At 33.7% G+C, this 144,179-nt stretch overlaps 1 protein-coding gene across 1 annotated transcript; it reads left to right on the plus strand.

The window, feature by feature from the left end:
- Positions 1 to 564: 564 nt before the first annotated feature.
- Positions 565 to 101,622, plus strand: LOC129220186 (lysine-specific demethylase 2A-like). The gene is made up of 17 exons (XM_054854544.1): positions 565 to 695; positions 65,894 to 66,032; positions 70,119 to 70,197; positions 72,065 to 72,111; positions 72,190 to 72,362; positions 72,479 to 72,585; positions 73,989 to 74,082; positions 75,614 to 75,767; positions 77,302 to 77,417; positions 79,979 to 80,410; positions 80,488 to 80,580; positions 81,451 to 81,531; positions 81,619 to 81,852; positions 89,544 to 89,789; positions 92,682 to 92,912; positions 95,045 to 95,194; positions 99,090 to 101,622. The coding sequence occupies exons 1-17, from the start codon at positions 657 to 659 to the stop codon at positions 100,527 to 100,529; spliced, it is 3,855 nt and encodes a 1,284-aa protein (XP_054710519.1). The 5' UTR covers positions 565 to 656; the 3' UTR covers positions 100,530 to 101,622.
- Positions 101,623 to 144,179: the final 42,557 nt, after the last annotated feature.

Genomic DNA, 144,179 nt, shown 5'->3' on the forward strand with positions numbered 1-144,179 from the left:
ATCTATCCACTAGATGGCAGCATGAACGATAAGAAAATCAAGCAGAAATGCGAATATATTGCACTATTTCACCCGGACACCTTCGGTCCCTAACCGAACGTGAATTATTTACTTTTACTTGAACCAAATGCTTCCACTCAAGAACTAATAAATCTTTAATACAGAAAATAAAATACTTGATTGAAAAAGAAAAAAATAATTTTGATAAAATCACATAATTTTAAATGTTCAAAGCATTTTGCAAATTATAAAAGCAAAAAACTCTGTCTGGTTTTTTTATAAGCATCAAAAGAAACACTGAAAATAAGGGGCAGAAGCTTCATCCATTTTTTTTTTTTTTTGCTGATAAAGTAAAAATGATCAAATACAATGAAACGACAAACAAAAATTTGTCTTAGGCTAATCTTTTTGTAATTTAATTACAAATTCTTAAGTGATTTTTGTGTTTTGAGTTTACGACTCCACACGCATCGAGTTTAATTCGCTTCAGTTCCTGCTTGATATTCATCTTGTTCTCGTTTTAACGTGCACTTTGTTTTGTGATTTATGGTTCTGCTCTGCATGGTTCTTGAGATGTCTACGATTATATTTCAATAATATTTTCGAGTCAAAACTTAGATTTGAAATTTCGAAAGAAAGGGAGATATTTTTGCAGTATGGGTGTGGAAAGTGATGACGATAATTCTCGCAATTTGGTGAGTAGTTTTCATTTTTTGCGCTGCCGTGCACCTGCTTGATGGGTTTTTGTTTATGTCTTTTAATCTGACATTTAGAGCTTCTGTTATTCAAATTGTGTCTGTACTTGAATTTACTAATGTGTTTATTAATAATTCTTTCTGGAAGTAATTTTGTCTGAAGGGACATCAAAGGTCGTTTCTTCGAAATTGACATCTTACGTACTCTTTCTATGAAGCATAAAACTTGTGGGTGATTTTATATATGTGCTATACTTTTTTCTGTAAATGGAAACTTATTTGTTCTATTTTTTCAAACTAAAGAAAAATGGATTGTACATTTAAAAGAGTAAATTGTATACTGAACTCTCATTGTATAAAGCGCACGGAGTTCATTTGATTTTGTTCATACTGTTTCAACATTAAACTATAATTCATAAACATAATTTTTAAAATCCTGTATTTGTTTGGGATTTTTCTAGCCATAAATGAACATTTTGCTTGCATTTTGTAGTCACTTTCAGTACTTTTTTGGCATTTGAAAATCTATCATCTCTCGTGCAGTAAAAACCTCCCTGCCAATTTCGGTCAAGATTTGACATAAACTGGATATTTTTATAGGGAACATACAAACAAACACACACAGATATATTCTATGTTTTATTTATATGGGTTAATTACTATTAAACTATCTTTAGCCATATTAGGGGATCAAATGCCCCTTCTAGACATTTGTACAAATAAAAGTTTAAACGATGCAATGTTATGCTATCTACAGTGACGTTAAGGTGATGGGAATGGACTAGAGGTTCTATCTTACTTTTTCATGGTGGATCTCTGGAAAACACAATTGTAGTACAGCATAAAACTAAGATAAAAGAACATGAAGGAGCCAACGATCGTCATCAAAGTAGGTGTTCCAAATTACGACCCCAGGCCGTAATGCATGCCGCACATCTCCGGCGCATTGAAGATCCAACGTAAAAGCGAGTGTGGCAACAAGAACCGCATATGCGCATGCATTGTCATCTGACACTTTGGTTTACGTTACGACGTCGATCATAGTTAGAGGTGTAAAATTTCCAGAAATCTTGAAATGGTGGGAAAAAAAACGGTTTTTTTTTCGGGAAAAATTAGAAAAAATGGAAAATTTGATTTTTTTAATGAATAAAATTAGGGTTTCTTAACAGCTCTGTGTTTTTGGGAACATATATAGGGTTAAGCATTAAGAAATATATGCTATCCACACATCTGCTTGACACGCATACACATAGGTAAAGGTAAGATTAATTTAGAACAAAAAAAACTTTTTGTTTTATAACTGAGAGCTTTCATGATCAAACACCAGAAATAAGTCAAGTCGTCATTCAACCAATAATATTGGGTAATGTGTGTCTAATCGTAACAATTAAATTTTCTATTTTAGATTGCCTTTGAAACTTGAAGTATTAATTGAAATTTTTGACTTTTAAACATGATTGATTTTTTTTTTTTTTTTTTTTTTTTGTGAAAGAAAAATAATACAATGTAACTTTACTGTTTGAAAATGAAAGCTATTCAATAGCTCAATAGTATTGAGTTTTTATTTTTTCCAATCCAGTCTCAGACCAAATCAAAACTAAATTGGTGTTTCTTAAGCTGAACCAAAACTTAAACTGCAGTTTCAGTTTATTCATACAGCCGTGCTAAGCACAGTAGTAAAAGTAGTCATACCAGCACTTTTGAACAAATTTGAGTTATTATAACCAAGTTGTTCTCTGTTTCGTATTTTACTTAATAAACTAAATGTTTTTGGGTCATTTGATCAAGAACTATTGTTTTGAAAAATTCTTCAATGAAAAAAAAATCTGAATCAAATATATGGAAGAGAGCCCAACTGCAAATTTCCCTTTTTTGCTTAGCACGGCAGTATACAGGGTGCAGCAAAAAAAAAAAAAAAAAAAAAATTGGACAAAAATTGTTATCATCGAATGGAAGAAAGGTAATTTCATCTTAATGAGTGCCTCAATTATTTTTGTCTTTCACTTTATTAGAAAATAATTTACAATGTATTACCTAGTTTATGTATTGTTTTTCGGTTTTCTTACAATTTTAAGCAAAATACCTGCTATTTTAAGTTGTTCAACCAAGTAGAACGTAAGTTCATTTGCTTGTTGTTCCTCGACAAACAGTATTTGAAACGGTATGCCATTTCAAGTCACTTGTAAATGATAGTCGGGAATGTGTACAAAAACGAACAGCGAACATTTCAGTTAATCGCCAGGTCATCCAAAAGCGAGTTCAATGAAATCCTTGAGTTTTCACGAGAGCAGTCATTTGTGGGAATTTGTGACTGTTAAGTGGGACTAAGGGAAAAAACAGCTCAAACAGAAGTTTTACGAGTTCAAAAAAATTCTGGCATTCGTATGCCTCCAAAGATGATGCCAGAAACGTTTGGGACGGACCGCAAGTCCACGTTGGGAGAGATACCTTTCACTGATTTACCGTTCAACCGGCTCACATCCCCCAAAACCAAAGGATTTGGTCTGTAGACAGTCCAAGCACCTTAAAAAGTGTTAGATATTGCCAAAACCCAAAGTCAGGCTTGATTTGAGATGGAATCAGCACAAGCGACAAGAAATCTCTAATTTTTTGTGGATGAGGACCGTAAAATGAATAAAAAGTGAACCAGAAGGATATTTTAGAAGTTATTGTACTTCTGCGGGCCTAAGAGCACTTCATCATTGTAAACTGGGCATTTTCTTTTAACTCCACACCGATTCATATGGCCAAAAAGACGAGTGGTGCAAAGCGCATTGTTTTTGACAAGATATCATCTTTTGAGTGAACGCTCTCCTCGCTCGACCGCAATCCTATTTATTGCACTGTATGGCCTATTTCAGAGTCAAAGGTCTATCCTAAGCTACACATAAGTTTGGACTTTCTAAACCAATTGCTTTATAGGGAATAGGATTGATTAAAGGACTTGCTGCCCTTGAATGAAAATTTCAATACGCAGTTGCATCTCTGTTACTACAGGCTGCTAGTTTGAAACCAATTAAATTTATTGATTGCTAAAAGTCTTCTCATATTATTATTTTTTGTGTTTTGTTAATTTATTTGTTTTTAATCGAGTTTTTTGGGAAATTGCTTGCCCATTTATTTTTTTTTTTGCCACACCCTGTAGGGGAGCGAGGGGCTTGTTGTAACAATTTTTACAAATGGTATATCTTGAGTTGTATTGGTTAAATTATCATTAACTAAATTTTGATTGGTACTCTGACTATTCTTCTATGAAGTCTAATTGAAAAAACATCACATCTACAGGTATATCTTTCAGGAAAAAAAAATTTCTAAAAAAATTGAAGTGTTACAACTTACCCCGTACTTGGGGTTTGTTGTAACATCTATTGGGGCATATAGTAACAACAATAAAAAAACATGAATTTTACACCATTAATCATTTTTTTCTCTTCACATTTTGCTTTGTTTTCAACAAATAATTAGGTATTTAACGAAAATAATAAGATACTTCTATTAAATGCATCTACTATTTTGAATATACTGAAATACATATTTTTTTAGGTAATCAATGACTTAAATATTTTAGTTTTGAACTATTAATTCTTTTTTGTATTAAAATTCTACCATAGGTACTTATATACAAACTAGGCACTTCAAAATCACAGTAAGTTAAATTATAAACCTCCAAATTAAGTATTTTAATTATCTCTCAGTTCTTACATCTTATAATAATCAGTCTGTTCATAAGTCTCTTTATCAATGAATTTAGTCTTCATCTGAGTTACAGTTAATACAAACAAAAGGAATAGTATCTCCTCCGACCAGGGTTGGCAAAAACCCGGGTTTTTTTAAAAAAGCCCATGGACCCAGGGTTTTTTTGGGGTTTTTTTAAATAAAACCCAAAAAAACCCAACTAAAGCTGGGTTTTTTAAAAGAAATGTGGGTTTTTTGTCTTTTTTTAGGGGAAAGGTGGGGTACTCGTAGCATATTGTAGCATAAGTATATGGACAAAGCACAAAAATTGTCTTGATAAAAAAAGCTGGAAAATTCAGCGTTTTCAGAAGAAGGGTATAAAAGACGACAAAATTCAAGAATGGTGAAGTTTCAGATTTTTTTAGTTTCAATGATTACCAACAGTTAAGGCAAAGTTACTTGTTGAGTGATAAAATCTATTGTTTATTTGTTCGTTTTTATTGCAACATTTTTTTTTTTTTTTTGTATTTTACTTTATTGTATTTCATTTTGTTATGCAAAACTACTGTAGAACCTCAAGTAGTTTAAATCCCTTTTTACTGAATTCCAGCCTAATTAAGACATTTCTTTGAATTTTATGTTGCCTGTTTTTCTATTTCTGTGTACAGAGTAAGAAATATTAAACTTTTTCGTAAGATAATGAAAATACTGTACATCCTATTCCGCTTTCTGTCCGACCATTTGTAAAACCTGTAAATTTCTAAAAAATATACCTTGTTTATTCGAGTTTTGTGACGTGTTGGTTTGCAGAAAATAATTCACATGAGAGCCTTTTAGCTAAAGTAGTATCCTTTGTACAATCTGCAAATACCGAGAAAATCTGACGTGACAGGACTTAGTCAAGATAATTTGAGTTCCTTATTGACCAGTTAAAGGAAAAAGTTAAATATATTTATTTAAAATTTTTGAAGCATTTTTTAATGCCCTTTAGAGTTAAGAAATACTATTAAAGTTCAAAATTCATTTTTTTTATGTCCATTGCCACTTGTGAAGAAGAAATAAAAAAGAAGTTTAAATTGTAAAAGTATTTAAATTATTTTTAAAAAAAAAGTTCTCAGAAAATTTTTAAAAACCCAAAAGTGGGCTAAATAATGGGTTTTTTAAAATGGGTTTTTTCAAAAAAAACCATTGGGTCCAACCCAATTGGGTCCAATCCGGCCAACCCTGCCTCCGACACATCCTACGTGTTCACATCTTACATACAATACATTCAACCCAATCACCTTTTGAATGACGGTACCCTTCGCTGCAAACTAGACAATACCACTCTTCAGATTCAGATTCCGAATTTAAAACCCTTTTCTTTACTCTTTCTATTCCATCTTTATTGTTTGCAGATTTTTTACCTTTGCTTTTTCCCTTTACTTTTTCTTTATCTGTTTTCTGCTTTCTTTTCATCTTCATATTCCATTCTCAAAGCTTCTTTTTTAGATTTGTCTGTCAAAACAGTGGACTTCCTTTTATGCTTGTTATTTATATTTGTTTTCCATGATGGTGACTTTGGTAATGGTCTAATTTTCGATGGGGAAAATTTGTTTAGACCAGAGCAACTGGGAGTTGGTTCGTTTGCAGTTCCGAGATTCAACACGATAAATTTTCAATCACATTTAGAATTTTCTGATTGTTCAGTGGGATCTGGACGATCAGGGACAAAAGAGGGCATAAAGTCACTGTCTTGGAAAATATTTACATTTAAAGGCCAAACACCGGAAGCTTTAAATCCCTTATTACATTACAAATAACATACACCAATATGGGGCAAGTTGTAACATGTTACAACATACCCCGAAATTTTGTTACAAATAACCTCAAATCATACTTTTTCATATTTAGCATGTTAACTATTTAAACAACTTTGTAACCTTGAAAACTATGATAATACATCATACATAGATAAATGTTAATACGAAATAAAATATTGAAAGCTCTATTTCGTCAAAAATAATAAAGCTAACCAAAAATGTACGAAGGTCAAAAAATACGTTACCTGCCAATAACAGAAGGCTCGCACATACCTACTCACTGCGTCGCCTGGCAGGACACTGGTGGCAGGGCTCCCAAATGGTCCGCTTTTCCCGCCAAAGTCCGTTTTTTAGGGTTAAGTCCGCTTTAGACCGCTTTTTAACATTTTCGTCCGATTAGTCCGCTTTTATATTGTTTTTATTTAAAATTCAGCTTTTAAAAGTTTTCCATTGTGGTAAAAGATACTGTACACCCAAACACGCGGCCGCGGCGCCTTAACCTGACTTTCCCGTATTATTTCGCTTCAGATTGACGTCATTACTCCTCCTTCAACCGCTGCAGCATGGAAATCTATAAAAAAAGAGGTTTGGGGGTTGAGTTATGACGTCGAATCCCGGAGCAGGGTGCTACCTATATTTCTCGGAATTTCACCCTTGCGTTTGCAATAACGAACGAACTTTCCGATCTCGAATCTTGATAACTCGAAACTCGAATATTCCTTTATCTCAAAGTTTTCATTGGATCCCAAGCTTTTGAGACTGTTGTGGAAACTTCCCATAACTCGGAACGTTTTAGCTGGTCCCTTGGGACATAGAGTTGTCGCGCGTTGACTGTAATAGTAACGCTGCTATGAACCACCCCTTTTGCAAATAAATTCGGAAGTAATCTCGTGGCGCATGCACCATTTTTTTAGGCGCATATGTTCGTAAATTTTACGCCCTTGAAAAACCTTGAAAAGTTCCTGGAAAAAAAGAAGTTTATTTTCCAAGTGCTTGAAAGCCTTGAAAAAGTATGAGAAGTCAGAAGTTTCTTTATTGCTTGAATTCTTTCAAAAATCATTACAAGCAATCTAAAGCATACTTTAAATTGCTTGCAATTCTTTAAAAAAATTCATGTGTGCAATTTTCTGAACATAAGTTTGATATGCAGTATCGCGAAAAATTGCTTTCGTGTTTGAGGTTTCAATCCTTTTGCATCTTGTAAATATTTTGATTTTTTTTTTTTAACATTAGGTAGTTATTTTGACATGTGCTACATTAGATTAGCTTATTTTTTGTTTAATTTCAATAATTAACGAAGGAATTAGTTTGGAAACCATGACAACATTGAACTTACTCGGACTTCGCGGAGAACTGCTTCTCGTGTTTGAAATTTCAATCCTTTTGCATCTTGTAAATATTTTGATTTTTTTAACAGTGGGTAGTTATTTTGAAATATACTACTTTAGATTAGCTTATTTTTCGTTTAATTTCAATAATTAACGGAGGAATTAGTTTGGAAACCATGGCAACATTGAATCTACTCGGAATTCGCGGAAAACTGCTTCTCGCGTTTGAAATTTCAATCCTTTTGCATCTTGTAAATATTACTCGACGTTAAATCCCGGTTATCACAAATTTGTCATTTCAACTGCGCTTGCGCGGACTTAGCTGAATTCAAAAATCGTGCTAAAATAATTACAAACATTTTAAATTTGTTAATAAATATGAAATAGTAACCGATAAAAATTAGAAATCACAAAGCTTTCTCTGATTTAGTTTTTAGGCCTCGGTAAAGATTGAGTTTTGAGTATTAATTACTAATGGATTTGGTGTCTGATTTTTATATCAAATTTTTAACCTCTGAAGAGCTTACTAGTATTGCAGCATCACTTCTAATACAAAGCCGAACCCCCAACCTAAATAAAAACGTATAATACTAAGCTGTTTACGCCTAACGTAAAATATCCGCAAAAGACAGATATCTGTACTCATATTCCAATCATTTTTGAAGTACACAACGTGTTTTACGTTTATGTTAAATAAATTGTTCCAAACCAATAGAAAAAGTGACATTTTTCGCTTAACATTATAAAAATTATCAGTTATTCATATCCGGAGTTTCATATAAAATATCACGAAATCGCTGTGAAAATATTCTAATCCTATTCATTAATTTGTTGGGACTCTAGCTCAGCTTAAATATAGCACAAGCAACACGAAATCTTAAAATAGAAAGCCCAAAATCCGAAGTCCGCGCGCAAGCGCAGTTGAAATGGCAAATTTGTGATAACCGGGATTTAACGTCTAGTGTAAATATTTTGATGTTTATGACAATAGGAAGTTATTTTGACATATACTACTTTAGATTAGCTTATTTTTCGTTTAATTTAAATAATTAACGAGGTAATTATTTTGGAAATCATAGCAAAAATGAACTTACTCGGACTTCGCGGGAAATGAGTTTTAGTGTTTGAAATTTCAATCTTTTTGCACCATGAAAATATTAAAATAGTTTGCCCAATCGAATGTTATTTTCACAAATGCTACCTTAGATTAGCATACTTTATGTTTAATTTAGTAGAAAATAAATAAATTTATTTTATGGGAAATATGCCAAAATTGAACTTGGTACGTGAAAATTTGCTTATTTGAGCTTTCAATCGTTTTGCATCCAATAAATATTTTTATATTTTTGGCAATTTGAAGTTGTTTTGACATGCTGCATTAGATTAACTCGTTTTAATTTTTATTTAAATAACTAAAAAATAATTATTTTTTAAAATTCAAATTTCTAGTTTTGCAAAACAAAATTTTTTGGTTTCAGTGTGAGTCATGAGGAAATGCAAATTTCTCAGCAAATAGTTAGATGAAACTTATGAAGATGGGAACAAAATAAGAGACTGGGAAAAACAACAAGAGAATCAAGTTTTTTTGTTTGGTGTATGATAACGCTATACTAAGAAGCATTAAATTACAGAAAAACATAAAAATAATTTTAAACTAAATAAAGATGAAGCGCAGCTTCATCTATTCTTCAGTGAGACTACCAGCATCCCTGGTTCAAGTCAAAATGTATCATTGTGCCTATTTAGTTCTAAAGAGGCTATACAGCCTCTTTAAAACTAAATAGGTCAAACTAAGTGCCCCCCCCCCCCCATGTTATGCACTCGATCAATGGATAAAGAAATCAGTTTCACAGGTGATAAAAGAATTGTATCTCTCATTATTATAGTTAATTAACGAATTATCTTCACGAATTTAGCAACTGACAACTAATTTGCCTTTTGGTGCTTCCATGGGTTTAACTATGAGTGGTCCTCCCAAGGTCCTCTTTTTGATCCTAACTGGTCCTCTTTAGTCCCCTTTTTGATTGAAAATGGTCCTCTTTTACCCTTTTCTGAAGCTAAAATATGTTGGGAGCCCTGTGGTGGTGATGACGTGACGTGGTACATTATAACAGTAAGAATGAGTCAAAAAAATAGTTTAATAAAGTTCAAATTCTTAGTGAAAAAGCACTGTTACTACTTACCCCTGTTACATCAAGCCCCTCGCTCCCTTACATTTGGTTCGCACAGTCAGCAGAAATATAGTTTTGTGATTAAAGTTATGCTTGTTTGTTTATGAAGAAGGAAAATAAATTCTTCACTAGGGTTATTGGTATAAGCTTTTTTGCAAAAAGTATTATTAAACATTTTTTGATCTATATGCAAATTATATTGTCATACAACACTTGCATTAATGTTAGAAAATATTTTAACAAAAAAGGGGCGGGGGGGGGGATAAAATTGCATCAGAATTTAAGCGTGAAAAATTTTTAGTCACTTTTTGCTTAAAATTTCAATGAAAACCCTGAAAAGTTGAAAAAATTCTTTTTTTTTTGTTTTTTTTTTCCAATTTTTCCAAATTGGAAATTTACTCCTTCGGAAAAAAACATTTTTTTTCCGTTTTTTTCGGAAATTTTCCGGTTTTTTCCGACTGTTTTCATCTCTAATCGTAGTACACCAGAAAAAAACTTACCAGCATTTTTGCTGTATTAGAAATAACTAACATGTCTTTTCCTCTTACACCTCAAAACATTCGAATCCGTCAAAATTCGGATATTTGCACGAATCCAATACTTTCTTCTATATATTAGATATAGAAGAAAGTAAAAACTGATCTTTTTGCTATACTGGGGGTAGAGTACTTACGAAATGAGGCGTGGCTTTCGGGTGTGTGTACTTTGGATTTTTAAGAGGGAATGCTTATCAATACAACATAAACACTTATTACTAGAAACATCTGCAGAAGGGAAAGAGATTATTGTATAAACAACATGGGGTACACCTTTGTAAATCTTGCCAACGAGCATGACAAAAGAAAAAAAATGAAAAAGAGGCTTATATAAGTGGTTTGCATTTATTTTTTATTGCATCAAGCGCTTTTTTCCCTTGAGCTTCATCGGTTTGTTTAAAGGTTACTAAACAATTATTTAAAAACATTCTGTACTAGCCGTACCCGCAGCTCGCGCCCCCTGTTTTTATGACAAGTTTGACGCTTACGGCGTTATTGATTAATCTATATCTATCTTTTTTGTATTTTCTATATCTATTTCCAATTGCGTTTTGTGTCATTCACCTTTTTACGTCAAAATTGCAAACAAAAATCATTCAAAAAACTACTCTTTAATCGTTTAGTTAAATGGCGCAAAAAAAAAGCTTTCTCCTTGTTTCCCGTAGTTTACAAAAAGTAGCATTTGCAAAAACATCCCAGTATTTTAATTAAATTAAGTGCTCAAATATGTAACGTAAAATGAGCGAAACGTCCAGCGGAAGCGATCAAGCTACAGTAACTCACCCAATTAGCAAGCGTTATGAACTTCGGCCGATACGCAATTTTAATTAAAAAGCACGATACATCTAGGACAAAAAGGAAATCCCGTGTCTTGTATGAAAAAGAATTTTAACTTCCCAGCAGAAAAACAATACAATTAAAATACACGGTACATTCAGGGTAAAAAGGAAATCCCGTACCCCCATATGAAAAAAATTAACTATTAAAAAGCTATCGTTTGAGAAAAGGAAAAAAAACTCTCTAGAATAAATTACCATCCCCCCTCCCCCAGACTTTGATAAAATTAAAAGCTTTCTGCTAACGCAAATCCTAACTGAAAACTTTTCTGCAAATAATTTTTTTGCCTAATTCACCCTTGAATAGAGAATTAAATTCTTATTCAAATACAAAAAAAAGGCAAAAAAAAAAAAAAAAGTGCTTTTAAAAACACCTTTTTTTTTGCAATACCAATTAGTTTATGTTTATTTGTTACTAACTGAAGAAAACTGCCTTCACTATTATTTTTTGCCCAATATCAATCACATGATCATTATTATTATTTTCATTTTGTAGTGAAAAAATTGATGTTGATCTGAAACTATTCATATTTTTGACAAAGATAGAACACAAGCTACCTGCTTTTTACTCAAAAAATTTATGAAGATATTTGATTTTGTAAACAATGAAAACTACTCATCTGTTTAAAATTAAGTATTTCCGCAAAAATAAATATTGTATACAAATACAAAAGTGACTTCCAGCAACAGGCTCTGGGCCCAGCTAGACTGGTCCTGGTCAATTTACAATCCCCAGTGAAGATCAATGGCCCTCTTAAAACTATCTACTCCCTTACACATTACCACCTCTTCCGGTAAGCTGTTCCAAGGTTCCACTACCCTGCTAAAATAATAATTTTTCCTAATATCCATGTTAGCCTTAGATTTAAATAGCTTAAAACAATGACTCCTTGTCCTGTTTTCAGTGCTAAACTTCAGCCCTGTAACATCTTTCATTTTAATAAATTTAAACAACTGAATCATGTCCCCTCGGTCTCTTCTTTGCTCAAGACTGTACATTTTTAGCCTTCTAAGCCTGGAATCATAATCTAAGTGGGAAAGTCCATTTATTAGCCTTGTAGCCCGCCTTTGAACCCTTTCCAATACATTAATATCTTTCTTAAGAGAAGGAGACCAAAACTGAACAGCATACTCCAAATGGGGTCTTACCAAACTTCTATATAAGGGCAGAAGAACTTCTTTAGATTTGTTTGAAATAGATCTATTGATAAACCCATCTTATTGGCTTTGTTACTAGCAATGCTGCACTGTTGGTTAAACTTTAAATCCTGACTTATTAAGACCCCCAGATCAGTAACTTTGTCTGCCCGACTAATGACTGAACCTTGCAAATAATAACTTGTACACTTATTTCCATGCACTTGACATTTCCCAACATTAATAGCCATACCCCATTTATCAGCCCACTCCGTAATATGATCTAGATTCTCTTGCAGCTGATTTGCTTGTTCTTCATTTTCTACAGTCCCCCATGACTTTGACATCATCAGCAAAACAATTCATGTTCACAGAAATATTTTTGTGAATATCGTTCATAAAGACAATGAACAAAACAGGCCCTAACACTGATCCTTGAGGAACCCCGCTTAAGATCTCACTCCAATTAGAATAATTTCCCCTTACAACTACCTTTTGTTTAATTCCGGTCAGTATATCTTAGGAATTACCTGTTTAAAATGTGTAAAATTAATGAGGTGCGGATTATCTACTTTTTTAATTTTCTCAACGCCAACTCATTGAAACTCAATTTACAGCAGGATTCACCAATGGAGACTGTTCCATAGTCTGTAAAGGTGTTTATTTTACATAGCTTAAATTTTTCTTCTTACGCAATTCAGACTGTGTAAAATAAACCATTTGCAACCGTTTGCTCCTTTAAGTCATTAGCGTACTATAATCACGATTCTAAGAAGAAATCATTATTTTTTAGATAAATTTTGCCCAAGAAAAAAGCAAAGAAGACAGGGCAAGAATGGCAGATTGGGAAATATTCAGAAGAAACAGAAATAATTGGGTGGTTTTTTAAAAATTTCCCTATTTTTAAATTGGTTAAAAATATTTTATGCAGAGCCAAAAATTTTCTGCGAACGCCGTTCGTCCATTCTTCTATATTATGCAAGACTGCCCCTGTTTGATGTCAAATAGTCAGTAATCATATCTTTTAAATAAAATGCGTGGACACCCTTTAAAAAACGAAAATGCTATTTTTTGCAAACTAAAATATTTTGCCAAATGAACGAAAAATCCGCAACTCCATTGTTTACCGACAAATTTGCCTAACGACTTTCAAATTAAAAAGAAAATCAATTAACATTTGCACAATGAACAACGGCGCAATAACCAAATCAAGAAACCACCGGTTCTACTATTCAACTGCAACCGTAGCCCTATCATGATGTCAATGAAGAAACATTTTTCCCCCCTACCACATAAAAATATGTCACTTGAATTTTAAAAAACTAAAAAAAAAGCTATTGCATATTTTTGAAAAAAAAAAAAAAAAAATCTGAAGAAGGTGAAATCTTTAAAGGTCTTGTCTACTACATACTAAATTTTCAGAAAGAAAGCTTTCCTACATTTTGTAGGATGGGTTTAAAAAGAATTAAACCCAAGAAAAATCGAAAACTAAAGGTTTTTTCAAAATTTCATAATTTTTTTAAAAAAAGCTATCGCATATTTAAATAATAATAAAAAAAAAACGGAAGAGGGAGACATGTTTTGACTACTAAATACTAAATTTTCAGAAAGAAATATCTAATACTTTTTGAGGGATGGATTTAAGGGAGAAAAAGGTTAATCTCGGGGAAAAAGTGCAAAGTAAAAAGTTTTTCAAAAATCGGTCAATCTTCAAAATTTTTTCAGTGGTGGATCTAAAGGAGGGGCCAGTTGAGTTTTTAGGACTTGAATTTGAAAAAATTTCCACGGAAGAGTCTCCTCTCCCCTTTTGTCATCGTTAGATCATCTAAAATTTTATGTTCTTGGAGCTTCAAGTGCAAAAAATTGCCTGGGATTACTCTTTGAACTCATCCCTTTCTCTATCGTTAGCAAAGTTGCATTATACAATCGCGTTTTAAAACTCCAGTTTCGAGGAAAATTTCTGCAGGATAGTTCTGAATCTCATTCTGTGATTTTTTCGTTAAAGAAGGCCTAAAGTTGTGTTTTTAGAACTTCAACTCTGGATTTTTTTCGGGGGAGAACCCCTATTCCAGACCATCATTCCATCATTTAGGATTGTCTAAAAATGTATTTTTGGAAACTTCAACAATAGGATTTTTGAAACTCAATTTCTGAACAATTTCCGTGGAAAGGCTCCCAAACCTTCGATTACTGGAGTTTGTCTAAAATTACGTTTTTAAACTATTAAATCGAAATTTTTTCTGATCAAAATTCCGAACCTCGTCCCCTTCCCTAACGTCATAAAAAATGACATACAAATGCTTTTATAGCCTACGGAGAATGTGGACATGAGAAGTGAGCGATGTGTCCATCGCGGGGTTTGACCAACCGACTTGGCTTAGCATTAAAGTACTAACCCAGTAATAGGTACATACGCTCAATTTTTAATTATCCTTACTAATATCATACATGTGAAAGTGACTTTGTTTGTTACCTTTTCACGCCTTGATTTGATGCTGTTGCAACAGACGGCATCGGTCTCTGTTGTGACGGTAACCATAGGCGGATTTAGGACTGAGTCCCTGGAGGGGGGGGGGGGGGGGCAGGATTTTTTTTTTTTGAGCAACATTTTTTTTTGCCCCCACTCCCATGTTTTTGTCTGTTTCCTATGATGCATTAGTCCATGCTTTACTTTTTTTGTGTCGTTTTCATTAATGTGTGTTTTCATGCTGTCCATTTTGAATTGACCTTAAGAGAGGGAGCTGGTATTAAGAGAGTGACGCAAGGCTCCCTTTTAAGTGGGAAATAGAATATCTCCAATTTTAGGGTCTAAGGGTTTCACCCCCAGAGGAAATTTTGTAAAATGGATGTAAAATTCTGCATTTTGAAACCTTATAAAGGTTAATTGGATAGACACAGAAATTGATAACTAGATTATACACTATACAGTTGTACAGTATTGTTCAAACTTTGTAAGAAGCAGCTATTTTAAGTTTGAAAGAAAATAAACTATAGATTTCTCATTTCAACAACCTTTTTTTTTTTTATTATAAGTAGCACAGAAAACGGAAAGGAATAGAGGTAGTGTATAATTTTTTTTCCTAGGTAAACAGATTCACAATATGCAGTAGCAGTAATTAGAGCCCACTTTGCTTAGGATTTTCAAAGACTTATCTAATTATTTTCAAGGACTCTAGAATAAATAAAATTATTTAATGCACTTCATTTGTACTTTCCAGTCTCTGATATTTTAGTACTTGATTGTAAATTTTTACAGTCCTGTTCTAACTTTGAGAAATAGCTATTTTAAATTTAAAATAAAAAAGAAACCACAGATTTCTCATGACAACTTTTCTTCAGTTGCAAGTGGGGCAGAAAACGAAAAGAAATAGAAGTAGTGTGTATTTTTTTCCGTGTTAAACAGATAGACAATATGCAGAAGAAGTAAGATAAAAGCAATTAATACAAAAGAATTCCCAAAATACTGCATTCGGGATTGAATAAATAGCAAAGATATGAAACATGTGAGTCACAAAAATTTATTTCAAATAATATGTTACAAACCAGAGAACCATGATTTTTACATTTTTAATACAGGATGTGGCAAGGAGCTGAATTTCATATACTTTGGCATTCCTCCCCCTCTACCATTTGTTAGAAATTTTAAAATTTAAGGTTTGTAGCCACATGTTTCCAAATGTTCAAGGTTTTCAAGCACTTTACGGCCCTGTTTGTAATTCACTCTTACCTGCAGATTTTTGCTTGATTTTTTTTTTTTTTTAATTTTTACGAAAATTTGTCAGTTTTTACGGTTAAAGGATTTTTACGATTTTACCAATCATTATCTTGTTGGAAAATTGCTCTTGGGAGGCCATTTAGGAATGGTCCTAGATGTGGTTGAAGAATATCATTAACATAACGCTGGCCTGTTAAGGTTCCACGTACCACAACTAGAGTGGACCGATTATCATAAGCTATAGCCTCCCAGACCACTATGCCCGCTGTGCGGGCAGTGTGTTGTGCGATAGAATTGGTGGAGTGGTACCTTTCTCCAGGGCGCCTCCTCATCCATGCGCAGATACTATCTGACCCCAAAACGAATAGGGATTCATCACTGAGTACCACCTTTTGCCAATCATTGACATCACTCTGGCATTGCACCGTTGCAGACGGAGTTACCATGTTTTGGTGTTAAAGGGATTGCTCTAAAAGGGTGCTTAGACTGTGGATTTACTTCCGCAAGACGTTTAGAAATGCTTCTGGGACCCCTACATCTGCTGGTATGGTGAAACGAGTCACTGTGGGATCCATGAGCGCTTGCTGGACGATCCTTCCATCCTCTCTCCTTGTGATCTTGCCGGTCGCTCCAGACTCGGCACGTGGGTACCATCTTGTGTCCAATGCATTCAACAGTTTTTAACTGAACACTCCAAACGGTTCACGTAGGCAGTAACACTGCTTGTCAACCCGGCTGCAATTTTCATGCGAATTATCAAACTCCCTCAACCTCACTTAATTGTGAGAAACTCTTTCTAACTCGTCTACCTGGCATCCATCCTCCAATCATTAAGAACATACTTGATTTTCAGTAGTTGATGCATGCTTTGATATAGAAAAAGAGGAATTGCTTAGTAAATGAATTCGTGCCTATTTACAGGGTTCGTACGCTGCTCCGGGAAAACCTGTAATTGTCAGGGAAAATGACACAGGTCAAAATTTCAGGGAATTTTCCAAATTTGCCCCCAAAATTTTTTTTCCCACGAAATTTTGTTCTATGAGATCTAATCTTCATTTTTATCGATGTTTCCTTTTAAAAAAAAAAAAAAAAAAAAAAAAAAAAAAAAAAAAAAAAAAAAAAAAAAAAATGACGTTAGGAATAAAAAAAAGTGGCGACCCCAAAAAAAAAAAAAAAACTTCCGCAGCCGCCATTTTTGATTCTCAATAGTTCCAAGAAAAAAATTCCTTATGTTAACAGGAATTATGCACGCACTCAAAAGGGAAGATGACAATTTACTGCTTCGGCAGCACAAGCTTGAAAATGGGAGGGTCTATCGGGTATATAAAATCCTTTTTTTGATCGGCAGTCTTTTCAGCAACGTGTGAAACGTAGTCGCAATGGGGTGGTTTCCTTCTGTCAAAAGTACTACTTTTAGTCATTGAAATGGATAGAATGAGCAAAAAAAAAAAAAAAAAACATAGACCCAGAAAATACTTTTATTTTCCCAACAATTATTTTTTAATTAATTTTTTTAAAATATCCGATCCTTAAAACAAGGCGTGGTCTTTATGACATCACAAATGATGCACTATGGCGCACCTTTCTACCGCATTTCCACGTTATGATAATCAAGCAGCGAATTAAAATTGCGCTCTACGCTTGCTATCAACCATATCGTTGCCAATGCACGTGAGGTAAAGATGCGAATTAAATATTTTGTTCTGTGAATGGCAGCATTGAATGGCATTTCATCATTTGTGATGTCACACGACAGAAGTGCTAACATAAAAGAGCAGCGATTTAAGTAATTTTTTTTAAATATTAAATTTTGTAAATTATTTAAAAAATGGTCAGATCCTATGTTTTTATCATGCTCTTTCAGAAAAAATACTTATATAAAATTTCGGAAATGACCACATTTTTGGTCATTCACAAGATGGAAGTAGACACGACGGTCCTTAAATGCCTAAGTTTGCAAAATCGAAGCAGAATTGGATGTTTTCTTTAATTACAAACAAATGAAAATAACGCAAAATGTGCTGCATTTTTTTTTAAATTTTATAATTATTTTTAATAATTTTCTTGAGAAGTGAAATTTTTTTTTCTTTAAACTTAAATCTTACGCTTATTGCCTTGGACGCAAATGTGCTAAAAAATTTTCAACTAAATGGTCGTTTCATGAAGATTTTTTTTTAAAATTATTTTCATGCTACAAATTTAAAAAAAAATTATTTCTATTTTTTGGGCGTAGCCGCCATATTTGGTCATTCCCAAGATGGAAGCACACAAGACTTTTTAAGTTCCTAAGTTCCCGAAAACGGCATTGGATGTTTATTGCAATGCAAACTATTGAGAACAACACAAAATGTGGCTTTTCTCCCCGGATAATTCATTGTTATTTTCTGGAAAAATGCAAAATTTTGTCTTCAGAACATTTTTACTTCCTTTTACAAAAAAGAAAGTATTGTATTCGCGAAAAAAATTTCACTTGAAAATCGGCCTTAATTTCCATTTTTCTCACCCCCGAATGAATGTTGAGTTTTTTTTTTCGACCCGATCACACGTGGATATATATATGCCTAGGAACGTAGAGACACCTGAAATATCCATTTTGACGACTCCCGAGTGGATTAAAACGATTTTTCTCGTGACGTCCGTATGTATGTGCGTATGTGTGTATGAATCTCGTATAACTCAAAAACGATATGCCCTAGAAAGTTGAAATTTGGTACGTAGACTCCTAATGGGGTCTAGTTGTGCACCTTCTCTTTTGGTTGCATTCGGATGTTTCTAAAGGGGTCTTTTGCACTTCTTTTTTTTTGGGGGGGGGGAGGAATCGTTGTTAATTTTGATGTAAATTCAAGTTGTGTTATAATTTGTCGGACACTTGGCGATATATCGGCATTCTTTTGATCGCCAACTTGGCGACAAATTTGGCGACTTTTTTTTCTTTTTTACTTCTTTTTACAAAAAAAGAAAGTATTGTATTCGCGAAAAAAATTTCACTCAAAAATCGGCCTTAATTTCCATTTCTCTCACCCCCGAATGAATATTGAGTTTTTTTTTTTCGAACCGATCACTCGTAGATATATGCCTAGGAACGTACAGACACCCGAAATATCCATTTTGACGACCCCCGAGTTAAATAAACCGAATTTTCTCGTGACGTCCGTATGTATGTATATGCGTATGTGTGTATGTATCTTGCATAACTCAAAAACGGTCTATCATAGAAAGATGAAATTTGGTACGTAGACTCCTAGTGGGGTCTAGTTTTGCACCTTCTCTTTTGGTTGCATACGTCACCTCCAAAGGGGGTCTTTTCCTCCTTTTGGGGGGGGGGGAATCATTGTTAATTTCGATGTAAACTCAAGTGGTGTTATAATTTGGAGGACACTTGGCGATATATCGCCAGTCTTTTGGTCGCCAAGTTTTGTCGCACACTTGGCGACAAATTTGGCGATTTTTTTTTTTTTAAATTTGGTTTCAATTTGTCCATTGTTGGTGATATTTAGAGAGTAAACAATTGAATCAAATTAAAATTGCATATAATGGGGAAATGACATTAAATTGGAGTAAAAGGAAGTCATGTGGTGCACACATCAGCTCGTTTTTTTTTAAAATTTGGTTTCAATTTGTCCACTGTTGTTGATATTTAGAGAGTAAACTATTGAATCACATTGAAATTGCCGATAATAAGGGAAATGACATTAAATTGGAGTAAAAGGAAGACGTGATGCACACATCAGCTCGTTTTTATTCTAAGTGATTTAGACGCCTATGTGCTAAAAACTATTTTGTCTTAATTGTAGTTTTTTAAGGATTATTAGTTTTTTGTAACTACTTTTATGCTACAAATTCCAAAATCTACTTAATATCTTAAATTTTTCACTTAGTCGCCATATTTGGTCGTTTGCACGATGAAAGTAGACGTAAACTTCCAAAAGCAGAATAGGGTGTTTATCTCAATGTAAACTATTGAAAGTAACATAAAATGTGCAACAAATTGTGATTTTTTAAAAAATAATTTTCTAGAGAAGAAAAATTTAAAATTTAATGTAAGCATCCTTTAATATGCGAAGGAAAAAAAAAAGATGATTATTGGCATTGGCGGGACCACCGTGACAAAGCGCGCGCTCTATTCGTCGCCGCGCGTTCTTTCTACCCGGCCGGCCCGGAACACAGTTGAGTGAGTCACGCTAAGCGATCGAACGTTTTGCTTCGTTCGCTGACAATATACTCGATTGCAAGCTTTTTTTCATTGAAAGAGCAAATTAAATTTTCTTAAAATGTGTTTACCCATGAATTGTTTTCCACAGATTAAAGTAAAAAGAAAAAAATAACAACAAATAATTTTGATGCAAAATATTTTCTCAACAAAAAGTAAAATGGTGAAAATCTTCAAAATAAATTTTCTTGAAAGCGTTGCTAAAAGCCTGATCATTCAAAAAAAAAAAAAAGATTTTTCAACAGAAACAAATTATTAATTGCATATTAGACATGACAATACTATGAAAATGTGTTTACCAATAAATAGACAAGGTATTTTTTTTTATTGTTATCATTATTATCTTGTAATTTAAAAATCAGTATACATTCCATCAAACGTTTAAGATAATATCGATACGTTTTCGAGCCTTTTAGTGGCAACTCTTAATTTCATTAAAATATGTAATATAAAGTTAAAAAACAGAAAGAAAGGTTAAAAATGATGTCATTTTTTGATAGGTCTTAAGATAAAAATATTTCTGTGTACAATTATTTTGTACTGAAAACAAATCCCAACTAAGCAAGATTGAGTTGAATGGTTTTTCAAGAATATATATACTAAAGCATATTTATAAATTCAATAGATAGGTCAAATTTAGAGTTAAGACTTCCTTTTGAAAGACACATGAAAGGTTCTCATATCTCTTTCTCTATAACACAGTACTTATCAGAACAATTATTATTGTAAAATAACCACCATTAGTTCAAAAAGTAAAAATAGTAGGTTAAAAAGAGAAAAACATAGAAAACGTTATATACTCATTCATATAACCAAAATAAATAAATTAAATAATTGAATATTTTACTAAGGAAATAAGAGAAAAATTTAGCACTTTAAATTCATTCTCCTATAATTTAAACCAAATGTGCAGCTAAAGTTTAAAAAAATATTTTTTTCTAAATATTCATTAAACATTGATAATCAATTGCAGATGCACCGAATATTCAGTTGATATTTGGATTGGTATTACATTTTTACTTCCAAAATACCAATTCAATATTTTAAACTTATGAAATTACTTTTATTCACTTGTTTATCCATTCTAGAAAGATGGCATTTTAGAAAGTAATTAACATTAAAGTTATTCATGTAAAACTGAAAGATATTTGATGTTGTAGGTCTAGCACTAGATTGTAAATTGAAGACACTATATAACTTGCAATATGCTGTCTGAGATTCAGCAATCGAATTCTTAACTTTCCTTTTAAATCGTTGCACAGATTTTTTAACTTAATAAAAACAATGATAATCTGAACGTTTTTACTAATCTTTAATGCAAGTGTAAAGCTGAATTTAAAAGATCGGAAGGATTCCTTTAAAAAAGCAATAGAGAGACTAACAACAAATTCAACCTGTAAGAAGTGTGAAACAACTGTCTTACGTAAACATTAAAACATAACCTTGGTATAACTTTGATATACCCCCCCAAAAATTACGCGCCAAATCTAGCACTCCCTACGGACTTTTTAGGGTTGCTGTTTCTTATTTTGGTGTTGCCAATTTAGGTTTTTTTCAGCTTTTAGGTTTTTGCTATTACCAAATTTAGTATTTTCTTGTATTTTGTTCCATTTTTGAGTTTTTTTTTTTTTTTTTTTTTTAAAGTTTTGTAGCAACAATTTTTGGATTTCATATATGTTTTAGCGCCATTTCATTCATTCGCCGTTTCTTTGTGAAGTGATCAAACAGATTTTTGACTTGCTGTATTTTGCTGCAAATCTGGTTGTATTTTCCAATTATTTCTTTGCCTACGTACAATCACAAGGCAGATTTTAAATTTTAAATTGCGGTGTATATATTTCGTAAATCACGTTTAGCGGCTAATGTTGATTGTTTCAATAAATTTATTGAAATTGCTGCTGGGGTAAATTGAGAGGTAAAAAAAACCTAAAAATTTGAGAAAGGAAAAAAAAAAAGGGAAGATTTTTTTTTTTTTTTTTTTCAATATTTTATATCTTAGGTTTTTTTTTTTTTTTTAAATATAAATCTAAGGAGAAAAGTTTCAGTTCTTCCGCATTTCTACTTTAAACAATTTTAATTATTTTTAAAGTACTGCTTTTAAAACTTAATTTTGAATGAAAAGTTGGCTGAGCCGGTACCCTTGGCTTACCTTTCTTACATAACCGATACTCCCCCCCCCCCAGTTTCCCGGGTAGCAACTTTTAGGGATATGCAAATTTACCCTATTTCTCTTGTTTTTCGTTGAACCTTTGTATAAAATTTCATGAAAGATGGGTGAGGGTGGCAGGATTTAGGTTTTGCTCTAGTTCTGAAAAATCGAACATCCGGCGCTATAGGAATGCAAAGATAGTTATAAAATAAAGAACAAAAAGTAAATGCTTAAGAAGTAGGTTGTAAGTTATGCTTAATTAAAAGATTATAAGAAGTTTACATAAAAATTCGAGTATGGGGACTGAGCAAATATTTTTCATCCTACTTATTTTTAATGGCTCATCAATATAGCACCATACAGCTTTCCAGTCGTAATTTTGAACTTGCTTTTTTCATCTGTTTTCCAGTATAAATCTTTTAAAATAAGTCTTTTTGAACACAATCCTGTTTAAACTGTCTTTTTTATTTATTTGATGTAGAATATATCATTAGAGTTAAAGCTTCTATAATCTAGTGGCACAACCGAAGGGAGTGGGGGTGAGGGAGGACCGCCCCAGAAGGCAGATTAAAATGTTTTTAAAAATATTTCTTATAATTAAAGAGAAGAATAGAACGTACCTGGGGAACACGAAGTTATTTTAATAAGGGGGGAAAATGCCGCGAAAATAATCTAAATATCTGTTGAAAAGAACCTTGAAAATTTTCAATTGTGGCAGATTATTGATTAGTTAATTACATCCCGCACCTTCTGTTTCTTTCAATCTTCCTTCCTTTCCTTTTTTTTTTCTTTTTCCTATTCGGTTTAAAAATAAGGAAGTCTTCATAATGCTACGCTTTGCAAGTATCCTTTCCCCCGCCAAAACCTTTCAAGAGCGTCTCAAATCTCGTTTTCAGGCCTTCAATTTCGAAAAATTTCCAGAGGAGAACTACCAAACACCTCGCATTCTAAAAACATCGAGAATCGTTTAATTTTGCTTGTTTGCAGCTTCAAATTTGAAAAATAGCCGAACCCATAACGTTATCGAATATGGTCTACAGTCACGTTTTTAAGACGTCAATTACGAAAAATTTTTGGACAAGGGCCCGAATGCTCTCGTAGGAAATCTAAAAGTGAAAAAAAAAAAAAAAAACCCTACAAATTTATTCTTCCTTAAATTTACTTAATCAATTTGTTATTCTAAACAATGTTTACGATTTTTACGAATATTCTCTGCAAAAAATCAAAAGTTAAAAGTTGGATTTAAAAGTTGAAAGAAATCAACCTTCAAATTTTTAATCCTTTCCTGACAGTGAATATTTAATTCAAGAACTACAACTCGGCTACTTGAAAATGTAAATAGATTTAGTCATGATTTGAATCTGCCTTGCCTGCAATATTCGAGTTGAACCGAACCATTGTTTCGGTCACTGCCTGGTCAGTGCTAATTCTATATTAGCTACCAGTTTGTTTGGCACTCTTGGCTTCCTTAAGAGGTTTTCCACCGCCAGCTCAGTTAGTCCTATGCAGGGTTGGCAAAAACCCGGGTTTTTTTTAAAAAAGCCCATGGACCCAGGGTTTTTTGGGTTTTTTTTAAATAAAACCCAAAAAAAAACCAACTAAAGTTGGGTTTTTTAAAAGAAATGTGGGTTTTTTTTGTCTTTTTTTAAGGAAAATGTGGGGGTACTTATAGAATATTGTAGCGTAAGTATATGGACAATGTGCAAAAATTGTCTTCGGGTAAAAAAAGCTGGAAAACTAGTTAAAATACAGCATTTTCTGGAGAAAAATATAAAAGACGAAAAAACCCAAGAATGGTGAAGTTTCAGATTTTTTAATTTTCATTATTACCAACAGTTAAGGTAAAGTTACTTCTCGAAGGATAAAATCTATTGTACGTTTTTAATTACTACATTTTTTTTTTTTTTTTTTGCATTTTACTTAATTGTATTTTATTTTGGTATGTAAAACTACTGTAGAACCTCAAGTAGTTTAAATCCCTTTTTACTGAATTCCAGCTTAATCAAGATATTTCTTTGAACTGTATGTTGCATGTTTTTCTATTTCTGTGTACAGAGTAAGAAATATTAAACTTTTTCGTAAGATAATGAAAATACTGCACCTGTTCTGTTTTCTGTCGACCGTTTGAAAAATCTGTTTATTTCTAAAAAATATACCTTGTGTTTATTCGAGATTTGTGATGCGTTGGTTAGCAGAAAATAATTCACATGAAAGCCTTTTAACTAAATTAGTTTCCTCTGTACAATCTGCAAATATTGATAAAATCAGACTGACAGGACTTGGTCAATATAATTTGAGTTATTTATTGACCAGTTAAAGAAAAAAGTTAAATACATTTATTTAAAATCTGAAGTATTTTTTTAATGCCGTTAAGAGTTAAGAAATACTATTCAAGTTCTAAATTCATTTTTTTGTTCTTTATCTGTGGTGAAGAACAAATAAAAATGAAGTTTAAATTGTAAAAGTATTTAAATTAATTAATTTTTTTAAAAACTTCACAGAAAATTTTAAAAAACCCAAAAGTGGGTTAAATAATGGGTTTTTTTAAATGGGTTTTTTCAAAAAAACCCATTGGGTCCAACCCAATTGGGTCCAATTCGGCCAACCCTGGTCCTATGCCGAGCTGATGAGTGCTAATAAGCACGAAACTGCAGTCCTCGGCTGGAATTGACTGACCTGGCGGTGTATTTCAGCCTTAGCCCTGGCTGAAGGGCGGTAACTTACTGAACTTGATAGATTATGCTGCGCCAAACGATTGTCAAGAACAAAGAGTGCGATGTTTTTCGGAATTCAAGTTCTGAAAACGTAATTGTAGCCCATCTCTTATTACTTTAGGGATAGGAAAAGTTTTGAAGTCGGTTCTATTTTTTTTTTTTTTTTCAAAATTTTATTTCATTTTTTTTTAGTGTAAATGTAGGTATTTCAGAAATAATAGGAAGTTACCATCACGAAACTTCAAATTTTTTTCTTAAAAATACTCCATACTAAAAAAAAAACTATTGACACGCGTTAAACTTTAAGCGATTGGCACTAAAAACTTATCTTTGTTCCTCTCTGGAAATCATGCGTAGTTAATTTAATTATAACGATGTAAGTATTACGTTTTTCCTAACTAATTTACATTCCACAGCATCTAAGTTGCTCATGATGCAATCCTGTATTTTCTTACTTAGCCCCGATCATCTGTTATCGGCATACATGATAACGATAAAAATACTACAGAGTAGTTGAGTCAAACCTAATGGTAGCATTGTGAAGGCTAAGCAGATCCTAATCACTGCATCACCTCGCTTCCAGGTTAGGTTTGCCCCTACTAAGGAGCAATAGCACTGAAGAAAGGAAGATTTTGATAATTCACATAGGGTTACTATAAATCAGCAGGGTTACTAAAATAAAATTATCTACGCCAAAAATGAGCCGACAGCGTCAGATTCCCCATTATCGAAATATCCCTTGAAGAAATTTGATGCTTGCTTCAGAGAAGCCTTCATTCAAAATTATAATTACTATTAATGTTACTGTTATATGGCACCAAACTTTTATAACAATGAGTTTCATATTGTCGCGTAGATGAAGATAGCGAAGACAATGTGAAAGCTAAATGAAGCGAATACTCATTAGTCTCAACTCGAGATCTTAATTCAGAACCACGAATGGACGTTACATCTCCTTATATACAACTTGAGAAAGTGCTGGAACTTTCCAGACTTGGAAAGATACAGAAATTAATAGAAGATTCGAGAAAATACGGGAAACAGTAGAAACGAAATTTTAGTAAAATTCACTTTGTCCTAGTCGGAATTTGAACCCGGGTTGCTCGTGTGGGAGGCGAGAATTCTACCACTGAGCCACCGTTATCCACGGATGAAAAGTGCGAACTTCGCTACAATATCATTTTAATCATTTAATAGGGAAATTGCATAAAATTTACTGTTTTTTGCCTATAACTTTTTTTCTAAAGAACAAATATGGTCAAACAAAGTAATGGGACCTAAGTTGAGCTATCCCCTATCCATTAAAAAAAGAATTATCAAAATCGGTTCACTAGGTGAGACGCTATGAGTGGACAAAAAAAAAAAAAAACATACATACGGTATGAATTGATAACCGCCTCCTTTTTAAAGTCGGTAAAAAATTACTAAAGTTCAAAAAAGGAGGGAGGGGCGAGCTTAGGTTCAAATTAAAAAGTGGATAACGTTGTCCATCCTCGACTACACAAACTGTCTAAACTTATCTTAAAGCTAATTTGGAGCATGTACTTGATTAAAATTAGTAGCGATTGCTAATAATTCCTTCAGTTCCTATAATATTGGTCAGAAAATGACGGTCACGGAGGGGGCTGTCGCCCCTACCGCCCCCCTAGTAAATCCGTCACTAAATGTCCTGAATTTCGCTAAAATGTAAAAATTTGCAAAAAAATAAAAAACAATCGATAGGAAGTACAGGAGTTCAGCTCTCGTGGAAATTGAGCCCTGAATATTGGTGAAATTTCGCTCTTTACCGATTACAAAGGAACAAAGGTTTTTACAACATAGTCGGTATTAGAGAGAGAGCAACGTCATCTCTGCGAGACTTGTCAAAACTCAGTCAGTCGTGCAGTGTGCGCCTGCGTCAGCCGGGAGAGTCGCTTGGTACTTTCCTTCTCCGTGAGCTGTCAGCCAATTGGCGTCCCCTGCCACTCGCCCGGCTTCTTGGATGGAGGAAGAATGGCCGACGCGGACGCTAAGCAACCCATTTCCAAAGTAAGATGCATGTTCTTTCTACCTGTGCTGGCGTCCACTTTTGCAAAAACATAAACAATCCATCTCGCTGCTCGAGATCGGGTTTGATTCCTTGTGCATGAAGAAAAGGCGGTGTGTGCGTTGATTAAAGGATCACACAACTCTGTTGTGTGCCATGCGTGGGTGTGTTTATGTTGTGCATTGTGTTTTTGTGTGAATTAGAGAGTCGTGCTCTCAGATTATGATGCAAACGGACATTGGCATTGCATGTCGTCCGCTCTTGCAGAGTCAACTTTTTATAGAATCGCAAATGCAGTAATCCGCAATCATTGACAGATTCACTCTGCTTTTGAGAAAAGTCATTTTATTATTTATTTAATTAGAGTTGTAGCAAATATTCGGTCAGGTATTCGGCATTTCTACCGAATATTCGGTCAGCCGAAAAGGGAATGGGGAATATTCGCCCAAACATTTTTGGTACGTTTTGAGCAAAAAATGTTTTTAATTTGAAATATTTGCGAAAGAAAGATTGAAAATAGTATTTAACAGCTCATTAATCAAAAATTATTCTTAAAAACAGTTAGTTACCCATTAAACTGTTTCAGTTGTAAAATGAATTCCTTACATGGATATATTCAACAATAGCGTGTATAAACAATACATTTCAGATTTGACTATAAAGAAATTAAATTTTAATAGTAAGCAGCTGAGTAATAATTTTACTGAACTGTGAAATTCATGCATGAGAAATGATTTCGAAATAAAGCATTATATTTTGTGGGTGGAAAAAATTATTTGCATGAAAAATTCTTAAATTATGACGCAAAAATACTTTCATCGGCATTTTCTGTAATACTGTCAATTACTTTCATGCAATAATTTACTTGTTTTGAATAAGTAAAAATAAAGCAGATTTAACACAAATGGAATTGAAAACCCAAATTAATAGCAGGACTCTAAGAGCTATTTACAACTCACGAAAAGCTTATCTTTATTATCAAAAAGCACGTTTCATGCAGATAATGAGAAGCTAATTAATTGTGATTATTTCTAACGTCATAATTGTGCACTTATATCAGAGACTGTCTGGCCGAATAGACACAAGAAATAGGATTAAAACAGCGAAAATGTAAAAAAAAAAAAAAAAAAAAACAATAGGAAGGGGGAGTAGAAGTAAAAGTCTACTATTCGGCTTAATATTTGGCCGAGTGTTCGGCTGTTTTATCAAATTTCTGTTTGTAATAGGTTATTAACCCCCCCCCCCATTTTTTTTACTATTTCTTTTTTGCCATTTTAATTGGTTTACCTCCAGTTTCGCCGACATTTCATCCCCATCCCTCTTTACTATATCAGAAGGTATGATTAAAATTGAAACACGGGGGGGGGGGGGGGGGGGCGTTTTTGGGTCGACGAAACTGGGGCGACAGCTTTTAATTATCTCCTGAAGAACTTTGAAGTACTTTCTCTTTGATTATAATCTAGTCGATATCGGATTTGTAAGTTGTCGGCGAAAAAGAAAAATGCAATTAATATTAATGCAATCAAAAAAGCGGCGTTTACGTCGATGGCAGGTATTGCGCCATGAACATAAACGCCGACTCTCCTAACTACAATGGAGAAACAGTGCTGTACTTCTTAATTATTTCTACGAAACGTATTTATTTAATTTATGAGTTAAGTAAATTAAAATTTTTAATATGCTTTCAGAAAAGCGATGTGCCTGCCCCAACCACAGTAAGCTCTTATTTTTTTTTAAATCATAACCTTTAACTCGTTGGTGTAATGAAAATAATCATTTTTTTTTTTTTTGGTTGCAAAAATTAAAAAAAAAAAGGATTGTGGAGGCCGGATAAAGGGATTGGGGGGTGGGGGGCTCGAGGGGACATTTTCAGTGGGCGACAGCACCGCCAGAGGGTGGCAAGAAGGCTGAAGCTTTCATTTATTTTCAATCTTATTGATATGAAAAATAAAGTTGCAAAGACATCAAAACCTAAAATCGCCAGAAAGTGGGGTTTTAAAATCTCATTTTCAAAATTTTTAAGTGAACTGGCTCCCAAACTTGTCCTCCTACTATACTAGCATCACTAAAGATTGTCTCAACTATTGGTTTCATTACTGCAATTTCAAAATACTTACGGAGTCCCGAACTTTACCTCCACCTAAACATCATCAAAGGGCATGTAAAATTGCGTTTTTTAAACTAGTTAGCAGAAATAGTCGGGAATGTTTCCCTTGTATCCCATATCTTTCCTTTCGCTACTAAGATGGTCAATACAATCGCGTTTTTAAGTTTTCAAATTTCGAAAAATTTCCAAAGGGAAGGCCATCGAACTTCCCTTGTTTCTAACATCACCAAACATCGATTAAAATGCGCTTTTAAAGCTAAAATTTTGAAAAATTGCTGGGAGTTATTCCTTGACTATTCAATTTCGAACTATTTTCAGTGGAAGATCCCTGAACACTTTATTCCAATCATCTCCAAAGATCCAACAAAAGTGCGCTTTAAAAAAAATTCAGGAGTGGGGCCCCCAAAGCTCGTTTTACTCCTCTATTATCTCCAAAAATTGTCTAAAGTTGTGTTTTTATACAACTGTAATTCAAGAAGATGTCCGAGGAAATATCCCCTGATCCCCTATTTCTGCTCAAACTTGCCTTAGAACTAGGATCATATTACTAATGTGAAGGTGTATTGAACTTGTTGTTTTAGTAACAAAAGATGCATTAGTAATATTTTTAATCTCTTTCGTTCACAAATGGTTTAATTGAACATTGATGACTTTGAAATTGAGATTAAGTGTAACGGGAGGCAAAAATTGTATTTGCTCTACCAAAAAAAAATCTCTCTTATATTGCATTAGCCACAATTTTAGACTTTGTTTACTTGGGGGAGGGGGGGGGGGGGGAGAGCGAATCTGGTTTCGAAATGTTAGGGGAAAAAATTGAACCCTCCTTAGAAAATCTTGCGTACACCATTACTGTCTACTCTCAAGAAGTTCTAGATACCGCAAAAATTCTATTCTGGGTTAGTATTTCATTTGAACTGAACTAGAGTAGAGAAGCTGAAATTGTGGAATAAAATTTCATTAATCTTCAAAATATTGTTTCATTTATTTGAAGTGGGAGGGAAAAATGTCACTGAAATAGCTTTGTAAAAATATTCATTAATTTTTCATTTTAAATTCTTAGTGCAGTACAAGTATGAAATGTTGTGAAGGAATGAGGTTTTAAAAGAAAAGGCGTGACAACATTCAGTTAACATATTTTTTTTAAATTTGAATCTCATGATTTTGCTCTTTTCACTCCAAATGAGCATTATCAAAAATGAATGAGCGCATACTTAAATTATAATTTCATAGTCGAATCGTAACAAGGGCACCCATATGCAAAATTGTAATGGGGGGCTCAGATATTTTCCCCCATGGGTTAGCGGGATATTTTCCCCATGGAAACCGATTTCAGGACAGATTAGAGTCAATAAAATTTGACATTTTTAAAAACTTTTTCATTAATGGCTCAAAAAGAAATGTTTTTACATTTTTGCAAAGAAAAAAGCACTAAAAGCAAGTAAGTTTTAATTTGTAAGGGGGGGGGGGGCTCGAGCCCCCCTTTGCCCCCTATATGGGCGCCCTTGAATCGTAATAAATATTACCCCTTGGTCGTGCCCAACTGCAAAACTATTTTTAATGCAATGCATATTACATAAGTATGGTATCTCTAAAAGAAAACAGCCATCGGCCATCTCGCTGAATAAATATTCCAGCAATTTATTTCTATAACAATAGCTGCAGCTAGGTGTGTGTGGGGGGGAGGGAGTCATAAGGTAGACTGTACAATTGTAATTTTAAAAGAAGCAGTAATTTTTCGGATTTTAATCCTTTTTTTTTTTTCGGAGGACGCGGGTGTTTTTTCGTGAAGGGGGGGGGGGTGCGTTGCTTTTGATTCAGATCGGCACAACTTGCTATGTCATCTGCATATCGTCGCTAAAAAGACGAATGGGCGTACTCGCTTTTAAGCATTTAGCAGAAAACCGATTTCAAGATTTCCAGTTTACTGCATCGCTTGAGAATCGCCACCAGTGTAAGGGACTGTAGCTTTTTTATTATTTACTAGTGGCACCCGCACGGCTTCGCCCGTAATAGAAAAATTAAAGGTCTTTTGGTTCGCTTGTATATTTACAAATAATGTATGGTGAATTTTCTTGCCAATTGGCTTGTACCGACGGTACAGTTCCACGTTATGATAATTTCGTATCTCACCAATTGGCTTGTGCCCATGTTACGGTTCCACGTTATGATAATTTCGTAATTTATGATAGTTTTTTTCTTAAAATTGAAATAAAAAAGAACCACATCGAATTTTCGAAAAATCGCTTCGAGGTGCACACCCCCATGCTACATACTAACTTTGTGCCAAATTTCATGAAAATCGGCCGAACGGTTTAGGCGCTATGCGCGTCACAGACATCCTACAGACATCCAGACATCCTCCGGACAGAGAGACTTTCAGCTTTATTATTAGTAAAGATTGTACAGATACGCCCATTGGTCAGATTGTAAAATTGACTTTGGACATTAGTTCGATTTTTCTTTTTCTTTTTTTTTTTTTTTGAGATACGCCCATCCGTCTTTTTAGCGACGATATTAACATCTGCAACAGAGAAAACCTATCGGATATCTTGATAAGCAAATTAGTAAATACAAGCAAATGCGGACAATGGGGTGGATTTATTTATAAATATTTACACAATACATAGTTTACTTATATTCTTTATCTTCTACTTCCACATTGGATTTTAGCATTATATAACAAAACACTAATTTAGAGGCTTTTTGCAATCCCTGTCTATTTCTAATCTAGTTTTGGATGAATGAAAAATACGTTCCAAAGATGCTGATGACGCAGGATGTTCCATTCCTGAAGAAGTTCCATTAATTACAGAAATTCTGCACCTATTCCAGTTTTACTTAAGTTTTTCCACCATAGTGCTGGTGAAATAGTGTTTGTATGTAATGAAAACCCCCTTCACCTTTCAGAGAAAAATATCTTCGGAAAAAGGTGCATCTTCGTACTTAAACTGTATTGTGTATTTAAAGAATAATTTTCAACCTAATGGAAATTAATAACTATTTATTTCTAACTTTCATTTCATTTTAAACAACAGATTCAGAAAACCAAAATATTTCTTACGTATTGTTATTTGAATGTTTTTCCCGGTACTTACCACTTTTTCCCAGTGTTTACCGGCAGGATGGGAAAAACAAGTTTTGGACTGAAAAAAGCTAACCCTGGGGGAGGGTGCTTGGTAAAATTAAGGGCGGCCATCGCACATGGTGGGGTGGACGCCCCAGCTATATCATCCGCACAACTAAAATCTGCAATAGAGAATAGACACTGCAATCTCGGAACGGTAAATAAATGTTCCAACTATTTATTTCATCAATAATACTATAGTCAATAGGGGGGGGGGCAGAAGGCAGACAGTACCTTTGAAATGTTTAGAAAAGGTCTTTAAAAAGGATTTTTTTCTCTGTTATATAGAAACGCTTTTTTTTTTTTTTTTTTGGGAAAAGGGGGCTCGGTACGAGAGAGGTGGCATAACACTTGTTGAGCGTCCCTTGCAATATCATCTGCGGGGAGGGGAGTCCTTAGGTTGACTACACCTTTGAAATTTTTAGAAAATTTTTTTCAAAGGGATTAAAGTCTTTACAATCGGGAGTCTTTTTTTTTTTTTTTGTTTTAAGCTGTTTGCAAAAATTGTGAGGAGCCGTTCCACTTGGGGAGATAAGGAACCTCCTGCTATATCGTCTGCATATTAAGATCTGCAATGGAAAAAAACCATCGGGCATCATGGTAAGTAATTATTTCAGCAATTTATTCTAATAATAGCTAAAGCATTTTTGCCTATGGGGAGTAGTGGAGGGGGGGGGGGGGTCATAAGCGGCTGGTGCAATAAAAAAAGTGGGGGTTCCAAAGAACCATGCAGGTTAAGGGGCGTGAAATGAAATATAGCATCAAAAATTTGGACGAATGCCGACCTTGTACTTTCCCTTTCCGTTTCAAAGCTCCATTCTTGCGAATGAGATGAGAAAAGCCCTTTTGTTTGGATTTTTTAGTTTTTACTTTCGTGAAATAAATCTATCTACCATATACAGTTCATTTTCCAATCGACCATTAATTTTTAACCCTGAAAAGTGAGAGGACTAAGCCCCTTTACTTTTGGAAGTGAGGGGCCAGTTTTCCCCTTGCTCCCGTACTAGCCGCCCGTGGAGGGGGGTGGGGTTATGATGCAGACTATATCATTGAAATGTTTAGAGCAGTTTTTTAAAGGATTTTTTTCCCCTGTAATAGGGAGTCGCGGGTTTTTTTTTTTTTTTTTCGTTTTGAGAAGGTAGGGTGCTGGGTAAAATTGAGGGGTAAGGCATCGCACTTGGTGAGGTGTGCTTCCTCATGCAACTATATCATCTGCAACAGAGAAAAACCATCGTCATCTACGTGAATAAATATTCCAGCTATTAGTTCCATTAATAATAGTTAAAACTTAATAGTAGTGGGAGGGGTCGCAGTAGACTGTACTATTGAAATGTTTGGAAAAGTTCTGTAAAAGGGATTCGCGTTTTTTTTTTTTGGGGGGGGGGAGTGCTCGGTAAAGAGGAAGGCGGCATAACACTTGATTGGGATGGGCCCACCTAGCAATATTATCGGCATATTAAGATCTGCAGTACAGAAAAAACATTCCAACATCTTGATCAGTAAATTTTTCCAGAAGTTTACTCTTAGCGATAATAGCAAAAGCAGGAGTGCTTATGCTTATGTAAAGCAGGGGGGGGGGGGATCCTGAGGTGGACAACACCATTGAAAAAAACTCTAATTGGGGGAGGAGAGAAGGAAGAACTGGAAGTAAGTTTCACTTCAGCAGTGCATTTGCGAGAAAACGCTGCTTTCGTAAAAAGCGTGAGTATGCAATTTAAATGTTGAAAACAGGGTTGGCAAGATTTTGGACACTACGGTAAAAACTATGCCCAAAACCCTTGTGCCGAAAGTGTCCCAAACTGCATTTTTTAGAGAAACTATTTTGTGAGAAAATATCAAATACAGAATAAAATGTGTCAAAAAGTTATGTTTTATATTGATTATTCATTCAATAGTGAACATTCAAGAATAAATATAAATAATATTATGCATGCGTGCAATATTATGTTCAATAATTGACTTTAATGTCATGAATGACAATTTTTTGTAGTTACGAAATTTATTATATTAAAAATGAATTTAAAAAAAAATTGCAGAAGTTTTAAAATATTAGTTTATAACAACAATTTATTGTTCTTTAATCGATCATTTAAAAAAGAATTATCTTTAAAACATCGTGTGAAACTTAAATGCAAAAACCATTAATAAAATTTATCTTTTTTTTGCCCCAAAATAATACTTTTAATGATATTCTTTTGAACTAAATGGAACTGAAATTAGTTGTCTTGGTTGTGTTGAGAATTTCCTTTCATAAATCTACCAATTGTTACGTAAGGAAGTTTTTATATAATAGAGTTATTGGCAATTTTTTTAAAGTAAAATATTTTTTAAATGAGCGTTTCGGAGAAAAATATTATCAAATACTCATTATATATAATTAAAACTTATTAATATTTATATTTATGCATTACAAATATTGCAGTAAATGTGAATAATTATATTACACATTTTTAGCTTTAGCATACTTTTGGACAGTTTTGGTCGGTAAAACCACCTGTCCTGTCTTAAACTAGTTCTGGGCAGTTCAAAACCCAACCCTGGTCAAAAACGATTATATCTTTGATAATCTAAGGCTATCCTGGGGGAAGAGGGGGGGGGGGGGTCGGTGGCACTTTCTGGAAAAAATTTTGAAAACGGAGTCGTAAAAACGCAAGTGCAGGCTTTTATTTATTTATTTATTTATTGTTTTTGAAGTTTAGTAAAATTAGGGGGAAGGGGGGGGGGGGGGTCAGGATTTTCCTCCTGGAATCTAAACCTGATTACTGAATAGAAAACTCCGCCATGGCCTAGGGCCTCCGCTCTTTTTGGGGGCCCCCAAATGGCTAAAAGTGTTTTAACTGATGGCTTAAATTGCTTTGTCTAATGAATAAAACGGTAATGTTTGACTACTGGGGATCCTGAAAAAGGATTTGGCCTAGGGTTCCTCGATATCATAATCGGGCCCTGCCTGGAATGTTTTGAAATAGGCTAAAGTCTTAAAAAGTTAGAGCTTTTTTGAATGACGTAAAAATAGGGAAGTGGGATGTTTTTTGGAAAAAGTTGCGAAACTAATCTTGAACGCAATTTAGGCAGTCACGGTGAACTTAAAATAAGAGGTTCGGCTGTTCTAACCCGAAAGATTTTCGAATCTGAAGCATTAAAAACTAAGTTTTGGGCTATCTTTAGATGACTTAAAAGAGCGAGGGATTCGGAGCTCTCTCCAGAAAGGAAATGTTGGAGACTGAAGTCTTAAAACTTTTAAGTCTTTGGTGATGTTCAGGTAAAGAGGGAAGTAGGGGAAGCTGCTGTATCCACGGGCGGTTGTAAAACTTGACCATTTAAAAAAGACGGATGACCTTGAAGCGAAACATCATTTGTATCATTTTTAATAGGTAGAATGCCAGAAAGCACCAAATAGTAAGAGGCATGGTCTCGCCAATCCTATCTATTCCAAAAATAATAACAAACAACCTGTTACAAATGATACAAATGATGGTTTTGCTTCAAGGTCATCTGCCTAATTCGTGGTCAATGTATACCTACGGACGTTGGTCGAGAAATTCCGGGTATTGTCAAGAGAGATCGGATTGGGGGCTCAACGTGTGTCTCAGCCCTCTCCAGTACCTCAGGAGTTTTCAGCGCCATCAAGCGAACGTGTAAGATTTTATCTTTTTTTTCCCTTGGTTTTAGTAGGATCTAAGTTAAAAAAAAAAACATGTACGATTTCATTTTTTTCGTGCGCTGAGGATTGTATAATTCATTTTTGTTGTTGGTATCGCGTTTCCCAATGTTTTGAAGGTGTTGTTTCTGGCTTTTTATGTCATGAAACCGTGGTCTTGTCGATGTGGCTGGCTTGCAAAACCAAAATGGCGTACCTTTGTACCCAAGGGCACTTAACCATGTGTACTCACCACGGACGGCAATTCTTAGTGTCCTTAGACCACACCTCAGTCTTCTTACAATGTGAAGTACCTCAAAAAATGGTGCCTTGTCATTAAGATTTATAAATACGTTATAATACTTCGATAAGAAGTGATTTTATTTTATACTTTGCTTAAAAATATAGTTTCCATCATTATGTACGTTTTACTGTAAAAGAATATGTTGAGCAATAACTTTTCTTAATTATATCAGTGATTGTGTATGAGAAAAACTGAAAATTTTTATTTGGTTCTATACTGAATTGAACCAGGGGTGCCCATCCCCCCAAGCTCAATGCCGCAAGTTCCCCTCAAAAATTGTCTCGCTTTCGAATTGGGTTAAACATAACAGTTTTTAGAGTGTATAATTTCCAGTCAAATTCACGGGGGGAGGGGGGAGCGCTAACAAATACCGTTTGAACTGAAATGTTGTTGGATTGTTAACTTGCCTTGCCTTCCCTAATTTTAAAACATGAACCTTGAGTAAACAAGTTTTGAGTAACCCTGAATTTTGCTACACTTTATTATTATTATTTTTTTTTTTCAAACGTATGAATAATTACAGAGACAACTTTCTGGCTTGGGATGGAGCCATTACTAGATATATACAATATGAACCGTGAAACGGAAATTTATTGTCGCTTAGACAGGGTGTGCGGGGAGTTTAAAATTTTCGAAATTGTAATTTTAAAACCTCAGTTTTACATAATCTCTGGTGATGTTAGGGGAATAAAAGGTTTGGTGGCCCCTTCCCGGTAACTTTTCAATATTGAAACTTTAAAAGCGCAATTGTAAATAGTCTACCGTTGTGTTAAGGAGGGCTTTCCTTTGCTTTCAAAATTGTAGTTCTAAAAACGCAGTTTTAGACTATCTGTGGTACTGATAAGGAAAGGAGATCATAGGGTTCGCCCCTAGAAAATTTTCAAAATTAAAGTCTACTATGGTTGGGGGAGAAGCAGTTTTCTGAAACTGAAGTTCTAAAATCGCAATTGTATCCGACCTTTGTGACGTTAAGAAAAAGAGTTTTTGGAAGTTGTCCCGGAGTTCTCTCGATATTGAAGCCCTAAAAACCAAATTTAAGACGACTTTTTAATGTTGACGAGAGTGGGGAGGAGGGAGAGGGGCGCTTCTCTTAAATTTCGGAACTTGTAGCTTTAGAAACACAGTTTTGATATATCTTGATAATGTTAGTTGAAGGTAAATTTCGGTGCCATTCCCATTTTTTTTAAATTGATACTCCAAAAACGCAATTCTTTGCTTGTCTTTGATCGTGTTAAGGAAGGAGGGGGGAATCAGGGCCTCTCTCCTATAAATTTTTCAAAATTACATTACTAGAAACGCGGTTTTAAATGACTCTTGATGATAAAGAGGGTGTCATTCTGGCGTTACAGTGGGGGCGCTCTCCTGGAAGTTTTCCAAAATTGAAGTCGCATAGCCAAAAAAAGATGGATCACACACACCATGACAGATATTTTTCGGAAATCCTCAAAAATGGATTCAGCTATTCTACACACATTGAAAATCAGAACTCGAGAATTTTAACGAATCAAATATCCTTCTTTACATATCAGATATGGGAGAAAGTAAATATGATTTACGAAAAATAATTTAAACACCTTAAGAACAGACTGTTCCATTTCCATCAGCGAAAACCAACATCACTGAAAGTTTTAATAAAAATCATGTAATGATAAATTGAAACAATCAATTTAAAAATGGTAGAGAAGATGGGAGTAAAGTGAAATGAAAAAAATTCTTCATAATCTTAAGCTTGTTAATGAAGGAAATATATAAATTGTCGTTTGGAGGTATAAAAAAGAATTTTGAAAAAAAAAATAGAACCGACTTCAAAATTGCTCTAAAAAGTGAAAAATAATTTTATTCTTTAAACACCTTCGATAATACTTTTAAACATAATTTTTGAAGTTGGCGCAAAAACATCATTCACAGCCATAACTCAACTACAAGTATAAATTTAACCAGGTCCAGTTTCTTCATTACCACATGCATTACGCATTGATGACAGCATATTTGAGTAACGATATAAATGTTTCGTTCCTAAGTTTGGATGATTTTTTGATAAAAATATGAACGAAGCATGGTTACAATGGATTTTACTTTTTGTTTTTGCGCCAACTTCAAAAATTATGTTTAAAAGTATTATCGAAGGTGTTTAAAGAATAAAATTATTTTTCACTTTTTAGAGCAATTTTGAAGTCGGTTCTATTTTTTTTTTCAAAATTCTTTTATTTCATTCTTTTTAGTGTAAATGTAGATATTTCAGTAAAAGTAAGAAGTTACCTAGTAAGAAGTGCGGCTCTATATCACTGTATTGCTTTAGAAAAGCCTTTATTCAAAATTATCATTACAATTACTATTAATGTTACAGTTATATGGCACCAAACTTTTATAACAATGAGTTTCATATTGTCGCGTAGATGAAGATAGTGAAGACAATGTGAAAGCCAATTGAAGCGAATACTCGTAAGTCTCAACTCGAGATCTTTATTCAGAACCACGAATGAACGTTACATCTCCTTATATACAACTTGAAAAAGTGCTGGAACTTTCCAAACTTGAAAAGATACAGAAATTAACAGAACATTCGAGAAAATACGGGAAACAGTAGAAACAAAATTTTAGTAAAATTCACTTTGTCATAGTCGGGATTTGAACCCGGGTTGCTCGTGTGGGAGACGAGAATTCTACCACTGAGCCACCGTTATCCACGGATGAAAAGAGCGAACTTCGCTACAATATGATTTTAATCATTTAATAGGGAAATTTACTGTTTTTTGCCCATAACTTTTTATCTAAAGAACAAATATGGTCAAACAAAGTAATGGGACCTAAGTTGAGCCACCCTCTATCCATTAAAAAAAGAATCATCAAAATCGGTTCACTAGGTGAGACGCTATGAGTGGACAAACAAAAAAAAAAAAAAAACATACATACGGTATGAACTGATAACCGCCTCCTTTTTGAAGTCGGTTAAAAATATGTAATTCGCAAACTTCAAAACTAGTTCTTAACTATTGTCAAGGTGCAAATGAATCAATGAAAGACTAGAGCATACTGGTCAGAATTATTACAATCAATAAAACATTTTTGACCTTCCTCCCTCTCATCACTGTCACGCGTATTCATCATGCAGAATTGTGCTACTTCCAGAAAATTTATAAGACATTGAAAAGAAATCAAATCCAGCTTTGAAACAGACACAAACTCCATGCCGTCTGTGGTGCATCTTTCATTGAAAAAGAGACACGGTCATTAAATTATGGAAAGGGAGTACCAGGGCCATCGCTGTTTCAAAAACGGGGGGGGGGGGAGGGGGAGGGGCTTCGCTTTTGGCGGCCGCTTGATTTTTCCAAACGCATGTTCGAATATGCAGAGAGAGAGAGAGAGAAGATTTGGCTTCTGGTTTAGCAGGGATAGTCATATTACTAGACCTTAGTACTAGCAATATAAATAATCGTAAGGATAATATTCAATCAGAATTATGGGGTGTCGGAGGGCTACCTTCTTGCATTATTTCGCAGTTTGAAGACATAAAAACGCAGTTTTAAACTATATTTTAAGTTTGGGGGGAAGGGGAGAGGAGTTCCAGAATAGCCTCTCCCGATAATTTTTCCAAACTTTACCGTACGTTGTACTTAATTATGTTCAGAAGAGGGGGTCCGGGAATTCTCCCTCTGGAATTTTTAAGACTTATTTGAAAAGCACAGTTTTAGACGATTTATGGTGATGTTAAGGAAGGAAGAGACTCGGGGTAATCGTCCTATAATTTTTCAAAATGCAAACTTTAAGCACGCATTCTCAATTGTGAATTATTTGTGATTGTGACAGGTAAAAGGGGGTCCGGGGGCTCTCCCCCGGGAAAATTTTGAAAATTCTAGTTCGAAAAATGCAGTTTTAGACGATCTATGGTGATATAAAGTGGAAGAGAGATGCGGCCTCCCCCCCCCCTCCGATTTTTTTTTTTGAAATTTTGAAGTCTTAAAAACGCGATTGTAGACTTTTGTGTTAAAATTTAGTGCACCGCCAGTTTCTTAAAATCAAAGCTCCGAAAACGTAATTTAAGCCAACCTTCGATGATAGTAAGGGGGTGGGGGGTGAGTTTTGAAGGGGCTCGCGACCAGAAATTTTTCGTAATTGAATCACTAAAAGCGAGATTTAAGACATTTTCGATGATGTTGGCGAGAGAAAGAGAAGCATTCTCTCGAAAAAAAATTTCAATCCGTAGAAACCGCAATTTTAGACAATTTTTGATAATGTTAATGGATGGAGAGATTCACAGTCCTCCCCTGGCAAATTTTCAAAATTGAAATTCAATTAAAGCAATCGTAGACGATTTATTAATACTGTTAGAGGGGTAGAAGGTTTTGGAGATCTCTCCCCCGAAAAATTTTCTAAATTGAAGCCTTAAAAATGAAGTTTTTGAGAATCTTCGGTAATAATTGGAGGACGACAGTTTCGGGACAACTCAGGGAGTTTTTTTTTTAATTAAGTCCAAAAGACGAAATTTATTCGACCTTGAACGAGGATGAATGATTAATTGAGATGGCGAATCTCAGAGGTTACGTTGGGAGCACTCTCATGGTTTTTCGAAATTGCAGTCCTAAATACTCAGGTGTACTCTCTTAAAAAATTCCAGCGATTTTAACTCAGACTGAGTAAATTTTCACTCCTTTCCAGTGTCGAAAACGCACTTTCCTTATAGGAGTGAATTTCATTCTTTTTGCGGAGCGGTTATTTTCACTCCTTTTGGATAAGCTTATTTCACTCCCTTTTGATAAGTGTTTTTCACTCTTTTTAAGACTAAATTAAAATCCTAAATGAGTGGTTGCTTTCTGTTTTGGAAAGCCGCTATTTCACTCTTTTTTTAGAATAAAATAGGTAAAATCATTTCACTCTCCTTTGGTGAAATTGTTTTTTAAACGTGTTTTCATGTGCTTATGCTGTGTATTTGAATTTAAAACTGTTTTTAAAACTTATTTCATTTGAAAAAAAAATTAGTTTTTTAATTTAAAAAAAAAAAAATGTTTTTAGTGTTTCACATGAACTGTATGGCAAATATGAAGAATTTTCTTTTTTATTAAAACTTTAACTGGTAATATTTCTTGAACTACTGGTACATCGTTACAAATCACCCACGTGCAATATTACGTACATTTCCGAATCTAAAGATTGAAATAAAACTAAAAAACCCACACAGTTCCAAATAAATAGATTTAAAATTTTGAAACTCTATATTGATATTCTCGGTGTGCCTTTTAACATTAATAATGTTTTAAAAGTTACATCAGTTCAAATTAATTTAAAAAGTCACTCATAAATTGTGACAAGATACGTTTGAATTCAATTTTGTTTCTTCGAGGCCATTCATTAATTACGTAAGGACAATTTTGGCAACTTTTTGACCTTCCCTTCCCCCTATGTAAGGGCAGGGTTCGTACGCCCTTGAAAAACCTTGAAAAGTGCTTGAAAAAAAAAAGTTCATTTTCAAGTGCTTGAAAACCTTGAAAAAGTTTTAAAACCTTGAAAAAGTTTCTTAGTGCCTTAATTCTCTCAAAAATCAACGAATTGTGCTTAGAAGTTTTAAAAAAGTATTTCACCAATGCAATTTTCTGAACATGTGTTCAGTATGCAACATCGCGAAAAATTACTTCCGTGTTTGGGATTTCAATCCTTTTGCATCTTGTAAATATTTTGATGTTTTTTACAACCGAAAGATATTTTGACATATGGTACCTTAGATTAGTTTATTTTTTGTTTAATTTCATTAATTAACAAAGAAATTAATTTGGAAACCATGACAACATTTAACTTACTCGGGTTTCGCGGAAAATTGCTCTTGTGTTTGAAATTTTAATATTTTTGCATCCTGCAAATATTTAAATATTTTGACTAATCAAATGTTAGTTTCGCATATGCTACCTTAGATTAGTATATTTTTTGTTTAATTTTAATAAAAAACAAATGAATTTATTTCATGGGAAACATGCCACGTCGAACGAACTCAGACTTTGCGAAATATTGCTTCTCGTGTTTGAAATTTCAATCTTTTTGCATCTTGCAAATATTTAAATATATTCACTAATCGGATGTTATTTTCATATTTGCTACCGTAGATTAGCATATTTTATGTTTAATTTCAGTAAAATATAAGTTTATTTTATGGGAAACATGACAACATTAAACTTAATTCGCGAAAATTTGCTTCCCTTGTTTGAGATTTCAATCCTTTTGCATTTTGTAAATATTTTTATATTTTTGGCAATTAGTAGTTATTTGACACTGCTACATCAGATTAGCTTATTTTATTTTTTATTTTAATAACTAAAGAGTTAAAGAATTTATTACCTTGGTCTTGTTTAATTATTTGCTTATTTATTTTTGCAATTTTGAATATTACAGGGCTCCCAAATGGTCCGCTTTTCCCGCCAAAGTCCGTTTTTTAGGGTAAAGTCCGCTTTAGACCGCTTTTTAACATTTTGGTCCGTTTAGTCCATTTTTATACTGTTTTTACTCAAAAATCAGATTTTAAAAATTTTCATTTTATCATTACATTAAAAGATACTGTGTGCTGACGTTTGTTACGCCCGAACACGCGGCCGCGGCACCATTTTTCTATTGAACCTAACTTTCTGATATTATTTCGCTTCAGATTGACGTCATTACTCCTCCTTCAACCGCTGTAATATGGAAATCTAGCAAATGGAGAGGTTGGGGGGAGGAGTTATGATTTCAAACCAAAGCATTTTGCTACCGAAATTTCTCACAGGTTCGTACGCCCTTGAAAAACCTTGAAAAAAATCAAGAATGTTTCATCAGTGCAATTTTCTGAACTTGTGCTAGATATGTAACATCGCGAAAAATTACTTCCTGCGTTTGCGAGTTCAATCTTTTTGCATCTTGTTAATCTTTTGATATTTTTGACAATCGAAAGTTATTTTAACATTCATTAACTTAGATTAGCTTATTTTATGTTTAATTCCGACAGATAATGAGCTACTTTTTTTTTCTTGAAACCATGGTAACATCAAACTTTCTTGGACTTCGCCGAAAATTGCTTGCTGGGTTTTGATATTTCAATCTCTTTGCATCTTGTAAATATTTTGATATTTTTGGCAATCGGAAGTTATTTTGACATAACACCTCCTTAGATTAGCTTATTTTTTGGTTAATTTTAATAGACAATTCTTACTCGAACTTCGCGAAGAATTGCTTCTTATGTTTGAGATTTCAATCTTTTTGCATCTTGTTAATATTTTGATATTTTTGGCAATCGGAAGTTATTTTGACATACTCCATCGTAGATTAGCTTATTTTTTGTTTAATTTTAATAGATAATTAACTTTCTTGTTTTTGGAACCATAGCAGCATTGCACTTACTCGAACTTCGCGAAGAATTGCTTCTTATGTTTGAGATTTCAATCTTTTTGCATCTTGTAAATATTTTGATATTTTGCGCAATCGAATGTTATTTTCACATATGCTGTCCTAGACTAGCATATTTTATGTTCAATTTTAGTCATGTTTAATTTTAGAGATTTTTTTTTTTTTGGAAATTATGCCAACAGTGAACATACTTCGCGAAAATTTGATTCTCGTGTTCAAGATTTCAATGCTTTTGCATCTTGTAATTATTTTAATATTTTTGAAAATTGGAAGCTGGTTTGACATGTGCTACCTCAAATTATATTATTTAATTTTATTTTTAAAAACTAAAACTTTGTATCCTTAATTTTTTTAAAATACTCAAAATGAGCATTTTTAATTTGAAAATATAGCTCTATGAATCTGAAATTACATTTATTTATTACATTAGGTTATCCAGTAAAAGCTGCCTCAAATTTACATTCAGTGTATTTATCGCTTGAGCGCATTTGTATATTTATGGGTGTGGGAGCTTTAATAAAAAAATTTCTTTCTCACTAATTTTAATATATACATGAAGACAGTTACAATATTTTTTGGTGCCCAAACAACTAATACATACATATGAAGAAATGATTTGGATACTAGCGTACTAATAAATGATTTGCAATCCTCTAATATTTTTGAACTTAGTCAATCAGTAGAGTAGCCAGAAATTACCTCCTGCTTTGGTGTTTGATCATAAACTCTCATATGTATATAAACGTACCATATGTAGGCTGGAAATGTGTGTAAAAGCCAGGGACTGTGGAGGGGGAAGGGACCTCCTGGCCTCTAAACTATAGCTTCTTGTCTTGCGGTACCTTATATCAAAATAAATTTTCTTTAAACTGGCTATGTGAAAAATTTTGTCAACTACTATGTGCTAAGGTGTTTACTGTAATAACTATATCTAAAAAGTCTTTATTAGGTATGCACTAATTTATCGCTCACTTAGGTGATTATTTTTAATTAGCCAGTTTTTACCTGTTAATTAGTAGAAAATTTATTTTACAATTAGTTACTCTGTAAGATGGTCAGTTACATGCTTGCTTGTCACCCCCCCCCCCATTCAAATATTTGTGTAAATAATATAATTCAATGGATAAAAAATTCAGTTGTGCAGAAGGTGATAAGGATTTATCATTAAAAATCATTATTATGGTTAATTAACAAATTATCTTCATGTATTTAGTGCCAGGCAGATAATTTGCCTTTTGGTGCTTCCCTGGGTTTAACTATGAATGGTCCTCTCATGGTCCTCTTTTTAATCATAACTGGTCCTCTTTGGTCCCCTTTTTGATTCAAAGTGGTCCTCTTTTACCCTTTTCTATGGCTAAAATGTGTTGGAAGCCCTGTGATTATCTTTACCTAATTTTTGGTCATAACAGATTTTTTTTAAAAAAATTTAAATTTCAGCAGTTGAGCACCTAACAAATTAACTTAAAGTTTGTTTTTTAAATATAAAGTTGATTTATATAATTTTATTTATAAGTACATCATTTTTTTATGTCTGCTAAAATAAATAGGGTGTATAACAGGGGTGGTTGTGTTATGATTATTCACTTGAAATACAGTAGTGTTCGTTTTTATGCTTTTACCTCCCTATATCACCAATTTTCCCCTTTTCCTCAAATGTTCAAAATTACTACTTTATTAAGGTTGTGGGTATTTGGAGCTTACTGAAAGAGGCTTTAATCAGCAAAGGGGTAGATAGCTTAAGGAGGGTCATTCATCTTCATTTGGATCTAATAAATTGACCAGTACCAGCCTAGCTAGTCCCAGTGCCTGTTGCTGGTTATCAGCAGGCACTGGGCATGGTATTTCTATGCAGAATATTTTGACTTAATAAACTATTTTATGAATTGTATGCATAGCAAAAGTTATTGTTGTACATATGTATATTCAAGTAATAGGGGTCTTAGTTTTAAAAATTATTCCCCCCCCCCCTTGCCCCATTTTGCTTTTTGAAACTTTCAGGTAATTTTTTATGAACTCACAAATCACAATTACACCTGAATATTATTGCCTTTCTAAATTTAAATTCTAATTTCAACAATAACAAATTTTTTCCCAAAATAAAACTACTTTTGTCATAATATATGTCAACTTCTTGTGAATCTTTTCAATTTCGAAATATGGCTCTATAAATCTGAACTTGCACATTTATTGTCTATTGCAAGTTAATCAATGAAAGCTGAATAGGCTCAAGTTTGCATTCAGAGTATTTATCACTGCTTAAGCTGCTTTTGTATATTTTGAGGTGTAGAGACTGGACTGTGGACTTTCATAAACTTTTCTTACTTCCTAATTTTTAAATTTACTCGAGGACAGTTGAAATGCCTTATTGGCTGAACAGCTAATAAATACATACGAATAATTGATTTGCATACTTATAAATGATTTGCAAACCTAATATTTTTAGAACTTAATAGTGCAAACTGAAATAACTTTCTGGGTAGTGTTTTTGTCCTAACGGCCCTTATATTGTAATAAACCACTGTATAGATATTGGAAATAAATGTTGAAACCGGGGGGGGGGGGGGAGTGACTTCAAAAACTCCTCTCTGGCAATGCCATTGAACTTGGGTATTTCAGTTTCTTCCCATAAAAGTTAAAAGCACTTATGAAGGGTTTTTTTTTTTAAGTATTAATTTGCTGATTCTAGAAAATATACAAACCTCTGACTGCTGCAACCTTTGAAAAACCTCAAAATTAAACCTCTTAGTATCTGCTTCTCTTTATGACCAAACTTTTCAAACATTTTCAGAAAAACTTTCAACGCAGTAGATCTTTCATCAAAGCGTCTCTCGTTGTAGAAAAAGCAATTTTGTTTTCCTATACTTTTTTGTATTATTGCCTTATTTCTATGTGTTTGTAGTAAATGAAATCTGCATACAATATTTTTAGTACAAATTTATGATATTGCCTTGAAAACAAAATTTTTTACCTTGAAAAGTACTTGAAAAGTGCTTGAATTTTTTTCTGCCTAAAGGGTATGAACCCTGGTAAGGGTATGTAAGACTCCCCCCCCCCATCTCAGGTAAGATTCTTTTTTTTCTTCACAATAATAAAATAACAAATATTACATCACTGGGATCGTTCTTAAATTAGCTATCTTTTTTTTTAATTTTTTTAAAAACATTTTTGAGTAAAGAAATGTTTACTGTAAGGAATCTAGACCGAATGTTTTTGGACAAATAATTTTTGTATATGATGCGATAATAATTAAAAATAAGACATGCAAAACACAGTGCGATTCTTTTATTATATTTTACACGTTTCATTCTTTGAAACACAAGTAAAAAACAGCTCATCCTACAATACATACTTTTACCTTCCTGAAGCAAAAGAAATATAATATTTGCCAAACCACTTGACCGCGGATTTCTAATATAAAATATCGGCTTGGAAAATATTACGTAAGAATGGATCTACCCCCCCCCCTCTCCAAGCAAGGGTATGTAGAGAATTTTCCACCCCCTCCCCCTCAGGACCCTGAATTAATGAATGGCCCGTTACACATATGAATGAGTGTATTATACAAAGTTTATGATACTCTTTAAAGTTTATTATACACAAAAACAATGTTTAATTAATTTAAAATATACGCAGTGGTTGGAGCTCCGACCATCGGGAGCAGATTCGGTATCCAACCTATAGATTTGCGCATGGTCGGGTCTGTAACACCTGCCTAAAATATATATACAGTACACATACACCAAAGATGGTAACGACTGTTTCAAATGTCATATTTTTGATTCGATGATCGAAATAAAATTGTTGATGAAAGTTTCATTCATTTGGAAGAAAAAGTTACAAAAAGTTCGCCGTAACATTGCACGTGGATGATTTGTAATGATATACGAGCAGTTCAAGAAATATTAACAGTTACAAGTTTTAATAAAAAAGAAAATTCTTCGCACTTACCATGCAGTTTTTGTGCACTTCCTTCAGAAACCTCATTCGGCAACAAATATTGTTTAAATTCATTAAATGAAGACATTTAGATAGCGACATTCACTTCGTACTCGCGACCAACGTTGGGTAAGCCTAACGTGGAGGTATAGACGATTCTCCCTAAACAAAATCACGTGACAGAATCGAACCAATGAAAATGTTTTTGAGTCCTTCTTTTAAAGAATGCTTTTATATTTCGCTCTCAAACGGAGTGTTTCCGAATTTCACGCGAATAAAGAAAAGTTTTAGTCTTGGTTTTTTCGTAAAGCGTCTTTTTTCGATAAAGCTAGCACTCAGAAAGAATGAATGCACCCGCAATAGATTTCACTCTTTTTAAGAGTTATTTTTTCGCTCTTTTGAATTAAGAGTGTATGCCATCTTTAATGACGTTAGGCTAAAGGATGGGGTTGAGAACATTTTTCCGGGATTTTTTCGAAACCTAAATTTTAAAAACTCACTTCCAGGCCAGCTTTGGGGACGTAAAAAGAAGGGTTTGGAGTTCCCCACTCTTCCTTTCAGTTTGGTTACTTCCCTCTTATCTTCATTGTCAATTTTAATTACTGATAGATATAGTGTGGTAATATTTTCTTCCAATTTTCAATTGCCAAACACGATTATTTGCTTGGATTTTCCATAACAAAACTTTCAATTTCCCCCCTAATATTTTTGCTTTCTTGCAATACAAGCGTTTGCGGCCTTGGAAAAAGAACTTTTAAAGTTTTGAACAGATGTGGTAATTTTCTGCGATACCTTAGGTCTCTTTTCCACTTCATTTTATTTTATTACAATACTTTGAATCTGTCTTTGCATTTAACTGTTATTATTATTTTTTTTCTCTCTGTTTCAAATTTATTTCGGCGACCCATGCATTTTTCTTCACTTAGCAATGATTTTCATTACAATGTTTTTCATCAAAAAAAAAAAAAAAAAAAGACTTCCATGTGGGAATTTTTCGGCGAACCCTATCCTATGTGCTGTTCTAATGAAGTTGTCCTATTTATTTAAGTTTTTTTTTTTTTTTAACTGAAGAACCATGAAGCATAGTTTTGTATAACCAGGGCCGCCGAGTTACAAGGTGTACACGTTTTGTCTCATGTCTTCCCTCTCATTATGCTAATTTTACTCTATGCACAATACTTTAATTTGAACCGAGCCCATAGTTTCCGACTAGGCAGACATACCCATTCTGCGGCCTAGTGAAGAGTGTACTGTACTGAATACTTTTTTTTTTTGCGTTAATAAAAATGTTTGAAGCGTATATTTCCGCGACTCTTAATAAAAGAGAATCATGGGTGTTCCTAAATCGTATTTTAAAATTACATTTTCTATTCAAATTTTACAGGAAAAATACTTTTTGGCACTATTATTTCAATTGTTCGTTTATAAGTACTATTTTAATTTTTTAAAACAATGAAGAGTTTCCCTTTCTTTTCGTTCGTTTTCATCGCTAAAATGATATTGGCGGCCCCACTTCTGAAAAACTGGGGGTTTAGCCCCCCCCCCCTCTTGGCGACGGCCCTGAAGAGTGCGTGAAAAAAGGATTATTAATACATCTATTTCTTGTTGAATAAGTTTAAATATTTTTTCGTTCCAAAATTCAAAAATTTTATGTTCTAAATAAAAAAAAAAGTTTTGGAAAAAAAAAATCTCTTCCCCCCCCCCCCCCAAATTTTGATGACGCAACTTGCGCCATAATCCCCCTCTGTGGGCACCCCTGAATTGAACTGTAATGTTGGAGTAAAAGCAATATTGGAAGAAGGAAAATCCGCCAAGAGGGATCTATATAGTTTTGTCTGTTAAAGTTAAGATTGTATAATGCAGTGTAGTTAAATTCAGAGCAACACATTCTAAAAATGCGGAATTAATTTATAAAATAAAATTAACTGATGTTAATTAAGAATTTTGATTAAAAAAATCATTTGATTCAAATCAATTGCTTTAAATCATGATTTGAATCAAGCTGATTTAAATCAACGAACCCTGTCGTCAGTCCCAGCTGTTTTCATTTGAAGTCGACTTTTCTGGGTTTTTATTGGGTTAATCTAAACTGAGTTTTTTGTAATGGGGGGTTAATTTTGTTAAAGGTTTTAATTTTCGTATAAATTGAAGTTTTTATATAGGTACACAGAGAGCCATACTAATCATTTAACCAGTTATTTTTTTTTTGTTTAAAAACATATTAGGCTCTCTTAAGAGTAATATATATATATATATATATATATATATATATATATATATATATATATATATATATAGATATATATATATACATATAGATATATATATATATTTATATATATATATATAGATATATATATATATACATATAGATATATATATATATTTATATATATATATATATATATATATATATATTTTTTTTTTTTTTTTTTTTGAAGAGTTAACTGATGTTAAAAATTAAGGATAATTAAAAAAGGGGAAAAACCTTTAGGTAAAAATTAACCTAAAATTCGGTTAATTTTCTAAGTTTGATTTCAGTTGGATTTTTGTTTAATGTTATTTTCAATGGATGTTTGAAGTATTTTAATATAAAATGGCTTATGAAAATGTATTGAGTATAACTGAGTTCCTCAGACCTATTTATTAATTATTTTTTTATATGGTCATGGGTACAAAGGTTTCTGTCCTTGGGGGAGAGCGGGATGTTTTACCCACGGACAAAAAAGATGATTTTAAAGAAAAAAAAATTTGCAGTTGAAAGCTTTGAGATTTTCACCTGACAAAACTTGCAAATTAGATGATAAGTTGTAGATTCTTCCAAAAATGTTGACCGATCATCGATTATTCATTCACAGAGACCACTAAAAATTGGAAAGTAAATTTTATTAGTAGGTACAGCAGCTGGCAAATTTAGGCCATCTTTGGTAAACTTAGGAGAAGCGTGTTTTTAGTTACTATCAAACATTTGAAGCTAAAGAATTGGAAACTCTGTTTAAGGCTACCTTTGGGTGAATCAAAGGAGAGAGGATTCTGAGTCTCTCCCCCAAAACATCTTCAAAACTGAAGTCTTAAAACTGTTTGGTGTCTTAGGTAGTGTCAAAGTAAAGAGGAGGAGGGGGATCTTTGTAGCAAAGATCTAAAACTGGAGTCTTAAAGACGCAACTATGGGGCCATCTTTCGTGAGCATAAGGGGAGGAGTTCGGGGGTTGCCCCTGAATTTTTAAAGCTAGATTAGTTAGAATTCTCCAACTATCTTTCACTCTAAGCCAGTGGTTCCCAGCCTTGGGGCAATCGCCACCAAAGGAGCGATTTGCCACCTCAAATGTGTTATAAAGTAGTGAGGAACAATAGTGTGGTGATAAGTACTTAGAAGACAAAATAATAATAATAAAAACCCAGCAAAAAAATTGAAAACGTATATGAACCTATTAAAACGTTCACGCAAGGAATCACAAGTTAAGAAGGAAATAAATGAAAGTTCAGAAGCTGCCTAAACACACCTCGGTTGAACCTTGAGGATTTATTTCCATTCATCGTCAAATTAATAATTTTTCCATTTCTTTTATTTTTATTTTTGGTGTCAATGTTTTTAATTCCTTTTAAATTAAAGCATTAAAAACTCAAATTTAAGCCATTTTCTGGTGAAATAGCCGATGGAGTTAAGGTTCTCTCTCACAAAATATTTACAAAGCTTAATTATAAGAACTCTGTTTTTTGCTATCTGTGTGTCTCTCAAGAGAAAGGAAATTAGGAGGCTCTCTCCCGAAAGGTTTTCGAAATTGAAGACTTAAATCTTTTAGGTTGTCTTTTGTGATGTAAATATGGGGGGCGGGGGGGGGGGGGGGGCTTAAGAAAAAAAATCCGAAAATTGAGTTTTAAAACTGCAAAGTTAGTCCATATTTGGTGAAAATAGGAGAAGATGTTCGATGATACTCTCCCTCTGAAAATTGATTAACGTTTCAAAATTGATGATTTAAAAGCCCAATTTTAAGCTGCTGTCTTTCGTAAAGTTAGGGGTTGTGGAGATGTCCTTTGAAAAACTTCCAAAGCTCTGAAGTGTGTAAAAAAAAAGTAATAGTTAAGAAAATCTTCGAGTGACTTAAGGAGGGGGAAGGGTGACTTAGGGCCTCTCTCTGCCGAAAAAAAATTGTTTTTAAATTGAAGCTTTAAAAAAAATTTAGGTTCTCTTTTTAGATGCAGGGAGAATAGTAAACGAATTTTAACTGAAAAAAAATTGCATTTCATGGTATTGCTGCTTATTTTGGTGTATAAATAAAATTAATGCCTGAAATGATATAAAAGGCTAGGTTACTCCAAGTATGAAGGAAGAAAAGAAATACAGCTTTAACAGGGTGGAAAATCGGTCGTATAAGAAATCACGGGGAACGTTAATTAGACAGGGAAAAGTCGGGAAAAATGATTTTGTCCCCCTGTAGCCACCCTGTACACAACATTGCTCTGGGGTTAGCAATATGGAAATTTAGCGTAGATTGAAATGAAGCATTTTTCGTGATACAGTAACCCCTCTTAACCCCTCGTCAAGAAACAAGAAAAAAGCGCAATTTTTCCAACAACCCGCTACAACCGAACAAGTCAAAGAAAGTAACGGTTCAATTAACGTACAGATTGATGACCTGCACCGACAAAAAGATTAGCTTGTTAGGCGATTTTCTAATTAAAAACAAAAGAAAGCTCACTAATTTTTCTTTTAAAAATATAATATTTTTTAAAATATTTCTACTCTGTTATAGTGGAATACGAATCGAAAGTTGCAGCTTAAACTGCATCGAATTTAGCTGTATGGGAAACATGCCAGTTAAAAAAAAAAGAGAGAGAGGAGAAAAAAAAAAAAAAAAAAAAAATATATATATATATATATACACTTTTCCGGAATTAAAAAAAAAATCGGTGAAGCAATGTAATTTTTTTTTTCATTATTATGATTGCGGGGAGGGGAGGGGGGGGGGCAGAAGAAACGCACAATATAACCGAATGAGCGATAAGCTCAATCGCGGACAATATTTCCGAAAATATTTCACGAGCAACACGTTTGAAACTGGGCATATTTACCACCAATGGTGTTGGCCAGGTACACCCCAATGGAAGGTCACGGGAGGTCGTTGTGACTTCCCAAAAAGTTTCTTATTCGGTAAACTTTGTGTGACGATTCGGCAAATTCGGAAACATTAGTGTAAAGTTAAGTTACATTAAAAAAAAAGTAATGATGCTTTGTCTCTCTTTTCAACGCAGCATGTTTGTTTATGTTCATATTTTCATCTTTTTTTTTTTTTTTTTTTTTTTTTTTTGCAAAATTCGGTATTTCATTCGCCCCCCCCCCCCCCCCCCCCATTGTTTCGGAGTGCCAATGATAGTGTTGGCACATCCGTTACCATCGAAAGAGACGGTAACGATACATCCTGATTTTCCTGCAACTCCGCGGGAAACGCGCTTTTTTAAAGGAATCACGCACAAGAAAAAATCTGAATACGATATATTCTCATATTTTCGTTACTTCGATGAAATTAAATAATAAATGCTCCTCTCCCCACACCCCCACAAAAAAGAGACGCACGGTATAACCGAATGAGCGATGAGCTCAATCGCGGGCAAAATTTCCGAAAATATTTCACGAGCAACGCGTTTGAAACTGGGCATATTTACCACCAATGGTGTTGGCCAGGTACACCCCAATGGAAGGTCACGGGAGGTCGTTGTGACTTCCCAAAAAGTTTCTTATTCGGTAAACTTTGTGTGACGATTCGGCAAATTCGGAAACATTAGTGTAAAGTTAAGTTACATTAAAAAAAAAGTAATGATGCTTTGTCTCTCTTTTCAACGCAGCATGTTTGTTTATGTTCATATTTTCATCTTTTTTTTTTTTTTTTTTTTTTGCAAAATTCGGTATTTCATTCGCCCCCCCCCCCCCCCATTGTTTCGGAGTGCCAATGATAGTGTTGGCACATCCGTTACCATCGAAAGAGACGGTAACGATACATCCTGATTTTCCTGCAACTCCGCGGGAAACGCGCTTTTTTAAAGGAATCACGCACAAGAAAAAATCTGAATACGATATATTCTCATATTTTCGTTACTTCGATGAAATTAAATAATAAATGCTCCTCTCCCCACACCCCCACAAAAAAGAGACGCACGGTATAACCGAATGAGCGATGAGCTCAATCGCGGGCAAAATTTCCGAAAATATTTCACGAGCAACGCGTTTGAAACTGGGCATATTTACCACCAATGGTGTTGGCCAGGTACACCCCAATGGAAGGTCACGGGAGGTCGTTGTGACTTCCCAAAAAGTTTCTTATTCGGTAAACTTTGTGTGACGATTCGGCAAATTCGGAAACATTAGTGTAAAGTTAAGTTACATTAAAAAATTAAAAAAAAAAGTAATGATGCTTTTTCTCTCTTTTCAACGCAGCATGTTTGTTTATGTTCATCTTTTTTTTTTGCAAAATTCGATATTTCATTCGCCCCCCCCCCCCCCCCCCATTGTTTCGGAGTGCCAATGATAGTGTTGGCACATCCGTTACCATCGAAAGAGACGGTAACGATACATCCTGATTTTCCTGCAACTCCGCGGGAAACGCGCTTTTTTAAAGGAATCACGCACAAGAAAAAATCTGAATACGATATATTCTCATATTTTCGTTACTTCGATGAAATTAAATAATAAATGCTCCTCTCCCCACACCCCCACAAAAAAGAGACGCACGGTATAACCGAATGAGCGATGAGCTCAATCGCGGGCAAAATTTCCGAAAATATTTCACGAGCAACGCGTTTGAAACTGGGCATATTTACCACCAATGGTGTTGGCCAGGTACACCCCAATGGAAGGTCACGGGAGGTCGTTGTGACTTCCCAAAAAGTTTCTTATTCGGTAAACTTTGTGTGACGATTCGGCAAATTCGGAAACATTAGTGTAAAGTTAAGTTACATTAAAAAAAAAGTAATGATGCTTTGTCTCTCTTTTCAACGCAGCATGTTTGTTTATGTTCATATTTTCATCTTTTTTTTTTTTTTTTTTTTTTTTTTTTTTGCAAAATTCGGTATTTCATTCGCCCCCCCCCCCCCCCCCATTGTTTCGGAGTGCCAATGATAGTGTTGGCACATCCGTTACCATCGAAAGAGACGGTAACGATACATCCTGATTTTCCTGCAACTCCGCGGGAAACGCGCTTTTTTAAAGGAATCACGCACAAGAAAAAATCTGAATACGATATATTCTCATATTTTCGTTACTTCGATGAAATTAAATAATAAATGCTCCTCTCCCCACACCCCCACAAAAAAGAGACGCACGGTATAACCGAATGAGCGATGAGCTCAATCGCGGGCAAAATTTCCGAAAATATTTCACGAGCAACGCGTTTGAAACTGGGCATATTTACCACCAATGGTGTTGGCCAGGTACACCCCAATGGAAGGTCACGGGAGGTCGTTGTGACTTCCCAAAAAGTTTCTTATTCGGTAAACTTTGTGTGACGATTCGGCAAATTCGGAAACATTAGTGTAAAGTTAAGTTACATTAAAAAATTAAAAAAAAAAGTAATGATGCTTTTTCTCTCTTTTCAACGCAGCATGTTTGTTTATGTTCATCTTTTTTTTTTGCAAAATTCGATATTTCATTCGCCCCCCCCCCCTCCCCATTGTTTCGGAGTGCCAATGATAGTGTTGGCACATCCGTTACCATCGAAAGAGACGGTAACGATACATCCTGATTTTCCTGCAACTCCGCGGGAAACGCGCTTTTTTAAAGGAATCACGCACAAGAAAAAATCTGAATACGATATATTCTTATATTTTCGTTACTCCGATTAAATTAAATAATAAATGCTACCCCCCCCCCCCCCCGAAAAAGTGACGCACGGTATAACCGAATGAGCAATGAGCTCAATCGCGGGCAAAATTTCCGAAAATATTTCACGAACAACGCGTTTGAAACTGGGCATATTTACACCACTGGTTTTGGCCAGGTACACCGCAATGGAAGGTCACGGGAGGTCGTTGTGACTTCCCAAAAAGTTTCTTATTCGGTAAACTTTGTGTGACGATTCGGCAAATTAGGAGACATCAGTGTAAAGTTACATTAAAAATTTAAAAAAAAAAGTTATGATGTTTTGTTTCTCTTTTCAGCGCAGCATGTTTGTTTATGTTCATCTGTTTTGTTTGCAAAATTCGGTATTTCATTCGGCAAATTGAAAATCCCCCCATTTTGTTTCGGAGTGCCCCAGATGGTGTTGGCACATCCGTTACCATCGAAAGAGACGGTAACGACACATCCTGATTTTTCTGCAACTCCACGAGAAACGCGCTTTTTAAAAGGAATCACTCACAAGAAAAAATCTGAATACGATATATTCTCATATTTTCGTTACTCTGATTAAATTAAATAATGAATGCCCCCTCCCCCTCCGAAAAAAAAGAAGAAAGAAGCACACGTCGATAACAACCAGGGTTACAAGATTTTAGAGCAGTAAATACGGGACAGGCTTCGAAGAGGGGGGGGGGATTTTTGAGGTTGAGAGCAATCACTGGTTATGTATTTTTAAGGGGTGATAAGCAACCATGTTTTAATAGCTTTCGGAAGATTTCTCTCAATATGTTTATGGGTGAGCACATTTTTAGAGGAAAACGCTCAGTAAAGAGATCGACGTTGATAGGAACAGGTGCTTATTAGTTTTTTACTTGCCTTCGCTATAAGTTAAACGGTGCTGTTGAAAAAAAATTCTTGTTAAATGTGACTGCTTTATCTGAAATAGTAATGCAAGGAATCGTACAGCAAAACTTGTTTTTCAATGACATACCAGCCAACTGAGAAATCTGAATGAGTAAAATAATTTTAATGCACCATTTGCAACTTATCGCCTACATTCATATCTTTTTGTGCAGCTAAGCTGTTAAGAACTTCCTTTATTGTTGAAAACTCATCGTATAGATCATCTACTAATACTTTATTTTTAATATGTAACTGTTCTACAATAAATGACAAGTCAGAAAACTACTTAATCCATTAAAGCCATTGCTCTTAAAACAAGAGGTGAATTTTTATCTGTGAAATCAAACTACTTTCACATGTAATTCACAGCTGTTTCAAAATTTTCTGGTATCCTTCAGTCAGGCATTGTATTTTCCTACCGTCTAGATGTTTTAAGGTTTTAGTAACGAACGTTTCATAAAACTTATCATCAAATCTGCTCTCTAGCTGTTTTACCAAAAGTGTCATAATATCATTAAGTTATCAGCTGCAGTTGTAGATTCATTTTGAAGTTTTTTACTGGCAACTTCAAAAACGGAGGACACATTATTAAGAAAAGGAAAACTAATGCAACCTTATTGGTTTCACATGTTTCAGCTGTACTTTCTTCACTTAAAAGCAATAATTTTCAAACAAACTTAGGGATGGATTCTCCCTCGCTTATAAAATAGCTCATGAGAAAAGGCCGAAATTTAATGAGTCGATCTACAGCAGGAGCTAAACTTAGACATCGTGTCGGGATATGTTTTAGTAGCTCCTTAAACTAAGTTAGCAGCAAACTCAAAAAACTCCTTTAGATCATTTCGCTTAGTTTTGACGTCATTTTCTAAAGCATCAACAGCACAGCGAAATGCAGTGTTGCTATGCTAACACTCTAACTATATGATCTAAACACCCTGACTTAAGTAAATTTTTGTTTTCCTCTCTAAATAGGACATATACTGACCGCTTTGTTTCAAAATTAGCGTTGGTATTGTCGGTTAAAATGATGAAACTGACTGTAAATCCAAGTCTGATTCAATCAATGCTTTAATAAGGGTCAAGCAGTTTACTATAGAGTCAGCCGTCTCGGAACTTTTTGCTCTTTGATTTTCTTATTGCTCTTTATTTGACATTTTTGGGTTTTTTTTATATTTTTTCCCCTTAAAATAATGTCTCGTTTTGTACAATATTGTTATTAGCTAGAATACGGTACTTGAGCCGTCCCGCATGGAAGTTCCCCGGGACGCAGGACAATTTTTCAAAATACGGGACTGTCCCTTGAAATCCGGGACGTCTGGCAACCCTGATAACAACTCAAAAGCTGAAACGACGATTTTCAAAACACAGATTCCACCGAAATTAACCCGTACCCCATCTATTGCATTTTTTTTCTTTTTTGAATATCTTCCGTCTTACCAATCCTACAGTTATGTCTGTACTGACGAAACGTACAGTACGCGAAACACCAAAACACATACCCAAGATCACATTAATTACAATTCTTTAAAGAAAGAAACAGCTTTATTCTTACTAGGTGGCATGGTTAAGATGCAGCATTATAACACAAATACAATTGCAAGAATAGTGCTTTTAAAAGAATTTAAAACTACTCCTTGATCAAATACTAACTCTAAAATTAACTCCCAATAAAAGTTAAAATACATTAGTTATTACACGGCCAGAGTTTCCGCCTATACATATTTACAAAAGCACCAAGCCCAAATAACTCTGTGCTTAAAATTAACTAATATGAAATTTGCATTTTACACACATTAAAATAACATTAGCCTGTAACAACATAATACCACAATTTGCACAGATTAAAAAGTTCTCATGTAATACATTAAAACATTACTTCACAGGGGTTGAATTCTACGACGAGGCATCAAACACTAAAAATCTCACACGCTGTACAAAAGGCACCAATTCGACCTTGCTTCAAAGATCTAGCGTAGGCTGAATGATTTGAGGATTCGCCCGCTGCCGGTAGCTCCGAACTCCAATTCCTGCTATTCATTTTCACGGGCCACAAGACTTATAATTTCCAACCATCCGATGCGTTCATTAGCTCCCAGGTCTGGTCCATGGGGCCTCCACTTCCGACACAGCGATGAATTTAGTCTGGCAGAAGACTCTGATAGATTCTTGGTTCACTTATGTGATGCCGAGACTTCACATCTTAGCGAGGAACATTTATCTGCACTTAACCTTGCAAAGGGCCATCCCCACATTCACCATTTTAACGAAACTCGAGAGGTGCGTGGCCGAAACAGCCACGCACGCAAGGCGAGATGATATGCGTAAAAAAGAGGACTTTAGCTCTTTCGTACTGCCTTATATCCATTGCGTCATTTCCAACTGTTGCCACTACGCTTTTGGGCAGTACAAATGCCCTCCCCCTTAAAAAAAAATATACACAAGTATATTTTTATTGAACAACTCTTCCATTCACTCTAGGCCGCAAATTATAAGGATGCACAACATGTGGGACAAAACGACCTAAGAGACCAGGCATCATTTGAACATCAAGAGGCAAACTCCCAGTTGAATTTCTCTCCTCTTTTGTATTTTCTTGTTGTGTTTGACAACCTTGTTGTGTTCTTGTTTGACCCATATCTGTGGTAGCAGTATCCGGGTCAACTAAGGGAAATCTGGGAGTGGCCAAAGCAATATTCTCTATATGTACCACCCTGACGTAATTTGATTTCTTTGCGTGCCTAATTTTTACCACTACTGGAGAGATAATTTCAGAAATTAGAAAAGGACCTTCATTATGTTTACTCAATTTTTTTGAGCGCCCTGGCTTCACAGCTGGATTATACCAAAATATTTCATCCCCTACTTTAAATTGCCGTATTTTACTTTGCCTTTCTCGTCTGTTTTCATTTGTCTCAGCCGCATTTTCCAAATTGTGTCTCACTGTGGCGTATGATTCATGCAATTTCTTCAGTAGCTCATTAGCATAATGCATATTATCCGCATAAGAAAAGGGGGTCGCCTTTTCCAGAAACTCATGAGGCAGATTTAAATTTCTTCCATACATCAACCATGCCGGTGCAAAACCGGTCGACTCGTGTGCATACGTTCTATACGCCAGGAGAGCAAAGGGCAATTTTATATCCCAGTCATCATGTTCGGAATTTACTATATGCGAAAGCGCATTACCTAACGTTTTGTGATATCTTTCCACGCACCCATTACTCTGTGGTCTCCACGCCAGGGTATCTAATTTTTTTATATTCAAACTCCGGTATACTTCCTTCATTGCATTGCTTAGCAAATTCAACCCCCGGTCTGACAAAAATTTTTTTGGTGTCCCATAACGACTAATGAATTGCATCACTACATCCGCGATGACATCACTGCCTATCGTAGACACAGGGAAAGCATCCACCCACCTTGTAAAATAGTCAGTAAAGGTAATGATATATCTATTACCCCTTTCAGTGACAGGCAAGGGACCTACTATGTCGAAAGCGACTTTTTCGAATGGACCTGCCGGAATAGGAGCTCTCTGCAATGGAGCCAAACACCCTGGCAGATGTGCCCTTCGTTCCATACAACTCTGACACGACTTCACCCAGTTTATGATTTGAGCCCCCATTCTCGGCCAATAAATCATACTTTTGATTTTGTTAGAAGTTTTCTTAATCCCGGGATGACACGCTTGCGGACTATCATGATAAATCTCACATATTTTTCGCACCAACGACTGTGGCACAACGTACCTAATATCTTTTTCCCCCTTGGAATTTCTGTTTCTGCATACCAAAATTTTATCCTTCAAGAAAAATTCCAGTTTATCCGGATTTATCCGGCAATTTTTTAACAGGTTGTTCTTTATCCTAATACATGCTCTATCTTTTTCCTGTTCCTCCCGCAATTTTTCAACCGAAATTTCAGCCGTAACCGGGCCCATCTCACTCAATTCATTGAATTGAACCTCCCTATTTTGTGTCTCATATTCAGAAACATTTCTGGACAAAAAATCCGCCACCGTGTTAATTTTCCCTGGCAAATATTTTATTTCAAATTCGAACTGGGAAAGCGATAAAACCCACCGGGCTATTCTGCAGAATGAATCCTTAAGCTTAAAGCATCTAGTCAGAGGCGCATGATCCGTGTACAAATAAAATAGTTTTCCCAGCAGATATTGTTTAAAATAATTGGCAAAATACACAATGGCTAAGGCCTCTCTTTCAGTCGTCGAATATCGAGTTTCCGCAGAATTCAATTTCCTACTTCCAAAGGCCACGGGTTGTGGAAATCCTTCTGTATCCAACTGCGCCAGGACGCAACCTATCGCAATCTTACTTGCATCTGTATACAAGTGAAAGTCTTTCTTCATATCCGGCAGATACAAAAAGGTGTCATTCATCAGAGCCAGTTTTAAATCCTCAAACTCCTCCTCCGCCTGTTCATTCCATTTAAACCCCTGTTTCTCTTTCGTTAAATTTGTTAAACTAACTGACCGCCTAGCAATATTTGGTATAATCTTTCTATAATAGTTTATACATCCCAAGAAAGATCTCACTTGTTTCTTATTCTTTGGAATTTGAAAATTCTTTATAATATCAATATTTTTTTGATCCGGAAAAACTCTACCTTTGCTAATTTTAAAACCCAGGTATTTAACAGTTTCAGTCAGAAAAATGCATTTATTTGGCTTTAATTTTAACTTATATTTTTTCAATCTGTCAAATACTGCCTGAAGTTTCGGAAAATGACTTTCAATTGAATTACTGCTAACTATGATATCATCAATGTAAACTCCGATATTCATGGGATCCAAACCAGAAAGTATAACACTCATAAGTCTCTGAAAGGAATTCGCACTTGTCCTTAGACCGAAAGGGGTGCGAGTAAACTGGAAAAGCCCTTTCTGTGTTGTAATTGCCAATTTCGGTCTATCTTCGGGCACCACTATTTGTTGAAAAAATCCACTCGTCAAATCTAAAGTTGTAAAAAATTTTCCGTATTCTAACTTATCAATTGCTTCATTAATATTTGGTATGGGATAGGAATCGGGCACCACTTTCATGTTGAGGCCGCGAAAATCGACCACCAATCTAAATTCCCCTGAGGTTTTTCTTACAAGTAGAACGGGTGCGGCATAAGGTGATTCGGATGGTTCCAAAATTCCTGCCTCTAACAAGATATTTAACTGCCTATCCATTTCATCCCTTAAGTTATAAGGGACCCTGTATGGTTTCTTCTTTACCGGATTTTCATCCGAAAGTGGAATCTTGTGTAGTACAGCATCGCATCCCTGCAGGTCCCGTACCGAGCTTGCAAACACCTCTTTATTTTTATTCAGAAAGTCTATCATTTTATTTTTTATATCAGGTTGCAAATGATCTAACCTAAATATATTACTCCACTCTAAATCGGCCTCGTCGCATTCCCCAAACCGCTCCTCGTTTTCCACAAAATACATGTCATTCATTATACTCTCAGCTTTAACTACTTCTTCGCATCTGACCAACTTTGTTTGTTTGTTAATATGAATAAATTTATCTGTTGGGTTCATTATCAGGACCGGAATTCCATCTTTTTGCGCTCCCTTACTTATAGATCGGGCAATTAAGAAGTTCTTTTCCTGTTGATTATATGGTTCTATCATTATAACCTCCGAACCTAATGTATTTTTCAAGTTAACCTTTGCGACAGACTGTGAAAAAGGGGGGCAAGGTGATTTTTCTGCATATATGACCTATTTGGCCCTGACTCCCATTTCCAATATTAAACATAGCGTCTGTTTGCTCCGAATTTTCCCATGAAATCATTTCATTGTTTATTTTTACCGTTTTTTTCTTATAATTGATGATACATCCGTTTTCAACCAAGAACGGCTGACCCAAAATAACTTTAAAATTTTTTGAAATATCTTTTGAAATTACATAAAAATCCGAATTTATAACTCTATCATTTATGGTCACGTAAAGATGGACTTTTTTAAGGATTTTTATAGCCTCTTTCGCAACGGTATTTATCCACAACGAGCAAGGTTGACAGTCTGACTCCAATGGTATACAACCCTCCTCGATTAAATTCAACGTCGCCCCCGAGTCGCATAAAGCCCCCATCTTGTTCTGGCCAATCTTAACCTTTATAACAGGAAGCTTTCCCTTTTGCCCATTATTTATACGCACCCCAGGGATTAATGTTTGCGTTTGTGCCGACCAGACCCCCTGGTCTAGTTTTCCGGAATTTGATTTTTTTTTGTGCTCGTATCCTGGATTCGTTCTACAATATCGAGCTATATGTCCTATTCGCCCACATTTAAAACAAGTTACACTTTTCTTTCATTACCCCGGCATCTATGCCCCTCCAACAGCTCAACCCTTTTTGTTAGATAATCCATTTTCTCTAACAAGGTATTAAACCCGTCGCTTACTTTATTATTTTCTGTATTCGTTTGATTTATCCCAAACACTGACTCAGAATTTGCCTCGAAATGTTCAGATTGATTTAAAAATGGATTATCGGCGGATTGTGCTGCCCTCCAGGCAATTTCTTCACGACCTGCATAATCTTTGAGTTCTTCCAAATTTTTAGGATTTCTGACAATTACTCCCCTCAAGATTTCAGGTCGCAAATTTGCAAGAAGCATGTTCATTAACATGTGTTTACGCTGACTTTCCACTATTTCTTTAGATTCATTTCCGAAATCTAGCATTTTGCTTTTCGCATTAGCCCTTGCGATAAACCTCTCCACTGGCATGTTTGGTGGCTGCCGGAATGCCATAAACTCGAAAAGGGCCACGCTTGGGGGCGGCTTGCTAACAAATTCTCTGAAAAGGACCAGTTTCAATGTTTTAAAATCACTAATTTCGTCGCGAAACTCATTGAAACATTCCTTAGCGTTTCCAAACAGCCTATCTCGCGCCACGAAATATTTCTCCGAATCAGACCAATTCCACTGCAAAGCCGAATCCTCTATCCTTTCAAAAAACTCAGGAAGAGGAGTTTCACTATTAATACCTTTAAACACAGGTATCATTGATAGATTCATTACAGATAAGCCGTGAGGTACAAAAAATCCTGATGCCTGGTCCTTGGCCATCCCTTCCTTATACAATACGCAAAAACACACAAAATTACAAATTTAAAACTTTTAAAAACCACCACATATTATACACCGCTAATATGTTTTTTTTTTTTTTAATAAAGCTGCAAGAAAAGAAAGCCACGGCACCATTTTTGTACTGACGAAACGTACAGTACGCGAAACACCAAAACACATACCCAAGATCACATTAATTACAATTCTTTAAAGAAAGAAACAGCTTTATTCTTACTAGGTGGCATGGTTAAGATGCAGCATTATAACACAAATACAATTGCAAGAATAGTGCTTTTAAAAGAATTTAAAACTACTCCTTGATCAAATACTAACTCTAAAATTAACTCCCAATAAAAGTTAAAATACATTAGTTATTACACGGCCAGAGTTTCCGCCTATACATATTTACAAAAGCACCAAGCCCAAATAACTCTGTGCTTAAAATTAACTAATATGAAATTTGCATTTTACACACATTAAAATAACATTAGCCTGTAACAACATAATACCACAATTTGCACAGATTAAAAAGTTCTCATGTAATACATTAAAACATTACTTCACAGGGGTTGAATTCTACGACGAGGCATCAAACACTAAAAATCTCACACGCTGTACAAAAGGCACCAATTCGACCTTGCTTCAAAGATCTAGCGTAGGCTGAATGATTTGAGGATTCGCCCGCTGCCGGTAGCTCCGAACTCCAATTCCTGCTATTCATTTTCACGGGCCACAAGACTTATAATTTCCAACCATCCGATGCGTTCATTAGCTCCCAGGTCTGGTCCATGGGGCCTCCACTTCCGACACAGCGATGAATTTAGTCTGGCAGAAGACTCTGATAGATTCTTGGTTCACTTATGTGATGCCGAGACTTCACATCTTAGCGAGGAACATTTATCTGCACTTAACCTTGCAAAGGGCCATCCCCACATTCACCATTTTAACGAAACTCGAGAGGTGCGTGGCCGAAACAGCCACGCACGCAAGGCGAGATGATATGCGTAAAAAAGGGGACTTTAGCTCTTTCGTACTGCCTTATATCCATTGCGTCATTTCCAACTGTTGCCACTACGCTTTTGGGCAGTACATGTCCATCAATCTATTAACAGCCGTCTGTTATAATTATTTAGTAGAGTAAAAACTTATTTTTCCAAAAAAAGGGGGGGGGGGGAGCGGAAATGCCGAATTCGGAAAAGCAGAGCGCTTGAAAATTTCAGCTCATTTTGAATATAACTGATTTCACAAAAACAGCGATTGCAAATACGGACCAATCTTCTATAATTCCGTTCTGTTTTTATTTATTTATTATTGCACTATGTTTTCATTATTGCAAAAATATTTCTCCCCAGGTAGCACACGTAACGTATAAACGTTTTATAATGGTTGTCATTACGTTGACTATTAAAAATATTATGAAACGAAGTGTGCGACCTGGATCTTCAGCCTCATAGTCATTTGAAAGGAAAAAAAAGGGGGGGGGGCTGTGTCTGCGTTTCAAAATGGCGCGAGACGTTCTTATGTTTTAGGTTTGGAAAAAGAATCTCTTGGTTTCACAAATTGAAACAAAAATGGCCGATAGAATTACTTCAAAAGATGAAAGATAAAAAGTTACATTGTACTGTTTTAAAAGGACTTATGTCATTTTAGTTCCAAACAAATATTCACACAATCAGAAAGTGAACTCTTAATTTAGGAGCTCATTAACTTCAATGAATTTTCGATGCAATATTTAAAGAAAGCCCAATATATTATTCTTCTACAAGTGAGAACGCCATGAAATATACCTGTAACCACTGGGAATTTTCTGAAATATTTTGAGTAAGAATAATGGGGAGGGGGAAGGGGGGTAGTAATACTTACTTTTGTAAAGTAAAGATTTTTCAACGAAAAAGCAAATTTAAAAAATTTTACTCTAATTTCAACAGAAAGTGAGATTATTTCACACGTTTTTTTCCTCTAAAAGGAACCCCAACCACAGGTAGAAGTTTTTGCACATCCGCTTTTCTCTTATGTTTAAGTGTTTTCGGCGTTCTCCTCTGTTCCACTTTTTATGAAATATTTTGAGACTGCCCGTTTTTTTCTTTCTTATGAAGAAAAATATTATATTCGTAAAAATTTTCGAAAGTATAGTTTAAATAATTTGATAGATTTTGTTGAATCTACATAATTAAACGAACCTAAAAATTGACTTTTTTGCAAATCAGTTTATTAGGCTATCTCTTTCCCAGGTATGTTGAACAATCTTTAACGGCTTATCGGACTTTAAAATAGTTTTAACGAGGGGAAGGGGGTAATTTTCACTTTTTTGGGGAGAGTCTTAAGCGCCTTTGCTCTTAGGGGGTGGGGATTTTAGCACCCCCTAGTTTTATCTGTTTAATTTTACTTTCAATTTGTTCAATTTTAGTTTTATCACATATAATCGGGACTGGGGATATTTCGAAAATTTAATGAAAATTTGTACGTTAAGTAAAAGTATGTGCTTGTAAAACTATTTGTTGATCACCCTTTGTTGAGAACTACTTTTGTACTAGAATTTTTATTTTAAGAATTGTTTTTGTTATTTCTAAGTTTTGATTGAATCTAATCATTAAATGCTTTTCTACAGCGAGTCAAAGAACGCAAGCACTACACAGAAGATTGTTTGCAAGATGAAGAAATTGAAGGGCGTCGTATGTTCTCCGTGGAAGAAAAGTTGACTTGTGATCGTTTTGAAAGTTGTTTTGTGGATGAAATGAAGGGGGAAGGTAATGTTTGCTTCTGTCATGAAGAATTTTGATTCAAGTAAATGTTATTCATATATATTTGAAAATGTTCACTCGACACATGAGTCACATGTCGGTTCGTACGCTTTTAAGAAATCTTAAAAATTGCTTGAAATAAAAAGTTTAATTTTCAAGTGTTTGAAAACCTTGAAAAACGTTAAAATGTATCTTGAGTCCTAGATGCTAAAAAAACTCAAAAAAAAAAGAAAAAGAAAAATCTCTGCTGTTTTCCGTGGAGTTTCTCTAATTTCATTTGTGCACTTCAAAAATCAGATTTCCAAAAAAAAAAAAAAAATCTGATTATTATTATTTTTTTTTAATTTTTTTAGTACAGTTGGCTCTCTGTTTAATGACTTTCAAGGGACCACAAAAAATCGTCCTTAAGTAGAAAACGTCCTTAAATAGAATGCTTTTAACACTACAATGGACCATCCGGGACCGTAAAAAGCCGTCGTTAAATAGAGAAAGTCGTTAAATAGAGCGTCGTTAAACAGAGAGCCAACTGTATTTTTTATTATTATTTTTTTAATTTTGAAAAACTAGCTTCAAATTTAGTGCATTCAAGGAATTGACCTTTTTAAGACTTTCACTTCGCTGAATTTTCACAATGAATAGCTCCTTAAATAAAAATCCTATTTTTGGAAACTTGCCAACATCGAGCTCGCGCTTCGCCGAAAATTGCATGAACTACTTGAGAATGCAATCCTTTTGCATCTTGTAAACTTTTCAATTATTTTTGAATTTAGAAGCTATTTTAACATAATGCTGCCTTAAATCTGCTATTTTCTTCTTTATTTTAAGAGTTAATTTAATTTTTAAAAAGTTGATTTCGGTAAGTAAATAATCGACCGCAGCAATCATCGACATTTTTTTAAACCAAATCTGCAACTTCGAGTAAGGCTAAAAACAAAACAATGTGTTCTATGCCGCCTAAACTTTTGTGGACGTTAGGCTCAAAAATCGAGGCTTTTTATTAAGCAAATGAGCATCAGGAAAATATTTCTCATTATGTTTCCTGATTTTGCCATCACAGCAAAACTACAAAAGTACTATTACTTTTTTAATAATGCATTTTTTTTTTAAATTTTAATTTGTGTCAGTGGTTATCTATCTGATCCTTTTTGCCCACTATTAAAATTTGAATTGGAAGCTATCATAGTGTGTTGTAAAATGTTTTGTTTCCTGCTGAAACTTTTACATCAACTACGCAGCTCAAAACAGTTAAAGGATATTGAATTTTTGTGGTTAATCTCGCGCCTGGATAATTATTTGGATGATTGATACACTACCCACAGACGTAGTAGGCTATATGAGATAAAAATGACGTTTGCATGGGGGAAAAAATGGAGTATTTGGGTACAAAACTAAAGGAAAAAACATATTTTGTGAAAATGGAGAAAAACGCAGGGTTCGTACGCCCTTGAAAAACCTTGAAAAGTGCTTGAAAAAAAAAGGTCATTTTCAAGAGCTTGAAAACTTTGAAAAAGTTTCTTAGTGCTTAAATTCTCTCAAAAATCATCGGATTGTGCTTAAAAGTTTAAAAAAGTATTTCACCAATGCAATTTTCTGAACATGTGTTCAATATGCAACATCGCAAAAAATTGCTTCCGTTTATGGGATTTCAATCCTTTTGCATCTTGTAAATATTTTGGTGTTTTTTACAACCAAAAGATATTTTGACATAAGGTACCTTAGGTTAGTTTATTTTTGTTTAATTTCATTAATTAACAAAGGCATTAATGATGAAAAAATTACAACAATGAACTTACTCATATTTCACCGAAAATTGCTCATTTGTTTGAAATTTCAATCTTTTTGCATCCTGCAAATACTTAAACATTTTGGCTAATCAAATGGTATTTTCGCATATGCTACCGTAGATTAGTATATTTCTGTTCAATTTCAATAAAAAACAAATTTATTTTATGGGAAACATGCCAACGTTGAACGAAATCACACTTCGCGAAAAATTGCTTCTAGTGTTTGAAATTTCAATCTTTTTGCATCTTGCAAATATTTAAATATATTGACTAATCGGATGTTATTTTCATATATGCTACTTTAGATTAGCCTATTTTATGTTTAATTTTAGTTCAATATAAATTTGTTTTATGGGAAACATGACAACATTGAACTTAATTTGCGAAAATTTGCTTCCCTTGTTTGAGATTTAAATTCTTTTGCATCTTGTAAATATTTTTATATTTTTGGCAACTAGAAGTTATTTTGACACATGCTACATCAGATTAGCTTATTTTATTTTTTATTTTAATATCTAAAGAACTAAAGAATTAATTACGTTGGTCTTGTTTAATTAATGCTTTTTAAGTTTTGCAATTTTGAATTTAATTATCTTTAGCTAATTTTCGGTCATAACAGATTTTTTTTGAAAAAAATTAATTAACAAATTAACTTAAAGTTTTTATCTTAAATATAAAGTTGAATTATATAATTTTATAAAGTTGAATTTATAAGTACATGTTTTCTTTATGTCTGCCAAAATAATTAAGGTTTGTAACAGGGGTGGTTGTGTTATGATTATTTACTTTAAATCCAGTAGTGTTCGTTTATGCTTTTACCTCCCTATACATCCAATTTTTCCCTTTACCTCATATGTTCAAAATTACTACTTTAGTAAGGTATTTGGAACAGCTTACTGAAAGAGGCTGTGATCAGCGAAGAGTTAGATATTTTAAGGAGGGTTATTGATCTTCATTTGGATCTAATAAATTGTCTAGGACCAGCCTAGCTAGGCCCAGTGCCTGCTGCTGGTTATCAACATGTCCTGGGCCTGGTATTTCTATGGAAAATATTTCGACTTAATAAACTATTTTAACATAAGAAATGAATTGTATGCACATCACAAGTTATTGTTGTACATATGTATATTCAAGTAATAGGGATCTTAGTTTTAAAAATTACTCCCCCCCCCCCTCTCACCCCGATTTGCTCTTTGAAACTTTCAGGTAATTTTTTATGAACTCACAAATTACAATCACACTGAATATTATTGCCTTTCTAAATTTCAATTCTAGTTTCAACAATAACCCATTTCTTCCCAAAATAAAATTACTTTTGTCATAATATATGTCAACTTGTGAATCTTTTCAATTTCGAAATATGGCTCTATGAATCTGGACTTGCACATTTATTGACTATTGCAAGTTATTCAGTGAAAGCTGAATAGGCTCAAGTTTACATTCAGAGTAATTATCACTTCTTAAGCAACTTTTGTATATTTGAATGTGTAGAGACTACATTTACTTTCATAAACTTTTCTTATTTACAAATTTTTAAATTTACTTGAGGATAGTTGAAATGCCTTATTGGCTGAACAACTAATTACTTTCTGGGTTTAGGTTTTGTCCTAACCACCCTTATATTGTAATAAACCACCGCATTAATATTGGAAATAAAATGTTGAAACTGGGGCGGGGGGGGGGGGGGTGGCTTCAAAATCTCCTCTCTGGCAATGCTATTAAACTTAGGTATTTTGGTTTCTTCCCATAAAAGTTAAAAGCACTCATGAAAGGGTTTTTTTTTTAATATTAATTTACTGATTCTAGAAAATACTTCTTTGAATGTGGAGATTTCAAAGTTAAACCTTTTGGAATCTGCTTCTCTTTATCACCAAACTTTTCAAACATTTTCAGAAAAACTTTCGACACAGTAGATCTTTCATCAAAGTGTCTTGTTGTAGAGAAAGCATTTTTGTTTTCCTATACTTTTTTGTATTATTGCCTTATTTCTGTGTGTTTGCAGTAAATGAAATCTGCATACACTATTTTTAGTGCAAATTTATGATATTGCCTTGAAAAAAAAATTTTTTGCCATGAAAAGTGCTTGAATTTTTTTTCTCCCTGAATGGTATGAACCCTGAACAGATTTTTAAAAACAGGAGTCTCCTTGAAAGAAAATCATTTTTTGTGGGAGTAAAGTTGAAAGACAGCAATGTTTAATGCCTTTGAGGCATTGAATCTAAGGGGCTATTGATCATACTTACCTTTGCAGTAATTTTTTTGTTGACTTATACCATTTTAGCAGATTAAAATGTCTTTCTTTTTCTAGATTTTAATTTAAAATATCTGCAAGAACATGGTTTTGTGAAGCCTGTTCTGTTCAAAGACAAGGCTGGTTTAGGAATGAGGTATGTTTAATTCTTTGTGTACTTTTTTATTTATTGATTGATATATTTTTTGGGGGATAGTCTAACTGCACTGGGAACTAGGCGTGGTAGCCTAACTGCACTGGATTTCCTGATCAAAGACCGATCTCGGATCATCCGTTCTGCCGACCCCCTTTCTTGAAGTAACCCTTCCATTGTTCAACTTCTTCATTTTGAAGGGGACAACAGCAGAGTCTCATTGACGCCATTAATGACCACTTGTAAAAATGAAAGGCTCTTCCAAAAATGATTATTAACAATAAATTGATTGCTCTTGACTTTCTAGTTAAATATGATGCATCTGTTGATAACGTTCACTATAGCGACACCTTTGTTTTGTGGCGCTTCCGAGTTTCATTGGATGCTCTCAATCACGTGAGAGACGAGGCTTTGAACACCAAAATGGCAGACGACCGGTATGTGCGTGTGTATCCTTGATGCTGAACATTCTTGTCCTCCCTCCTAATCAATCTGACAGGTGGGGGGTCCAGTGCAGCTGACTCTCCATTTGATTGACAGGGGATTGTGGGGAGTGCAGTTGACCCTCGTCCATTTTTATACTAAAAACAAAAAAGTTTAGTGCTGTGCAAGTAAGCGTTCAAGATTTTAAAATAATAAATGTTAGTAGTTGATTGCCTATTTTTTTTTGTTCCGCATAATTCTGTTTTCTCAACATTAAAATCTGATATTTGAACATGTTTAACAACCTCCCCCCCCCCCTGCCCCTCGTGAAAAAATAGAAATAATAGTAGATGACTTTTTAAACTAAAATTTTATTTGCTCTTACTTTATTTTACAAAATTAAGATTATTCCTTTAAAAAGTCACAAAAGCAATACTGATAAGAGAAAAGAAAAACTTGAGCAAAAATAGAATGTTGATGCCATGCTTTCGTAAAAATAGGTAGGGGGGAAAATCCTGGATCGACCCCCGCTTAAAAGGGAACTTAGATCCCTTAAAAGCAGGGTTCATAATTTAAGAAGAAAAAATCAGATTTTTTAATTATTTTTAAAATTTTCAACAATTTGTAGTTATTAATTACTTTACATTTATAAACATAATATATTTGATGCTGTAGATGAATCCGTTCAGCTGACTTTTAAAACTAATTTAAGTTCTCTAACTATTCAACAGGGTGCTAACTTGGGGGGGGGGGGGGGGGAGTCAGGGCGAAGCCATTGAAATTTTTACAGGGGTTGTTTTAAGGGGTAATTTTCATTTTTTTGGGGGGGGGGGGGGATCTTTGCAATATTTAGGGGGGTGCGCCCTTGTTCTTAGGGAGGCTGGGCACACCTGTATTCAATATGTTTTTTAAGATTTTTAAATACATAATAAATAGTGATTATGTTTCATGCTCTGCTTAAAAATAAGGTTTCCATGATGATGTGCGTTTAAGTGTAAAATAATACGTTGAGCAATTACTTTTCTTAACTATAATAGTAATGGTGTATAAGAAAGACTGCAAATTGTTATTTTTCTATACTGAATTGAACTGTAATTTTGGAGTAAAAGCAATATTGCATGATTGGAAATCTGTTTCACACGAAAGAGGGATCTATGTAGTTCTGTCTGTTCAAGTTAAGATTGTATAATGCTGTGTAGTTAAATTTAGAGCAGCACATTCTAAAAATGTAAAATTAGTTTTTAAAAATGAAATAAACTGATTTCAATTAATGATTTTGTTAAAAAATCGATTTAAATCATGATTAAATCAACAAACCCTGCTTAAAAATGACTTCTTTTTTTAAAAATTGGAACCTGTTTTTAAAAGCATGAAAAGTTGGTTACTATACTTTACTTGTGATGGTATGATTTTATAAGTCACAAAACAATTTTGCTTTACTTTCTAGAATGCCAAGTGAAAATTTCACAGTAAATGATGTACGCCAGTGTGTTGGTCAGTAAATTTTTGCATAATATTTCTTCTTTTGGCTTAATTTCATGATTCTCATTGATTGTGCATGTTTTGATATAGGCAGTAGAAGAGTCCTTGATGTTATGGATGTGACAACTCAAAAGGATATTGAAATGACCATGAAAGACTGGTGCAGATATTTTGAGAACACAAATCGAGATCAGTTGCTAAACGTCATCAGCTTAGAATTCAGTCACACAAGACTCGAAAATTATGTAGAATCGCCAACATTGGTAACATAGTTATTTTGCCACTTTGCGAAATATTTGCAAATTTTAACCAAAATCGAACTTTTTTAAAAAATTTTCTTTAATATATCTAAATATTCCTCTTTTTTTTTAAAATACAGGTTAGACAAGTAGATTGGGTTGATTGGGTCTGGCCCAGACATTTAAAGGATAGTCAGACAGAAGCTACAAATTCCTTAGATGAGATGAAATACCCCAAAGTTCAAAAGTATGTCAGTTTTTATCTGCAGTTTCAAAGTTTTAAATTAGAACACCATATCGAATGTTTATTAAAAATATATATTAAATAGAGAAACTTGCTTTTTGATAAAACTCTTAATTATTAAATTAATGTTTTTATTAAGTACTTTGTGTGTGTGTTTAAACACTTTCTTATGTAGAGGTTACTTTTTTATGTTATTTTTCAAACTTTCAATTTGAAATATATTATTTAAAAAACTGCATAAGTTTTGAAGTACTTACGATTCAAAAAGAAAAAAAATAGCAAAAAGGTAACTTTATGACAATGAGCTTCATTAATTGCTAAAGCGATACAAGAGCTGTTTTACTTGGCTTAACTCAGTCTAGTAAATTGACCATATATTTTATAAGCTTGAAAATTTTCTAAATCCTAATTTGTATAAGGTTATGTTGTAACTTTTAATTAAGTATAAGATTTTGTTGCACTAAAACCATTCGAATAAATCTAAAAATCATTTTATCAGGTAGTCAGTGCACTCAAAATTGAATTCTTATCATTTGTTTTTTTATTTAAGTTGTAACTGATACACATTAAAACTGAAAAACTGCATTTTGCTCGAAGTCAACTTGTGTAGGTTAAAAAAAAAAAAAAAAAGAGAAAGAAATCTTTTTTTTTTTTTTTGACAAATTGCTGGTTTTTTACAAAAAAAAAAAAAATAATAATAAATAAATAAATAAAGTAAGAAAGAAATGATATTAGTAGCTATATTTTCATTTTTGTAGTTTAATCTAGTTTCATTTCATTATTTTCCATATTTTTTAATTATTTTAAAATGGTACATGGTTTAATTATTATAAAATGGTAATGTATGTCCTACTTCTTCTTTATTTTTTTTACAAAAAAAAAAAAGTCAAGTACTTTCAAAAAGCTTTTTAGTTCTTCTATCACATTTTGACTGTTGAATGCCATACTGCTTCACTATGTACTGGATGCCATCTCTCTGCCTTGTATTAAAGGCACTTCGATGGCTAATAATAAGCAATTAGCCATTCACTATTCAAAGGTGTAAACATGCGTTACATTCTGGGTGTCTTGGATTTTTGAGATGTCAGGTGAGGATCCAGGGGGGGGGGGGCATGACCCTCCCCATTTTAAGCGACCAAATCTACCGTAAAATTATTTTTGAGCCTCTATATGTCAAAGAATTTGCCCCATACACCCTTATTTAAGCCCCAAAATTGCCTTTTGCCCAACCCCCTTCCCATAATAACCCCCTCCAAAACCAAAAGCTGGATCTGCCCTTGTTAGGACTGTTTGTTTTTGTTAAACTTTGAATGGCATTGTGCAAGTTTTTCATAACTTTCCAAGCAATGAAATGCTGCATGAAGTTAATTTAAATGAGAAACATATTTTATTTTTTTCAATTTCAGATACTGCCTAATGAGTGTGAAAGGCTGTTATACAGATTTCCACATAGATTTTGGTGGCACTTCTGTTTGGTATCATATATTGCGTGGGAAAAAAGTAAGTTTTCTCTCTCTTATTACTTTAGTATGTATCTCAAGGTTCTCTTATTACATAATATATATAGTTTTCATATATTAGTTTTCAGTATGGTTTCAGGAAAGGTAAAAATCTTGTGCAACTAATTTATTACATTTTTATGACAAAGTTACCATGGCTTTGGACAATAAGAAGCCTGTAGATGTTGTTTGTTTACATTGATTTTTAAAAAGCTTTCGATAAGGTACCACATGTTGCTCTACTTAGCAAATTAGCTGATATAGGGAATAGGAGGGAAAACTTTCATTTGGTTAAGAAACTGGCTGACCGGAAGGAAACAAAGGGTAGTTGTAAGGGGAAATTATTCTAATTGGAGTGAGGTTTTAAGCGGGGTTCCTCAAGGATCAGTGTTAGAGCCTGTTTTGTTCATTGTTTTTATGAACGATATTTATAAAAATATTTCTGGGAACATGAATTGTTTTGCTGATGATGTCAAAGTTATGGGGAGTGTAGAAAATGAAGAACAAGCAAATCAGCTGCAAGAGGATCTAGATCATATTACGGAGTGGGCTGATAAATGGGGTATGGCTGTTAATGTTGGGAAATGTCAAGTGCTACATTTAGGGCATGGGAATAAGTGTACAAGTTATTATTTGCAAGGTTCAGTCATTAGTCAGACAGAAAAAGTTACTGATCTGGGCGCCTTAATAAGTCAGGATTTAAACTTCAGCCAACAGTGTTGCATAGCTAGTAACAAAGCCAATAAGATGCTTGGGTTTATCAATAGATCTATTTCAAACAAATCTAAAGAAATTCTTCTGCCCTTATATAGAAGTTTGGTAAGACCTCATTTGGAGTATGCTGTTCAGTTTTGGTCTCCTTCTCTTAAGAAAGATATTAATGTATTGGAAAGGGTTTAAAGACGGGCTACAAGGCTAATAAATGGACTTTCTCACTTAGACTATGATTCCAGGCTTAGAAGGCTAAATACGTACAGTCTTGAGCTAAGAAGAGACCGATGGGACATGATTCAGTTGTTTTAACTTATTAAAATGAAAGATGTTACGGGGCTGAAGTTTAGCACTGAAAACAGGACAAGTGATCATTGTTTTAAGCTACTTAAATCTCAGGCTAACATGGATATTAGGAAAAATTATTATTTTAGCAGGGTAGTGGAACTTCCAGGGAACAGCTCACTGGAAGAGGTTGTAATGAGCAAGGGAGTAGATAGTTTTAAGAGGGCCATTGATCTTCACTGGGAATTGTAAATTGGCTAGGACCAGTCTAGCTGGGCCCAGAGCCTGTTGCTGGTCTTCACTTTTGTATTTGTATAAGTTTGTAGCAAATTAGATTTTTTTTAGATATTCTATTACAATGCATCCAAATTCCCTTGGATGCACTTTGTGCCGAAAACTAAAAGAAAAAAATAGCAACGTTCAGTCTCACAATGTTGCAAATTTGTGTACTGAACTTTGTTTATTTTTTCTTTTACATTTTTCTGCTATACTTTTATGATGGGAGTTTATAGCATGTAATTTTATTACTTTTTTAGGTGTTTTGGTTGATACCTCCAACTGAGCGCAATTTGGCTCTTTATGAAACTTGGGTGTTATCTGGTAAACAAGGTGATGTTTTCTTTGGTGATACTGTTGAAAAATGTGCAAGAGTGGAGCTTGAGTCGGGGGATACATTTTTTATTCCAACAGGTAACATTTTTAGAGTGTATTAAGAAAACATGAATTGATTGTTACATTTGTTCAAATTATATTTTGTGTCATTATGATTTTTTTTTTTGCCGGTTAAAAAACCTTTGTATATTGCTGGTGTAAGATATTATACTTCATTTTTTACTGATGCGTTCTTTGTTCTTCATCTGATACCTCAATACTTGCTGTTATGTATACCAGTTAAAAAAGGGACAAGACTTAGTAGAAAACTAGCTGTGTCACCCAGCCTTGCCCGGTCTACCTAGAACATAAAAGTGTGACAAGTGATGCATGTTCAATAATCTGGCTTAAATAAAAGAAAAAAAATAGTTAAGTTTTCCATCAAAGTAATGACAACAGTCCCTAAAAATCCCTCTTTCAATTTGAGCAATAGTTTTTAAAAATGCCCATTTGAATGAGAAAACTGCATTTTGAAAATGTCTTTCAATAAGCTGTGAACTAAAATTGTTGAAAATATTTGGCTAGTTTTAGAGCACATAGATTATAAAACTGCTTCTCGAGGATATTAGGTAATACTGTTAATTAAAATTGTTCCCAACTTTGAGTTGCTCATATCTGGCAACTTGGTGGCTAGTAAGGTCCGCCCTGGTGGCTAGTAAGGTCCTAAAGTCTGCCAAAATGTTAAGAAAAATCTCCAAATTTAGCAAGTTTGAGTGAAGGGTGACATCTTTCACATGCTTTGCAAATAAATGGATGTCCTACTTCATGCAAACTAAAATCATTGAGAAATGCGTATCTTCAAATTCTCGCCATGTTTTAAAATTTGTCGGTTTTTGAAAATCTTGGTCGACTTGAAGACTTTATATCTTTAGAATGAGGGTACAAAGTTAAATACTTTTTGTGTCAGAAAAAGTGCTCTTTTAATTGTTATCTATCTCAACTTTTTTCATTGTTCCTTTGCTTCCCTGGTAAGATTCTAGACAGCACTAGTGTCCCATTTGCAAAGAATCAAAATTCAATTGTTAAGATGAATGTATGAAATTTGAGTCTGTTGATGACTTTCTTTGTTTGATTTTATTTATCATGAAAACTGCACTTTGCTGTTGTGCAGTTAGGTGTAACAACACCTGCTCCTGAGAACCATTAGTTTTAATCCATACTTACTACCTTACTATGATAGTTTACATGTAAAACCAGAAACCCCCCCCCCCCAGGATGTCAATTCTCGATATGCTAATGGTACAGTTTGGCCACAGATTACATGGAATTGGCTAGCGTTCAATTATGAAGCATCTATTTGAATGAGGGTAAAATTAAAAATATGATGTGCATGTTCCGCTCATTTGAATGTGACTCCGCATAATTTAGTACATCTGCAAAAGCTGACATCCCTGAAAACTAATTGATGCGTCCATTTCCGCTTGTAAACCGGATGTTTGCCTTTCCATCTAATCAGTTTTGGCATATTACTCTGACTATCCTTCTATTGCATCTTCATTTTTTGATATAATTTGTTTGATCTGTATGTGACCTTTTATCCTGTTTGTTGATTTTTTCCCTTTTTGATTTAAAGGATGGATTCATGCTGTTTTTACTCCTGAAGATACTCTAGTGTTTGGGGGAAATTTCTTACATAATTTTGGAATTGAAAAGCAGTTACGTATAGCAGAAGTAGAAGACCTAACTCATGTAAGTACTATTTATGCTGGTTAACAACAAAATTATGAAAAATCAAAATCTTTTGTGCATATGCACTTAATAAACTAATTAAAGTTTGAACATATAGTTGAACTTTACTTATTTTTTAAGCAGAAATTGAGTTGATCTTTCTAAAAAATATTATTAGAAATGATCTTGATATTTTTTTCCCCACATGTCCTTTCCACCATCTCTTCCTTGAAGATTGAAGCACATATATTATTTTTGTGAGGGGGGGGGGGGGATTGTGCAACAACTTGTTTCAGAGGTGTCAAAGATATTGGATGGGGGATGGGATGGCAGCATCATTTTTGTTTTTCGGCCCTTCTTCCTTGGGTCACTTTTAAATTTTCAATGTTATTCTAAAACTTTCTGTAGTTTTAGGTGAGTGGTGTGTTGTTTTTGAACTGTATCAATTAAATGGGCTCTTAAATTTAAGTCAAAATCTAAATGCATTTTTTCTTCCTTGTTTTTTCTATTTTTTCGTTTAGTACTCATGTATCAAAATGTTTAATCACAATTTAAAAAAACATAAAATCAAAATATTTAACAATCAGAACCGAAGCACTTGAAAAATAATTTATTTACTGCAAGTTATGTATTTCAAATTTTTGGATTTATATTGCATAATTATCTAAAAGACTGACACCACAGAACTTAGAATCCAATTTTTTTTCCCTTTCACTTGTATTACAAAAGTCTGAAATGTGTCTATTACAGGGTTGGCAAGTTTTTGACAGTCAAAGGTTTTATCCGGTTTTAACCATGGTTTTTACCGTCATGTCAAAAACCGAAATTTCTGTTCAAAACCTACCTAAATTTGATTTTGGTTACAAAAATACATTAAAAAATTCATCAAAGTTTTATAGTTTTTGATTTCAGACACTAGAATACATTTTTGGAGTTTTAGAATTCTAAAATGATGTGCAGTTAACAACTTCAAGCATAATTTTAATTCAACAGGCTGCTCACCTGTATAAAAAAAGAGAAATAAATGAAAGAGTTAAATTTTATAGAATAAAAAGTAATTATAAATTGCTAAAATTAAATTTAATAACTATTAATTCCTTTATTTTTCCAATAGTGTAAGAAGATTGCTAATTTATCTAGTATACTTTCAAACAGACTTAATAAAATAAATATCTTTATTTAACTGTCACTAATTTTATTTAGTCTCATTCTAAATATTTTTTTCCTTGGAGCATGCTGTAGATAAATACTAGTTTTGTAGCTTTTTGCATACCAAGTTTATTTCTAAGTTTAGAATCGATCAATCCAAAACTAAAGAAGATCCTCTCAATAAATGCTGAACAACATTGGCTTGAATGTAAACTCACCATACAGAAATATTGGGGTTTCTTAGACCTTTCCGACCTTATTGTTCCAGAGACATTCTGAACCGAGAAGTTATTTCCTGGATATATGATGCAGATTCAGCTTAAAAAGCTATCATTTTCTGTGTTAAGAGTAGTTTTTATTACAGTTATCTATATTATTTGAATAGAGACGAACTCTCTTAAGACCCACACCTTTTGATGGAAGACATTCATTTTCTTCAACAAAAGAGTTTTTTTTTTTCACTTCTAGATTTACAAAAGAAAAAAAAAATCCTTAAAACTATTTTGCTGACTTATAATTAATCATTGCCTGCTTTTAGTTTTGCTTTTACTCAAAAGAAAAAAGATATTACATAAGTAATTACATAGAAAGATTTTTAGACAGATAAAATTTCTTGTAACTAATTGTTAGTTGTTAAAAAATTTAAACAGAACCACTTTAAAAAAAACTGGATTAAGTTTTAATGTTTGTAACTATTTTTCAGCATACAAATTAATTTAAGGAATTAATTTTATTTTAATGAAATTTTTTAATTAAATTTTTATTTTACTTCAATGATAAGAAAAGTAAATTATGATGAAATTATGTTTAAGGATGAGGAATCTCATATGTTTATAAAAAAAATGTCAAAAACGGCTGTATTTGAGTTTTTGACGTTTTCATCAGGTTTTTGACGTCAAAAACCCAACTCGGGTCTATAATATTGATGATTGAAATTGAATACTGGAAATTATTAAGAATTAAGGGAAACCACAGGAAATTGTGCTTTTGACTAATTAAAGTCATTGATCATTTATTATATTATTAATCATTTCAATGTGCATATGTAGTACAGTGTCCTTTTTTTTTTTTCGAGTTTTTATTCTCTTATTTTTAAAATGGTTTTGTCTCTCCTTACCTTATCATTTTTTTTCCATTGATATAATATACTAGCACATATCTTGTCCACTGGGAATACTACGTGCTGAAACGAAAAGTGACTTCTAGCATCCGCTTAGTCTGAAAACAGAAGGTTTAGGCAATAGTGTCATCAGTCTCATGATCTATTTCTCATCAGTATTGTAAGAGCAAGCACATAAGAAATCGAGTTATTGAAAATAAAATTTGAATGATTCAGAATTTTTGTTTTCTTGATATATAAATAAGAAACGTTATTTCAAATTTATTGTATGGTGTGCTTTTTGTGCTCTGAAATAATGTTATTACTTGTCTAGGTTCCATCAAAGTTCAGATATCCATTTTATACAGAAATTCTTTGGTATGTTGTTCAACGATTTGTCCACTGCCTACTTGGGAAAAACTACTTAATATGTAACGAAAATGGAGACATAATTGATCCTGCCAATGAACTGCCTTCTGACGTTTTGAATTTGACTGCCCCAGCAGACAAAGATCCGAAGCTGCTTTCTTTGACTCATAATCCATTGCACATGAAAGAGAATTATTTTTCATTTAAAGGAGTAGGTGAAAATTTTTCTCATGAAAACTCAAACGGAAATAAAGATTTGAGTAAACCTGATGTAGGAAGTGATACAAAACCTGCTGCTCAAACTTTTGAGTATGGTATCATCCCAACTGAAAATGGACACAAAAATCTTAGCAAAGAACATATTCATATAACAAGACTTGAACTAAATGGTTTGAAGGTACAGTACATTTTTTCTATTTTGAGTTTATATCTGATTTTTTTAAAGAATGAATTTAAAAGTTGATATTTCTACAGGCAATTTTGAAGTGGTTGTATGGTTTACCACCTGCAAAAAAAGCAGTACCAAATTACATCAGAGATCCTGATGGTCTCTTGGAAGATCTAAAGGTATTTTTTCTTGTATTGTTGAATTGATGTAGTTCACTCTATTTACTTTTATGTTTAAGGTAGCTTTATTTTTAACCAATAATGTTATCTATCAATGCTTACATCAAATGATAGTATTCTTTTTTTGTCTCTAACTTTTGCACATGTTAATTGTAATGGTATCATCTCTTTAACAATATCCGTTACACAGGATTATTAAACATACAGGGCAGGTTTTGTGGTTAGTCTAAATCTGTTCAAATCGTAAGCATTTTTTGTTTTCTGCTTACTTTCAATTTAGTCATAAAGAAGGCAGATGACCCACTTAAATCTAGAGTGTAATTAACTGTGTAATTGTTAGAGAATGAATAAATCAGTACAAATTTAGTTGTAAAATTTACACATTGTAACTACATTTAAAATATTTATGCAATTACATATTATTAAAAGTCATTGCTATATTTGTCTTGATTTCGATATGCATTTTTGAAATTTGTACACAGTTCTAAGAAATTTGTGCAAAATTTCGTTGTTCTTCTCTCTTTCTTCTTTATATTATATGTGTATATATATTATGAATTATTTTTTTATTTTATTTATTCTTTTATGTGTGGATTTATGAGCATAAAATGTTTTTTGCAGAAATGAACTTTCTGTTTTTATTTTTACTTTTTAGTTAATAAGGGAGAAATTGTTCCTAAAATTAAAAGATTTTTTATGCTGCATCATTGTTGCTGAGATTTTAATGAACTTTTGACAGTGTGCATTTTGATACTCAAAAAATATCCTAATACATAACATTTTAAAGTCTGTTATCCCGCCTCTTTTTGATAAACTGTTGAGTATTAGATTTCCTTTCAAATAGATTTTGTGTATTCCTTTGTTTGGTAGGTGCTTCTACGAGAACATGAAAATGATGACCAGAGACTTGCCATTACAGGAAAACCTTCTTTATTTTGGTTTGATGTAAAGGTAAACTTTAAAAGTGAATAAATGGAATCAGTGCAATTGATGGCTGTTGCAAAACTTTATTTTGAAAAAATATGCTTTAATTTTTAGAAACCTAAACCTAAGCCACGCTCTACTCCATCTTCCTCCTCTGGCAAAGGATCAAAATCGGGCGGCTCTAAAGGAAATAATTCTAGCAGCGCTCGGCGAAGAAGAACAAGGTGTAAAAAATGTGAAGCGTGCCTTAGAGCTGATTGTGGAGACTGCCATTTCTGTAAAGATATGAAGAAATTTGGTGGACCTGGAAGAATGAAGCAATCTTGCATAAGTCGACAGTGCATGGCTGTACGTGTTTTTATTTATTCCTTCTCTAATTGTTTACACATCTAACAGCACTCAAAATCACTGTTGATTTGCAAAGTTGGTTACTGAAAGCAATTTTTCCCCATAGCAAAAGAAAGACAGAATTGCATTTGATTTTAGTTGTGGTTACAGACAGTGGTGTTTCCATAGGGCTCTCCATATACGCTGTATACTCTCAAGCATTTTTTTGATATATTAGCGTATATACCCTCAAGCTTCATAAATTTTCATATTATGACATACTATGTATATGATCACATACACATATTGTGTTTAATGGATTACTGGGAGTATACTTTAAGAAAAATTGATGTGAACATCACTGGTTACAGAACCAGTCAATAATGTCTAAGGATGGAAGTTTTTATATTCACGTACCCTTAGGTCTAAGAAATCTTATATTGTAATTCTAATGTGAAGGAATGATCCCACCCCACTTTCCCAAAGGAAATAATATATAGCTGCTGAAACATTATGCAAATTAGAAAAATTTTATATCTTCCTTATTTTTTGCTTATGCAAAAAACTCAAGAAAAATTTGTTTATCTTTGTATGCTCATACTAGACAGGAAGCATGAAAAACAGCTTCTTTTTATGTTCAGAGGAGGTATTTGTCCTTTGCCGGGTTAAATGTAAAATGGTAGTTATCAAAAAACCCTTTTCCTGGTAATTACAAGCACCCATAGAGTGAGCCTGAGAATTTTAGGGCTGTAGAGTCGGATTGATTTTGGGGTAGAGGAGTCAGGAGTCAAAGATTTGAAATTTCAAGAGTCGAAGTCGGTCATTTTCCCCCCTAAGTCCGCAAGTCTTGTAGTGCTTGCAAAGTCTAAAGCTGACTGATTTTGGGGTAAAGGAAGCAGAGTAAAAAGCTCTAAAATTCTCGTAGCCGGATTTTTTCCCCTCCGACTCCACAACCCTTGAGAATTTTCGGGCCAGGGACTACTTGGTAGCTAATCATGAACTCAAATTGTTTTTAATCCCTGCACACAGTTGTGCTCATTCACACTTATGAAATGCTACTGCTCATGCGTGGATTTAAAATGCTTCTCAAACAGAAACTTTTATCCTAATGTATTGTCAATTGCTCAGTTGCTATAGTCGACACTAAGGCTGCCTGTAAGATTGTTGCCTGTAAAACAAAGTTGCTTCCTTTCATCAAAAAGTAATGAAGCAAAATGTAAATTTCTTTTAAAGTATTCATTTACTAGAAAGCCATCAAGGTATGATGGGTGAAAATTGATTCTACTTTTCTACATTTGAACGAAGCAATTGCCTGTTTGGCGATATTTTCATATTCGAAATTTTAACCCTAAACTCCAGTGGATAGCATTAATTTTCCACCACTTTTTTTTATTCTTCATTCCCCTAGAATGACTGTCTTACCAATAAAGCACTTAAGTTGCCGAATAATGTTCAGCCTTGTCACAATAAAGCCTTTTCCTGCATGTTAAACATTACTAAAACATATTATCAAATTATCATGCTGTGGCGCGAGTTTAATTGTTGAAACTCGCAGGCTACTAATTGGCTATTATTTATATGAGGATTTCTTGTTTGAAAAACCAAATTTTTTGTTGTCGCAAGAGAAGCATGAGAAAGAGTTAAAACATATGGAATATTTAAATAAAATGAATTAAATTGTACGAAATATTAAAACCGTTTACCCGCCAATGTTCCAAAAATGGAACATCATAATTAAGTGAAAATTTTCCCAAGAAATAACGTTAAAATAAACAAGTTTTTTTTAACACAGTTTAGTCTTATTTCAAAGTATTTTTTGATTTCCTGCTTGATTGTTTATATGTTTTCAATTATTTATTGCGATTTTTCAAAGATGAGTGTTTTTTTTAGCTTTTTGCAACTTTTTCTTATAAAATTTACCAAAAATTGGCTTTTTCAGAAAATGTGATGATATTTATTATAGTTGTGAAAAATACTTCAATGTATGATTTTAAAATGCTTGTAGAAATGTACAATGATATTTCTGAAAGGTGTACCCCTTCAAAATAGCATGTTCCAATTTTGGAACATTGGCGCTTTTAGGGAGTCAAATTTCCAAGAAGTAAATCGTTCGACTTCCAAGGGGAAATTTCATTTTTCGTAATATATGTTTCTTTTTTTTTTTTCTCATTTTGAATGTACTCTGATGTAGATGTTGGCAAAACCAAGTAAGTTTATATTTTGAAAGGATATGACGTTTCGTTAGCAAAGAAAATAATAACAGTCTTCTGTTTGACGGACTATATGGCTCCGAATCCACACCTGCTCGGACAGCTACATTGTCACGTGATAATAAAAAATAATATTAGTGAGCGCTTTATTCTTCATATTTTAAATGCAGTTCAATAATTCGCTAGCTTTGTTTTCGAGCGAAACGAAATTCTGTTTGACGCATACCAACTGTTCATAAATGTTAAAAAATGTCTACAAGATTTCTTACTGTGGAACAAGCTGTGGCTTATTTAGAGACCTTGTCAGATTCGGATTTGTCAGATGTAGATATATGCCAATTACCCCCTGATAAACTAGGCAATATGACTGAGGAAGAATAGATGTTGACAGAGATGAAATCCTACAATTTTTTGGTTTGTTGCTATTGAGTGGGTACCATTCTGTTCCTTCTGAAGATATGTATTGGAGCAGTGCAGAAGATACATCTGTGCGAATTGTACCAACAGTTATGCCTCAAAATCGTTTTCGAGAAATAAAAAACAACTTTAATTTGATGGACAGCCATGAATTAAAACAAAATGACAAACTAAGAAACGTTTTCCCTATTTACGAAGAATTGTGTAAAAACCCTCAACAATTTGGTGTATTTCATGAAAAATTGAGCATAGATGAATCTATGGTTCCCTACTACGGTCGGCATTCATGTAAAATGTTTATTAGATGAACACCAATAAGATTCGGCTTCAAAATTTGGATGCTGTGCTCTTCAAGTGGATATCCATATTCCATGGAGATTTATTCAGGCAAAAAAGAAGGATCCCCTGATGTGCAATCAGGATCCAGAGTTGTAAATGATCTATTATCAGTTTTGACTGACACGTCTAAGCATGAAGTATACTTTGATAACTTTTTTACATCATATGATTTAATTTCTCTGCTATCAAAAAAAACTGTACGAGCAACAGGAACAATTCGTGAAAACCGAACTGGCCATTGTCCACTGAAATCCAAAAAAGCCCTTTCTAAAGAAGATCGAGGAAATTTTGACTATCGATCTGATGGATCAGTGTACATGTGCAGCTGAAACAATAATGCAGTGGTTACAGTAGCATCTAATTGTTATACACATGAGCCACTTGCATCTGTAAAATGTTACTCAAATGCGCAGAAATGCAAGATAGATGTGCCACAACCTCATCTTATCAAGAGATACAATGAAGGGGGGGGACGTCTTGGATAAACTTTTCGGAAGCTACAGACCTTATTTGAGGAGTAAAAAATGGTGGTGGAATCTTTTTAGTAATGCTCTGAATATTTCAGTTGTAGCTAGTTGGTTACTTCATTGTGAGTTACACGAAGTCAAGATGGAGCATTTAGAGTTCTGAAGAGAAATAACAACTGTCCTCCTAAGAAGAAAAGTACGAGTGGAAAGTCATCCAGGGCCTCGTTGTCCTTTACATAAACGATCAAGAATGTCTGACGGACATTATATTGTATCTGCATCCCAAGGACGTTGCGCGGCGTGCAAAAAAATACGAATAAGAAATGTTTCCATTGCGAGAAACGACTTCACCAGCAATGCTTCCTTTCATATCATGGGCATTAGATATTTCTGTATTGGGTTTTCTGAATTCTGATATGTACATAAATGCAATTTAAAATATTACTTTTTCCGCAATAAAGTATGCTAAGATAAAAACCGCATTCAAAACCTCTTAGTTTAAAAAAATTCTCTTAAAAAAAAACTTCATGCAAAGCGCCAATGTTCCAAAAATGGAACACACTGAAAAACATAGTAAAAAAAATTTTTCTGGAAATTTTATTTTATTTCTGTATTTACTAGACATAAATAGACATAATTTCAAAAAATTACTCAAATTTGATCATCCGTCAATAGTTCGGCGGTTAAACGGTTAAGGACTATGGTGATAACTATTAGTTATATACAGTGGCTCCCAAAAGTGTTCATACACCTACGACTTTCAATGAAATCCATTGGTTAGAACAATTATTTTGGAATAGGTATTTAATTACGGGATCTATGATCAATTTTCAACAAAACTACATGAACGTTTTTAAAAAAATATTAAAACTTATTTTTTTTTTAAATCAAAAACCAAAAGTGCTGGAAATTTTATCTCACAGAAGTTTTTGTGCACTTTAAAAAATGTGTATATATTAAGAACAATCTAACTTTTTATTAAGTTATTATTTAGTAGAATATCATGCAGTATCAACAACATCTTTTAAATGTCTGAGAATAAATTTTGTTCTTTTTTCTTTCCTTTTTTTGCGTAATTTCTGAGTAAGTGTTCAATTACACTTCGAGTCTTACTGTTTCTAGCTCTATTTTTGTTTCACAGCCATATTTTCGTAATCTAGTCTCCAGATTTCTCTAATTATGTTACATTAAGTTCAAATCTGGAAATTAAAGGGGTATTTGCTAAACTTTAGGACAATTTTTGAGGCACTAGACGCAAACATTGAAAGCCGTATGCTTCTTATCGTTATCTTGATAAAAAATAAAGTTGTTCCTGATAATAAAATTTTTGGCTAAGAGTTTAAAATTAGTTTTTAAAATATTTAAATGAACAGCATGATTCATTATTTCATTAAAAAATTCCAAACTACCAAGTCGTGATGCTGATATGCACCCTCACCCAAGAATACCTTCACTGTCCTGGTTAACTGATCCAACTAAATTCTTAAGATTAAGTTCCTAATTTTTTCTTCTATTTACAATTATACAACAATTTAACCGAAAATGTTGAATTCATTTTTATCCATAAGTAAGACGTGATTTCAAAACATTTTGAGCTTATTTATCATTGATTTTGCGATGAAAAGCGTAAGCTTTCTTTTTTTCGCACGGCCAAGAAAATTTCTTCGAGAAGAGGTTCCATTTAATCCAGCTAATCAGAGAATTTGGCGAACCACTTTAGATGGACATTAAATGTAAAAATTTTCATTTAACTTTGCAGAAACTTTTACAGTACTCAAATGTGTATTTTTCATGAAGTTTTTAACTGTAAATCTCCGATCACGCTTTGTCAACTTTGCGGGTTGACCTTTTCCTACGTTGTTTTTAGTCCAATTCTTTTTTCTTTAAAGCATTTTATTAAGCACTTTACTACAGAATGGAATAAATTAACTAATTTAGATACATTTCAAACCAATTTACCGCTACTGTGAGGACAAAATTCAAATTTCGAATGGTGTTTGTGGTTTTTTACGAATACCAGCCATTTTAAAATAATAAGTACAATATTAAGGAATAAATAAACAAACAATTAAAGCAAAATGACTTTGAAGGGTCAAAACAATGCAAAAATAACGAAGAAACAATTTTAACGAATTGAAGAAACATTTTAATCATAAATTTATTCGAAAATATTTATATTATATAAGTGTACAAACACTTTTGGGAGCCTCTGTATAAAACTGCACTTTTTTGTTTTGTCTTTTGTATTTTAACTGTAGTAGGAAACAAAACAAAATGAAGAAACTAGTACAGTAAAATCTAAATTAAATTTACAATTTAAAGGATATTGTATTAATGTCATTGTATGGGGGGGGGGGGGTGCAAAATTTGAAATGAGACTATCTGACTTCCAATGTTTTTTCTCTGTCTATTTAACTTTTGTTTATTATTCTAGAAACAATCTCTTTACCAAAAGATATCATTTTAACTGAACAGCAAAAACTGCCAGTGTTTTTCTGCTCCTATTTTATAGGGAGAATATTTTGCAAGTTTATGAATGATGAATTTTTATTTATTTTTTGAAGAAAAGCAGGGGGGAGGGGTTTGTATGTTAAAATAAAATATTTTGTACAAATTATTGTAATATGCAGGGCTCGCATTCCCCCTAAAATTCCTAAATTTCCTAAATATTTTCACAGCTCCTAAAATTCCTAAGATTATACTAAAATTTTGTTGGTGTTCCTAAAAAAACGTAAAAACTGCCATTTGCTGACCGAAATAAGTCTCCCGCACTTCTTCTGATGCCTATTCCTACTCCAACAGTGTTCATGCAATTACACGAATTGCTCGTTATTTAAACTTTTCGAATGACTTTATTGATAATGTTCGAGAAGAGTGGAAACTTTTCATATTTGATGTTACTGCTCTTGAAAATCTATCTGAAGCAACACGAGTAGATGGATATTGGAGACAATTATTTCTTCTGAAAGATACTAGCAATCGGCTAAAATATGAAAAGTTAACTGAAGTAATCAAAACGGTTATGATTTTGCCACATGGGAATGTGAACCCTGAGAGGGGTTTTTCATTCAATAAAGCTATGATAAATGTGAATCACAGTGAACGTACTATTTTATCACTTGGATTAGTGAAAGATACTATTCGAAGTTATGGAGGGGTACTGAATGTACCTATCACTTTAACATTACTAAAAGTAGTGAAAGATTCGCATAAATCATACCAGGAGTATATTAACAGATTGAAAGAAGAAGAGAAGCTTAAAAAAGAAAAGGAACAAATAACAAAGAAAAAACTTGAAAAAGAAGAAACTAAAAAGAGGAAAAATGATCTTGATTTACAGATAAGTGAAAATAACAAAAAGATCAATGAGTTGAAGAAGAATAAAGAATTAGCTTTAGGCTTGATAAAAGAGGGAACAGAGAGACTGAAGAATGCTACAGTAACTCAAAATATTGTACAAATGACAGTTGCACAGAACCTAATTCTTGAAGGCACAAGTCAGTAACAAAAATTAGAATCAGAGTTATCCATCTTCGAAACTGACAAAGAACAAATTTTGAAAAAACGACTAAAGATAAAATAGAAGTTTTAATCAGTGTAATGTAACCCTAAAATTGCTTTTGAAAACATTATTGGATGAATTAAATGTGTGGTCAGATCTGTTTTTTCATAGTAGCAGATTATGCTTTTTTTTTTTTTATGATGAGATGCAAATAAAAATTTTGAATTCACCATTATAAAATGTAAAAGTTTTTTTTATGGCTTTTTCTTTAAAATTTATTATAGAATTATATTCGAGTTCAACACTAGTTTTAAGAAGGTATGTAGAAAAGTTGTTGTATTAAAATGTACTTATACTTAATATAATTGATTTAGTTTAAATATTGTTTACCTTAATATGTGATGTAAATTGGTTAAAAAATTATTTTGCTTTTTTTTTTTTTTTTTTACAGAAGTAATTGTTGTTTATGCATGCTATGAGATAACATTTAAGTTTGGTTGTTGTTTAATAAATTATGGTCAGGCTACTTGTTTAAAGGAGATTGTAACTTAAAATGCCCCTAAAATTTTCCTAAAATTTTGTCAAAAAGTTCCTAAAATTCCCCTAAAATTTTGGAAAAGTCTACTCTGAGCCCTGAATATGATTACATTGCAAAATGCACTTTAGTCTATCAGAAATTCTAATCCTTTAGAATTTCTCTTAATATATTTGCACAAAATTAAATTCACTTAACTTTGCAACTACCAAAAGGCATTTATGCTTTTATTTTAATTATAGCCTGTATTGCCTCATACCGCCTGTTGTATGATTTGTGGCCGAGATGGGTGGGATAAATTGACGAATCCTCCTGAAAATGAAAATTCTAGTCTGATGGAATGTTCACAATGTTGGGAAATTCTCCATCCTAAATGTCTGCAAGAAAAAAATCCAGATCTGCCGATGGAAAGTTGCATCAATGACGATCTTCCTAACAGCTGGGAGTGTCCAAAATGTTGCAGAAATGGTAAACCAGATCAAATAAAGGTGTGTTTTTTTTTCTATAATTCATCTTGGCTGGATCATTTAGATCCTTTTTTCCTGCAGAAAATGATGCTTGAAATAGTGAACAAAGTGATAAACAAACTCTTTCTGATAAACTACCTATGTTTGGCCAACAAGTTATAAAGTTTTAAATTTCATCCAGAAATATTTCATTCATCTTTAAATTGAAAAATATATATATACTAGCTGTACCCGACGTGCGTTGCTACGCCAACAGAAAAATACATCATTATACTGATTTTCATGACAATCGGTTGAACGGGGCAGAAGTTGCTACTCTGCAGTGTCACCTGGTGGTGAGTGGCTTCAATGAGCATATTATGCACCTTCTCCGTGGAAAAATACATATATATAGCAATTTTCATAATAATCGGTCCAGGTATCAAGTGAAGCCGTGACTATACTCAAATTTTGTACTCACGCAGTTTGCAAGATCAATCAATCGCTAAAAATATCAAATAGAAAAAGTTTTAATTCCCCCCGTTGCATGAAAAGCCATAAAACAATAAAGAAAGAATTTATTTGTTCAAACTCAAGAAAAATGGCAACAGCTAACTTCTTATCAATGAAATCTTTCACGCGAATTAATTTCTGCAGCCGATAATTTTATTCGTATTTATCCAATGGATTGTGACTTAAATTGGAATAAAAAAGGAACTATCGATCGGATTTTTTTCGAACTGGTCTATAAACATTCCCAGTACCAAAAATAACAAACGGTGAAAGTTTCAGCCAAATCTGCCGGGTAGTTTTTGAGTTCATGGATGACATACAGACAAACATTCATTTATATATATATATATATAGAAACACTATCATTTATTGTATTTATAATCTGGACAAGTCAACCAAGATGAACTTCACTACTCAGTTCAATAGGCGCTACAGGCTGCTCTATGATACTGGTAGACAACACATTTGATAGCAATATAAGGATTGAACAAGAACGAAAAAATCTTTTAAAAGAAGGAAAAAATGAAAAAATCCCTAAATACCATGGGGCCTCATCAGGGGGTACTCCCCAAGGGTAGGGAAATACCATGAGATGTCTTGTGAGTGCTGCTGGCGAAATTTGCCTAAAAAAGCAGCATTAGTCCCCGACATCTCACAAAACAACCAAGTGGGTTACTGAAAGTCCAGAATATCAGCATGACATGAAATACAAACATTGAACCTTTTAAAAAGAAAAATACAAGTTTTATCTAAAGAAAATAGAACAATATTTAAGCTACAAGATTTATATAAAGAAAATAGAACACCATTTAAACCACAAGAGAAACAAAATTCATGAATTTTGTTCGTATGTGGACACCTTTGGAGAACATGCCTGGCCATTTTGACTTTAAGGCTCTGTAAAGTCGCTTGATAACACTAGACGTTGATGGTGGTTCCCCGTTTCTGGAACTCGACAAGCAGTGGACCCAGGGAGTTGGCCCCCTCCCCCTGAGTAGGCCCTTGTGGTCAAAAAAAAAACCTGTATCGTAGTGGACAATAACTTGTGTGACCACCTTCTATTCGTCGTTAAACCACACTGTCACTGTGCAACATGAAACGTTGTGCATGCGTCAGTCTCTCTACTAATATGTGGTGTCTCCATACATGCAGTTAAGAGGTATCGTCTAACGTCTAATGTGAAGTTAGATGCACTGACCTGGTCTCATTTGAATGAACCTTATATATCTTATGTCGTTTACATGTATAAATGAACATAAAAGCTAACAAATTTTAAAAATAGATATCAAAGTTATAGGTATCAATGTTTTATATTGAAATAATTCTTTATTCAGATATAAAACTTTTGAAGTAGTGTTTTGTGTGATTAATGCTATATGACTAGTTCAAATATATTTGTTATAATACAATAAAAAAACTGTGCATGTAAAAATTATATTCGGGTATGTATTTTTTAGACAAATATGCTCGGAAAGGCATATCAAATTTTAAGGATTTTTCTAGCCCTGAAATATACATAGTTGCTCCAAATTGATGCAAAATTTAAATTTTTACTGCTGCGGAGCTGCTCCAAACTTGTGATTTTACTGCTCCAGGCTGCTCCATATTCGCCGTTTTACTGCTCCAAGCTGCTCCAAACTCACCATTTTCCTGCTCCCAAGATTGCTCCAAAAGGGAGTTTTGGTCGGCACATCCCTGCTAATGCTTTAAAAATTTAAAATTCATGAAAATTACTTTTGTGCCATTAAACGCTGTTTATTAATTTCGTTAAAAATCCATTTTTTCACCTTATGTTTTTGCTAAATTTTTCGATTAAGAATTTCCTAATGGGTCCAGTTTTTGTCAAAGATCCGTTTTCCTCCCTTCACATTAGTTTACAGTTTATTCCACCTAATTTTTGTCAGTTGAACTTGGCAAATATGTGGGTTTTCTCTTTTTTACGTAGACTGTTTTCAGTCTTGCTGGAAAAAAACACTGTGAGTTATAATTGAAGATTTTTTTACTGTGGTACTGTATTTAAATTATTTTATTTCAAACTTAATTCTTTTATTGCTTTTATGTACTCATACATGTATTTATGAGTAAATTTTGAAATGACAAAATTTTTTTTTTTTTTTTTTTTGACATTTTTGATTGAAAATCAAACGGGATTAGTTATGGAGTAACTAAAACTATCCGTATTATTATTAAATTTTAATAGAAATATGTGAAATCAACAAAGAATAGAGAATATTTATGTGAATGTGGAAATATTTTTCTCATTGCTTAAAATGAGAATTGCTTACAGTCGTAAAATGCCTAATCATTGCATCTTCAAGCTTTCTGAACTCCAGGAATTTTTTAGCAATGTCAATTTTCTATTTGAAATTGTCATGGTTTGCAGTATTAATTTTTCTGTAATATTTTTTTTTTTTTTTGAAGCCACGTCAAATGAAAGGAAAGGTTTCGAAAGGAGGTGATGCTCCGAGGTTATCTGCATCTTCATGTGAAAATGGAACTATGGACGTATCGGCAGTTGCTGAAGATAAAATTGATTTGAGTCACTTAAAAATTGAAACAGTTTCTCAAGACATGATGGTTCATGACATGGTGGAAATTAACAAACGAATATTTGAAGGAGAACCTTTAGATTTAGGACCACAGAAGAAAAAGGTAAAGTTTCTTTAATTTTAGAGAGTTGATTGATTCCAATTTAAGAGACATTTTACACCAATACTGTAAATTGATGTTCATCTGCACCCCCGTACGGACTATCCCCGTAAGCTTTTCCAAAATGTTAAAATTAAACTTGTAGTAAATATTTTCTAATTGAGTCTTATCCCCAGTTGAACTATATTGATCCCAGCCCAATCCCCACTAATCTAGATCTAGATCAGTGGTGCCCTGCCTTATTTTACCCGCATGTCAAATTAAGACTAATCTTGCAGACCAGAGACACATACAATTAAAATGTATTTTAACTTATTTTTTATATAACGTCAGACAACGAGTAAAGGAAAGAAAATTAGGAACTAAGAATAACCATCACCACTTGATGCATATTTCATTAACACAAAGTTAGCCACTGTTTTTCAGAAACACATTTCTGAGTGTTTGACACTAAATTTGTAACATTGCGAATATTTGCCTGTATCTAGAAACTTAAACAGGAGGAAAGGAAAGGATGGTTCAGTAGCAGTGATGTGAAGAAGTGATTTTTTAAACTGACTTGGCGAGTATTATGACTGAAGTGTCTGGAATGGGTTTCATAGTCATTTTGAGAGGTTGTAAAATATGTCTGTTTTGTAAGCCTTAAGTTGGGCACCACTAATCTAGCTATCCATGGAGTTGGGTGTCATAGGTGCAGAGGATAATAAAAATTGCGATAAACCGCAAAAAGGCTAAAATGTAGGACAAATAAGATTTAAATTATCCTTCTCTGAAACTTAGCCATAGCTGCCAACTTCTAAGATTTAGCCTTACATTGTAAGATTTTTGGAGCTATTATAAGTTTGTAAGATCTTATTGCATAATTGTAAGATAATTAGGTTTTAGATATGTGGGCATTACTTTTTTTAATGAGTTTCCTGTTATGTTGCTTCAGAAGAATAGAGAAACTGCAGATGAAGAGCCTAAGATAAGCTCCAAAAAGAATTTCGCTCTGTACAAACAGATAATTTGCCTGATGTTGTGCTGAAAAGGGACAGGATGGATAAAAAATAGGCTGCTTTGAAGAAATTTATTGATGTCAATGGTTCATTGAAGTATGAAAGGCTCTCCTTTTCTATGCCTTCCGTTCTAGCCATACCTCACGGCAATGCAGAGCACAAAAGAATATTCAGTAGTGAAAGGCGAGGACAGAGCTGTGCAGTTCTCTGTCTGATAATAACCTGGAGAACATTTTAATCATTAAGAACTTACAAAAAAAAAAAAAACTATTGTTTTGTATAAGTTATTGAAATAAAATTTTTGAATGTTGCTAAGTCAGCAACTTAAGAAAACTTAAGTTCCAGTTAAAGTAGTTTCAGAAAAAGCAGCTGACTGAATTAATTTACAAAAGAAAAAGTAAGATGATATAGCAAGTTATTAATTTTTTCCAAAAGAATATTTTTAAAGATTAATATTAAATGATGCATCTTACAGAAAAATATTACACAATATTTTTAAAGTGCACACTTGTATTCTTAAAAAAGTGTACAAATACACCCACGGCAAGCATTGTAAGATTTTTAAAGTTGATATGTTGGCAGCTATGTTTAGCTGTATTGATGCATAATACTTTCTACAAACAGCAAAAATATCTACAGTAAAGTAAAAATGATTTGTATTCTTGTACAACAGAACTTAACATCAATAAGGAACAAGTATGTCTATGAAGAATGCACAAAAAATAAATAAATAAATCTAAAACAGCCGGGTTTAAAAGTACAATATTTTGACAAAAAACAGGTATTGGTACAGTAAAATCCCTCTAACACGGACACTAACAGGACACATTTTTTTTTGTCCGCAAAAGAGAGGTGTCCGCTGGACAGGGATTTAATAATGTTATTTGCCTTGGAATCGGAGAGTTAAAAATTGTCTGCATAAGAGGGGTGCCCGTTAGGAAAGGTTTTACTGTATTTGCTTTTTGAAAAAATACATGTTCCCGGTTGTTGATTAACTCATGGAAAATCCCCCCCCCCCCAGATAATGGGGTGTTTACTGTAATTACTTAGTATTCTGTTAAAAATCCCTAAACCCATACTGTTGAATGCATTTGTTAACCATTTGAACTGATTGCCTTATTTTATCTTTTTTAATAGGTAAAAGCTGAGATCCAAACTTTTAAACAAGAAAATTTTGAAGATATGAACTTATCTGAAAGAGCAGATAACAGCACGATTTGTCTCCCTGCTTCACATTCCATTCATTCTGGTATTAAAAAGTACACTGCAACATTGTGTGAAAAGGAGGTAAGAATAATATTAAGAAGGATATGAGACCCCGGGTGGTTTTAAGCTTCATACAGACTCTTGTCATTTAAAATCCCTTTACCGTAATAGAGGGTATTCTCATTTGAAAGGAATCTCATTTTTTAGGCATTTTTCATGATCTTTTATAAAGTAGCAGTATTATTATTCATAGCATATGGACAATTCCATGGGTAACTGATTGACATTTTTGAAGCGAAACTATATATATTTTGTAATATTCGACGCAAAATATACATTGTAAAAACAATCTTTTCTCGTGAAATATTGTATTTTTTAGGCTGAATTCAATTGTATGATTAATTCTCAAAATACACTTTCTATGATTTGAAAAAAATTGTTAAAAGCATGGTAACCGACTGACATACTTTTTAAAATGTCAGTCAGTTACCATGTTTTTAATAAATATTTAAAAATCATTCAAATGTATTTCAGGAATTCAACTATACCATTAAATTCAACTTAAAAAACACAATATTCCAGGGCAAAAGGTCATTTACACAACATATATTTTGCGTTGAATGTTACAGAATACCTTTTGTTTTACTTCATGTCAGTCAGTTACCCATAGAATTGCCCATTTATAATTGAACATATTCCGCATTCATAATTTATAGTTACTCTGAGCATTGTATAATGAGTCAGTTTGTCCAAGTTTTACTTATTCACTTACCTTACACTCTTCAATTCAAAGTCTGTTGTATTAATTCCAAGTTCTTGGAGTAGGCTTTTTTACCAATAGTTATGTATTGAATATTATAATGAAATCTTGATTTTATTAATTGCTTTCATGAAACCTATCAGTACTGTAAAGAAATAATGAACTCATTTTTAAATATGAGGATGGTATATTTTTGCTTTCTTTTTTTTAATACTGCGACGTAATAGAAAATGGAGGTATGTTTTAATATAAATTGCCATGATTGAGTATAAGTGATTCAATTTGGAAATGGGCAATTCTAGGGGTAACTGACTCACATTTTCGAAGAAAAACAATATGTATTTTGTAACATTCAGCGCAAAATATATGTTGTGAAAACAATTTTTTACGCTAGAACATTGTATTTTTTAAGCTGAGTTTAAGGGCACGATTGAGTTCCCAAAACACATTTTCAATGATTTTTAAATATTTATTAAAAACATGGTAACTGACTGACATTTAAAAAAAAAAAAAGTATGTCTGTCAGTTACTATGCTTTTAACAATTTTTTTTTTAATCTTCCAAAATGTATTTTGAGCATTTAATTATGCCATTGAATTCATTCCACCGTAAAAGATTGTTGTTACAATGTATATTGTGCATTGAATATTAAATAATGCGTATGGTTTTGCTTCAAAAATGTCTGTCAGTTTCCCATGGAATTGCCCAGGTATTAAATATAGTCATTAAATTGCAACTTGATTTGTTATGCTCTATACCTAATTTCCTTACATTTCATAAAAGTACTTCTACCCAGAATCGCAGCGTTTTAAGAAGGTAAAATTATCATGATTTAATTAAAGAAAAAGTCATTGACATTTAATATGTGGTTTAAGTTTCCTCAGTATTAAAAGCATTTCATTTAAAATGTGTATGAATGTTTGTTCCTGGGAAATTTAAGCTATTACAAATATGTCCTCTCAAAGTTATTTGCCCTGAAAAAATACCCAAACTCCTTCATAATTTCTATTAAATTTATTACATAAACAAGTTGTTTATTTCAATTTCAAGGTTCAGTACTGAATATTTTAGAAGACCTAAATGATTCTTTAACCAAATTTATAAAGTTGGCATAAATATTTCCTGCATTATAAGATATTTGGATTTGGATGAGGCATTTTTTTACATCATTTTTTAATCTAGTTTTTAGGGTTGCTTTTATTCATAAGTTACCTGATTTGAAATTTTTATTAATGTCAATTCTGATTTGCTAAAGTCACCTGAACTATATTGCATTCAGGCATGTTGTTAACCATGGTAATTCCACTATATTTGGCATTCAAGTTTTTTTTTTTTTTTTCATTTTTAAAAATTAAGGCTCAAAATCTCTTCTGTTTGTGCATTACACACAGATTATGCAATGTCAAATAATTGTTTCAAAGCTAATGGAGGTAGACAAAATTGCAGTTTTATATCTAAATCTAAAATTACTAGCCCAGCATATTTTCCTCGTTCTGCAGAAGGGAATTTATTTTGCATTTTTGGGTATTTTTTGAAGATTATTTTTGAACTCCTTATCGTGAGAAGAAAAAAATATTAAGCATTGCATTTGAACTTATTATAATTATAAGTGGTCCATTTGCCTGCTTTTAGATTACTGTGGATCTGTCCTTTAATGCACTGATGGAGATGCTGCTTCATTAGCATGGCTTGTCATCACTTTTATTTACTTAGTTTCGTTTTACTTCTCTTATTTAAGTTTTCAGTTCTCAGAGTTTTCTGAATTAGCTCTGTTCCATGCTGAGTCTATACTGAATTCCTTTTTTATTTGTTGTTGAAAAACTTTATCATGTGCTGTTAAAATTAACCAAGAAGATGTTAGTTGTATTCAGAAATACAGATCAAAACTGTAGGTTTTGTTTTTTCTTTTATCATTTGTATATATTCGATATATTATTCAGAGTTGAATTATTAATGTATATGCGCATTCTGATTGTTGAGTGTTTCGAAATGGTGCTATTTCCGATGATCTCAGTGCCAAACAGACAATAGTGTGACTAAGTATCACATTGCCATATTTTTCTTTCACTATCAGTTCTCATTAAATAAACTGGATATACCTATTAATGGAACAGTGATAATAATTCACATGATTTAGAAACAAAGAAATATTGAATCAGGGGCTAAAATTTATGGCAGTGTGGTGGGACTTCCCAGTGAAAATTAATAATTATTTTAAAGATTTTGGTAAGAATAAGACGTCAAACACAAACTTCTGTAGGAATACAAAAAAGCTGTAATAGTCGAACAATATTGCTGTATTTCTCCATAAAAATTGGGATCCTTTTCAAACATAAGATTGGCTTTCAAGGGAGTCTACCCTCTGCTTGAAAAATTTAAAATTTAGTCCCTGTTTAATACAATTTTGCATTGCTTGCTGTTACGTAAAATTTGCAGAGACTGCATTTGTCATTCTTTTATTTATGATGGTCTTTGTTATTAATATTATTATTTGTGTATTTTTATTTATTTTGTTCATGTGCTTTTCTTTGTTCCATGTTATAATAATGTTGCTGCACTTAACTTCTGTGATATTGCATTTTTGTTGATTGTATAAATGTTTGTTAAGAAGTTGCACTTAACTAATAATATTGTTTGAAAAATAAAATTATAATTTTAAATTTGCTGCTTCATTCTTTCCTTATGCTTTTTTTTTGCATGTGGTTGTTGGTTTTGTGTCATTGTGGATTTATTTTTCTGTTCAAGCTTGCCAACTTGAGGATTTTGTCTTTGTGTGCATTTCACTTTCATTCTCTCCTCCATTCTTTTATTACTTTTATTATTACTATATCTTAAAGTATAGAAATTTTAGAATTTGCTTTTAGTGGAAAATTCATTAAACCTTATTGGAATATCAGGAGATTCTTACTATTTATAAGGTAAACTTTTACACACAAAGAAGATTATTTCAAAATTATTAAAGTACCTCCTTTCTTCGTGCAAGAGTTGGCAAGTTTTTTTTTTTTTGCTTGAATTTTTTTTTTTTTTTTTTTTTATATGGTTTGTTTGGTTTTGGGTACTAAACACTAGCTTGCTACTTTCAGCTCTTCCCTGCACTTTAAAGCAAAACTCACCTGCATGGCCATTTGCATATGCTTAGCACCTGTGTCAAAAAATAAATGAACAGTTATATTTACACACACAGTCATATTCAGTCATTTATTATCTTAATTTTAGGAAGAGATGAACATTGGAAGTCAACCACTGCCAAATAAAGAGGTTTATGATAAAATTAAAAAGCCTAGCTCACCTACTCATGTTCGCTCTTGTTCCCGTTTCCCCATGCATTTCAAAAAATCCTTTAAAAATGAGCATGGAAAAGTTTTGAGAGTCAAGAACATTAATGAAAAATTTGAAATTCGTGCCAAAGCAAAATTGCCTCTTGGAGTTCCGTTAAGAAGGCATGGTGAAACAGCCAGAGAGAGATTATTTCGTAATATGAAAGGATTGAAGAAAAATTTACTCATCAAGACAAAAAGCTTTGGGAAATGTGAAGAGGCAAATAACTCGAAACCGCTCGTGAAGGATGGGAAAGTACTGCAGTTGACTGGGAATGTACAGATAAAACACGAAGTTCCTCATGTTTTACCTGAAGATGGTAAAACAGAAATCATGTCCGTGTCCCCCGAAAAATATTTGAAATCTGAAAAAACTTTAGATAAAACTTCCATTGCTCAAAACCCTAAAATCAGTTCCATGTTGCGAGATAGCCCTCATTTGAAGAAACCAAAGTATGTAGTAAGACCAGCTCCAGTAGTAGAAGACAATAATGAAGATAAGATGAGAAATTCTTGTGCAGGTATAGAAAACTTAGCCATGGAAAAGGAAGTGATGCTTCCCGTTTTTCGATTTCTACCAATCAAAGATCTCTATGCCTGCCAGTTCGTATGTAAAAGATGGAACAGGTGGTCTTGTGATCCTCGCCTCTGGACCGTGATGGACTTGACGAGGCGCAAAATAACTGCTAACACATTGATAGGGATAGTCAGGCGGCAGCCGGTGACTTTGAACTTGAGCTGGACCAATCTATCTCGGCGACAACTGGCTTGGCTCATCGCTCGACTGCCACAAATGAAAGAACTTGTATTGAGTGGATGTTCCTCAGCATCTGTAGCAGCCTTATCTACCTGTAACTGTCCACTGCTGAGATCCTTAGACCTTAGCTGGGTAGAGGGACTGAATGACTCTGTGATCCGTGACCTCCTCTCCGCTCCTCCCGACTCCAGGCCGGGGTTCATAGAGAACAAGACAAGGTTGCGCCACCTGGTGGAAGTCAAATTGCCTGGTGCAGATATTTCCGACGTGTCTGTGCGTCTGATGGCTCATCACCTGCCCCTTCTTTCTAGACTTGATCTCAGTCACTGCCATAAGGTCACCGATATGGGCATAGCAGTTTTGGGTGCTGCTAAATCTGCCCGTCTGCAGTCCCTTGACGTGTCTTCGTGCTCTAATATCACCGATACGAGTCTCGAAGCGTTGAAGAGGTGCTCAAATCTTGCGCATCTTGATCTCAGGGACTGTGGACAGGTCACCGAAGCTGCGTGCCTCAAATTTGTCAGTCAGAATCGACAGACTCTCGTGCAGAAAGAGGCAAAATTTATAAAAAGAAATGTTTAGCCAAATGTCCTGATGGAGCTTTTGACATAATTTCAAAACACTGAGAAAGTTTTTATTTATTAACACCATAATTATTACATGCCTAAATGTATATTCATATGTGTGATTGCAAATGTCATTTACATTCATGTTTATTTGCACCCATGTACATAACTTATACATTTATTCGCATATTTGTACCTGTGCACATATTTATGTATATTTAGGTAAGTAATATATTTTTACCAGCAGCAAGGTGTGTCAATTTAATTTTTCAAGAAGTTGAATCAATTTTCAGATACACTAGTCTTTGTACTATTGTGATATTTTAATTCTGTGAGATGACTTAGGTAATATTTTGCAGCTTATGTAAAGCAGCTGATTATTTGTTATTTTCCCAACTTTTTTCTATTCTTTCAAAAGGGTATTTATTAATTCTTTAATTCCTTTAAAAAGTAATTTATATGAAATTTTACTGCTGTCTACTTTTAAAGTTAGTTTTTACTTAGTTTAAAAACTGCTCATCATATGCAGGGCTTTTTGTTCAAAGATTAGTATTTTAATTACAAGTTTTTAACTTTGATTACATGCAAATAATGTTTAAAGTTGTGCTTTTACCAGTTAACTTCTCCAAACTATTTTTAAATTCACTATTGCTTCTGCACTTTAAACAAGTTATTTTAAATTTAATTTTCCAAAATTAAAATGCATTTATTCTCACACATAATTAGTTTTTAAAAGTAATGTAAAATTTCATGTAGATTAATTGTAGAATTTCTTTTTTCTGGGCATAAGACAATCCAAAATACTACTCAGACTGATTTTTAAGCTTGCAGCCACCTATTGTTATATTTGTTTGACAGACCTTGCTAAAAGCATTAGTGGTAAAATTTCAAATCGTTTTGTCTGTAGTATGTTTTTATTTTTAAATTGCTTTTTCATTTCAGCAAATGACATTTTCTTCATTGACATTTGAACGAAATTTCTTTCAGAAGAAAATTATGTAGTACTCGAAACTTGTTTCTTTAACGACATTTGACTTGTAAATATTAAAAGATGTACTATTCAGTATTTTGTGAATTTGATTTTGTAAATAGAACATATGTTTACCTCCAAATAATTCTCTGGAATGTTATTTTTTGTAGTTTAATAATTGTCTCAATTCCTTTTTATTAATATCAATGCCTAGATGTCACCTGAACCCAATACAGGCCAATTTTACCACACTATATTGATGCCTTCCTACTTGAAAAAATTGGTACCTTCTCAAAGACTATGTAACAAAAATACACCTTTCAAAAACAAAAGATACTTTCACAAAAATATTTTTTTATTCAAACAGCGACCGTTACTAAAACCTAAAAATTTGAACTACATTTCGTTCAGGGGAAAGATAGACTAGATGTAAACAAAGAATTACGGCATTTGGTGACCTCAATCACATGCTTGGTTTGGACAAGAACAGATTGGTGCTATGCAGAGGCAAAATGTGAATCTTATTGATAATTTTTTTTCCTTCCTTCGTCAGTGGCACAACAGCCCTGGGTGGGTTCTGGCCTTCTCAACATTTTTTTCCAGGCAGAATAGGATGATCAACAGTCGTGGCTCATTCCTTTTTGACCAATCAAGGAACCCCATAAAATTTGAATGGGCCCCGACTGTTGATCCTTCGATTCTGCTTTTGAATTTATGATTTGTCTTGTGTGTGTATTGATTATAAAACTATTTCAATGGTGTAGTTATTCATTAGTATTTAATAACATTCTAAACTACTGGGCTTATTATTTTTTTCTCTTTAGTTTTTTTAGGGGGGGGGGGTTACAGTCAGGTTTTTTGTTTCTATTTAATAATTGTTTTTAATTTTACACTAATTGTCTTAGTTATTATGATTATAAGACTTTAAATATCGCAAGCTTATCATTTTATTGAGAGAGTTCATATTGTGAGGATTATTAAGTAATTTGCGGTTGTCTAAACTACGGATTATTAGTCCCCCTCGGGACCCAACTCGTCTTAAAGCTATTGACCTTTAGCAAAAGTGCACGAACTTAAGTCAACCACAGCAATATAAACAGCCTGTACAACTAACTCATGATGACACAAGGCCGGGAAACGTCAGTCAAATCTTTCTCATAAAACTAAAAAAACCCATCAAGAAAGTACACGTCGCAAAACTCAGTCGCCCAGCATGTTAGAGATGAAAATTGAATTACGAGGCGTATCCGGAAAGTAAGTACCGTTTTGAAGAAAAAGCTATAATTTTTTTTTTAAAGATTATTTAATGTTAACATGAAAGATCATACCTTAAAATATTTTTCAACATATTTTCCACCATTGTTGAGGCACTTGTCGTAGCGGCTCACCAGCTTATTTATACCTGCCTCAAAGAAACTTGCCACCAATGAAGAGAGCCATAAATTTACAGCGTTTTTTGCTTCGTCATCACAAGCAAAGCGTCTACTTCCAAGTTCTCGTTTCATGTGCAGGAACAGGTGGAAATCAGACGGTGCCAAGTCTGGGCTGTACGGCGGGTGATTAAACTGCTCCCAACTGAACTGTTCAAATAGTCTTTGAGTGTCACGAGCAGTATGGGGCCGAGCATTGTCATGCAGCAACACAATTCCTTCACTGAGCATTCCTCTATGTTTGTTTTGAATAGCTCGCCGAAGATTCCTCAAAGTCGCAAGGTAACGTTCCGCATTGATGGTTTGACCTCTGGGACAATATTCAACAAGCAAAACACCTTTTGTGTCCCAGAATACAGTGCACATGATTTTTTGCGCAGAAAACGTTGTTTTGAATTTGTGCTTTTTGGAGGAACTTGTGTGTCTCCACTCCATCGATTGTTGTTTGGATTCTGGAGTAAGATGGCGAATTTAAGTTTCATCACCGGTCACGATTTGGTTTAAAAATTCCTCACCTTCATCATTGTACCGGGTAAGAATTGTCAGAGCACTGCCAAGTTGCTTTGTTTTGTGCTCATCCGTCAGCATTTTTGGTACCCAGCGGGAACACAGCTTGTGATAACCTAAACGATCGGTTTCAATCTCGTGCAAAACAGGTCTCGAAACTTGTGGAAATTCATCTGCAAGCATTGTCATTGTGACTCGTCTGTTCGCTTTAATTTTCTCATCCACTCTGTTAACCAAATCATTAGTCGCAAGCGAAGGCCGCCCACTTCGTGTTGCGTCGTGGACATTTGTCCGTCCTTCATTGAATTGTCTTACCCACTTCCGCACCATTCCATCAGTCATTGCACTTTCACCGTAAATCTCTGTAATCTGACGATGGATTTCGGATGGCTTAACGTTCCTTGCATTCAAAAACCGGATCACAGAACGAATTTCACAGTCGGCGGGATCATCGATTTTTTTAAACATTATATACGACCACAGTAAATGCAAGACAAATCAACCGTAATGGCGCGAGTTTGTAGCCGATGAACAGAGGAAACAAGTACGCATGCACTGAGCGCCGACAGCAGCGCTGCAGCGGCATTAGAACGAAACGGTGCTTACTTTCCGGATACGCCTCGTAATAGACTTGTTCTCAAAAAATTCAGGCAGTTAAAACTCAACCTGCATTTGCCGCATGCAGGTATCGTACAACACGATCCCGTACTGACAATATGGCGACTGGTTGTTGCCATGGTGAATTTTTATTACTGTCATGGGTTTAGTGATACTTTCAAGGTTAAGACAAATCGATTGACGTAAGAATCATCAAAATTGTCCAAGGCATTTAGTCTCTACAATGCAACACAGGAACAAACACATAGAATCATAAACACATTACCCCCACCCCCACCCCCTTTGCGTCGTGCACGTGCAACCAGGTAAAAATTTAATTTATTTGAAAAAGCAATGAGTGAACATTTTGTGCTCTGCCAAATGCACACTTAAACACATTTGTTGAAACATAAGTTTTTATTAACAAAAATATTAAAAAAAAGCATTCAAAGGAAATTTGTAAAAGTGCATTAACGTGCTTATTCCAAATTAACACAACTTATACCAAATAAACTTAACTTCAATTCTTCAACAGCTAAGTCCAACTCTCGCTCTTTCTCTCTAGTAGGTCAAAAACTGGGAGAGGGTGGGTCTGTGTTTACTTTCTTCGCAATTTTTAGAATATATGAAGCGTATGGCTGCAAAAGTGATACTTTCAGGGATCTCCAAAATATATTCTTTAGGAAAACTTTGCATACCTGTCTCTAAAAACAGATATGCAGGGTTTGTACGGGTCATGGAAATCCTGGAAAGTCACATTAAAAAAATAAGCAAATTTCAGACCTGGAAAAGTCATGGAAAATTGAAATTTTTATTGAAAGTCATGGAAATTTATTTAAAGTCATACAAAGAAAGAGTAGCAGTAACTATAAGAACATTAGAAATCTTGAGTGTTTTAACAGTATAGCACATAAAAGCTATTAAAAGTAGAAAATTGAACGATTCCCAAAATCAAATCTGAATTTTGAAATTTCAATGCATCCACTTCTGTCGCAGCCTCTTGCTTTTTTTTGCGATGTGATTTTACTGCTTGGGCATCACTTATATATATATATATATATATATATATATATATATTGAATAAACTGTTATTTTCAACACTTCTTATGTTTCATATTCTGTAGAATACAGAAAAAGAGGAATTCTAATACTCTAAAACAGTAGCGCCCAACATACGGCCCGCAAAACTAATCCATGCGACGTACTGCTACGCTCAATGTCAGGAATCAAACATGTTCTGGAATTTTTGAGCATGCATTTTTGCTAAGCAGTTTATATGCATTTGAAAATGTTCAAATAAGTAAAGAAAACAAGTATAGTTTTGAATCAGAAGATTGATTCATTATTGAATGGGTTTTTTCAAAAAAAGATCTGGTTTAGAAACATAAAGAACTAAACTATAGGGCTTTACTTTAAAGAATTAAAATACTGTCACGTTACATGGATGATGAAATGCTCTGTTGACACTAAAAGGCAACTTTTGAAGCAAATTTACTGAAACTTAGTGATGACTCATTCAACCTTTGTCCCATTCAATATCATTCTGCCTGTTTATAAAAAAAAAAAAGTTAGACATTTAAGCATCATCATATTCGTTTCACTGCATTCTTACTTTACTTAAATTTATATGATGAAGACAAATAAAAATAGTTTAGTTTTTGAAGTGTATATATTTTTTCCATTACGAGTAAGTGCTTCAATGAGGATGTGGCATTCATGTAGACATTTTGTTAATGCTTGTTTCCAAAAATTAGCAAGTTTGAGATTAAATAGTGCTGTTCTCTTCATATAACAAGGTCATGAAAATTTTCATTGAAGTCATGAAAAAGTCTTGGAAAAGTCATGGAATTTGTTCATCCAAATAGAGTATGAACCCTGATTGAGTTACAATAACTTTCCTGCTTGATTTAAATCATTTTGGGGACAGTTTTGAAACTCTCCCACTGTCTCAAATTATTGCATTACCTATGTATTGCACTGAAGAAAACGTATTGGCGCGTCAATTGGAATTTGAGACGCCCAATTTTGAAGCTACATGCTTTATAAATAATATTGTACATTGTATACAGTCGAACTCACTTATGACAAGCTCTGTTTTAACGAGAACCTGGATTTAGCAAGGGAATCGGAGAGAGTTGGTTGGTACAATGTTAAGTCTATAGGAGCATAACTCACTTTTAATGAGCAAACCCCGCTTAAAGCGAGCAATATTTTTTTATTCATAAAATTTCAGTTGACTTTCAGCTCAGCTTATCCTTTTTTGAAAAAATCCTTTACGATTCTGAAGTCATCTGAAAGTTAGTGATAAGTCATAAACCCTGAAAACAAGGATATTGTAACTTAAGGATAGTGATTTCTGATTTGTGTGCTGTATCAGTCAGTGATATTTTCGTACAGTATCATTCCTGAATGTTGTTTCTGTGAAAGAGCATAGCATATGATACAGAAAACATATGTACAGGGATTAACATTAAAATGATTTGTTTATTTACTAATATTTTTACCAATGAATAACCTCCTTTTTTGAAGAATTGCTTTATTTTAAATAAATACAATAAAGGATTTAAACAAGCTTCCGAGGATATTGTAACTTAAATTCAAGTGAAATTTGATGAAAAAAGATGGAAAGAGACGAAGATAATGAAAAATGGGAAGAACTTCAAGAGGAAGAAACCTCAACATACGTTATAGCTTTTGATCTGTAGAAATCATTTTCAAAACCAGGACCAGGAGTGCAAATGACCATGGTTTTCGGGTGATGAACACTGCTCGGACACAGTAACACAAGTAAAACTCAATAAGACAGTTTAAAGCAAAATAACCAACTTTTTTTGTACTGTGCTGAAAACAGAAAAGCAAAGGAAGTTTGTCTTAATTCTTAGGAGCTGTAGGCGAACCAATTTTTTTACGAGCACTCGGTTATAACGAGAAAATATCGCGATCCTTTCGCACTTTTTATAACCGATTTTGACTGTAGTATATAAGAAAGAGATATATAAAAACTGATAGAACTTCTGGTTTGGCATGTGGTCGATCATAACTCGAATATGAGCAGGTTGAAATAGGCGAGTCCAAGAAAAATTTTAGTTCTAAAAACGCATTTTTGGAGGATCTCTAGAGATGTAAGGAGGAAAAAAAGTTCCGCAGGGTGCCCACCGGGGGGGGGGGGGGGGCATAACACAGACTGCGCCAAAGAAATTTTTAAGGAGGGGGTGTTTTGAGTGGTATTTTTCACTTTTTAGGGGAATTTACGATATGTGGTTAGAGGGGGGGGGGGGGGGGCACACCTGAGTTCCGAGAACCTTTTCAATATTTGCCGAGTCAAAAACGGTACTAGACCTTATTTGTTGCTGTTAGGAAGCATGTTAACGCTCAGGGACTGTTACTGATTGATTTAGCTCCTCCTCCCAATGTTTCAGAATTGAAGTCCTAAAAACAAATTTTTCAGACGTTCATAACGCTACCAGGAAAAAAGGATCAGATATTCTCCCTGAATTGTTTTTCTTAAGAATTAATTTTCGTCGTTCTTTGGTGATGTAAGATAAAAGAGGTTTGGGTAATCCCTTTCTCGAAAATCTTTCGGAATTGAAGGCTTAAAAACGCATTGAAGACCGTTTTTGGTAACATAAGGGCCCGGTAATTTTTTCGAAATTGAAGCTCCGAAAATGCAATTTTAGCCTATCTTCCGTGTTATTAGAACACGATGTGTTTGGGGGCACCTGTTACGATTTTTTTTGGGGGGGAAGGGGGTATTCAGGGCTTGGCATTTTGAAGATTTGCTAATTTGGAGACGGGCTAAAAAAAGGGGAAGAAAATGGAATGAAAGAAAGACATATATTGTCTGACGCTCTTTTTATGCACTAATAGTTAAAGAAAAGGGTGGGGGAAATCGAGTAATTATGGTTAAGCCATTACTTTTCGGAATTTAAAAAGCCAACTTAAATTATTATCTACAATATATAAATATTATGCACAAGTTAATAATATGCAAATGTGCTTACCGTATTTTTTTATGTATGACAAATGAAGCAGTCGATTTAGCGAGAATTTCCTCATCATTTCAACTTTATCATCACCTATAATTTCACTACCTCCATTATATATAATGGAAAGTACGATTTTATTTTTTGATAGATTTTTTTTCCTTTATGATGAGCATTTTTGATCGGTAGAACTCGGCTCCTTTTTAACTCTGGCGACCTTGCACATAGGGACAGAGCGACCCTGATATAAAATACTAGACTATCGACTAGATATAACATAACTGCAAACAGAAACAAAAGGAAATGATGATGACGTGCAGGGCCGTCCGAAGAGCTGACGCCCCCGGGGCGAAAGTTTCCTGCCGCCCCCCCCCCCCCTTATACACACAAAAGAATCAAGTTAGTTATAACATCAATGCATAATACATACTTATTTTTTTACATATTAATGAACAGAACAATTAGACGGATCTGCATGATACAAATTAAAGCACAAGCAATAAATCTGTTTCGAATATTTGTAAAACATTAATGCCCAAAAACTTTTTGAAAAATGGAAATGTTGAAAATCCAAATATTTATCTAGTAAAATGTTATTCCACTAGATATAAAACAAACAATTAAAACTGAGTTGGTTTTTCGTATTGATCAAACTAAGAACGCGAATAAATATTTTGCTGATTATAAATAGAAAATGTATTAATCGAAGTAAATTACATCAAAATTAAATTTCGATATGGACTCATCCAATGATACTTTTCAAAAGTTTTTTTGTTTTACTTGTAAGAACTTAATACCAGCTTTAATATATGTTATAAACAAAAGAATAGCGTTTTTGGAGCTCTAATTTCGAAAAATCACTGGCCCTAATATTACAAAATATGATCTTACAAATTGCATTTTAAGACTTGAGTTTAAGAAAATATTCGTACAAGAGTGCGCATGCCGCCTTTCTTTAATATCACAAGAAATGGGTTTTTTAAACGACACTTACAAAACGTTAAGTTGAATAGCCCCTGAATGTAAAACATTGCTTAAATTTTTTTAACCATAATTTTGAACAATTTGAGGGATCAGGGAAATGCTCCAGATCCTACTCCTATCCATAAAATCTTCAAAGTTTGTCTAAAGTTGCGTTTTTGAAACTTCAATTTCGAGAACTCGCTGGGGGGGGGGAGGAATTGATTTCAGTCTATTTAAAAAAAATAATCGATCGGAAACAGTCTCTGAGCTCCCTCCCTTACCGTAATGTCAATAAACATGGCCTATAATTGCGTTTTTAACGCTAAAATTGCGTTTTTAAAACTAAAAATTTCAAATTTTTAACCAGACAGTTTTTGACCTTTTTTCCTATCCAATCAAATTTTTTTTTTTTTTTTTTGAGCAATCACGATTGCTTATTGTTCTCATTTGACCGTTTTTGGTGTCCGTGCCTTTTTCAACTTGGACCAGAAGCCTTTGCAGCACCACCGCCCACCGTCCTCTGCTGGCGGCGCGGCGCGGCTGCTCCAGTTTGGAGCTATCCGCTTCTCCTGGTCGGAGGCGTCCATGTCCTACACACACGCACGTTCACACACATACACACACACGACTTCACACACATACACTCACACACGCCTACGTGCATACACACAGGTCTACGCACACACACAACTATGCACAAGTAACCGCCCAGGAGGAGAGGCAGACTTGGGGGGGGGGGGGGCAGGAGCCGTTTCTAGAAGCAATAACTCCAATGAGTAGGGTCCTGTCTCAGTTCTTGATTGCGAAAAACATAATTTGAATTCAAAATTTCAGAATTCAAATTAATATTCTTTTTTTTTTTTTTTTAATGTGCTCCCTTGAAACTTTTTTATGGTTACGTCATCGCACGCAGCGGCAGAATTCAAGCAAATTTGGTGAGAACTAGACAAAGGAGAAGTGCCTTTTTTTTATTCTAAACACTTAAATTCGCAGACATTGTATCTGCTTCATTGATACAAAGGAAACGAATGTTTTGGAGATTTAGAGAGAGGAATATTTTCGTGCCCAAGGAAAAAATATAGAATCATTGCAATGATTCTCTATTTTGTTTGTCTATGATTGTGTATATATGATACACAAAATGAAGGGGCGCCGCAAGACGCCCCTAATTTTATGCAATCGGGGCATTTTATACGATGAGGGGCGCCACAAGGCGCTCCTCGTGAAAATGTCGTTTTCGTCGAAACGAGGGGCCGCCCCCTCATTTCATAGCGCCCGGCGCGATTGCCCTATTCGCCCCCCCCCCCCTTGGGATGGCCCTGTGACGTGTTGCCACATCTCGTGATGGCTGAGCAGTGAGCACCTCAATGAAGGGTTTGCAGCTATAAAAAAAAAAGTGGGATCCAAATCATTTGACATTGAGGCGTAGCTAGACCCGACTTTCGGGGGGGGGGGTTACTTTTATATATATATATATATATATATATATATATATATATATATATATATTAGGGTGGTTCTTATTTATATAGGAAAAAAAAAATTCGGAATTCAACAAGTGACGCCCCCTAGTTTTGTGACACTATGATAAAAAGTAACGTGAGCAAAATTTGAACTCGATCGGTCAATAATAACACATGCCCCTAGGCCGTTGAACTTTAACACTTTTGATAATTTTCCCACAAATCATCGAGTTTTTACTTCAGACTCAGTACATCGTTTCTCCTAGGTTTCCAAAATATTTTTACTGTGAGGTAGCCCTAAAATTAATCTTTATAATTACTTTATATCATCTAAAGATTTTACGTTGAATAAGAATGAAATAATGCTGAAACTTCCCTTAATCGTACGCTTTTCTCAATGTATCTCGATAGTGTGTATTTTTTTCCGCTAGTCTTGGACGGTCTGTAAAATGAATTGTTTTTGTGACTCATATTCGGTAAATTAGTTTGCGAAATTCTTCGATTAATATTGTGCTCCTCTTTCAGATGTATCATTCACAATTTTCAGTATTTTAACGATCTTTCTTCCCTTTAAAGAGTTTCCTTCATTTTGCCATGAATCAGGATCAAATAGCGAGAAAATCTTTTAGTATTTGTAACTTATCAAACAGTTTTATTGACTCGTAATTGATTCTATGAAGAGGAAGATCTTTACCAAGAAAGTATTCCAAACTAGCAAAAATACCCGGCGTTGCTTGGGTCAGTAATAATTATTAGAAAAAATCGTTACTTGCTTTTGTTTTCTGTTTTAAGTGAAAGAATTTAAAACACATCTTTTTGACGTGATTAAAAATCGAGTTTCTTCCTTACCCATAAAACTAAAATAGCAATAAGTATAAAGAACAAAGTAGTATTGATTTAGAAACGAAAGCACTATATTTAAGCATATACAAATTAAAAAAACATGAAATTAATCTTCTCATGTTTAAAAAGATTAATCTGTTGATACTTTTTTTTTAACATGGACTCTAAAACCTTCTCTGTATGGCTAATGAAGTACGAAGTGATTAAAAAAAAAGTAGCTGCGCTCGTAATCCCCTTATACTTGCTTTACTTATTTCGGGAAATTTCAATCATTGTGGCTCTTGGTGCGATTTTACCGAATTTGCGAAAGTCGTTTCGGGGTACCTTCGATGATGCTCCCCCATTCTTTCCTTACTTTGTGAAACGATATGATATTAATTTTCGTTACAGAGATATCGTCGCCAGATGCTGAGATATTTTTGGTCACCATAAAATGGCGCTAAACAGTTTCATCCGAAATGTTACCAAAATAAGTAATAAAATTTGGTGATTGTTTGAAATCGTGCAAAAAGGAAAATTAATGGAAGTTTTTGTGCTGTTTATGGATTTGCCTAATTTAGTTGCTGGATTATTTAACACAGTAAAAAAAGTTTTTTAAAGATTCTTTGATTGGCGATATTTTGTTTACATGGTGAAAGCTGAGAAACATTATGACGTAGTCTTCGGCTTCAAAAACAGCAAAAATTTTGGCAATCTGCTGGATGATTGTATAATGAGTAAGTGTTCAATCAGCATAAATAATAATAAAAACCATTAATTACATTAAAGTTCCGTTTGAATGGAAAATCATCAGCCAAATCATGTATTATTTGCCAATCTTGTGCAAAAATCTTACTTCAAGATTTGACTTCAGAAAAGCCTTGAACAATCACGAAAAGCAAAGAAAGTCAACAATACAACAATTGTCGCTATCGACAGGGAGTTGAGATGATACACTAAATACAGTATTGAGTTGAGGAAAGCCTTCGAACATGGATCTAAAAAGCTCATAACTCGTTTTTTATTCTACTTAGAAATTTCGAACAGGTGCCATCTTCAGCAGAAAAATCAGAGCTTTCGATGGACATATAATGTAAATATGTGCAAGTATTTTTTCATCCCAATATTAGAGAATTTATACAAAAATTGTGTTTTATTGCCCCCCTAAGGGGGTTTTGCCCCCCATAACGGGACGAAAACTACCCTATGTGTTATTCTGATGCATAAGCTATATTATTGTAAAGTTTCATCAAAATCCGTTCAGTAGTTTTTGCGTGAAAGAGTAACAAACATCCATACATCCATACAGACAAACTTTCGCATATATAATATTAGTAAAATCATCTACAGTTATCTGAAATTTGTTATACAGTCATCAGACACGTCTTCCTTATCACAAGCATTTTTTGGATTAGTATTTTCCTATCTTCAAAGTTAATTCCTTCATCCAATACGGGCAAAGCTACTAGTTTATCCCCTAAATACCATAAGTTATTTATGAATTTTCCAATCACGGCTTCTGCTGCATGTTTGTCGTCATTTTGTACGCTGCTAGTTTTTCAGGCATATTATATTATTCAAAGGAGCCTTGATTGGGTTGCTGCGAAAAACCATATCTTCATATAGCATTTAATTGTAAAACAGCATTGAAGAGCTTTCTTCTCACGTAAGGTCAATTCAAATTGCTTCTTAAATATAAAAATTTTCAAACAAAAATTCCTTTTGCCACCATCCGACTCAGGGATAAGCTCCACGTTGACGAAAACATATCCCTGTAGGAGGAAATTCACCAGGAAATATTATTACAAGATATGAGAATTATCTGTAATCTTTCTCAATTCCGCTTTTTACGAATAATAAATAATATGTCATCAACTTCGTCTTTTAGTATTTAAGTGGTATGTGTACTTGATTGAAACGTTATAAGTTCTGAATTATGGAGATCTTTCCACAAAATTTTGAAGCGCTTAAATAATTGAATACCTGATCTAGAACTAAGAAAGGCAAGAACTTCTTTAAGGAAAAGCTCTGCAGTACGATTTCAAGTGCTTGATGATGGCAATCCTAAAGTAATCTATCACCGTTCAGTTTTTGCTCTAAAAAATTGCATGCACAATTCATTGGTATTGCAAGTCGTTGTATCAAACACTACAGCTAGAACAGTTACTAATAAAGAGCTATCCTATAAGATATCATAAGCAACTGAAGAAATATCTAAGGAATTCTGTTTATCTGTTCAATATTAGGATCTGAAGCTATCACGGTAATCCTGTCGGCGTTCTTTTTCCAGTTACATCTGGATGTAATTGGAGTGTATCCCAGTGAATAACTACAAAATCTAAATTTAAATAAATGAAATTTAATTTTACCTTTCGAAGATTTTCTCTTGCTCTCTTTAGGAATGTACCATTGATGACTAGGTCATTTGGATTCAAATTTACTGAATCTATATAGGCAGTAAATAAATGAACATCTTTATCCCTAATATGGCATTTATCTAACAGTGATGAAAGGCGAGCAGATTTCAATAGTTGTCAAGCTTTTTTGCATTGAGGTAGACCAGCTGTAGGAAACTAAAGTTCAACAGTTTAGGATAGATATCCATTTTGGTTTCTAAATCTAGTGAATAGCAAGAATTTGATGAAAAAAAAAAGACTATGTACTGAAGTAGAAGAATATTAATTTAAAGTATAGATTTTTACATTGTTCTGATCTGGATAATTTTTTTTTAAATTTATATTTTAGCTATGGAAAATACAGTATATTTTTATGTTAGGAGTAATCGGGGATTTTTCGAAATTTATATATTAAAAATTGTATAAGCATTTAGGTATGTTTATAACTAAAGAACAGCGAATTAAAATATAATTGCAATTACCTTTATTTATAGCATTGAAACCTTGCGACTCTATTTGCCACACCTATTACATACACAGGGAATTTTGTAAATCAACACCCCCAAAGCCTGGAGGAGGCAATTTGTTGCTGTCAAAGATCATTCATTAATGGTTTAGGCCATTCATTAATGGCCTATAGAATCCCTTGTGTCTATCTTGGTGGGAGGAAACGTTCCTCTGCCGCTTGGTTGGAACAAGCGCAGAAAAGCGGTACGCTTAACCCAAGGCCATTGGTGTACATGTACCCTCTGTTACATGTTAAATTTTACAGAATGAAAGTGAGAGAATGGTCAGTCTGGAAGTAGCAGCACCTATTGAGGTTCAAATTTACTTTTAATATAAAACGTTAGAATTATTTTTACATAAAAATGAGAAAACCCGCAATTTTTCTTCGAAGCTCAAAAAAGGAGGCACTAGGGGCACGTGTTAATATTAATGGATTGACTTAAAATTTTGCAGGGATCATTTATTTGTATGATGGAACAAATTGAGGGGGCCTCGCGTAAAATATCTGCAACTTCAAAAATAAGGACCACCCTAATATATATATATATATATATATATATATATATATATATATATATATATGTGTGTGTGTGTGTAAATTTTTTTAGTATTAAAAAATAAGAGGCAGGTGAATCTTACATACTTTGGAATGGGGTGCCCCAATTCCAATACTTATGTCAAACAAAACAAAAGCAAAGATTTTTTTTTAATGTTATGGAAAATTAAACTTTTTCACTTTTCCCTCCATTTAATTTAAAGTGAAATTTTCTAGCAACGATCTTGTCAAAACCAGTCTATCCAAATCAGGGGGAAAATCAAATATCTGATGAGCGTGTTCCGTTCATTTCAGTGTGACTGCTTAATTTAGAGGCTAACACACATCTGCAAAAGCTGGCAACCATGAAAACTAATAGATACTTCTATTTCCGCCTGTAAACTGGATGTTTGACTTTCAATCTCATCCGTGGTCAAACTATAAAGACTATTTTTACTAACTGGGTTTGCACTAAAAGTATGAAATAAAATAAAATAAAAAAAAGACTTCTTGCATTATAACTCGCAAAAAATGAAATTGCTTTTCATATCGTTATATTTATTATGTTGCTTTTTATGTATTTACATTTATGGTAATTCTAAAGCAGCTAATAAAATTTGAATGAAAAAAAGTTAGGGAAGAAATGTAGACGGTAGAAAGTTATTCGCTCAAATGCATACCATCTGTTCTCCTCTCAAGTCTTTATTTTTAATTTTATTAGCTGCTTTAGAATTCGCATAAATATCTATTTGGGAGAGCAACAGCAATTTTCGTGTATTATAAACAGAAGTCTTTTTTATTTTCTACTTTTTAATGCGAACCAAGCTGATAGAAATAATCTAGATTCATTTCGTTTTTAAACATTTTATTCATGTAATGCTATGCAGTTTTTCTTTTGAATTAAAATAAAATTACCTTCAGAAGGGTCCGATGGGACTAATGCTGCTTTGCAGACTGTACTTCGTTTTCTTCAGATGACGTTAACTTTCTCTTTTTAGAGCAATCCTTTTCGTCATTTTAATTTTTTTCTTTGGGTTTAAAAAAGCTTGTTATCGGTTTTGCTCGCTTCATTATGCAACAACTTTCACTTAGAATGTACTATTTTAAACAGACTGTACGTTTCCAAAAGAATATGCAGTAAATACTGGCTGAAAAATCAATGTGATTTTCAATGGATACTCTAGTTAGCAAAGGTCGTTTTGACTATGACCTATGACACACACGAGACCTGACCAACAAAAACCTCTATCGCTTCGAATTCCGGTTATGCTATCATTTTTTAATTCGAGGCCCAATGATCTTTAAAGCAGCAAACAAAAACATTTTCTTCAACTCAGAAACAGAGGAATTGTCTTCAAAAGTTGAGGAGGCATGGAAAAAAGGGAGAAATGCATTCCACGAGTAGGCTTTCCAGGAAGATTAACCAAAGGACAGTCGTTTCGCGCATTTTCTTGACGGAAGAGTAAAGGGGTGAAATTCACAGGTTTGACATGTAAAAAAATGAACATTTCAAGTTCATGGTTAAAGGTCATTCAAGTTAAAAGCCATTTTGCTCTGTTATCTGGATTAGTACTGTTCTTTGGTTGCTCTCTTTCTTAAAATTGTGATTCCTCAGAAAACCGAAATGATTGGAGTGAAAAGAAAGTATAAGTTTTTTTCAAGTGATGAAAAAAGGAAAATCTTAGAATACTGGCCAAGTTAGATTTGCAGCAATTGTTAACCTCAAGAGGATAAATAATGAATCCAAAAAAAAAAAAAAAATCATGGACCAAAAAGCAATAAAAGACTTTTTCTTGAAAGAGATATGCTTAAAGTTTCTTTTACTGTCAAAATGATTCCTTAAACTCGCAATAAAGCACTTAATAATGTAATAATAGAATAAATACCTAACAAAACTAATAAAGAGGAATTTTAATCAAGAGCCCATATTGTTTTTAGTATCGATTTCAAATTTTCACCATCATATTTCAAACTTCTATAAAAAGTTTCTTAAAGCCCCCGTATCTCAAAATCTCTTTATCTCGATTTTTTTCTTTAATGTGAAATTCGATATATATAGATTCGACTGTATGCAATATTCCCACTGTGCGGCTCATAAAATTAAACATATTTAACAATTTGCAGAATCTATGACAAAGAAAGGCTGCATATACGTGGATTTAATAAATCAATCTCATTTCTAAAGCGAAGTGTCAAATTTCACTCAATTATTAAAAAAAATGTCGCAGCAGAGGGAGGCGTCTTTATGCTTGAGGGTCACACATGGAGCAGATTTTCAATAGCATTGGGGAGGGGGGGGAGCGAAGTGAATTTTTGACCTTTGTTACTCAGAAAAAAGTCGTTTTGATTTTTTTTCTTTTTCTTCTTTCTTTTCTCTCTTCTTTTTCCCCCTTTTTTTGAGACTAACGTTTCGGGGGGGGGGGGGGGGTTGTCCCCAACCCCCCCCCCTTAGCTACGCCCCTGAATTTTGACACATGGTTGGAAGCGTCAGGCCCGACTAGAGACCATGTCAGCTTAGTCAGGGCCGAATTTAGCTCCATGCCGCGTCCCCTCTAAAAGAAGCAGAAACGTGTTCACGGAATTGAAACAGTCAAGCTTATGAAGAAATGATGACGTTTCACATTCAGGGCCACCCCGATGGGAGATTCACTGTGATCTCCCAAAAAATTCCTTATTCGGCAAATTTTGCTGACAACTCGGAAAATTTGAGGATAACATTGCAAGATTCTTTTTTTTTTTAATTGTTTTTAATGATACGTAACGTTCCTTCTCTTTATGTACGTATGTATGATATGCGTGTAAGCTCGTGTTTCATCATTCGGTTAAATTAGAATTTTCCTCCTCCCAAAAATTTTAGTTCGACAATAGGTCTAACTCCAGTCTATATCATTTTTCAGTAATTCATCTGAGTTGCCATTATAAGGAAATGTTTTAAAACTTCAAAGAATGAAATAGAACATGTTTCTTTGAAACTATAGGGCCATGAAAAAATAATAACATTCCTCTATTAATTGTAACTGTTAATATACATAGTGTGAATATTATTTAAATTGGTCATATGTGAATCGCTTGAAACCTTCCAAAAAGCAGTATTTGAGCCATGAACCCCCGATGTACAAAATTGAATAATATAAACAGAGGGACATCGAACTAAAATTTCTGGGAGGAGGGAAATTCTAATTTTACCGAATGATAAAAAACGAGCTTACACGCATATCATACATACGTGCATAGCATCTAATAAGAAGAAACGTTAGGTATCATTAATTTTTTTTTAATTTAAAAAAGGAAAAACAGTTTGTTGCAATATTATCCCCAAATTTTCCGAATCGTCAGCAAAATTTGCCAAATGAGGGTTTTTTTGGGAGATCGCTGTGATTTCCCATCTGGGCACCCCTGAATGTGAAATGTCATCATTTCTTCGTGTTTTTGAGTTTGTGCTTTTTTTTGGGGGGTTGGGGAGGGGCGGCAGATTTCAAATCTGCCTAGGGGCGGCATGGAGCTAAATTCGGCCCTGAGCAACAGCAACTGGAACTATGACTGCGGCATCTATTGGCTTATTTTGGAACCATCGTCTTTCTTGCCAAACAAATAACCAGGACGAATGGCTGTCATGCGATTCACTAGTTTTTAAATTACAACGTTTTGAAATTAGGACTTCAGTTATACACCCTTGAAAATGTTTAGAGAGAGCTCACAAAAATTAGAAGCTGGAACCTTGAAAAAATTTTAATCGCCAGACAAATTATTTCTCAGAATTTATTGGATAATACAGAGTAACATAGCTTCTGAAATATTCTTGTCGTGATGAAATTAGTCGCCAAAGTATTTTTTCAGTCGCCTGACCTAGTATTAGTCGAACCCGAGGTAGATAAACAAATAACCTTCCATGGGCGCCCATATGCAAAACTGTAAGGGGTGGCTCAGATATTTTAACCATGGTTTAGCAGGATATTTTCCCCATGGAAGCTGATTTCAGGACAGATTACAGTCATTGAAATTTGACATTTTTAATAACTTGTTCATTAATGGCTGGAGAAGAAACGTTTTTTCATTTTTGAAAAGAAAAAAGTACTAAAAGCAAGGAAGTTTTAATTTCTAAGGGGGGAGCTCGAGCCCCCCCCCCTCTTTTCCCCCTATATGGGTGCGCTTGTAACCTTCTTTGTCGCAACAGTGACAATGACTTGAGCAAAAAATCTTGTTTTAAAAAGTGACTGGTGGGTGGTAAGAAGATGAACCACTCCCCCAGCAAGAAAATTGAGTTACAATTCATACATGTACTTTTGTAGTTCTAAGTTGTAAAAAAGGATTAGAGGTTGAAAAATTGACAGTAAAAAGGGTGTGCTGGTAAAGCGCCGCCGTATAAAGTGAAAAAAAAAAGAGTCGGAGTCGGTCTATTTTGAAGCGACTCCCGACTCCACAGCCCTGGTACTAATCACGAGCATCCAGTTCCTGGCTGAGTTCACTGAGTGTGTGATATGGGAGCCTTGTGCTGTACAAACCTACTGGACTGGGTGCCCCACCTTTAATGAAAACATATTTAATGTAAAATGCTGAAGTGATTGAATATTTATAAGGACAGTAGAGTGAAAAAACGTTAGAAAACGTTCTTCTAATGGGGTTGTTTCCTTCAGTCAAAAGTAGTACTTTTAGTCACTGAAATTGATAGAATAAGCAAAAAAAAAAAACAAAAAACATGGACCCAGAAAATTCTTTCATTTTCCCAACAGTTATTTTTTAATTAATGTTTTTAAATGACCAATTTTTCAAACAAAACGTGGTCTTAATGACGTCACAAATGGTGCATTTTGGCGCATCTTTCTACTGCGTTTCCACGTTATGATAATCAAGAAGCGAATTAAAATTGCGCTCTACGCTTGCTGTCATCCATATCATTGCCAATACACGTGAGTAAAAATGTGAATTAAATATTTTGCACTGTGAATGGCAACATAGAATGGCATTTCATCATTTGTGATGTCATCGGCAAGAAATGTAAACAATGAAAGATCACCGATTTAAGAAATTTTTTAAAAATATTAAACTTAAACAAATTATTTAAAAAATGGTTATATCCTATGTTTTTAAGCATGTTCTTTCAGGAAAAAATACTTTTAAAATATTGGAAACGGCCCCATTGAAGCTACTGACGGACGCCGACTCCGCAGTGGTGGAGTTGCTCGAGCACCCCAAAAATATTTGTGGGGAGATGTACTTTCCTTTAAGCAAAAGGAAAGTGGGAATAAAATTGAAAGAAAAATATTTTTCCTAAATAAGGATGACCTTTAGGCTATAGAGATCTGCGGCGCCAGAAAGTTGCTTGAGTTTAAAAAAAAATCTTTTTTTCTGTTTTAATGGTACCAAGGCCAAAAATCCTAACATCTCATGAAATTCATTCTGAATTATTCATACACTATTGGTACCCGCACGGCTTTGCGCGTAAAAGAAAATTAAAAGGACTTTTGGTTCGCCTGTATATTTACAAATAATGTATGGTGGATTTTCTCGCCAATTGGCTTGTGCCCATGTTACGGTTCCACGTAATGATAATTTCGTAATTTATTCGTCCATCTTATGATAATTTTGCTCTGGAAATTTTCTTAAAATTGGATTAGAAAAATAACCAAATCGAATTTTCGAAAAATCGCTTCGAGGTGCACACCCCCGTGCTACAAACTAACTTTGTGCCAAATATCATGAAAATCGGCCGAACGGTCTAAGCGCTATGCACGTCACAGAGATCCGGACAGAGAGATATCCAGACAGAAAGACTTTCAGCTTTTTTTAGTAAAGGATAAACAAGTTTTTTACTTATTTGTATGCTATATTTTAATTTTATGATTTTTTTCTTTACGAAAGAAAGGGTTCAAAGATCAATTCCCTAAAAATTAATTTCATACACAAGTTCTATAAAACAATCCTGGAATTTCCATTTTCCAAGAAGTGTTTTTTCTCACACTATATATTACTTCTTCGCTTATTACTTTGTGAATTATTTGACCTGTGTATTTCATTGCTCTTTCAGCAGGACAAGACATCAATCGGAATTTTCAAAGAAAAAATATTTATTTCAGTTTTTAAAAATCTTTTCTACTACAATTCAACTGAGCAGGTTTTTCTATTTGCGAACATTATTTATATCCATGGTGAGGAAAAATAAGTATACTCAAAAGAAAGCATCTTGAATCAAATCCATACGAGCTGATGTGTGCATCACATGACTTCCTTTTACTCCAATTTTTGATGATAGTGCCTCAGAGCAAGCAGAGAAGCACTTGAAATATTTTCATTCCAAGTTTGTTGCCAACCGAAGCAAAGAAAACGTTTTATACGGATAAATTTTCCCAATATGGGCAATTTTAATGTGATTCAATGGTTTTCTCTCTAGGTATGGCCAAATTGAAACCAGATTTAAAATATTTATTAAAAAAAAAAAAAAAAACCGCCAAATTTGTCGCCAAGTTGGTGACAAAAACTTGGCGACCAAAAGCTTGGCGATCTATTTCCAAGTGTTAGCAAAATTATAACACTACTTGAGTTTGCATTGAAATTAACAATGATTTTCCCCCCAAAAAAGTGTAAAAGACGCCTTTTGGAACATCCGAATGCAACCAAAAGGGGAGGTGCACAACTAGACCCCACTAGGAGTCTACGTACCAAATTTCAATTTTGTAGGACTTACCGTTCTTTAGTTATGCGACATTCATACGCATGTACATACGGACGTCACGAGAAAACTCGTTGTAATTAACTCGGGGACAGTCAAAATGGATATTTCGAGTGTCTATACGTTCTTAGGCATATATCCGCGTGTATAGTCGGGTTGAGAAACAAACTCACTATTCATTCGGGGACGTGCACAATGGAAATTGAGGCTGATTTTTGATTGAATTTTTTCTTGCGATAACAATACTTCCTTTACCATGTAAAAGGAAAAGAAAGGGACAAAACTTTTAACGCGCATTAGATCATTCAATTAAGTTCTTTGCGGACCTATTATGATTATTTTGTGCAATATCAGGTGGATAACCTAACGAACCTAATTTGGTATTTTTTCTGCAAATAGTCAATGTTCGTCTTTTTTCACCCTGCAAAAATATTAGTCTAAAGTACATAACATTTAAAAATATTAATTTCTCTTGTAGTTTAACAATATAAGTACTTAAAATTGTGTTTGTTTGAATTTTTGGATTTGTCTACGCACTTTTTAATATTCATTTAAACATTACAAAAAGAATATAATGTCCAGTTTAAATTGTTACAATGCGTAATTTCTGTTTAAATGAAACTGTAATTGATTGTTGAAAGAAACCATGGAAAGTTTGTGTCACACTAAAAATTTAAGTACAAAGCTGTCTGTCAAGATTGAAAATGTACAAAAAATTCTCTTCTCACCACATCACCAGCAGTAGCGTAACTAGGGTTGGCAGGAGTGACTCTCGCCATATGCGCAGCAGTCATGGTGGCACCATTTCAACTGATTAAAAAAAAAAGGTTTTTTTTTTCATATTTATCTTTTGACTCGGTACAATGTGTAAGCCCATATCCAAGCCCTACCTACTTCTCAATCACTTATTGCACCCCCAGATATCAATGAGGCAATCAATAGAAATTTCGCAACTCTCACATTCAATCAAGCTCCACCACAGAGTTGTATGTAAAATATTCCCAAATCGGTTGCTGTATGAAAATCTTTTCAATAAAATATTTCTCCTGGCCTGTTGAAAGAATTAAACTTGAGCCAAATGGAACTGAATAACACGTTCCCCCACACACTCGAAAGTAGATACATGATGTAACGAACGAAACCGTACTGCACCGCACCTTACATAAGATTGTTCCAAGAAGCATAGAAAGTCGTGGTTCAATGATATTATCTTTGCATTGGATCTTAATGGGAAAAGTTTCCGTCCACAAAAATTTTGAAAGTTATATATTGTTGAGAGAACTAGGTTTTCTCTAAAAAGAAAAATCACCCAACCTGTCAGGAATTTCCATTAGTGGTGCTAAAAGCTTCAAATTTGCATATCTGATCAGCGAAAAACCCGTTATTCAAATGAAAACTAGATTGACATCGAACATCAGACATACCGAAGTGTGAGCACCTTGAGTGACCTTGGAATGGATTATTTGGGTAGTTAAGCGATATCTAAGTCGTTAGAATTTAGCATCGGCATCTTCGCTTGCCCGAAGAAGAACATAAATTGACTACTATTTATGCGCACTAGAGAGAAAATTTTAAAGCTTCTAGGGGAGAGACCGATTTCGTTTCGAACATTGGTTATTATTCTTTCCACGCGAATAAAAGTACGTTCCCACTGTTCTATCTTTCAGACATGATACAAAGATTCTTCTACAAGTGTGTCGCTGTTAAAGAGAGTTATAGGTATCGCTATTATTGCTCCGAATCATTAAAATTTGCATATCTGATTACGCAGTTTCGAAGAACTAGGACAAGAGGATTCCCCACTGAATAAAAAATTGTGGTATTAAAAGACGAAAAGTTCGTAAATAATTTTTAAGTTGTTGATCTTAGTGTTATCGCGTTGGCTTAGTAACTCTTGAACTTTATGGAGGTATGGAAAAAACATCATAGATAAATTTCATAATATACAGATATAAGAACTTTTCGAATAATTTTCCAACAACCAATTAAGATTCAGCAGTAAATAAGTATTTTAATCGAGGCTCATCTATTTTTTTTCTTTTCAAGTACCTGAACCAGTTTAGTTAACTTTCCTGAATTTACGTTGACGACATTACCTAACTTAGTCATGATGAGCCTTAGACTGTTGCTAAGCATATGCGGGTATAAGGAAGAGGTGATGGACCCTCCTTAAGCCGAGATACAGGTACCTCGGCATATTTTCAATATTGAAGTCCCAAAAACGCAATTTTAAACAATTTTCGATGAAGTTAGGAGAAAAGAGGTTTTCACTCGGATGTTTTTCGGTTGGTGGGTTCTATTGTTTTTTTTTTTTTTTTTTTTTTGGTGGAAGAGCCTTGGTAGACTATTCATGAAATACACCGCCAGCTCAGTCAATTCCAGCCGAGGACTGCAGTTTCGTGCTTATTAGCACTCATCAGCCCGGTATAGTACGGTGGTGTATTTCATGTATTTCTGCCTTAGCCCTGGCTAAAGGGCGGTAACTTACTGAATATACCTGCCTTGCCTGCAATATTCGAGTTGAACCGAACCATCGTTTCGGCCACTCGTCTGGTCAGTTCTAATTCTATATTAGCTACCAGTTTGTTTGGCGCTCTTGGCTTCCTTAAGAGGTTTTCCACCTCCAGCTCAGTTTGTCCTATGCCGGGCTGATGAGTGCTAATAAGCACGAAACTGCAGTCATCGGCTGGAATTGACTGAGCTGGCGGTGTATTTCAGCCTTAGCCCTGGCTAAAGGGCGGTAACTTACTGAACTTGATAGACTATGCTGCGCCAAACGATTGTCAAGAACAAAGAGTGCGATGTTTTTCGGAATTTAAGTTCTGAAAACGTAATTGTAGCCCATCTCTTATTACTTTAGGGATAGGAAGAGTTTTCGACAGGATTTTTTTCGTAATTAAAGTTCTCAAAAGTTTATTTTAGACGATCGTAGATAGTTAAGCAGTAAGTTACAGCCCTTAAGTCAGGGCTAGGCAGAACTACATGTAATATACCGACAGCCTGATTATCTCGAACAGAGGCTGCAGCTCTGTCCTTGTTTTATGGACTCATGCATGGGTGTGCGTGTGTGTAGGCGCGCATAGAGGGAGAGTGCATAGGATAAGGACACAATCGCCCAGGAGGAGCGGAATCTGGTAGACAGTGCTGATGGTGGAGACTGCTCGCTGAAGGAGTAGCACCTGCAGGGGCCGGCCCAAAAATCAATGGACGGACGTTATTCAACGGTCAAGTCAAAACAAGAGCAATTCGTGACTACTCAATAAGTAATAATAATACATAACAATAATAATAATAACAAAAATAAATAATAATGATGATGATAATGATAACAAATTAATGATAATAAAAATTGAAACTCGTTTCGGACAATATGGTTTCATAAGGTATGAAACTGACAGTCAAACCCATTTACAAAGTTAACAATGCAACAAATGTTTGAAATTAAATGGGGAAAATGTATTATCGTAAATTTTGTGTGTGTTTACTCAGTTAATCTTTTGTGTCTCTATGTGCATTGTTCATATTTTCTCAAAATTCATTGTTCTGCAGTTGATCAAGTACCTTTTTAGAGATCCTCGGTTAAAAAAGAAGTGGATATTTGGATTTATGATTTTTAATGAAATTTGATTCATGGTGTTTTCCAGCCGAACTAGATTTTCACAATATGAGGAAACAAATAAATGTTTTCTTGGGGAAAAATAAATGATTAAATCCCCCTAGCAAGAAACTAGTTATTCATCATTTTCCCTTAAGGTGTCTAGATGCCACAGAATGACCCCAAGCCTATATCCAAGAAATATTTCGCTTCTGAAGTAATTGTGTAACTACGAATCAGGATGAAACCCTTTCTACACCGCCACATAAAAAGTGATTCATTCTTAGCGGAAATTTTCAGACCTAAATAACTGCATTAAAAAGAAATTGACGGCCTTTCGTTGCGACAGCAGCGGATGAAAGTAAAAGTGGAACCTAATTACGAGTTTTTTAAGAGTGGGCAATTGAACTTCAAATCCCGTGGAGGATGTTGACCGAAACAATGACCTCTTAACAATATTAAAGTGACCGGCCATGACCACTGGAAATAAATCTTTAAACCAGCTTTAAAAGAAGTGTCAAGGCTGCCCGAAGTGGGATCAGATTCAAGAGCGAAACCAGAGTGATCATTTGTTATTATTTGAGAATTGAAAACGAAACTTGAGTTGCATGGATCAAAGTATTAAACGAGAATGATAGACGAAAAAAAAAAGTTTTGATCTTCTCTTAAGTGAAAAATTAAATGACTAGAAAATCGCCCGTCAAGTTATGACGAGTAGAAATTGTTTCTGCATTACTTCTTGAAATTTTAACCCTGACACCAGTGGATTAAATCTAAACTCCAGTGGATAATCACCACACTAGACTCTCTGGATAGCGTTAACTGTATTCGTTTCTTCATTCTCCTAAAATGAAAGTCGTACCAGTAAAACAGTTAAGTTACCGGATCCAGTTCAGCCTTGTCAAGATAAAGCATTTCCCTGCCTAATAACAAGATTAAAAAATATAATCAAATTATCATGACGTGGCGCGAGTTTCATTGTTGAAACAAGCGAGTTACTCGATCATCGGCTATTATTTATATGAGGATGAGTAAACGCACCTGCCTGTGTTTGAAGGCTTTAGAAACAGACATTACTGCACTACTTACCACAATTTACTGCATTTTACTGCACTGCCGCGTGCAGGAAAATGACAGTATGTGCAGTATGTGTGACAGTGTTTTTTTTAAACTTATATAGAAAAAATAAGAAAAGAAAAATCTTATTAATAATGTAGCAATATGCATCAAAAAAAAAAGAAAAAGTTTTTATGCATGTATGTACACTAAACGTTATCAGGGGCCAAAATTAGCGATTACGTATGCACATTAGTGTGTATCAAAAAAAGTTATTTTTCGAAATTCAATTTGTCAAGTTCATAAAAAGTTGCCCCTACCGACCCACATCTTACATAAAAAAAATTTATGCGAATCAAAAATATTTAGGTGTCCGTCACAATGCTTAAAATTTATAATTTTCTTCAAAAAAATTTTTTTTCTAATTTTATTTTGAACAACAGAAAAAATGTTTAAAAAAAATTAAGTTGAAAATTGTGAGTAATAAAGCCGGAAATTATCGTCAAATAAAAGGTTTGCTCTCATGCGGCATTTAGGTTCCTGCATAGTATGCAAAAATAAGGATTTTTTAAAAGTTCAAGTTAGAATTTTCAATATAAATGTATTAGCTTTTTTTTTTTTTTTTTTTTCGCAAACGTTGGTTTAAAAATTTCTTGTCTATAATATAAAGAATTTTTGATACATTTCTTTATGTTTTATAGATAAAAATTAATTTTATTTATTTTCTGATAATATTGTAAGATTAGTTTTGTGAAGTTAAAAAAAAAGTTATAAAATGATCTTGCAAACGTAGTTTTCATTTTATTAAACACAGTTTAAAAAACTAAACACCCCAAAACACAAATGTAGAATATTATGCGTATTATCATATGATATCAAGCTTTTTCCATACTATTGTTTTTCAACAGCTCTAATAGGTTACGCAAGTTTTGCTGGAGGCTTTTTCAGTTTTCCATTTGCAGAGAACTGCAAAGTCATATAATAATAAGCAGCTATCGTTTGGTATACAAAAGTGTACTCCGCTTCGCATGGGATGGAAAAGTATTGTTTGCCAAAATATAATGCGATTGGTGAAAACGCGGGCTATGGCTCCACAGCAGTTAGTTTTACAGAGTTTAAATAATTGTGGACATTTAGCAAAATATTTCCACAAACCTCATGACCTTCTAATAATTTGTCTAATACTTTTCTTTTGTTATGGGAGTCATGCTTGACTTTTGCTCAAAAACTGCAAATTTCGGACAAATACGATGACTTTGATTTGTGTACTGCTGAGTCCAATTTAACTACAGTAACGTTGGTGGTTATTTGATTCATTGCAGCAGGGAGTGAACGCTGATTGATTTCACCAAGTCATAGTTTCAGTAAAAGTTTTTACATAATTTCGCTAATTTTATTTCTCACTTAAAAGAGACATTCAAAAACTTGAACCGCTTAACGCCGAGTCATCCTGTTTCATCCAAGTTTCTGTCGCCTCTTTACGGAATATTGCAGATTTGTCAGCTAATTTATCCAACATAATTTTCAAGGTACCACTCACATTTATAATACAGCTTCATGGTGACAAAAACATCGGCAGGCACTTTCTACAGGTTAGAGAGCATAAATAATGATAGGTGTTTCATTGCTTTCTTCTTCGGAGAAAAATATTGTGCACTTGTAGCATGTTAAAGGTTTTGAGTGTTTTCCCTAAGGGGTCTAAGGACCTTTAACCTTCAAAATTTTCGATTTTCTGGAAAAACATATATATGCTATGCATAATTTAATTCTGAACGATTGGATACCTTATTTATTACTATGCGCAAAATTTTTTTCAAGTTACCGTAAAAATGCGTAACCTTTCCCCATAGCGATTTATGTCAACAGCAGCCGTTAAAGCCCCTTTTTCTCAGGTGCCGGTTTCTTGTTTTGCGTGATTGATATGTCAGAAAGTTTCTTATATATTTCCGTGAAACTTTTAATGCATGTTTGTCTGGCTTATTTTTATGATCTGAACATAAATTTATTCATTTTTTTTAAACTATTAATTTATTTTTTTGAAATATTATAAGTTAATATAAAAATATTTCAAAATTTTGAGAAAATATTTTTTATGTATTAACTTTCATTTTTAGTTAAAATTGAGGTTCAGATCATAAAAATAAACCAGACAAACATGCAAAAAAAGTTTTACAGAAATATATAAGAAATTTTCTGACATATATCACGCACGCAAAACAAGAAACCGGCACCTGAGAAAAAGAGGCTGCTGTTAACACAAATCTCTATGGGGAAAGTTTAGGCATTTTTACGATAACTTGAAAAGTTTTTGGCGTATGGTAATAAATAAGGTATCAAATGGTTCAGAATTAAATTTTCATAACATATATTTTTTCCAGAAAGTCGAAAATTTTGAAGGTTAAACGTCCTTAGAACCCTTAAGCTTACGGAAGCGTTCCGACATTGCATTCTGGCTTACTCCAGCTGGTTTTGAATCTGTACTACACTTTCTCAGTTTTTTCTAAAGCGCAAATTTCTGGGTGAATTTTAGTGACGGTTTTCGAAAACGTTTATAATTTCTACGCATTTTCTGAATTGCAGAACGTATGAAACTGAACTCTCGAATGAGAATACACACTCATTTTCATCATACGAGACAAAGTTTTTCTTGCTGTTTTTGCAGAAATACGAAAGTGATTCAACTTCAAATGATGCTTGTGAAAATATTCCTTTTATGAGCGGCAAAAGTTGGAAAACGTTTGCATAGAAAACCTTTGCGAGGTTGGCAATCTTGCGGGATTTTGCCCTCAATCCCGCAGAATTAATCCCGCAAAATATCATGCGGGATCCTTCGAGACCGGGATTTTGAGATTGGAAACCCTATTTCTAACCAAAGCCACATTGCCTTGATATTGTTTATTGTTTATGATAGTTTTTTCCCCTCACTTTTTTCTCAGACTCAACTGTGAGCATTTTTCAACTTGAAAAAAATTTAACATTTTTTCTGTTTTACAAAATAAAAAAAATCAAATTTTCTTCTTCTTCTTTTTTTTTTAAAGAAAATGATAAATTTTATGCCTTGTGCGGGACACTTAAATATTTTTTGATTTGGATATAAAAAAAAAATCTGTAAGATGTGGGTCGGTAGAGGCATCTTTTTATCAACTTGTCAAATTGAATTTCGCAAAATTTTTTTTCCGATACACCTAAATGCACACATCGTTGCCCCAGAGCATATTTTAGTGTTATTTCTGGGATTAGATGGCTTAGTGTTGCTCTGAGGCGACGATATGCAATAGACGGTTTTGTAATACGTGCAAAAATAAATAACTAATTAAATAAATAAATAAAACTAAGTAAAGAAACTAAGTAAACATAAAACTAAATTTAAAAAGAACTTGGGGTTTTTAAAAATCAAAATATTTTTAATTTTTTGAATTGAAAAAAAAAATGGATAATATTACTAAATCTGAACATAAGTTATTAATTGTCAAACAAGCATGCATGAGAAACTTTTAAAGAGTTATTTCTTTTAAAATTTAAAAAAATGTTATGAGGGTAATGTAATGGGACCCCAAATTAGTTTCAATTTAGGATTTTGATTACATCGTAAACTGAGGCGTATGTAAAGACTCTTTATTATTAAGTAGATAGAGATTTCAAAAAATATATCATGCATGGAAGTTTATTATTTTTTTAAACAACTTCATTAAAATTAGTTCTGATAAAGCTGTCAAGCTTAGAAAGCTTGGAGAATGACTTCTGGACACCTTTGTAAATAAAATATTGCTGTTCATTCTTTCATACAATTTTTAAAACGAACAGTACAATATTGTCACGAGTGATTATTGTAAATAATTTTTTTGAACTGAAGGAAAAAAATGTATTGATAAACAAAAATTTCCCTCAAAATATTTTGTTTTTGACTCTGATTGCAAAGATGATTGCTAAAGACAGTAAAGGCTTCTGAAGGAAAACTTAAACAAGTTCATACGATAGAGGGCTGTTCTAGAATGATTACGAAATGAATCTGTTCTTCAGAGAAAATCTGCGTAGACTTTCAGAAGTTTTCTAGATTGGCTAATTGTCTTGTCAGCCAAAAAACTGTGAGATGACATAAGGGGGTGGGGGGTAGTAAAATATGCCGAATTTTCAGACATTTCTTTCGAGAAGACGCCGTTAATGACACCATGTTATTCGTCATGTAAAAGAGAAATGAAAAAAGGAATTATAGGTATTTCCATTGCAGCCCGCCAAAGATCACTCACAGCCCAATATCCTTTCCCTCCATACAATGATCCTTCTGCTGGAAACTTTTGATTTCTAACGAAATGTACCATGACTCCATGAGGGTCCCCAGAGTGACAGAGTACATGTAATAAGGTTTCTATTAGGACTCGACCGATGCATCGGCCTGGCCGATGCATCGGCGCCGATGGTTCAACAATTTAGCCATCGGCATCGGCATCGGCTGCCGATGCTAACTTGCAGGAAACATCGGCCCATCGGCCTTAAAAATATCGAAAAGCCGATGGAATTGGCCGATGTTTTTGAAAAAAAAAAAGGACCTTTGTTGTTTTACTTTTTAATACAAATTAAAGGGAGTTATTGCTTTCAAACAAAATTGTTTACTTAAATTTCAGTATGAATTTCTATTTTAGTCACCCCTGAAAAAGTTTCAGGTACTAAACAAGTTAATTATTGCGTTGTTTCTTGCGGCTGGATGTACGTATATATCTTTTATAAGTCATAACTCAAAAATGGTAAGTTGTACAAGGTTAAATTTTTGCATGTGGGATATGCGCACGTTACAGTTGTGCACTTCCCTTTTTATTTTCGATCGGGCGTTCTAAAAAGCCTATTAACTGATTTTTTGTGGTTATTAATTACTTATTTCAATGCAAAACTAATATAGCGTCTCAGACTGACGATCATTTGGTGATATATTGCAGAATTGGAGATCATGGAAACAAATATGAGATGGCAAAACCGGTTTTGTTTCCTTTTGTTAGATTCCCATTGAACCGACGGTAATTTTTCATTTTTCGATGTTTGTAATATGAACCACAGTAATGCAGTAATTTCTGTATTGCTTCGGCGGAGCTACAAGTTTGGGGCCCGTCGAAATACATTTTGTGGCCCTATTTCTCTATCACAGAAGTTATAAAACATTTATCATAAGCATTTTTGTAACTCCTACGGTGCCCCTATGGTTATGGGGCCTCTCGCGCAATTGCAACATTTGCTATATTTTAAATCTGCCACTGCACGTCAAAACAAACTCGGATGCAAGTTTTCAAACGGTTTTTTTGCTCAATGTTTATGATTATTTTGAACTCTATTTTTTACGACTATTTTTTGTATTTCCGAGAACACTTGCGTGCCCCTCCTCCCACTCCCTCAATTTCTGAAATTAAACTCTAGTTGTAGTTCTGAGTAATTTAAAACTAACACTATTCATAAAATTAGAGATTTTTTTTCAAGCTTTATCTATTGTTTAGGAAGAATTTAGAGTACTAATGTAAGAAATTGATTAAAGACGTTTTGAGTGATGACATAATTCGGAAAACAAAGGGACTTATGAATTTTTTCTTCGGAAATGCTGGAGTAGATTCAGAAACTCTTCCGAGGCGTTGGTGGTAGCGGTTCTGTACTAAAAAAAATTAAGCCGAAGTTGGGGCCGAAGTTTAACGTTGTGAGTTAATCCAAAATCAGAGAGTGACCCCTCTAACCCACCCTCGTCGTTTCAAGCATTTCTTAAATATTTAGCGATTATTTATTTTGGTCAAGAAAAGTCATTCTGTTTATTTCTTATACTTGTTTCACCTATATTTTGTAATGCACCATCTTTTTTGCATCATTAGTAGCGATCGATTTTTTTTTCTGTTGTAAGTAACTATTTTTATGTATTTTTATAAAATCAATGAATAAGTTATTTTCGTTTTCATCATATGTTTAATAATATGTTATAGAAAAATTTCAAGGATTTTCTATTATGCAATTTTTTAAATTTCAGAAAATTATTGTTAAATTGAAGACTTTAATTTGAACTTGTTTGTAGTGCTTCATAAAAGATTAAGCAATCAAATTGTTCAATATTACGTGTACAAACATCAGATCAAGTATAGTATATGTATTCAGTTATTAACTTGGTGTAAATATTGAGTTTGTTTATTGTAGCTACGTTTTAAGAACCTCGCTCTTTTCATGGCTATTTCTTTTTTCCGCAAAATTTATGTCAGTTATACATTTTATGAAAAATGCAAACTTTTCTATTCATAAGTATAAAAATATTCCTATTATGATTTAATATTGTAATTTATCTGTTACCTTTTTTGTTTAATTTGATGACTCAAAAATGTCTACGTGCAATCTTTCCACTTTAATTGCGTAATTTGTTAACGGTTTCATAGTGTGAGTCTTATTTTTTTTGAGTGATTAAACAACATAATTTAATGTTTTTTAACTATGTTTAGTTTACCTAAATCAATACATTATTACAATGTTACTGAAATCTTAGTTATTTGTTCCATTAAAAAAAATCAATTGGTTGTTAAACAGTCTCTTTGTTTTTCTTACTTTTTTTTTTTTTGGCTGTTGTTCTTTGTCTTCCATCATACAGCAGTCAAAAAAGGAGAAGCATAACTACACCCTATACAGATTGTACGTAGTACGATCCAAAAGTTCGGGGAACCAGCTGTATAAAACCTTACCCTGAATAGTTCACATAACCGAAGCACATCCACCTTCAAAAGGTCATCTTGAGGGACTGTGTACTTCTGCCAGTGTTCATATAACTTTTGGAAACACTCCTGGAAGCCATTTTTCGCTACCTTCTGTGATGCAGCTTTATCTTCTCCTGACGGAAGAAAGCAGCATCCATGCAAATGTTTTCTTGCTGGGAACAGGTAAAAATCACACGGAGCTAAGTCCGACGAAACGTTATGTTATTTGTTTGTCATATCAGAGTATTGACCAATCGAACCGTGCATCCTCAACATGAAAATCGCCTTTTTCCAAACGATGAAGTTAAAGCAGCAGCGCAAGAGGAGGTTGCGATAAATGTCTTCTAGGAATCCTTTTAAAAGCTATACGAACGTTGGCAGAAGTGCATAGTCGTTAAAGGTGACTATTTTGTAGATAGATGTACTTCGGCAATGTGAACTATTCACGGTAAATTTTCATGCAACTTGTCCTCGAACTTTTAGATCATACTACTACGTACGTATGAGTTTTCAACTTACTATTTCATAACTTTTTGAGTGACGTAAGTTTACGCCCATGAAGACATCACAAGAGAATTTGCGATAATTAATTAAGGAGGCGTTCAAAATGGATATTTCGGTCATCTATATGTTCTTAGGTAGATATGCATGTACATATGCGCCGAAAAAGCTTGTGAAGTTTAAATTGGATGATCGTAAAATAAAAATTTAGATCGAAATCTGATTTTTTTTTGGGGGGGGGGGAGGGATTTTAATTCCTTATTCGTAGAAAGGAAGTAAAGTGAAATGAATCAATGACCCTTTAAATCCCTGACAATCTTATCAATTTATTTCTGTTAGATTCTTTTTTTTTTGCCATCGGCCAACAGCATCGGCAATCGGCCATTTGGAGGAAAACAATCGGCAATCGGCCATCGGCCATCTTTGAACAATCGGCCAACAATCGGCATCGGCCCATCGGCCAAAAAATGCCATCGGTCGAGCCCTAGTTTCTATACGAACCTCACCAATGTATTGTGTGATTTAACAACTAGATAGATAATGGATAACATAGTTCCAACCACCTCACACTTACAACAACACAAATAAGTTAACAACAAACGAAAGAGGGTAATAAAAAGGGGGAAACATATCTTGATCCTTAATTAATTGCACTGTTACGCGTTCGGCGAAACTTCAAACTTTCTTTAAATGACGACACATTTCTTGAGAAAAACACAAAAGATTTATTTACAACTATGTACAAGAAATATTCTTAGCAACTGCTGAATTAACCGTAGCAATTAGACAAATATCAATTAACACCTTAAACTCAACGGCCACATACGTATTCACCTCAAAATACGCAAAAACACAGCGCAACGGCTAATACACACTTCCAGCGCAACGCTGAAAATGAGACTCCACAGTTAGAAAACAAACTAACTGACTCCTCCATTCACAAGACGCCCGGCGTTTTATACCGAGCGAAGAAATATCTAGAAAATCCTACCAAGTTCTACGAATTTTTCATATTTTCTTTTTATTCCATTCACAAATCTTATCGTTCAGAAATGGAGAGACCGTATACTTCAGTCGAATGTTAGAGGATTGTATGTACATTACAAGAAACTAGTTACAGGTTACGTTACTAAGATAATTTTAGATGAAAGATAATGGAATAAACGCCAAATTTAGCTAAATTACAACAGAGTATTCACAAAAATAATTACTAATTTACAGAATTCGTAACAGCACGTCTATTTCCAGGGGGAAAATGTGCCTGTAGCAGTTTGTTGACAGCAAGGGACCTTTCATCGACAGTACAAAATGGAGGCCGATACCCACCCCCCTCCCCGGATGGTAAAGTTCCCAATTTTCTATAATTTCCCTTTTAAAATATATTTACATAGTAAAACAAGTGTGATCGAAATTGTTCCCCGGTGACGGGGCAGTTGGTCTCCTCGGAGGGGGGGGGGGACTGCATCCCCGGAGAGATGCCTGAAAGAAACACTGGTAACTGCCCTTTACCTCCCACGGCAGTGCAGTTAGTAGTCTTTAATATTTACTACACTATTACAATTATAAATAGTTAGAAGTGAAAGGGAATGAGATACTTGCACATATCTCCTTGCTAGCAATAAAATCTTTATGTATCGCAAGAATTATAAATAATCATTTAAGTTGGTTGACGTTACATTGAACGCACTCATTGTCGAAGAATAAATAAATACATAAGATACCCTCCATTAAAATACAAAATTCATATAAATTTCCGGAAAATAAAAGACTCATTTGTAAACTAAGATAAAAAGGAAACTATTTTATTTGTATTAAATATTTCAATTATTTTGCCTACGAGTACCAGTGTCATTTTGATATTCTTCTGAAAGTAGTAGTAGATATTGATTTTTCAACTTTTTAATATGTATCTGTCGAATCAAATCTTTTAGGGACAGATTTAACGCATTTATTAGTATCCCTATCAGGACTAACTATGTTGTTAGAAGAATCCCCGAAATTCAGGTAACATTTTCCTTAAGTTGAGTGCGGATTTTCTTTCTAACTACCGAAATCAGCTCCCAAAATACATTTTGCGCTCGTAAAAGCTCACGTGTCAGAATGTGAGAAACTTTCTACCCCAGCCGGTAAAGGATGTATGTCTAAACAGATTAAGAATAATAACCTGAATTTGTACACTCCTAATGTATGATATTAATTATTAGAAGAAAAAAAAATATGCAATTTAATTTCTAGAGCAACTTTTAAGCTTTTTAAAAAGACACTATGAAGATAACTAGAATTATATCGTTAAGTCCATGAATAAAACACGTGACAAGAAGGCAAATACTAACAGGGGCAGATACAGGATTTCATTTTAGGGGGTCATGTTCAAGAAAGTAGTCTTACGTACGACAATTTTCTTGAACTGAGGTTTCTTCAGGTGTCAACAAAAGACAAAATCGGTCATTAGTTGGTTGAAAACTTTTAATTAATTTTAACTATTATAAATTAAATTCTTAAATTATTATTAATTAAACTTAATTAATAATTCATTACATTAAAATGACCTAATTAAGAGTTGTATTATAACCTGTTAAGATCACAGTATTCACACCAGTCAACACGATACAATAAATGAATACTACGAAAATCTAATAAAAATTAAATGTTTTGTGAACATGATACATTTGATATTGATTAAACAATTAGCATAATACTCGACACAGGACACACATCTATCTTGTGTACAGAAAAATCCAATTAACTTCACTAAATAATAGTAAAAAATGTGGCGAAAATCTTCTTTGAAATTAAATATTTTATGAATATAATTCGGACATTGATGAATACTCACCGATACCTTTTTCAATTGTCGAAAAATCAGAGGCGAAGGAAGTCGTCGCAGTCTGAGCGTCTGATACAAGAACTCCGGATATGCTTCCATAGGTTTCGGGTTTATCAGTTTTTTTAACTTTTCAAAAAAGACAACAATGTTTTGTCACCCGAACGATTTATTATTTTGGTTACAGGGAGTCCTTTTTCTAACAAACGCGGCCTTTTTCAGCACAGTTTCCGTCTAATGATGGGCTAATTACGGAATCCCTCGTGCAACGAGGTTTTAGGCAAACACGATACTAAAATTTTGCATTTCTTTCCCGACACTTAGTCCAAAACACTAATTTAAACTAACTATTTACAGCTCATTTAAATATAAACTCAGCACGAACAAAAACGAAACTATCTAAAAATCACAACAGAAAAGAATAATCTACAGAAAATATACATAAAAATATTGACACATTACGATAACTATCGGCGATTAAATTTGTTTTATGAAAAGCGATCAGGCGGCAGACACTTCTTTCCATTATTTTGGCGCCTGATGACATCTGCCGCGAAGGAAACTGTCTCAAGCAGAGCTCATTTACTGCCTACACATAAATAGAAAAGTGACATTTAACACCCCCAAAAAAGGGAATTCAAAAATTATTTACTCTTTCTTGTTGTTTCAGTCAGGTTTTCTATTCAAGCAGTCATTTTCACTACTCAAATGCAATGAACCTTATAACAAATTAAAAAATATTCAGTAAGTTACCGCCCTATAGCCAGGGCTTAAGTCAGAAAAACATGAAATACACTGCACGAAACTGCAGTCCTCGGCTTTAATTGACTGAGCTGGTGGTGTATTTCATGTTTTTCTGCCTTAGCCCTTGCTATAGGGCGATAACTTACTGAATATACTTTGCCTTGCCTTCAATATTCGAGTTGAACCGAACCATTTGCTTCTGTCACTCGTCTGGTCAGTGCTAATCTGTATTAGCTACCAGTTTGTTTGGCACTCTTGGCTTCCTTAAGAGGTTCTCCAGCTCAGTCACTTCCTATGCCGGGCTGATGAGTGCTAATAAGCACAAAACTGCAGTCCTCGGCTGGAATTGACTGAGCTGGCGGTGTATTTCATAGATTAAAAAGTCTTGTCACAGTTGGGGGTAGGGTTTCACGACTCCCATGCCCCCCCCCCACCTCCCCTTGTTTGTATCCACCGTTTCATGTAATGCCCAAAAAAAATGAATTCAAAAAGATATTTACTTTTTCTTATGGTTTTGACATTTTTTAAATATTTTTTCAAGCAAACATTCAATGACCCCCCCCCCCCCCTCTTGCATCCGCCACTGAGTACTAACTTGCTCACTCACAAGAAAACTTTCTTCTCACCCTAGTTAGTAAAAGATTTACATCGGAAGAAATTGGAACCAAGCTGAGTTTTTTGTCAGTTTTTGCATCTAATGAGAAGAGTATTCCCTTAAAATCCCCCAGCCTCCCCTTAAAGTCCAGTTAGGGCGTGGTTCTAATAATGCGCTCAGCTCTCACTATATTCCCTCTAAATTCTTTAACTTTTTCCGCTGGAGCCATTTTCTTCCTAATAATTTACTCTTTAAATTGAGCACCTGATCCTTTTGGAAAATTTTATTTGTTTATAAATTTGCTAACTTTTACGTAAAAGTTTTGATTTAAAACTTGTGTTTAATTTTGTTTTTGGAAAAGCGGAGCTACATTTTTTTAAATGTCTCAAATAGTTGTAAGACAGTACACTGGGGTCGTTTCCGAAATTTTAAAAGTATTTTTTTTTTTTTTTCTGAAAGAGCATGCTTAAAAACGTAGGAGCTGACCATTTTTTAAGTAATTTGACTAAGTTTACTATTTTTAAATAATTATTCTCATCGATTCGCTTTCATTGTTTACGCTTCTGCCGATGACATCACAAATGATGAAATGCTATTCACTGTTGTCATTCACAGAGCTCAATATTTAATTCGCATCTTTACTCACATGTACTGGCAACGATATGGTTGATAGGAAGCGAAGAGCGCAATATTTAATTCGCTTCTTGGTTATTATAACGTGGAAGCGGTAGACAGATGCGCCAAAGTACATCATTTATGACGTCATACAGGAAATGCCTTATTTTCAAAATCGAACATTTAAAAAAATCAATGAAAAACTAACCGGTGGGAAAATGAAAGCTCCATGCTATTATTATTATTATTATTATTATTATTATTATTTTGCTTATTCTATCGATTTCAGTGACTAAAAGCAGAATTTTTGACTAAAGGAAACAACCCCATTCTAAGCCTTTTTCCCAATTTCCTAGAATATTCGGAAGTCTTTCTTGGTTATGCATTTATATTACCTGCATAGGGGGGAAAACATAATGGGCACTTTCTATTAATAAAGAGTGGCGTTATTAATAAACTAATTCTTAATATTCTATTGTGGAAAAATTATTGACAAAAATGATGGAAATACACCTTCTGCCTGCAAATGTGAACAATTCTTTAGTTGGTCTTTTTTTGCTTTGAAACTGAAGTGTGAACGTGAGACTCTATTATTGTAATTTCCGCGATAAGTATCCAGCCTAAATTTATTGCGCACATTTCACCTGCAAATCCGCATGGAACCTTTCTCGACTGGCGTTATGTAAGGGAGGAGATAGGGATGATTCTTATTCAACTGGGTCACCATCGTTCTGATGTACTAGCTGATATCTTCGTCCTTTTAACAACTTAAACTTTTACTTTTGCGGGCCAGTCCGCTTAATCAATTCTCAGGGTCACACCGGATCGTATGAGGCAGTGAGAAGCAAAGGGATATAAGCAGTGGCGTAGCTAGACCCGACTTTCGGGGGTTACTTCTTTTACATATATATATATATATATTATATATATATATATTATATATACATATATATATATATATATGTATATATATGTATATATATATATGTATATATATATATATATATATATATATATATATATATATATATATATGTATATATATATATATATATATGTATATATATGTATATATATATATGTATATATATATATATATGTATATATATATTGTAACGGATCCGGCGAGACTTCCACTTTCTTGAAATGAAAACACAGTTCTTGATAAAAACACAGGAAATTTATTTACACTATGTACAGGAAAGATCGTCAACAACTGCTAAATTATTCATCAGCAATTAAGCAATTATCACACAACACCGTAAACTCAACGTTTACACACGTATTTACTTCCAAATACGAAAACAACACAGCGAAATGCCTCGCTATAAACAGAGCAAAAATCTTCTCAGTTCGAAATATCAAACGAAAACTAACTGTTTATCCATCGCTAACGGCTTAAATACACCGAAAAGAATTTTCTCAAATATTCCACACGCTTCTCGAAATGCGTTGACCGTTATCAATGAAAAGAAAGAAAATAGGGGTCGTATACTTTAGCCGAATGAAAAAGGGGTTGTATATTCATTACGGGAAACTATTGACAGGTTACGTTCCTACAATAATTACTATTTACAGGATTTGTAACAATATATGTATATGTATATATATGTATATGTATATATATATATATATATGTATATATATATATGTATATATATATATATATGTATATACAGTGGCTCCCAAAAGTGTTCGTACACCTACGATTTTCAATGAAATAGGCCATTATCCATTGGTTAGAATTAATATTTCGGAATAGGTATTTTATTATAAGATCTATGATCTATATTTAACAAAACTACATGAAAATTTTTAATAAAACATTAAAACATAATTTTTAAAAAATCAAAAACCAAAAAGTGCCGGAAATTCTATCTCACAAAAGTCTTCGTACACTTCGAAAAAATGTCAAAAAATTAGTAAATAATCTAACTTTTTACAAAGTTATTATTTAGTAGAACATCATGCAGTATCAACAAGAGCTTTTAAACGTCTGGGAATAGATTTCATTGTTTTTTCTTTCTTTTTTTGGGGTAATTTCTGAGTAAGTGTTCAACCCCAGTTTGAGTCTTACTGTTTCTAGCTCTATTTTCGTTTCAAAGCTGTATTTTTGTAATATAGCCCCCAGATATCTCTAAATATGTTACATTAAGTTCAAATCTGGAGATTGAGGGGGTATTTCTAAGCATAAGGACAATTTTTGAGGCACCAAACGCAAACTTGTGCTTCTTATCGTTATCGCGATAAAAAACAAAGTTGTTTCCGATTACCAAATTTTGGGCTAATAGTTTAAAATTGCTTTTTAAAATATTTAAATGAACAGCATGATTCATTATTTAATCAAAAAATTCCAAATTTCCAAGTCCTGATGCTGTAATGCACCCTCACACTAAAACACTTTCACCGTCCTGATTAACTGATCCAACTAAGTTCTTCAGATTAAATTCCTCATTTTTTCTTTTATTTACAGTTATACAACAATTTAACCCAAAATGTTAAATTTATTTTTATCTATAAGTAAGACGTTGTTCCAAAACGTTTTGAGCTTATTTATCATTGATTTTGCGACGGAAAGCGTAAGCTTACTGTTATTCGCACGAACAAGAAAATTTCTGCAGGAAGAGGTCCCATTTAATCCAGTTAATCAGACAACTTGGCGAACAATTTTAGGTGAAAATTAAACGTAAAATGTTTCATTCAATTCTGCAGAAATTTTTTCAGCACTCAAATGTGTATTTTTCATAATTTTTTTAACTGTAAACCTCCGATCACGCATTGTTAACTTTGCCAGTTGACCTTTTCTTACCGTGTTTTCGATCCTATTCTTGTCTTTAAAGCATTTTATCAAGCACTTCACTATAGAACGGTATAAATTACCTAATTTAGGGACATTTCAAACCAATTTACCGCTACTGTGAGTAAACAATTCAAATTTCGAATGGTGTTTGTGGTGTTTTTCAAATACCAGTCATTTTAAAGTAATAAACACAATATTAAGGAATAAATAAACAAAAAATTAAAGCCAAATGACTTTTAAGGGTCAACACAATGCAAAAATAATAAAAAAAATGACATATGATAGTTTTAATCATGAATTTATTCGAAAAAATTTGAGTGTACGACGACTTTTGTGGCGTATTATTTCGCCGACTCTTCATTTTTCGACAAATTTCAAAAATAAAATCTGGCAATATTTTGAAAAAAACTACTGAGTTTTATTCAGAATGGCATAAGAATGGTGTGAAAAAAAATTGGACTTCATATTCAAATTCAGTTTTGCGTTATTCTGGTTTTACTACAAAATTTCAAGGTGTACGAACACTTTTGGGAGCCACTGTATATATGTATATATATATGTATGTATATATATATATATATGTATATATATATGTATATATATATATATGTATATATATATGTATATATATATATGTATGTATATATATATACATATATATATATATATATGTATATATACATATGATCGCTTGGAATTTTTTCCTTTTCTTCTTTTTTTTTCTTTCTCTTCTCTCTTCTTTTTCTCTTTTTTTTTGAGACTAACGTTTCGGGGGGGGGGGTTTGTCCCCAAAACCCCCCCCTTAGCTACGCCCCTGGATATAAGTGAACATTTTTGCAAGTTTTGAGCAAAACGCGTTTCAAGTTTCGATCATAGGTACGCTTTCATTGAAAATTTTCTCTAAATCATGCTCTATAGAAGCACATACCAGGACTATTAGTACCATCTCTTGCCCCAAAACAGAGGAGTGGTTCACCAACCATTTGTCCTGGTTGTCTCCAAATTTTTAATTTTGGCACTGATATCCTTTTGCTTCCTGCTGCCTTGTTTAGTGTGTGCCACTGACTGATTTTAGAAAAGAGGAAAATTCTAATTTTGCGGCGGAATCGTTAATACACTTGGGATATCCATTTTGTAGCGAATTTCAGGTTTTTGTTTAAGTTTATTCTTTTGACTCAGAGTAACGTTTCAGGGCTTAGTGCATGGACGAATATATCTGATGTTATTATTGAAGAAGTTGGGATTTTCGTGCAGGTGGATATGTTATTATTTACTGAAACATGGAATAGTCTCCTTTTCGCTAACTTTTCAACAAGTTATAATTTAAAATATATATAAAAAGTCAATTCCTATTTAGAGTAGGTTTGTCCCGTGCGTGGAAAAAATATTTATATCGCTTGGTAGGTACATTTTAATAAAAGCATTGTTCAAAAATGACCGTGATTAACAATGAATTTCCAATTGAAGGCTCACCTAAATTTTAGCATGAAATTTTTTAAAAGAAATTATAATTCATTTTCTAACTACCTTGGAACATTAGAGCAAGTTTTTTCTGATTCAGAAAAATCGGATTTTTTTAATTCTAATTCTCAATAGCTAATTTTCGTCCTTATATCGGAGGATTTGTGCAAAAATGTTGATTAAAATCAAAATTCTGCGGCAAAAAAAAAAAAAAAAAAGAAACACATTCAAAATACTTTTGGAATAATTCTTGCTGATTATTCTGTAAAATGCCCTACTTAATCCAAATATGATCACCGTTTACACACGTCCCAGCTTTTGAAAATGGCGTCCCCCAACTTTTTTCAAGTTTCAACGGTTTCATAGCAACTTATTTTTATTTGAAGGGGAATGAAGTATTATATTAGCCGTTAATACTCTTCTGAGAGGCTAGAGGGGTGCAAAGTTCAAAATCATTAAAGTTTAGACCAAGTCGAGGGACTCATGAGGGGTGTTCCCCCCAGGACCGGCTCTAGTAGTTTTGTCGCCCTAGGTGATATTGACGAGTGCCGCCCCCCCCACCTATTGAATAATAATGATAATAATAAAAATATAAAATAGTATTAGATAATAAAACAAAAATAATAGTAAAGAGCTTAAAATAAAAATGAGTTTCTAGTTAAGTTCCAAACTATGTCTTACATTGTCCAAGCACTGGTACACACTCTAAATTATTTTTTTTATCAAAAGGATATTCATACTATTTTTTAAAAAATGTTCCATCATCGAAATTTGCCGTGCCTAAAATCTGCCGCACTGAAAAAAATGAAGTTTTCAAAAATGAGTACATTCATGCTGTTAAATTTTCTTGAGAACTTTTGTTTCAAATATGAGTACCCATGTTTTCAAATAGTGTGCTGAATTATTTCATACTCAAAAATGAGTACACAATACTCAGTTTTGAAATTATTACATATTCAAAAATGAACACAAATAACCCAGAAATGAGCACGCATGTTGATTAGAGTATTTGATGAGTATTTGAATGTTTCAAATTTAAATACCACGTAGTCGGAGCCATTTTGACTCGCGATAAGTTCAAATTTGAGTACTTTTTCGTCATTTTTGAAATTATTGTTTTTAGAGTGTGCCCTAGGCGGTTGCCTACCACAGGATCTTGGCCTGGTTCCCTCCTAAAATGTTTCAAATTCATCAAAACTGATCGTTTTTTGCCCTAGGAGTTTGTTTTGCAATTTTTTTTTCACTCATTTTCCGGTGTAAAGAGTAAGTATAGGACGCACTCCTCTGAGTCCCATGTCCGAAAACAATTGCACGTTGTAAAAAAAAAATTAAAAATTTAGTTGGAAGCATTGCATAATCGGAGTCGCATCGCAGATCTTCAGTAAAGAACTTTCCGTATTATTCAACTTTCATTCCCAGATATAGTTATGAGTGAAAATGAATTTAGGTACGCTTATAATATAGCATAAATGAATTTTATATTTCTGAGGGTATTATTTCGCGTAATGAACGACGAAGTTCGTTCGTTGTATATCGTTTGCATCCCTCTAGTTTTCACAAATCTCTCATAAGTTTTTACAAATGATGCCACAAAACCATAAAAACCATTACGACGAAATTCTAAACATTCCCGAGCTGGAAAATAAACCACGCGCTTATTTTAAGAGAAAAAAAAAAAAAACAAGTATTAGGACTATAGAAAAAAATAAAGTAAAAAAAATAAAAACTTTGTTTAGGTTAAGGTCGCTGCTAAACTGATCATCCCCTTCGGGTTGCAAAAACCAGAAAAGCGAAACCAGTTTTAATAGAAGTTCATCTACAAATATTTGGATCTTCTGCTGCTATTAAAATCAAACAGAGTCCCTTTTGTTATGATACTCTAAGAAGAACTGAAAAAATATCAGATAATGTAGAATAACTATATGAGAGGA

The sequence above is a fragment of the Uloborus diversus genome, chromosome 4 (genome assembly GCF_026930045.1).
Source record: "Uloborus diversus isolate 005 chromosome 4, Udiv.v.3.1, whole genome shotgun sequence".
Taxonomy (NCBI): domain Eukaryota; kingdom Metazoa; phylum Arthropoda; class Arachnida; order Araneae; family Uloboridae; genus Uloborus; species Uloborus diversus.

What these genes read in the sequence shown, in the direction of transcription:
- LOC129220186 (XM_054854544.1), top strand. Translation starts at nt 657, where the DNA reads ATGGGTGTGGAAAGTGATGACGATAATTCTCGCAATTTG. An exon ending in ATGTAGAATCGCCAACATTG is followed by an intron (nt 72,363 to 72,478) that starts GTAACATAGTTA and finishes TTTAAAATACAG; the next exon opens with GTTAGACAAGTAGATTGGGT. An exon ending in TACATTTTTTATTCCAACAG is followed by an intron (nt 75,768 to 77,301) that starts GTAACATTTTTA and finishes TTTGATTTAAAG; the next exon opens with GATGGATTCATGCTGTTTTT.